At 38.7% G+C, this 144,179-nt stretch overlaps 1 protein-coding gene across 2 annotated transcripts; it reads left to right on the top strand.

Moving 5' to 3' along the window:
* The first annotated feature begins 25,098 nt into the window (after positions 1–25,098).
* On the top strand, positions 25,099–127,001 carry LOC146000216 (coiled-coil domain-containing protein 170-like). 2 transcript variants are annotated; one of them, XM_083137613.1, is made up of 15 exons: positions 25,099–25,489; positions 35,269–35,358; positions 39,091–39,222; positions 43,116–43,240; positions 46,408–46,570; positions 49,070–49,237; positions 52,059–52,203; positions 55,097–55,269; positions 66,353–66,553; positions 92,850–92,993; positions 100,823–100,986; positions 105,118–105,226; positions 110,715–110,825; positions 117,323–117,448; positions 122,532–127,001. In XM_083137613.1, the coding sequence occupies exons 1-15, from the start codon at positions 25,397–25,399 to the stop codon at positions 122,832–122,834; spliced, it is 2,247 nt and encodes a 748-aa protein (XP_082993739.1). In that variant the 5' UTR covers positions 25,099–25,396; the 3' UTR covers positions 122,835–127,001. The 2 variants fall into 2 exon arrangements, with proteins under 2 accessions (XP_082993739.1, XP_082993740.1); XM_083137614.1 differs by lacking the exon at positions 25,099–25,489 and adding an exon at positions 33,552–33,638.
* Positions 127,002–144,179: the final 17,178 nt, after the last annotated feature.

The following is a 144,179-nucleotide window of genomic DNA, read 5'->3' as shown; positions in this document are numbered from 1 at the left end:
GTTCGTCATTGTATCTTCCAAAGTCTGCAACTTGGATTTAATTTCTTCCAACGTGCTGGTGAATTCTTCTTGTAATTTGGAAACGACGACATGTAAGCGTTCTGCGTCTATATCGTTCACCACGGTTTGAAGTTCAGAGAAATTCTTTTCTATTGCGGAAGTTCGTTCTTCGATTTCGAGTTTCAATTTTTCCAAATCTTCATTTTTCGATTGAAATTGCTGTAATTTGGCCAAATCATTTTGAAGCGAATCCACGCTCAACTGTATATTTTGAACGTTGTCGTAAGAAGGTACGTCGACATAATTTTTTATCAGCGTCTTCAGTTCGGAATCGATTTTCAGAATGGGGTCGAGACATTGCGTTTGGAGCGTAGCGATTTCCGACTCTAAACTTTTGTTTAAGGTCTCCTGCAAAGCGATCAAATCGGTCCTCAACTTCTTAACTCGAATGTCCAACATGAGAATCTCTTCTGCATGGTCTACACGCTTGGTGTTGCCGAAAATGTCGTTAGGCATTTTTGGTTAACGGTTATTTATAATAGGATAGACGATTCGTAATTCTACGAAGAGAGGAATAAGTTTGTCGTAATCTCCGAGGAGTTCCATGTAAAGATAATCTCCTGCGGACACATCGTACGTAATGTTAGAAAGCATCTTGTCGTGCTTGATTCGAAAAATGTTTTTGCCGGTAGAAATTTTGATTTCGCCTGCGTTTTCCGGATTCACGGTGATTTGAAGTTTCCCGTCGATCGGAATTTCGTAGAAATGTAAATTGTTATTAAAAACATAAAACATCTTGCCCACATCGTCATTCAGTTTCGTCCAAATGCTGTTGAGGTGAATGATCAACAGACCGTTGAGTTTAGGTAACACGGAAGGTAAGACTTCATGATCTGGTATGGTTTCCATAATGATCTGTTTTTTGAAACCGAACAAATTCATAGGCATGCTGGTTATTTAAGAATACAGTCAAAGTTTTTTTTTGTAATGACAGTCAAAATGTTTTTTTTTTGTTTTGTTTTGTTTTTATGAATCTTCTGTTGAAGATGGACATATGTTGCAGGTTTTGCTTTCTGCTAAGCGATAGTGCCCCCACGGCAATGTGTGAATACCACACTTGAGGACGCACCTCTTATCGTCGTTGGGATCCAGCGCAATTTTTCTAACTTTGTTTGTGGTGATGATATGGTCGACGCTCTGGATGCGCTGTTCTTCTCTTAGAACCGACGACCTGGTCTTGAGGCAATCGACAAAGTCCTCGAATGCGAGATGCTCCCGAACCACCTGTCTGCCGACACCCTTGGCCTTCTTGGTAACGCTGCCCTCGGCTTTGATGGCATAGGCCTTGGCGCGAAGACCTGCAAACTCGAGAATTACATCACCGTCCTTCTCGTCTTTGAGTTTGCCAGGTACTTTTTTGTTTCGGGGCAGGATGCCGTACTGGTTCGGCTGGGGATAGCCCGAGGTGTCGAAGAGGTTAACCAAAGCTGGTACCGTGACTATATCCCTGTATGCATTGGCTGAGTGGACGTGGTACACCAAGCTGTCCGTGTCCGTGTAGAGAAGCGAGATGTTGTGGCTATAATGTGGACGTAATATGTCGTAGTACGTCTCGAACATGTGCAGCTTGCTCAGGTCTAATACTGAGGCACCAACATAAATTGGCTTGTCGAGTTTTACCTCACTCTTCCTCATATGCACCAGAGCAAGCTGCTCGTTATAAATGGTCCTCGATTTAAATACTGGGTTCGCTACGAGCCTGCGACATTGTGCTTTGCTCGTTACCAATTTTATGTCCATGCGATTCCGTACATTCTCCATAGTTTTGCCAAACACCGCATTGTTCATAAGCTTGAAGAAATCCTTATCAAGCTCGGACGTGGCTGCAGTGCGGTGTTTGGTGTTGACTTCAATATATGGCTTCAACCATGGAGAATGCTCGAACTTGAGGATGCGGTGAACTGCGCAGACCGTGACCCCTCGCTGCATCAACCACCGGAGATTCTGGTAGTGCAGGACATAACGCTCTTTGGGCTCGAAATCCATGACGAGCTTCTTCTGGTTGGAATCGGGTGGACACTTGAACTCGGGTGCAGGGGGAAGATCGCAGAACAAATCCTGCAGCTTCTCAGAGAACTCAAGATTCACCTCGGCGAAGAACCCATGTTCCGAATCGTCGAAGCTTTCGACGTCGAAGTTGGAAGGGTCAGCCCACTCGAAGCCTCTAAAAGGGAGTGGCTGCATCATGGAGTGTCCGTAGAGGTTATTGACGTCCGTGTACATGATGTAGCTGGACGGTTGTGAGGGGTCGTAGCCGGCGGCCATGTGGTGATTGTTGGCGCGCGAGTGTCGCTGCGACACCTGGACCATTCCACCCCGCACGGCGCGTTCCACAAACAGCATCATGTCCACGTTCGAAAGAAGCTCCAGCTTGATCTTCGTCACCAGAAACATGGCTGACCACGCCAGTCCGGGGAGACTGTAGAAGTAGGCGGGGTCCAGCTTGTAGATCTTCATTGCGGTCGCACGGAACGTCTGGAACACGTCGGCGAGGAGCGTCACGTCAAGTCTGAGGTAGGCGTCGTGGTAGTCCCCGAGAGTTCGACAGCCCAGCTCGCGCCACATGGACTGGGCATGGTGATATTCCTCGTCGGTGATGTTCAACCCTCGCAGCTGACTGTAGAAGTTTGCTCGAGGAGGTAGCGACATCTCTGCGAACTTGGAAGGGTCTGTGATGTATTCGTAGGGATAGACTCCCTTACGCTTGAAGAGGCCGGCGTCCAAGTTCGGAAAATTTCCGGAGGTAATAAGCATTTGCTCGTCGCTAAGCTTCCCTGCGAGAGCATCGAGGCTGGCCGGGAGGAACCTCAGGGAGTCGAGGAAGCGAAGCTCGACGGTAGAGTGTGATCCTGGGATTCGCACCCACTTGCTCACACTGATGTAACGCTCCTCGTTCTGCGCCAGGACGTTGATTCGCATGTCGTCGTACCCAAGATGCTTGACGAGGTGGTGGAAGTCGTATCCCGAGCCATTGTGAAAAAATACAGGGATAAATCGCGGGTCCCGGGCCATGAGGTTGCATCCATTGCACCAAGGACCAACATACCTACCGTCAAAGTGATCGTGGTGTTGGACTTTACGGTTGTTGGCGGTGTACTCCTTGACGCAGACAGGGCAAGCGATGGACTCGTCGTGTCTACGCTGATCGTCGGGGGACAGTGGGAGCATAGACTTGGGGGCCAACAGTACCTTCCCTATCTCGCTGGCTTCCACAACCATCCTCTCGAGGAAGTGTTTGGCTGCGTCGGGACCACGGTACACGTAGGGCTCGGGGGCAATGTGCTGGTCACGTTGCACCACAACATATGCATAACTCGAAGCCTCGTGGAGTTGGTAAGGGGTGGTGGAAGAAACTTCGGGATCTGGATCGCAAGTGGATAGGGGTTTGAGGAAGGCCTCGAAATCCGCAATGATGATAGCGGGATGCTCCACCATGGCACCGTGCATGTGGAAACGCTCCACGGTGCCAGGTTTGGGCAAGACTGCCACACCAGGCTCGTTGTTACTACAGTAGATCTTGTGGCTGGCAAGCTTCTCTGCAGCGATGTTGGGACCTTTGATGTGCTGATAATCCTGCTGTTTTTGATTGTCAAAAGTTGACAAGCACCTGCGACAAACTTCTATGCTACCATGATGCTTGCTTGTTTGGCTCGACACCAACCGGGAGAGGGAACGGATGAGGGTGTAGTGGTGATTGGTCTCGTCTTTGATGAGCAGAAGGTGAATTTCCTGCGCACCATCAACGTTTACGTCGCTCACCCTGATGGGGTACACCGCATTTTCGTCAGTGAGACCGTAAACGTTGATGGCCAACCGCGCACGAGCCTCGAACTTTCGAATGTCCGTGACCTCTACCGGGTAGTCGATCCCAGCCATCGCAACTTCCAGCTCTGCCTCATAGGGTAGGTAGTGGTTAACCCGGTGTGGATGGTTTTTCCGGTCGACAGGGTGCAACGCTGCAAGCACCGACCAGAGAAAGCACTTGTCGTCACTGTTCTGAATGTTCAGGACGGCCTTTTTTGCCACAATGGTAGGTGGTAAGGGGACGTAGCTGGAGGCGGAGAGAGGTATGAACTTACAAAGTTTGACGCACAGTTCGTGAGGCTCGCCACACAGCGAACCCCCCGAGCCTTTAGCTTGATGTTCCTCCTGTTTTGCCACCAGCTCATCGGTAAACTGGTTGTAGATGACCTCGAGGTTGTCGACATCCGCCAGATGCAGCGTCTTCGCCTTGGTGTTGTGGCAGAAGCTGTAAATTTCATCGGACGGCTTCTTGTACTGGCAACGTAGCGATGCGTAGAATTTGGTGGAGTGCGTTGCAAGCGTATCACCGAGGATGGAAATAATCTCTGCTCTCTTCTCCTCCAAAAAGCTACGCACGTCGCATGAGCCCTCCGAAGTGATGACAAAGTCCTCTAACAACCGCTGGAAAGCAGACTGGTTCGCTTTCGCCACAGACTTGACGCGTTTGGCGGATGGTGGCGAGTCGGCTTCCGCTTTCCTCTTGGTCGAGCTGGTCGACGGTTGGGGAACAGGTGCTTCGACGACAACTTTGCATGATGTTATATGCCTCTTCAAATTATCAATGGTAATAGGTATACCGCACCTGGGACATGGTTTTTTAGCGGTTACACGCTTACCAGGTGTGCAGGTACGACAATGTCTTGCAAAATGTGCGCTTGATATGGTTATCTTGCACACAGGGCAACTTTTCATGGAGCGCATTTTTTTGGGGGTATGTTTATTTATATGTGATCTGTTGGTGGTAGAGTGTTTACAAAAAATACCTTACGAGAAAAATTTTGTAGGCTAATTCTAATTAGTGTTAGTTTGAGGGGTTTATTTATATATGGGTGGCGTTGTTTTCCTCAAATATGTACTTTAATAAACCCTGTAAAAAAATTTTAAAAAATATATAAGAAGTTTGAGAAAAAAAACACGTGAAACTCTACAGAGGTGTGGTAATCTATAACCGCAGCCATTAGAAAACTTTTACATTTTTGGTTGGGCACCACGCACCCTGGCGAGGTTATAGGGGCCAGGCATCCTAAAAAACAACAATTATTATTTTGTTTGTTTGTTTGTTTGTGTTACAATACATACGCGTGCGCATGCGTGTGCGTGTGTGTGTGTGTGTGTGTGTGTGTATGTATGTGGCACATCGTTCCCCCGAGAGAGAGAGGTTTACAAAGATTGTGATATACAAACATTGGCCCCCCGGGAGTTGGAAAATTACGATATGGCGCATTCGCTCATTACTGTTCCCAGCTATAAGTTTTTTCTCTCTCTCTAGCCCCTTGCCAACTAAAAAAAAAGTGTAGGTAGGAGTTGGCAGCACTGCGAGAAAATAGAGATCATGCCTTACAAGAAAAAAACCATTAAGGCGATTTTTATTTGATGACGTTGAACCCGTGCAGTGTTCCCATCCATCCATCTCTCTCTTTTACGGCAGTGCCGGCTCTCCTTGCCCTGTATATGTAGGTTGGCAACATTGCTTTATGCACTGTAAAACAAACCTCAAGCAAAATTGCCAGCCCCTTGCTTGAGGTTAGGTTAGACAAAAAAAAGCTGTAGGTAGGCTGTCGGCCGTTTAACTCTTCCCTCCCTCTCTTCTCTCTCTTTTTTGTAAAAGGCTATGGCAAAAGTACCAGTAGGTTGGCAACCTTGCTTTAGGTTACGTTAGACCAAAAACCTTGGTGATTTTTTCGAGTAAGATGTTGGTAATACTGTGTCCGAAAATAGGGGGGGGGGTTATGCCTTACAAGAGCAAACCATTAAAGCAAGCCCCACCGAGCTTTACTTTCGGGTGTAGTGTTGCCAACACTGCAAGAAAAAAATTGCCTGCTCCTTGCTTTAGGTTAGGTTACCCCAAAAACCTTGGTGATTTTTTTGGGTGAGAAGCTGGTAACATTGCAAGAAAAAGGTTGCCAGCTCCTTGTTTTAGGTTAGGTTACCCCAAAAACCTTGGTGATTTTTTCGAGTAAGAAGCTAGCAACACTGCTCATGCCTTACGCGAGAAATCCATTAAGGCAAGCTCACCACTTCGGCTCACCACAAGAAGGCGCAGAACTCTCTAAACTGGACTACTCACGAAAATGACTACAAAATCGAGTCTACAACGAAGTAGTCGTTTTTAGTAGTAAAAGATGTAGTAAAGTGCGATTCACGAAACCGTCTACTAAGAATCGACTACATCTTTAATTGTCTACAGCGCACGGCTACAAGGAAAGTGGTGAACTTGGCGAAACTAAGCAATATCTATGGAAATAATCGATATTTTTATCGATTGTTGTGCTATTTCCTTGACATTATCGATGCATGTCGTACTTCGAGATTCCGAGAGTTGTTTGTTTACGCAGAATGAATAGAAAACTAGTTTAGTTTGTTAAAACTGCGAAGTAATCGTAATGTACGCGTAACCGTAAAGTAATTTGTATAAAGTGAAAATACATTTTGAATTAAAGCAATTGTGTGTAAATACACGAAATTTAGTAACAGATGCTATGTTTTACCTATGGTTTTACCTTACCTTCTACTGTATGTCACTGTTGAAACAATATGCGGCAGAACTAAGGAATACTATTTTTCTTATGTATTGCAATTGAATGATGCAAAATGTAAAGGCAGCTGATTTTTCATGATTGATTGATTTAGTTTATTGGTAACACTTTACTATACCGGAGACGGAGTTCTTCAAATTTACAGGAGAAAGTACTTACGCAAATCATTTTCTGTAGCGTTGTTGATGTTCGGGAATGTAGTTTTGATCCATTTTAATGCGAAAGCATGTGGTTTTCTACGAAAATCTATTTCCGACGCGCTATTGCTGCTGCCGCCATTTCCTTTCTGCACGAGAGCACAATACGCTCTCGTATTTTCCGTATATGCTAAATTGAACGAAAGGAGTGCTAATGGAACCTAACCTAACAGGCCTAACCTAACCTAATAGGCATACCTCGTCCCAGTGATGGTTCGTGAGGCTATCGTGAATTTTTGGGGCTGCCCGTGAAAGTTTGTGGGAAATAAGGAACAACAGTAAGTACTCATTATTGTAAGAAATAGACATTGTTTTCGTTAGAAATCCATTATTTCACCTAAACAAATGTTCCGCAATGCAGAATAGTACGTTAGCAATGTAAAAAATTGCGAAATAAAACATTGATAGGTGTCTCCGGTATAGTAAAGTAGTACCAGTTTATTTTACTTCGCGTGTTGTGCCTCTTGGCTAATTTGCGAAGATGGGATGAGTGATGAAATAGATGAATGGACATTCACAAACAACCAAGCCCGACCGGGATTTGAACCCGGACCCTTGGCATCGCAGCGCGATGTGCTAACCACTCGGCCACAGGATCAGGCAGCTGATTTTTCATGCTTTGCCATTATTATCTATAATGCAGGGAGTAAGAAACCATTAAATTATCCACCCATTGAATATCTCGTGAAAACTCAATTTTCTTCTTTTTACAAATGTCAAATTTTTAGTTGTTTGGCATTACATTTTCTTAAGTTAGTCGTTCATAGCAGGAACGTCTACATTTTCTTAACCTGTTCAAACCCATTAAGATTAACGTTGCCAGTTTCGTACGAACTGTTTCTCTTTACTCAACTTTATGCACAAATAGCCCTGCTCAGCAGCCATCATCTTATGCTAAGCACATGACATACACATTAAAAATAATACTAAAGAAATTATTTACACTTTTAGTGTCTCTTCTGTACTGTTTTCAGTACATCAACAGGTGTTTTGAAACATCTACTGTGTGTAGATTTTCAAGCAGATATGAAAACAAATCGTTTATCATGAGGAATGACAATTTATATTTACAGCCAATATGTTAAAGAAATGGTAGGCGAGTTGTCCATAACAGTTTTTATTTGGTCTGATTTACACAATGTGAAATTTAAATGAAAATGTAAAAAAAGTGGAGGACAATATGTGCTTCACTTCAACAGAATTCCATTCTTTAAAGCAACATATGATGTGGAATGAAAAAAATTAAAAGATATGAACTATTTGCCTATTATTTTTTTCTCTTTACTGTACATTAGATCTACTGTAGGTGTTTGGTAGAAAACCATTCAGTTTCAGTAGATTTCCAAGAAAACAGTAGAGTACAATTGATAACAGTTGTAAATAGAAATTCCCAGCTAATCGGGCCACTATGTACCTCCACTGAGTATCAAACCTAGTAAAGTAGAATCTGAACAATTGGAATCACTAGCGAAAATTAAGTTCAAGGTTCACGGATTACAAATGTCACTAATTATTAGAACAAACATTTGAATGTTTTTGTGCTCAAAAATTGTTCATGCCTTGAACTTGGCCAAACTTTTAATTGATGAATAAAATATTGTCATGTTACATGCTACATTTGTACATATGAATTTCATTTCTGACTGAATGCACATACTACGGAAACATAAAAGATAGGCCTACATGTTACTTCTTTTTTCTTTAAGGACGATTTTCATATCCCATGTTATACTGTATGGAATTCTCAGCAGACAGTTATTCATTGTTTGTTGCCAAGAAGATGGACTACTACTGCCACCACCTGGCAAAAAAACAACAACATACATTTGCATTATCTATAAACAGCTAGTGACAGCAACTTGGAGTATGGTAAAAGCACCAAACCGTGACATACCTAACCTACTCACACCTGCATCTGAGATCAGAAATAAATCAAACATAACCACCCTAACCTTTTCAGATGTTTGTTTTTGCTATCAGATGCATATGCTAGTAGGTTTGGTGTTTTTAGCATGTAACACCAAGCTGCTGTTAGCTGCTCATGTAATATCTATGTATAAGACAACCACTTACATCACATTTGCTTACACCTCAAATTTACAGAAATTTCATTCAATGAGAATTTCAAGAAATTCTTAAAAGTTACACACATCACAATTTGATACACTCCAGAATATACCTTGCATTCCTGTTGATAACAAAAAAGAAATGTTGACATTTGTAACAATTTGGATTAGAAATCACGGAACGACTTGAGATGACCGGACCCCTCTCCGATTTTCTTCACATTTGGCATACTCACTAATTGAGGCCTCCAAATCACGAATCTGAAGTTAAAATTTGTCGGAAACGTCTAGAAATTGCAAAATAAGCTAAAATAAGGCGTTAGTTTTCGGAATGGAAACTGTCGATTTTCGAGAATTTTTTTGTTTCACAAACAAATATATATATGCCTGATACTACCACGACACCAAATTTTAACTATGTTTGCCTAACCTAACAGAACTAACCTAACCACGTGCCAATGGTTCGCAATTATTTCCAATTTCTAGATCCTGATACTACCACGACACCAAATTTTAACTATGTTTGCCTAACCTAACCGAAACTAACCTAATCACGTGCCAATGGTTCGTGAGGCTAGCGTCAATGGTTCGCAATTTCTAGACGTGACCGACAAATTTTAACTTCAGATTCGTGTTTAGGAGGCCTCAATTAGTGAGTATGTCAAATATGAAGAAAATCGGAGAGGGGTCCGGTCATCTCAAGTCATACCTAAAATCACACAATAATGAAAGAACCAACTATATGGGATTATAGATTTAAAATAAAAATGCTCTGTTCACATATTTTTTTAACCTATTTATTGATTTATTTATTGCATTGGTCTTCTGCTACTTTTGGCTAATCATGAAGATGGGGATGAGGAATGACATATTTAAATTGACGAAAGGACACTCACAATAACATCCATGTCCTGGGAAGGATTTGAAGCCTTAACTCCTGGCATCATAGCAAACTTTGCTAACCTCGATAACAGTTCGTTATATCGGAGACACATTTCTTAATTTTTACAGAAGAAACTACTTACAACGTTCGTCGAGGTATTTTCTTTCATCCTGGAATCTATTTGAAAGGGAAATCATGTATTTTTCAAGAGAAACATCTCAGCAACGCACAAGTGCCATTGCTTTTGCTACGTGAACTGGATGCTACATACGTTTGATGATGTAACCCCGTCAGTTTCAAACCCCCCTTTTTTTAACTAAGCTTGCCTAACCTAACCTAACCTTATCAGAAATGGTTTGTGGGGCTATCCGTCAGCTACCCATGAATAATATACAATTTGCACACGTGACGAACATGATAGTAGGTAAAGAAGGTTGGAAACACTGCATACCTACAACAGTAGTCAACCTCTGCCCACCATATTGTGTGTTACGGAAGCGAAAAAAGGAATAATAAAAACTACTCTCTATGAAAAATTGTGTTTGTTTTTGTGTAAAAAGCATAATGGCACCTTGAACTATGTTTCACAATACACAATTGGTAAGTACGAACCATGCGAAACACAAAATATCCAATTTTAATGTGTGTCCGATATAACGAACTGTTACCCTAAACTCTTTACCTATTTACACTAGAATGCTTTGGTGCACCAAATTAATTTTTAAAAAATCATGTTCTAATGCAATTTCCTCTCATTGTTTAAAAAATTACTAACCATTGTTATAACTGTATCTTTAGTCAAAACAAAAATAAATGTCTGATGAAAGGAGCGTGTGTTCTCCTGAAACGTCAGAAAGAAAAACTGTTTTCTTATGCTTGTAATAACCGTAAACTACAGGAAAATATTTCCTCTCATGTATTAACTATTTTGAAAGTTATGTTGTTTTACAATAATTGCTACCACAATTTTTTAACCGTTAAAAGATAAGTAGTGTTACATAATTAAACATGAATGTGCTGAGGGGTTGCCAATAGAGGAAATATAGTGCTTCTTGTTTATAATAGTGATATCCCTAATATTTTATATGCATCGAAAGATGTTTTATGCTGGCTAATACAGGATTTGAACTGAGAAGTTTATGTACAATACACTTCCCAAGCACAAATCCCATACCGTGCCTTGCATTAATGCTCCTGAGTCTGGATCCCAGGGAAGCCAGAATGAACTTGGAACCTGAGAAAAATAAAAAATATATATATAGTTTGCACATGGTAATGAACACATAATCGTCACAACAAACTCTAAATGTTTACATGTGTTTGTGTCAGTACAGTGTACTGTTTTGTTCTAGCAGATAATATGTGCTCTATCTACACTATGCCCTAAGTATACAACGTGCTCTATCTACACTATGTCCTAAGTATACAATGTGTAAATAAAACCTGCTGTAAAGTACAATTTTTATCCACATCTAATTTTTAAATGACATATGTTTCAACAATTTGTATTAATGCATGATCATTATAAAAATTATTTCATAATAAATGCATAATTATTGTGCTGTGAAATTTAGTTATAAATTAAGTAAATGCTTAATAAATTTATGTAAAACTATATTTCACACAAATCTTGAGCACTGCACAAAGAAGAAAAATAGCTCTCATGGGACTTCATTGAAGCCCATGTTAACAATTGAGATGGTTAGGTTGATTTGATTTGCTTCATTTTGCTTCACTTTTGGCTAATTTGCGAAGATGGGAATGAGGGATGATATGATGAAATTGATGGATGGACACTCAGAAACAGCCATGCCCAGGTCAGGATTCGAACCCGGGACCCCTAGCATCATAGCACGATGTGCTAACCACATCGTTGGCAATTGAGAAGGCGAATGGAATGGCATGGATAAATAACAATAATAAAAACATCATCACAACGATTGTACATAACTGGCAAAAATATAGGCTGCTATGATAAGTGGTGTGTGTACTGTGAACATTTTCGATGCATGCGTTTGTATGATTTAGCAACCTTAAGTAGCCTATCAAGAGTTTTCATTTCTTTTCAGAAATGTTTTCACTATTTACTTTTGTCCTGTTACAGCCATCAATAACCTATGCACATTTTTTTTTCACTTAAGTTTGTGCTGCTTCTTCTCATCCGTCTGCCTGGAAGCACGTTTGTACAAATCCAAACTGCATACTGTTAGGGCTTGACTTCCGTATAATTACGATTTTGTCATTGCTTATGGGATGCATAAGATTCAAAATGAGTCGTTATTATTTATGGTCTGTAGAAGATGAAATTGCTGTTTTTAAATCGCATGAAATCCTAGGTAACAGTTCCGAATGTTTCATGATTTTTCACAAATTTTATAGGAGTATTAGGAAGTGTTTACAAAACTGGAAATGATTGTGGGAGTAAGTTAGAAACTTGGAGAAACTAATTAGCACAGTTAAAAGTTGCACAAAGTATTAATTACAAGATAAATTATGTTTTGAAATGTATTGTGCACGAGCAGGAATGCCTGCAAAGAGGTGCTAACAAATTATGCCTACCAAACTTAATCTGCTCGTGGAAGTGTATTTTCATATAAATTAGTGCAAGATATGGATAATTATTATTATTACTAACTTGGATTACAGGAGGTTGAGAGAGAAACAATCCTTTTGTTGGGAAAATGAGGTTCCACAATTTTGATCAATCCGGCACCTCCTGTTCAGTGACAAATTATTATGAAGATATTTTCGAAACAGAAAAAGGATTTCCGATATCTCTAAGATGTGTTTTAAGTACACGCAAATGCCCACTGTCATTTCCTTCTGCTTTTCGAAAACGTGAAAACACAGATTATGGGCCATTTTGGAAGCTCTATTTTCTTCTTTGAAGTTGGATGTCATACACAAACACAGAATATGACGAATGTAGTTCGCTGTAGCCCGCTCTAGGAGGGTTAAAAAGGGTCCTACAAGAACTGTCTACAATTGTAGCCCGATATGTAGTCGACTGTAGCCTGTAGACCGCTGTAGACAGTTTCAAGAATCGCAAATTCAGGAAATGACTACAAATTTGACCACAAGCCTGACGCGGCTACATATTAGACTACATATCGGACTACTAACAGTTCGTGAATCGCGCCGCTGAACTCGACTACAAAAATATATGAAGTGAAGGCGAAAGCAAATGGGCTCCAGATGATAGCATGGGCGTCGCCAGGAATTTTTGAAGGAGAGGAGGGGGGTTCAGGCCATTAATAATTTAATAGATAAATAATAATCTTATTCATGGACGTCCGCAGGATTTTTTCCAGGGAGGGGCAAGGATGGTATTTTTACCAGAGGGGGCAAACAAGTCACATTTTCCCCCAAAAGAGTGTTGTTCCCTAAAAAAACATTGCTTAAATTTGAATTTATGGTGTTCATGCAATAATTAACACATATTATTGTGGATAAAATGAAATTGATGTGTGAAATACATAATTTTTGGTTGACTTACATTTTCCAGGGGGGGGGGGCGCCACGGCCCCCCCCCCTTCCGGACGCCCATGATCTTATTAGACAACTAACGTAAAATATAATATTTCTGTATTGCTGATCTAATATTGTATTTTACATAATCAATTTTGTTTAAACAAAGAAAACTGCCTATATATCTGTGGAAATTATATTGGTGTATGTTTTGCGAAATTATTTTGCCTCAAGATCACCCAGTTTCTCTACTTATGTCTCAGATTCATTTAATAACACCGACAATAAACATTACACTTTCTAAATCTTTGTTATGTTTTCTGTTTATGTTATGGCTAATCCATTCATTTATTTTGCTCGTCGTGCACACTGCCATCTTTCGGTAAAAACGTGAAATATTTGTCAAGCATTTTATAATTGCACTTGTACAATTTTCCTTGTATAAGTTTAATTTCAGACCTTCCAAGATTTCCAGTAAGAATGTTGTTGAACGACTTTCAATTCTCGATTTTGTTGGATCAAGAGTGCTCTCTGTTTCAATGTTAATTGCACTGTGTTCGGGCAACTTCAGTGTTTCTTTCAAATCTTGTCCATCGTAGCGTTGGCGATTAGGGAAAGTGACGTAGAGTAATTTTGAAACAAAATATCTCCCTTCGCTAAATGTGACCTTGGCCCACATGACGATTCAACGCAAGCTATTAAACTAATTTTCTTTAATTGCTCCTGTGAAACTCTTTGGTATGTGTTTGTCCGGCGATGGTCCTTGTATTGTATTTGAGGGTCTGCATGACTCGCTGCAGAAGCCTGGGGACAATGTGCCACAAGTTCGCAGTGTTGCCACGCCGTAGAGCACGATTTCCCCTTTTCGCATGCAAAAAAAAAAAAAAAACCTTTTCATCCAGTTTTTTTCATGCAACTTACGAAAGCGAAATCTGAAGTTATTATACATTTGTTTGTCATTTTACGTCACTTTTCTTCGACTTTTGACCGATCGCAAAGATGAGTATATAAATATAGAATCATTAAACTGAAATTAACGAAGGCAGCCATTCACACACACATAATTTTTTTGACAAATGGTTGATTTATGGTTTGATGGTATTATTTTGGCACTATTTTGCCACTGCCCCCTTAAAATTCGCACTTATACTCCTTGGATAAGGACACTCAATGAAACGTCCATGCCTAGGACTAGACTCGAACCAGGAATATTCGAGGGCGAGTTCATGGATGGACTATTTACTTAAATTCGCAACTAGAAAACAACTGCCATCATTATTACCGTTATTATTAGTATCATTATCATAACGAATGTGAAATTTATATTCCTGAAGGAAGCAATGGTAGAAAATAACGTAGCGAGAAATATAAGAGTAATAAAATTTTCACGCATTTAACAATATAACTTTTGTGCTGGCTTTTTTTTTTTTAGTAAGATACCGAGAAAGGTGGAGGAATGAAATCCTAGACCTCTAGCTACATTGGATTTTGTAAATATGGGTTTTTAAAGGTTTAGTCTTGCGATTAATTTTTGCCACACAGGGAATAAGGAATGTTTTCAACGTTCAAACGGCTTGAAACTACTATTTGAGTCTGATATTCTCAAATTCCTCTGCACACGAAACTAGAGTGCGCGTGAAATCTCCTGCATATGGCGGTAGCCAATAGCAGCGCACTACAGGGGTGCCATGTCGAAATCTCACACGGGAAAGAGACTGCATTGTTGAGCGGAACGCCTTGTCACGGAGAGCACGGAACATTAGAAACATATAATAAACTTAATGGGAGAAAAGAACATGCCTGATTATGCCAGGGGAAGTTGTAGAGCCTTTGTAAGATATTTTGTCCCGTAAAGAGTACGTTAATCCGGGAACTTTTCTAACGGTGGAAACGGCCCCGGCGCACACCCAGCGTCGAATAACATGGGTACCTGGGGGAAACCCTGGGGGGTAAAGGCGGTCAGGGGCGTGATGCTGATCACATCACCCCCACTCACGACCGGATCAAGAAAGTGTGGGGCGTTACCCCCACACCCCCTATACGCCTTCATGGCGTGGTGCTATGCACAGGGGAACACTTTACCTTTTTTTTTTTAAAGAGTACGTTATCTTTTTGGCAGTAAGAAATTCGCCACGATCGTAAAATTCGAAGACTGTTGTACGAACTACGTCTTTTTCAGTCATCTATGTTTTCGTTCTTTTCGGTTGGTTAATGTGCTTTCTAAGCTAAGCGTCAGGTCAACCTTGCAGCAGGTTTTAGCATATGTAGATCCAAACGTGCGCGCAAGAATATAGTTCCACTGAGACGGGTTCTATTCCGACACAACTGCATACTTGCAAGAAAACAGTTATTTAATTTGTAATATACAGACAAAATAATACATTGATTAGCAGGTATGGACTTAATTGGTTGCAATCACTGTGCAGACGAACTTAGAACCGCAGATTCGCCAACTCGAATCTGTATTGCGTTGAAGAGACATTGAAACTTTAGAGCGAGTCGAGCGAGACTGAATGCGTTGCAGAGCGCGTGAAATCGCTGATACCAGTGTTGCACATCCCACTATTTTAACCCTATGTTTATTGTAGAGCGGCGAGAATGGCTGAATCTCCTGTTCAGCGCGCGGTTTTACCCGAATGTTATTTTGGACTTCATCCGAAAGGAAATGTTCTTCAAAGTCAAGCAAGTTGTTTTAAATGCATAATCCTCCTTGCGGCAACAAGATCAAAGTAAAACAGGGCGTGAGGTGATTTGCCGTCAATGTGCACACGAATTGTATCACGGGTGTTGAATGATTTGCGGTTTGAGTTTAGCAAGAGGAAACGATTGTTTGTTGTTTGACGACAAAAGAATCTCCGCGGTATTAAAATATATCGCAGTGAGAAGAAACATGTTTATTATTTGGACGAGACGTCCTTCAACTCGGTGAGTGGGGGAAGGGGGAATAAACCATGGAAGGATACCACCATGCAAAACCACCGCCAGGGCTGAAGAAACCGACGATGAGGGGAAGGGGGAGGCTTATTGTTTCACCCACTGGCGGCAATGAAAGCTTTGTTGAAGGCGCATATTTACTTTTCAGCGCAAAGAAAGGGAAGGGTGATTATCAGCAACAAATAGACAGACCAAGATTTGAATCCTGGTTTAGTGAAGTGATTCATAAATTGAAACCAGAGTAATAGCGACAGACAATGCACCTGATTGTATATATCACCAATAACAAATCATGCTTTTTTGGTGGTACAACTTGAAGTGCGTGTGTCTTACAGTAACGGATGTATTGCGAACGAAGCAACCAAGTTTTTCATAAATCTATTTCTTTCTAAACCAAAAACAATAATTTGTCATTAAATTCAAGAGGGGCCTATCGTTGTTTACTTTTATCTTTGTTTATTTTTATTTTTGCGTGCTCGAAATATACACACATGCTCTCATGTTTAGAAGTTGTTTCGCTCTTATATTAATGACACATTTATTAAATAATATATGCGCAGAAAGTACTTTTAAAATGTTATGTTTCAGGAGACAAAGAGAAGCAAAAATACAATCCACTTGACATGCATGCGGGTTTTGATGTGTTGTGCGGTTGGCAATACTGTAGATTTTCTCAGTGTCTCCGATGTAAGCAGCTCGGCGGTTGAGGAAAGACTGGCACGGAAGATTCTGAGCTCAGTTCTCGCGCGGATTGATACATAAAACCTGCTGCAAGGTTAACCTGACGCTTGGCTTAGGTGATTGAGGGAGAATTCACACCGAAGAAACACGCGACACGAGATACGTGTCGCTTGGAAGCTAACACTCAGTAATCAATTCAACCTTTCGAACCGAAGAGACACGGCAAGATGAACGTGTCGCGTGTCGCTTACGTGCCTCTCGGACTGTGCCGTTTTCTCAATACCGTGCATCTTGTTGCTTCAGTTTCTTGTTCGCGCATGCGCAGCGGATGCTTCATTACAACGAGCTGTATTTATACTCTAGAAGAGAGCCCAACCTGCATTATGTTTGATCCTCTAATTTGTTGATATAATAAAGTATCGATATGTACAATGTTTTAAGATTGAAACACAACGTTCATTTCGCTTTATCAAGTTTTTTGATGCAGTTATCTATCGGCTGTAATTTGCATTCAACATCGTGAAAAGAGGCCGTGTTTTGGCCATTTCCCTGACTGCTTTTATTTGAAATAATCAGCTTATGGCGGCACTTTAGTCCAAAATATATTTGTCAACATGGTAAAGTACTCTAGTGCATTGTTTCTCAACCGCCGGGCCGCGACCCGATACCGTGCCCTCGTATCAATATACTGAACACTGAAATGTGCTGAAAGTGGTTGACAACTATCATAATCCCAATATCATATTTGAGTTGTGAGTTTTCGTTTTTTAAGTCCATTTTATGCACAAATAGACTAATCAGAACTGGATCTGCCCGGTGCCTCCCCGGTTATCGAACCCGGGATCACTTAATTACAAGGAGACGACGTTACCACTTTGTCTTCCATATTTTTATATTTGTCAACAATCCTACACACGTAATCAAACTATTATTGCCCTTTATGATTATGCTAGAATTTATTTATTTATAAGCTACAATCACGCTTGTTTTTCGTACATACTCGCAAATTCATTATCTTTCCATCTGTTGAACTACTGACACTTGAAATAATCTATTTATATCCGAGCGCCAGGTACACGATTTAGGAGCGAGGTGAAACAGGTTCTGAACTAGTCAACGCTGCACGTCTGTGATTCGCTGGTGCTGTCGAGTCGTTCAAGGTCGTATGCAGGAGATTTGACGCGCACTTTAGGGACCTAACTTTCAGGGGGAGGGGCAGAACATGAACTAAACCCAAAAGATTTTAGGGAATTTTGAGGACAGTGCCTCTTTTCCCCCCCTGTCAAGTTACGCTTTTGCAAATTTTATATCTTTCAGAAAATGTTCCTCTGTGTCATAAAATCTACCAGCAATTCTCTGCACTGAGGGACTTTCCCCTTCCTATGGCAACACTGTTTAAAAAAAGCCGAAAGTGTTTGGAAAACTCGCAAAACGAAGCAGACTTAACCTTGGCCTAGTTCGAGTGCCGACCGTTGCAATACCTCTCTCGCTGACCACTCGGCGCTTATCGAGGGCAAATCAATGGATCTTTCTCTTTTTTTGCCCGAAAACCACCTTGTCACAACGGACAGCATTGTTGCAGCATCTCTGCGATGCTGCTCAGGTAGCTGAAATGCCAACTGTTGCCTGCTTCGACTCTGAATTTTTGAACGCGAGACGAGGATGGAGAATCCCAAGTGGACACTCAAGGTCATTTGTGGAGGGGCAAAGTCAAAGCATATATAGCAATTTATTCTCCACGACAATAGAACAGTCTTGTTAATATTCCCATTAGATTTTCCAATGTAAACTTGTTCTTTATCGTTCGTGCTTTCAAATGCCATCAATGCTAACATGTGGAAATACTCAGCGCTCTTTTTCTGGAGAGAAAGGTTTCGGGATGGGCAGCATTCAATTTAGCTTGTTATTGTATTCATCATACGAACATGGGCGTCCGCAAACAAGCGACTTGACAGTCAACTTGTAAATGCATGCTGTCAGCACCAAACCTGACCTGCCTAACCTATCCAATATGCATATAATAGGTTAAACAAGTAAAATTTAAACTGCCTAACCTTTTTGCATGCTTGTTTCTACTATAGGGGGGGGGATTCATGTGACGTCAGGATTCGCACCGCCGCCATGTTTGCGTCGAAGTTGCTTGTCATCTGCAAGGAAATACCCACCACGTAGCGTTCGTTACCCCTGCGCCAACTGTACGTTTGTTAGGACTGTGTAAAATGTCGGTAACATTGCATACAATTAATGACAATGTTGTGAAATCTGGAAGTAGCGGTAATCTTTCGTATGTTCAAGCTCTTTGCGCAGTCGACAGAGAAAGATACGGAGAAAACGCGAAGTTTTGCGGTGTAAATCCATATGAACTGCACAATAACGAAATGAAAAGGGGCCTAAACCTTTGGCCAACTGTAGTTCACGTGTGTTTATTTACTTGACCCAGCTACCTGTAATCAATTTGTTTTTGTATTTATTATTGGTTCGAATTCTGCTTGAAATATTTACATCCAGTACAGATTAACTGTAAATTCCATTATCGCCTGCCTCCTTTTAAGTTTGTTTTTTTACAAGCGCTGATCGAATAACAATTAATAACAGTTTGTGTTAACGAACGAAATATAAGTACTCAAGTACAAACGTACAATTATCAAGATGAATTTAAATTTAAAGTTATCATTTTTATCATCAAACTTATCGGAAATATCAGCACCTTTCTACCAAAAAACAAGGAATCACTATTGTAACTATGTTTAAACAATAACATACCAGTTCGATCCATTTGTACAGTGGGATCTATAAGTAATACCGTGCAAATTGTCCATCACCATGTTCGTGCCCTTAATTTGACCCAATAAGAGTTTCAAGAATTAAAAGAAAACTCAAAACAAGCTGTTGACAACTTCTGCACCATCATACATAAAATCCATCGCTTAAAAAACACATAGAATGTAAGAGACAGATTAATGAAAATAGTCATGGACAATTTGCTGAGCAATACTAGTGGATCCCACTGTACTAAAAGGCACAGAGAAATATGATGACATGAAAGTACGTGAGAGGAAATGTTCCCTCCACACACTGTAATGTTTGCTTTGTTCATTAATGTTGGCACGATATATTCTCGCTAACCAGACGACGCGGCATCTTCTGATCAACAATTATCGAGTCCCGTGCCGTGAAGCGCACCTTCTGTTTAAAGTACCATCGTAAACAAGGTTGAAATCACCCGCCCGCCCTTTTGAATTTCGTATGTTTACAATAAGAACCGACCTCAATCATGGCTGCTCGATCCCACAATGCAACAGTTTGTGACGTAGATGAAACACACCTTATATGGGTTAGGCAGGTCAGGTTTGGTGCTGATATATTGGCTGTCTCAAGCCGCTCGTCGTCCGCAGAAGGGTCGGGGACCCCACTATACCTCTTTGCTTTTATTTATAACTCTTGTCTATTTCTTTCCTTGTATCTTCTTTCTAGCTTTCGACCTTTTCTCAGTAGTACCTATTAGTTCGTTTTTACTTCAAATCTCGTTGACGATTTCTTCTGCTGTTTTTCTCTCCCGTTTTCTGTCAGTTTCTTTATTCTCCTCTCTTTTTCTGGCATTTATTTTCCTTCTCTCTCTGGGCCTCCCCCATGGCGCAGTGGTAGCGTCATTGCCTTGTAATCAAGGGGTCCCGGGTTCGATACCCGGTGGAGGCACAAGTGGTTCGGATCCCACTTTAAACTGTAGGTCCAGTCCCGATTTGCCTTACTGTGCATAAAGTGAACTTAAAACACCAAACCTTCTCTCTCTCTCTCTATATATATATATATATATATATATATCTTTCTCTATCTCTCTCTCTCCGTGTGCCTACTTCAATTTAAAATTTATCTTTTCTTTGTCACTCGCTTTTCGATTTTCTTTCTCGCCGCTTCTTCCGTTCTTTAATTCCTTTTCTCTATTTCTCTGTTTATCTTCTCCAAGGCGTCATGCTTTGGGTTCGAGTCTCCTGGGCAGAAGCGGCGATTAGGGGGGGCGTGGGGGTTGTTGCCCCTCCCCTTGCCACTTTTGTCCCCGCACTATGCTAAACCTTATCTACCATGGGAAAGTAGTGACCTTGACCCCCAGTTTTGGAACCCAATTACCGCCACTGCTCCTGGGGGAAGCCGAACAGTTTCTTTCTCTTGAGATTTCGGCCTGTGTATGGGACTGGATGGGCCACCCACCATCGTGAGGAAATTGGGCAGCTACGAATGTGCAGCATAGGTACGTCGAAAACTTTACCAAATTTATATTGCCAGGTTCAAATTTTTAACGTCCATCTAATATCTTGTAAGCACTTTAATACATTTGAAATATCAGCACTATGCCCTGGAAACTTGTTCTCTCGGATTGATGAGGTTGGTCTGTTGCAGAGTCGTGTCCTTTTTTGATTCACAAGGCTCCATACTTTATCGGCAGGAAAATCTTTTTTTACGATTGGACCATTAATGGACACGAATGATTTTACGATTGTGTTCGTTACAATGGACTACTATGTGCCTTCAAATCTGTTTTCTTTGAGGGAGGTAAAAACATGGCTGCAGCCGGATTGCTCACACTTTTCCGGTTTTATCAGTGGTATCTCAGTCGGTAACGCGTCTGACTACCATGCTAAAGGTCCCGGGTTCGATCCCCGGCCGGTTCAAATCCGGGAACTTTTCTAACGATGGAAGCGGCCCCGGCGCCCACCCAGCGTCGAATAACATGGGTACCTGGGGAAACCTGGGGGGTAAAGGCGGTCAGGGGCGTGGTGCTGATCACATCACCCCCACTCACGACCGGATCAAGAAAGTGTGGGGCGTTACCCCCACACCCCCTATACGCCTTCATGGCTTGGTGCTAAGCACAGGGGAACACTTTACTTTTTTACTTTATCAGTGGTATCTGATAAGCCGTTGACAAGCTGTCACAATGTACAGGATTGCGCACAAAAAAATGAGGCGATGTTGTCAGATGTAAAAATGTCCTCAAGCCGTTCTCACTTCTGTTGTGTTTGTTTCTGTGTGTGTGTGTGTGTGCAGTCATTAACCTAACCTAACCTAACTTTTGAGTTTGAGTAAATTGGTATGAAAATTGTATCATGAAAACATCAATAGTGACTTACTGTATTATGTAAATTGGTATGAAAATTGTATCTTGACTTGCTATATTTACTGGTCAAATTATGTTTTTTATTTAATCCTTAAGATATTTACTATTTTATTTCTCTCTCTCTCTTCTTGTCTAAAGAAAGAAAAACAGTTTTGAGCACAGACTTTACAGCTATCAAAGCGGCAACGTTCGATCAAATTCTGTGCGCAAAACAGGTCAGTGAGATTTGTGCACAATTCTGGATCTAAAGTGTGCTCAATTCAGTTGCAGCGAGAAACATCCCTGGCAGTGATGAAAATAGTTTTGTTTTCCCGGATATAATTGGGAGGCAGGGGGTTTCTCCCCCACCAACAATCTTGGTTTCAAAATTTCCGAGGGAGAGAGTTTTTGTTATATCAGCAAAGATAAGGCATTAGTTTTGACTTAAAATATACTTAGAATAACATCAAAGAGACACACGAAAAGGAGTGATTGCGAGTGTAGAAATGCTCTGTCTCTCTCTAATCTACACTACACCAATAACAATATAAGAACAATAAAAGTAAAATAAGAATGTAAGACAAATATAACTATGAAATCTAGTTGATTTGTATTAATAGAAAGCAGAAACTAAACTTATACATAATAAATAAATAAGAAAAATAAATAAAATAAGCTATTCCAACTATTTTGTAATTTATAACCAGTTAGTAAAGGATTTAGTTTGCTAATTTTATATATATATATATATATATATATATATATATATATGCATTCAATAATAATGTATCTTTAAATATTTAATAATGTACTTTATTTTAAAGAACATCACATAATTAATAATTATATATATTTTTATATTAAGATCTTCCTCCCCCCATCAGTCTTAAATGTTTTCGTACCCTGTCCCCCCGTTCATTCATACACGTCGTTAAAAATTAACGTAGTACTTACAAAAATACGTCCATATTCTTGCAAGGACTCTAACCGTGGATCATCGTAACAAAATGAGTAAGCTTGATTAACTGGAGATGAGAATGGTGGATACTTGCGATATATTAATGAAATAGTCTCGTCAATACATCCATACATTTCCGGTTTCCAGTGCGAAAGAAAAATGTTTATTTACTTCTTAACTTGTTTTGTGACGTATCCAATTATTTATTATCCTACAAAGAAAGAACCCACCTTGATAGGATGCAACCCTCCTTACATCAAAGTTAGAGCAAGATCAGAATGTGCACATAGTTCACATCGGCCACCACGGGATGGCAGCAGTGAACATTGCAGCTCTTGTAGTTTCTTAAACAGCCGCTAGGTGTAACTTTTTGCAACAATGTTAATTAAATACATTTCACAGTGGTTCTGAAGTTCAAATCACCAACCCTGAGACCTTCTGTAAACAAAACCACGTGCATGCAGAAAGCATTGCAAACTCCTAGAAGTAAAATAATCCACACGAAAATCCAGCGTTGTTACAGGATTCATTACGTAAGGTAAAACAACGTCCAATTTGTAGTATGGAATACGCTGCCGCAAATGACGTCTCACTTTAAACCCAATGCTCTTTTTTTTGTACTTATTGCTTCACCTTTATGGTTAACTCTTTGCACGAGTAATCATTTCCCATAAATTTGGCTTCTTTCTTGCATGTGAATTGAATATATTTTACTTGATTTTTTTTTAGACAAAATGATGTAACATGGGAATGTACATTTCTAAGGTTTGATATAGATAGGAGTGTATTTGAAATTTGTTTGTAGATTTTATGTAAATTGTATCTTATATAAATAAAATATATGATGGGCATAAACAGCCATATGCAATGCTGTAAGTTCAATAAATATATTGATGATGATTATCAAAACAAGACAAAGAAAGTTCGTAAATTTATTGCTGTTAGAAACTTTGACAAGCATCCTAATAACGATTTTTGTTCCGCCAAATATAGTGAACTTCGTAAAATAACTTGGTGACATGGCAAGGCAAGATAAGTGTGAACATTTTGTAGGAATATGCATTGTAACTTTCAATGAGCTTAGAGATTTGTGTACATAATGATATTTTATAACATTGGTTATTTTCTAAAAATAATCATGTGAACCGCAAGGAAGTAGTGCCACTTTCAACATGGCGAGTTCTATGCGTGCGGGAAGGTCTCCGTGTTCAGTGATACATCGAATCGGTGAGACGGTTTGTTTACAGAAGGTCTCAGGGTTGGTGATTTACACTTTTGAACGATTAGTTCGTTTTTAAGTTCACTTTTATGCACAGACAGGCTAATCAGGACTGGGCATGCATTTTAAAGTGGGATCAGAACTACTATGTGCCTCCAGCGGGTACCGAACCCGAGACCCCTTAATTACAAGGCGAAGGAGGACACCAGGGTTGTTAAAGGTTCAGGAACTCATAAATTCTAATGGGTTATATTCGGTTCTGTAACAGGACCGAAACCTTTTTTCTCTCGCGGAATTTAAATTCCGTCCAAGTTGCGTATTGTTTCATTTCAATGCCGAACTTGAATCGTATTTAAATTGATCCGGAAAAAAGGTTTCGGGAACGAATTGAAATACTTTAAGGATAGAAAGGTTATTTACGGTCCAAAACCCATTTACATTTTCTGATTTTCTCTTCTGGACCGGAATTGAATTTATCTACAATTCATGGACCATTAACAACCCTTGACACCAGAACAACGAGATAGTGCAACAGTGATTTTCCATACATACCCAACACTGCCAAATTTACCCTTGCATCCCCTAAATAAGAACTTGCACTCCACATGGAAAATCTGGATAAGCATGTGGACCATAGCTCCCGTCAGCTTTTCTCAAAATCCATAACTATCCTTTCAATAAATATTTGCTAGACAAATATGTATTACGTCGCGTGAGGAGATCTAACATCATTCTTCCGATCTAATTTCAAGACTGGTGCCGTCGGACATGAGACAATATTTGTACTGCACTGAGACATCCTTTATTTATTTATTTTCTTACTTTATCTTGTTCAATAAACAACGACCACGCACGTGTCCATATCGTAACTTGAACCTCGGCGCAAGACCGGAATCGATATTACGTGGTGCCATCTTGTGACAGGACATTCAACTAACGCAAACCTCATTTCGTATGCACGCACAGAGTGGAAGTTTGAAAATTAGTGTTGGTCGTGGAAAGCACGAACGTATTAACGGCAGACGATGGGTTTGTGGAGTCTAACGGAAGTGTTTTGTCTCCTTAATATTGCGTAATAGGAATAGTTTCGAAGTGCTTTGATTCTTACAACTGTCAGTAATTACGCATTTCATAATTGTGATAAGTTTATTTGTGTCATGATGTTGTTTCGAGACCGGACAAGTACCAGTTGTGGTTAAATGGAGGGCTGATGCATGCTACTGTGTGAAAATGTAACTTGTGACTTTTGTGAAGGACAGGCTAAAATGTTATCGCACCATGGAAGAAAAGGAAGGAGAGAATACGAACGAGGACTGGGAAATTTATAAAATTTTGTGTGAAGAGGGAACAGAAAATCATCTGAACACACAAGTAAGTTGATTTACAGCACAATAATGTTAGGATAGAAGAGTTCCATAACTGATTTTGCGTGTTTGTTTAAAAAGAAATCATTTTGCGATTATACGTGCTGCATTGGCACATTTCACCACGCAAAAATCCCTAGCTTCTATAGCACGTTTGGATAACTCGGCTACTACATTTGCACCCACAATATTCCTCAATGCAACAAAGTATACATACGAGTTAATAAACTCATTATTCATTAATATTATAGTTCGTTGTATCTGAGCGATGAACTAGTCTAGTGACAAATTTTTTTTTAACAGGACTGTCCGATAATACGGTGACTGTAGCACTGTTTTCTCGTTCAACTACTACATTAAACGTACGTCCACTTCCTTGTCAGCAAAAAAACAGAGAAACGAAAAGCTTTCGAGGAAGTGTTTCTTAAATAAAAAGAGTATAGAATTCTCTGTGAAAGTGAAGTGAAAGAATTCACTCGTAGTTTGGGAAATGTCACTGTCTTCTAGCGTACTTATATTAGACGAGAGATTGTTGATAGCCAAAAGAGTTCGTGCACTGTTGATCTTCGAAAGCGTCTTACGGTCGGGTACCCAATAATCTGATTTTTTTTTCACATTCAGTTAATATGAAAGGAGATAAATATTGGCTAGACTTGTGTCGAAAAATCTACGTCTTCATTAAAATGTATTAAAGAAAATACAATAATGACTATTTACTACAGAGCATTCCCTGACATTCGCTACAAGACTCGGCGGCAAGCGGCCGGCATCAGCGCTTGTCTTTCCCGGTGAACGGGTCCGCGACAGTCGCTAGAGTCGGCTATTAAAATTACAGTTTTCATATTGTGTACTAACCTTGACTACAGAAGGTGTTGAAAATGATTTCCCTCTGCTGCAACACATTCCTGGCATCTCCGAAGGAAATTGGCATTTACACGTGCAAGTTCGTCTACTGTAAGTCTCCCGATTTCTCGTACAATACTCTCTTTTAACTCACGGATGGTGTGCGGATTGTCTTTGTATACTTTATTTCCCCATTTTTTTTTCCACTTTTATTCAGAACTGACCCTGTTACTCTAAACTTTTTTACAAGGTTTTAAGTGGTAGAGCAGCCACAGGCTGAACTTCGCCCATGAATAAAGAAATTCTAATTCTAATTCTAATTCTAATATAAGCGACTGTCGCGGACCCGTTCACCGGGAAAGACAAGCACTGATGCCGGACCGCTTGCCTCCGAGTCTCGTAGCGAATGTCAGGGAATGCTCTGTACTTAAATCTTTCGAACACTACTTTTCTCCGGGAAACATCAACCCAAGACACCTAGCAACAACATAAGGCAAGGGGGATTACTTAAACCTTTACTACTGGCCGTCAAAATAGGCAAGCAGCTAATGTGACCAATTTGGTAAATTAATCTGTCTGTCCCCTAGCCAGAGCCAAATACAACGAAGTGAGGTATTATGTAAAAGTAGCATTTAAAAAAAACAAAAAAAAAAAAAACAAAAAAACTTCTATCTTTATCACGGTGATGTAACCACTTTACGTTTTAGGGGCGTTAGACGTTTGAACCCCCATTGAAATGTTCTCAATCTGAAACTTGAAAATCTGTTGACTGAAAATAATCTAAAATTTAAAAATTGTTATTAAATAATGCATCGCATATAGACCTGCAATAGTATACTGACTGCATAGGGCGAGTCGAGAAACGTTGGTTTGATACTCAACCTCCACACCTCCCCCCAAAATTTTTGGAATGAAAATAGATACTATGTCAAAGCATGAAATACAAGCTTTCTTTTGTCGCTGGTGCGCGTGTGTGACTGCTAAAATAAAGCACTTTTCTTGCGCAAGGAATTTTGGGTTTTTGTTTCTGTGTACCTTGTTTCCTCAGGACATCCTCGTCGTCGCGATTGAGCTTGAGAGGTAGAAATGCTACGTAAAATAACGAAATCGTTTCACCGAAATTAGTGACATCTCAGCCCTCACCTTGTACTTCAAATCACTCATATCCCCAATAATAGAATACTGCTCTCCCGTCTGGTCCATGGCATGTCGCACTCAGCTCCCCAGAATCGATTCTGTTCTTAACTTTTTCATTGCTATAGTTCGTTACAGGGTTCTCTCAGTACGCAACTTTCCAACACCACATCTCCTGTCCTTTCTAAACTCACAGACTCTCTATCAGCGCCGCTTACTGAATGATTTTAGGTATCTTTACAAAATTGTCAATGGCAAAATCCGTTGCAACACGCTCCTCCAGGAATTCCACTTTTGAGTGCCTATGCGCACAACACGCAAACAAATTTCTTTTACACAAAAAAGCCTAGACTGGAAATTCAAAAACGATCGCTCGTCCACAGACTTCCCACTCAATATAACGACCTCCCATCAAGTGCTGATGTATTTTCCACAGAGTACGCCTTTTGGTCAACCATCAGAACATATGTTGCTAAATAATATTTAATTGTGCTATCTTGACTTATTTATATTACTCCCTCTGTCCCATAATTATTGTCCGGTACATTTTTGTTTGTTCTGTCATAATAATTGTCTGATATTCAAACTGTGACATTGGTGTATACAGAAGAAGAACATGAAACACGGGAATGAGTCATACAACTTTACTACTCAAGGATCAGTACAAATTGTTCTTTCCGTCTGCCTCTTCGTCTGTCATTCCTGTACTACCATCTTGGCATACCGGACTATAATTATGGAACAGAGGGAGTAATATTTTGTCTTATTTTGTTATTTTTATTTTTGTTCTTTTCATTGTTACTGATTTCAGTGTAAAATGGCTACGTGCTGTATCTGAAATTTGCTCAATAAATAAATAAATGACAGAGATTTTGTAGACTGAAAGGGCTATATATTTTTAGAAATCCTGTACTCCTACGTTTTGTCAAATTCATGTGTGTGTTGAGGAACGGCATGCCCTAGTGTCGCGTGCTAGAATCGATCTCTCGCGCTGTTATTGACCAAACAACAAACTTTCGAAAGAGCACGCCTCCCCCTCCCCCCAGACATCAGTCACCGAATCGATAGGCACGTCATTTCCTCTACGTCACATTCCTCTATCACGTGGTGGTTGAGGCGCGGAAAGGGCAAGGAAGTGTAGAAATTAATAGAGGCACATTATTATTAGTAAATAAAAAAAGCAAAATTTCGGTACAAAAACAGTAATCTCTGGTTGAAAAGCGGTAAATAAAAAGTCGGTGTTATAACGGTGAAAAAGCGGTACATATAAATGACATGTTGGTTTTAAAATTGTGAATACAATCCTAAATTTGATTTTGCTCAAATATTTCCAGCAGAATTAATTAATTTTCCGTGAATTGAATAACTCTCAGGATAATTCAAACTTCAGAAAGTGTCGTCTCGGTAAATAAACTCTAAATGTCTATTTTGCATTTTGCAGTTCATTTCGCATCATTTCGTGACCAAAACAGGGTAGGAAAATGCACCTCGCATCTTTCAGAAACATGAAAAATGAACATTAGAGCATGTTAGTATTTCAGTCAAAAACGAGATATGCATGCCTCTAGAAATTAGTAGGCGCTAAGCAGATGCTTTTATTGTAGTTTGTGTAATGTAGTATAGGGTGTCTCAAAAAGACGGGACATTTTGAAACTGAGGTATAGAGAAGAGAATAAATATTTGCAAGAGATTTAATCATGGGAATGATAGTGCAGAGGGTGCCATTACATACAGCTGAAGAGATAGATAGGTTTATCTGCAATCGTCGATTGACATCCTACATTGCTTTTCGTAACATGTCCACAGGAACCTGAGCGATGCAGGTCGAGTTGAAAGGATCCGTGTGGAAGTCGCTCAGATCGCTAGTATTTTCCCCCGGTTTCCTCCAAGCTTTACGCCTCTAGCTAAAGTCGTCCTCCGTGCCAGAGTTGTTAGCAAATCGCGCTTCGACGACAAGGGTCCCGGGTTCGAATCCCGGCCTGGGCATGGCTGTTCTTTGAGAATGTCCCTTCCATCAATTCCATCGTATCATCCACCATTCATAATCATCTTCGCGATTAGTCAAAAGTGACAAAAAAGCGAAGTGAAATAAACCAAATCAAGTGTAACTAAAGGGGGGCCGCGATGGTCTAGTGGGTAAGGCGTCACACGGGAGACCCGAGTTCGATTCTCGAGGTGGCTGATTTAAGGGCGAAATTTTTCTGGCCTTGTCTCCACATATAGGAGCTCTGAGGCTCGCCCAGCCAATCAATGGTTACCTGGGGACAACCCTGAGGGAAGGGGGGATCACCCCCAAAATCCCTAAACGTGCCTTCATGCCACGGTGCTATATGCACGGGGAACTTTACCTCTAGCTAAGATAGTTCCCGACATATATATCAGGCAGAGCCCGTTATCATAAGGAAATGGTGACCCTGGCATTCATGTCATCGCGTGCGAGCGGGAAACGAAGCTGAAATCCTGAGCTGAGATTCATTTTTAGAACCTTCTGAGCAGCGGTACGCGAAACTGGGTTACCAACGCTCTGATGACGTCAGTTGATTCTTGGTGCAGCGAAGCGCAATTTGAGAGCGATCAAGGAATCCTGTTGGTGTAATTCTTGCGTCTTATGCAGACTGCATTTTAGTCCTGCGCGTTTTAAAAAAAATGTGGGACTATCCTGACGATATACTACCCGCATCACCGGGACGTAGCGCGTGGAGGTATGAGGTAGGATACTTAATTTATTCTTTTTTCCTTTGGACGATTACAGTTATTCCTCCCTGATATCATAGTGGTGACGTCATCTTCTTGTAATCCAGGGTTCCCTGGTTCGATACCCGGTGGAGGTACATTGGTTAGGATCCCAGTTTGAACTGTAGGTCCAGTCCCGATTAGCCTATCTGTGCTTAAAGTGGACTTGAAACCAAACTTTAAAAAATGATGACAGTGTTGCAACCTGCACGATTTCCTCCCGTGTTACAAGAATATATGGCATCTCTTGAACTTCAGGCCAGAACACGCCATTTTAAGGGCCGAAAGGAATTCGGCATGGCATGTGTCTGGACGTACCAAGCCACTGGCCTTCTCGAATCGATTCTTGCTGCTACCTGTGGGATAACGTACCAGCTGGGCACTGTCACGTGACTTCAGCCACATCTTTCGGCACTATCTCTCGTTCTCATTTTCTCTGACGTTCCTGTTCCTATTCGAAATCACTTTGAAGTGTTCTTTCCATATTTTTTTCATTTGGGGCCATTCCATGTCAGCCATAGTTCCCAGTCCGACCCTTTCTAATATTCATACAGTCATGGACACTTCTGGGTTGTAACAACCTCATTTACTTTGAATGGGATCATTACAACCCAGGAGTGTCCGTGACTGTACATAGGTTCACCCTAATGGGTGCAATATAGACACCAAATTCCAGCTTCGAAATGCTGCATGTTTTGGAATTATGGGAGTGGGTTATAACTCCATATATACAAATGTTCATAACCCACTTATTTTTGCAGTTCGAGATGTGATTTGTGGCTCGTTGGAAAGCATTTGAAACAACCTTTAAAATTATATATCACATACAGTACTTGTATTTGCGCTTGTTGTATTGTGAAGATCATCTCTAACCGCAATAGTAACTGAGTTATGACTAGGTCTCGGAAGTTGAGGAAAAATCCTCTTTTTTTTTCCTAGTGTCCGAAGACGAGGCCCAACATAATATATGTTCATTTTGGGTCATTCTAGGCCAGAAAAGGTGGGTTTTATTTGTCCTTTTTTGCCTTTTTTAGGTCTTAACGGCTTTTTTTGCAACTTCACCTTCTTTCGACTACGTTTTTACTGCCCATTCTCAATTCGAATCATCATCAGTTCATCACCTCTTAAACATCCTTTCTGTAGTAAATGAAAATAAATAAATGTATTTGAACCATCCCTGAAACGAGACAACATTTTTGGACTGAAAGAAGATGCATTTCATTCATATTTTTTTTCGCACTGTGTGTTCCATACCAGCAGAATTATTTATTTTTTTATTCATTATATATGTAATTAAAACTGAAGTTATTAATTAATTTGGATCACATTTATACGTCCTTTTTTCAGTTTTTGGCTCCTTTTTTGATATTTTTAGGTCTTTTTATAGGTCTTTTTTTTGACAATTTATAGGTCTTCAACTTCCGAGGCCTAGTAATGACTATTTGAAGTTGACGACGTGCTGACCAAAACGTAAACTCCCTCACACCCATAATTCCAAAACTTAGATCATTTCGAGGCTGGAATTTGGTATCTACTATGACATCCCCACATATATTGCCTCTATATAGGAATCAAATTACATACGAACATCGTACCACGCAGTGGATAGTTAAACAGGGCCCCCAATTTCCGAGAGCCATACAACTACGTAGCTAGTAGTGAGAGCATTAGACCATATCAAATAATTGTAAATTACAAGCAAAGGTATCTTCTCAATTTCATGGTTATTACAACCAAAGCAAAGGTATCTTTGACAAGTAAATAATTCTAACATCATTAACGTTTATATAAATAACCAATAAATAACCGTGACTTCTTGGCACCTAAATTGAGTGTTCATCCCCCTGTATATGTTGTATTAATTCTTTACATTATCACGCGTAACATTATCAGCCATAAAGAAGCTATGGAAGTTTAATTTAAGAAAAAATAATAATAAATCCCCCGTTTTAAGTAGGTTATTTTTAGCCCTTATGGCCGATAAGGACTAACGTGGATTATGTTATTGATTAATTCATAGTTTAATTGAAATACTTAACTTCGCTACCCGAGACCAAGTGGTCGATCTACTTTGGAAGTTAAACTACTGTATCTAAATAGAAGATTCAGCACCTCGACCCAGTTCTAAATAAAAGCACGTTTCTGAGACGCTATGGCTAGAGCGAATTGTATGTAAAGCCCGCATCACACAACTGGAATTCCAGTAGGTATGCCCTAGTTGGCGCTGGACTGGCTACCAATTTGCTAGTTTTAGCCTCACATGATACTTATCAGCGTACTTGTCGATAGACTTTTGTTCCCATACGAGGGAAGTTGTAATGGCGGCCGCGTGAGATGTAAACAATGCATCACTTCACATTTTTAAAACCCGATAACTATTCAACCGAGAGGAATAACGTTTCGAATAAAACGTTTTTAGGTACAAAACAATGGCGCTGTTTAAATACATGCTTTACAACGTTTACTGTACACGTCTGGAAGAATATTTTAGTTGTTTCAAATGTAAACACCGTGCACTCAGCATAGATGGTGTAACTCAACGCGCCTTTCATGCTGTATACGTTATACATTACTGGAGTAACACTCGGAAAACACAGACATAAACGCTCCTTTGCACACTCGCAGATTATCTTCACATGGCGAAACTTTGCTCTGATTGGTTGTTCCACAGAATCCAGTCGAGGAAAGCAAGTAGCAATTAGAACATGTCCTATTCCTCCAAACCAGTCAAGCAGTCAGCCAGGTAGCCATCACATCCGGGCAAGTAGTCTGTTCAGCGCCAACTAACAAGAGAGTCGGGGTCGAGCGCCTCTACCGAAGAAGAGTGGAGTTTCAGCCAGCACAGAAAATCTTATTTGTGACGGCGAAGAGCCCAGGCTGGGAGGATAGTAGCGGGCTATTGGTTGGCAAAACCCTCTACGACGTCAGGGGTTCCGTGTTCGAATCCAGGCCTGAGCGTAGACGATCTTTGTGAGTGTCCCTTCATCAATTTCATCGTATCAGCATTCATTCTCATCGTTACGATTAGCGAAAAGTGGCAGAAATCTTGATCTGCAATGAGAATGAAGGTATTTCCGGTATTTCCACCAGTGACGATAAAGATCAGATTGAGAAAATGAATGTTTGCTTTGCCGTGCACAATATGTACCTCTCCCCCTCTTTTCCTTTCATTAGAAATTATCGATATGTTTTCGTTGCAATCTTTCCAAGTCTATCATCGCGCAGAAAAGAGCGAGGGGAAAAAAAGCTATCGACGTCCACAAAGTGGGTCATCGTGCTAGGTGTCGCTGGCTGTTCCCGTCTGACGTCACGGGCAATGTACTGTTTGGATGTTTCACGTGCAGGTTGTAACGTAGAAAGGCTGCTTGTTTGTGCAGTGCAATGTTGCTTTCGCTAGGAGGAGATAAGCGATCGTGTGTGTTGCAAGCGATGTTTGGTTGTGGTTGGTAAGGAAATGTTTTAGTGTGTAGTCTACCAAGTTGCTTTTGAACCAGTCCATTTTGCACATATTTTTGTTTATTTTTACTCAACTGTTGTTAGGCCAAGCTTCGAAGTAAAACTGAGGCGAACACTTTCATGTGGAGACCAGTAAAATCCTTGTGTACCCTCCATGGGCGTCCGAAAGGGGGGGTGGGCTGCCCCCCTGGAAAATGAAGGAAAACCAAAAATTATGTATTTCACACATATAATTTCATTTTAGCCACAATAATATGTGTTAATTATTGCATGAACATCATACATTCAAATTTAAGTAATGTTTTTTTTTTTAGGGAACAACACGACTTTTGGAGAGAATGTGCCTTGTTTGCCCTACCTGGAAAAAAATACCTTCATTGCCCCTTCCTGGAAAGAATCATGTGGACGTCCATGGTATCCTCTTGACCACGCTATCACCCCAAATTAACACTTTGTCCTACGGCAGTTGAAGATTTACAAAGTGAGTTCCGATTAGTCATAAAATAAAAGAACATCAATAGTAATTGACATTTATTGCATTAGTCACCAAGTTTTCGACATATTCACCACCCTTGTTCAAGCATTTGTCGTAGACGGACACTAAATTGTCTGTGCCCGTGTCAAGTGTGTCTGCACTAAAGACTGGAACCGCCTGTACCTCAGCGTCTGTGCCAAAACGTTGTCCTGTCGTGAACCGCTGAAGGAAGAAATGATAGTCCCTGGGCGCAATGGTCGGGCCTGTACGGCGGATGGTCAAAGATCTCCCACTTGAAGTGATGCAAAAGTGCCCGCGTGCGCTCAGCTATAAGGAGTCGTGCACATTGGATCGGCATTTCGTGATTTGTCTGCACCATTGTCTGGCCACACTGTCGCTCGTGACGTCCGGTCAGTACACCTCACACAATTGCCAATGGATCTCTACCGGCGTCCGCTTTTGAGCCTGCAAAAGTCTGCTCATGGCACGTACCTCGCAGTCGGCGGGGGACTGTATTAGAGGTGCCATCTTTCTCCTAGTACTGCCTTCACAGCGCTGCGACTGCACCAGATTACACAAACGCATTACCTCTTCCTGCTTGCATACACGCGTCGCACTCCGACCGCCAGCGCCGCGTACGGACGCCCCTCGTAAAGGACAGTAAGGAGGGGGAGAGATGATAAGAAAAGTACATGTACAGTCACGGACACTTCTGGGTTGTAACTGTACAATTAGCTTTCAATGGGGTTGTTACAACCCAGAAGTGTCCGTGACTGTACAAGAACGCTGCTTGAGCTCTCAGAGAAGTTTTACCTAGTAGGTAAACTTCCCATTGTTATATATTTTCTAATACAGATTGATTGAAGGTAGAAGTTTGCTATACAATCGAGTGACGCCTGCGCAGGACAATAATCTAACAGAATAAAACCCAACACCCTATTAAATCATTATCTTGTGCGGTATTCTGAAAATATCAACCTGATGTTGGCTTTCCGACCGCTATATCACGATAGTTTTCACACCGGGTTGTTTGCCCTGGACTTTTCTGCGTGGCTGATTGATGTATCGTTAACTTTAGTGTTTTATTTATTGAATGACCCTCGCATATAAATATGTGATTTTGATTGGATTTATGTGTTCTGTAGATGGAGAGCGACATGACACACGACGCCATGACGTCACTACGAAGTGAGCTGGCTGCCCTGCAGTACAAGAGGGACAAGCTCCTTTCGGAGGTAAGTTGGATATAGTCAGTGATGTGCGTCTACGCGTAAACAACGATAGTCTACATTCTACACGTAGACTATTTTATACACGTAGATGACGTAATCTATGTAAACAACATGGCGAAAGATGATAACTTAGCAAAGGGCGACGTAGAATAAATAGAAAATGATACTGCGTATCAGTTGCTGATGTGTGAGGAGAACTTTTCATACTCTTTCTTCCAAATTCGAACAGTTTCTCACCAAGGAAAAAACCTAACATAGAAAATATTCTAGTGTTTTATGGGGAAAACACCACTTTTGCCTCAGAACTGCCATCTGTTGTTGTTTTTTGCATACTATTTATCTTCTTCCATAGTTGATGAGAGAAGAGAAGAGAAATTTTGTTGTAAATAGGATAATTTCAGTATGTTAAGAACCAATATAGTTAAAAATGTAACTTTCCTTTCATGAAACCCTTGAAAATTAATTTTAATGCACTTTAGATTGTCTACGTAGTCTATGTAAACTACAACCCAATGTAATCTACGCGTAGATTACGTGTAGACAACGCATGTAGACGTAAACTTATAGTCTACGGCACATCACTGGATATAGTATGTGTTTGTGTATGTAGGGTACACAGAGGCGTCTCCTGAACGCATGCTGCGCATGCGTCAATTGTGGGAAAAAGGACAGCTTGCTCTGCGACGACATTAGTGAGCATTTCTACATTCTAATTTCTTCATATAGGAGAAGTATTTATTTTACACGAGAGCGCTGAACAAACCTTATATTACATTTCTTGGAACTGAAGTGACGAATGCATCAATTGTGGGAAAATAATTATTACTTTCTTTCACTTCAGATCCAAGAAATGTAATATAAGGTTTGTTCAGCGCTCTCGTGTAAAATAAATACTTCTCCTATATGAAGAAATTAGAATGTAGAAATGCTCACTAATGTCGTCGCAGAGCAAGCTGTCCTTTTTCCCACAATTGACGAATGCGTTCAGGAGACGCCTCTGAGGGTACAGTAAAGTAGTAGAAGTTACTGAAACAGATTCAATAATTCAGACTATTAGGAAGAGAATGAAAGAACAAATCAGTCATGGTCATAATTTTATGTATATTGGAGCTTTGGGGGGGGGGGGGTGTCATCGTGGTTTCAAATGTAATTGATATAATTTCTTATTAAGTATTTGATTCATACCAGTTCTGTCGTGAACTAGCGTAAAAAAAATAGATGCGGCAGATTTGTAGCCATTATACCAGGCGCTTTTTGAACTGAAGGAAAATGTCAAAAAACTCTTCGAAGAAGGAAGGATAAAGTTTGCGTCAGTGTGTGTTGCATGCTTTATCTCTTCCCCTGTCTTTTGAGAGACCATTAAGCACAATAAAAGTAAAACAAGATATTCAAGACAAACATAACTACGAAATATAATTGATTTATATTAATAGAAATCAATAACTAAAGAAAAACTTCATAAAATCAAATCATTTCAACTATTTTTTAATTTATTGGTATTTTTAACCAGATGGTATAGAAACAAAATTAGTTTTTCCTACCTCATTGCGGGACGACATGGGTTCGAGTCCACCTGGGTTCAGTCTCTGGGGTTTCAGCCTGTGTATAGGCCCGGTGGCAGCGCACCATCGTGAGGCAATTTAAGAGCTACGACGTAGCGTAACCCAGTCACAGATATATCCTATAAGGGCTGCGGGTTCGACGTGCTGACCCCACGTCACCCCATTACTGGTTGAAGATCTCCACACTTCTAGGTAGGATTGTGGGAGGGTGACTGGCAGTCGGGAGATAGGCCAAGGCCCTTCAAGGGCTGTTGAGTCAAGGGTTATATGTTATTGTACCTTATAAATATCTGATATATATAAAAGTAAGAATTATTCCTTTCATTAAATATACACTAATGTCCAAAATTAAAGCAACAAACGAAAATTCATTCCCTTGTGTCCACTTGACCACATAATACGATCAGGTGATAGTAATATTTATGATGTCATAGACAACTGGTTTAAGACAGAAAATAAACTAACCTTAATGTGCCAGGATTCAGGGGTGCCCATCCCCACCAAGGCCAATGGCACATGCCCCCCAAAATCATGTCATGCGTTTCCCCCAAATCATATCATTCCCTCCCTTAAACCATATCGTAATGCCCATAAAATATTTAATTACGACAGCGTGTCTACCGAAAGTAACTTTTTCTTAGCTTTACTGAACATTGTAATTGATCTGCCCCTCCTCTCTAAACAGGGGTGCCATCACTCAAGACCACCCCTAAAATAGTTCATCATAATCGAGAATATAGCGTGGATCCCAATTGAAACTGTAGGTTCAGTCCCGATTAGCCTTCGAGTGCATAAAGTGGACTTAAAAAAAGCAAATCAATCAATCAATCGAGAATATCGCTTGTCTTGTAATGCAGCTTTAGTATAAAAACTTCATATTCATCTCATTAAAGTGCTAAACACACATCGTAGCAACAATTTATTGCGAGTGAAGTGAGCAAGAAAATTTTACATACATTTCTTTGCAGGCTTTGAAGAATATAAATTTAATGTGGTGTCAATACTTTCTTAAGATCCCGAGATAATTAGTCTTTTCCAGCTTTTCCTTTGGCACATTCGGGGTCGAAAACGTGTGGATGCCTTATCGCTAAATACAGTCTCCAAAATGTAATGTTCGAACTCTCTCTCCACTACAGAAATTCCTTCACAATCTAAGATTTAACACTTTATCAAGAGCTTTCTATTTCCCCGTTTAAATTTCATACTCAATCCTACCACCAAAATTTCCATGCCAATGTTAGACTTACTGTTGATATTGAAGAGTAGATATTTGCCTCCTCCAAAAAATTAATTCTCAGTTTCCACACCAGAATTTCCGCAACAGTCTACGACAATAGTAATACACAAGAGTTGGATACCCCCTTCAATTTAATGCTCAATCTCCCTCTAACTAAAGTACTCGTCATAATCTAAGACATAGAGTTGGATACTTCCCCCCCCCCCCCCCAAGGTTTAATTCAGAATCCCCCTCAGAACCCACGTGTTAATTAAGGCGTAATATATACGAGTTCAATATCCCCCCCTTTCGATAATGCCCTAAACATTTTCATTTCTTCATCTAATGGATTAGATATGGTGCATTTAAGGTGTAAAATTTTTACATATATTTTGGAAAAAACATATAAAAGTTGAATTTTATATTATTTTAAGGAAAAAATTCCCCCCCCCCCCAAATCTCGATGGCGCATCCTGCGCCATAAAAACCCCCTGTGGACACCCCTGCCAGGATTTATCAACTTAAAAATCACGATAGCAACAGGTTAAACTTGGCAAATTTATCAACAAAAAAAATCACACGAGGAAAGGATTTCTGTTTGTTGCTTTAATTTTGGACACTAGTATATATTTAAATATTTTGTGATTGTCTTGTATTTATTAACGTGATAAATCTAGCTGTCTCTTCTGTTTGTATGTGCAAATTAAGATATTCCTTCCCCCACCAGTCTCCAATGATTTCGCACCTCTGTTGTTCCTAGAATGTTCATGTTTCAGGAGAAATTGCCACCCACTCCTTCACATATTATTAGTAGACAATTGGCAGATAGAAATAGCTCCAAAAATCAGACGCCAGTAGATTTGGCATGAAGTATAGCATTAAGTCCATTGGTAATGTTATTAATTCCACCTGACCATTGGTGCTTTTCACTGAAGCTTTTGCGTGCTTTGCCTTCAGCTGCAGGAGACTCAGACCCACCTGCGCAGCCGTGACCAGAAGGTGATGGAGATGCAGTTGGAGACCGACCAGCTGAGGGAGCAGGTGGCCAGGCAGAACGCCATCATCGCCTCGCTCAAGAAGAGGATACATGTGAGTACTACGCTCTGAACATATTAAAGGGTTTTAATTACAAATAAAAACAAAACTCTTTCATGCGAGGAAGTCAATTTAATACATGTTGTACATCTCAAAACATTTTAGAAAACTAACATGAGTATCAGCTTCATGCAATATCTTGACAAGGACAGTTAATTTTTTGAATAGCACATCTGTGAGGCACGGCAACTGAATGACTGTTATTAAATCACCACTGAACAAGTGAAGTTGCTCGAGGTTAAGGCATTCACCATAATCTGCATGTTCCCAGATGGAATACCATTTTACTGTGGGCAAGGAACTTGAAGGAGACGGCATCAGAAATGAATAGAACACTTGGTGCACATTCTAAAGTTCGAAATTTCGAGAAAATCGAACGAGTTCGGGTCTCTGTTTTGAGGAGTCATTTAAGAAATGGACCGTACTTGTCAAGAAACTGCCTCTCATGTTATTTCCCAAAAATGCTTTGAGATGTAGTACCGGAACATCAGTATACACAACGTGATGCCCTGCACCTCCACCACGTAACATACCCTTCGGTATGTGGGATCGAACTGGGTTAGTGTAGCTCATTCATCATTCATCCTTGGTTTTTTTTATTATTATTTGCTTTAGTTTACTTCGCTTTTTGTGCCACTTTTGGCTAATTTGTGAACATGGAGATGAGTGATGACATGATGAAATTGATGAATGGACACTCGCAAACATCCACACCCAGACTGGGTTTCGAACCTGGGACCCCTAGTCTCATAGTGCGATGTGCTAACCACTCTGCCATGGGGACAGTCATTCATCCTTGATGATGGACCAACTCGCTATTCATGGTGAGCTTGATGGTAAGGTGTGAAAGGTACTAAATACACATATGAATGGCAAAACACAACAGAGGTATACCTGTCTCTGTATAGTAGCTGAAGTTCTGCAAAGAATGGTTATGGTCGTGACTATACAACAGAGTATGACTCGCGACTCGCTTCAACACGTTCTTCTTTGAATCCTACTTCTCCGTTTCTCCATCGTAACTGACTGACCAATGACCTCCCAGACATTTATTCCGATCGAATTTACTGACAATGCCGAATCAGTTTTCTGTAGTCTCTTCCTTCATTGCTATCGTTTACACCTGTTTGCAACGATGGTGATCAAGGAAGCTCGGCAATGTCTGACAAGGCATTCCTCAGATATTTCTAGATATTTCCTGGCGGGAAAAGCGATGGCTAAATGTCTGGAATTTGGAGTTCTTTGTACTTATACATTTCCAATGATTTTATAGATTGTTACGGTACAAGGTATATTAAATTGACTTTGTTGCAGGAAAGAGCTTTGTTTTTATTTGTAATTAAAAACCGCCAGTTTAGTTGCAGGACCTTCTACTACCCCTCGCAAACACCTGAACATTAGAAAGATTCGATCTTTCCCTTTGTGTCCGTGCTTTGCAAATTATAGTCACTGTCTTTCATTAGTACACTATTATATTTAGTCTAGTATTGGTATTGATGGAACGTGGTTATTTCAGGAGCCTTATGTCGCAGAAGAATTAAAAAGAATAATTTCATTGCATCTTAAAGTTTTCCCTATACACCTCGCCACCAAGAAATTAGTAAGATTTTCAATATATTTTTGGTACATCCATATTTTCAAATTTGGGAAATGGTTCACTGTCTTGCGGAGTTGGGGTCTATCTGGTTTAGTTAAATGTCTTAATAAGAAAACCTCATGGGTTTGAACTCAAAGCTTTGAATAAAACCTATATCATTAGGTTCAGGTTCAAAACTATGCAAATGACATGTATATTTCCAGTATGAAAGAAACTATTAGAGAAATAATTTTTAAATCTGAACTTTGCCTTAAGGGATGATAAGAATTAGCACATTCAACTGTGACAAAATATCTGAGTGATTTGTATAAGACTTGAAAGGTTATAGGTTATGTCCCTGCTGGGGTTAGGACTTTTTCTCATACTTTTAGCATTCTTGTTATGTTAGAAACAGATTACGTTAATATAAATGTCAATTTTCAGGAATGAAATCACTTATAATAATTTGCCAAGATGTGCATCTCTTTCAATAACATGCAATGTTAATTGGACATATCCATTGTTTAGTTCTCTTATCTATACTTATTCTAACACTATGTTTCGAGACAGCATCTCTTCTCTTGTCTTCAGGTGAAATTTATTTTGCCAGTTGTGGGAATCGAACCTATGACAGATCTGTGATCACAAAATTGAATAAGCTAAATTTTTATGTAACTCCTCTTTATGTAGGTCGCCTGGTTAATTTTTAATTAGAGTCCAATCTCGAATATCCATAACTTTTAATCCGACAGTAGAGGCCAAAAAACGACTGCTAAATAAAGATGATATATACTGTATCTATCTACGTACATCTACTTATGTATGTAACGTGTTGACCATGCAAAGTTGGTTAACTTACTCAAAAATGTAACACATTACACTTACTTTGCTTGCAAAAGTAACTCATTACCTTTACTGTTACTGTAACAACATTTTAACTGTTTATTACACAAGTATCACATCTGTTCTCTACAGTCCACATTTCCCAGTGCAACCCAAGTAACCACATTGGACCAACGTTTTGAAAATGGTTTGCCAAACGTAAGAATATACCGTTGGGCAATGGTAATTTTGGCTATGGTTCCAACGTTGGCCTAACATGTGGTTTTTACGTTGGGCCAACATGTGTGTCTTTTTACGTTGGGCCAATGTACTGGAGGAATCTTATGTAGAGAAAGGTTTTTGCTCTGATATATATAATTTATTCTGAGGCCAAACCTCTAGTGCAAATTATTTGTGTAAAATAAAAAAAATACAAAGCACTTTCTCATTCATATGGTATCATTGTTTTCAAGTTACCTTCAAGTTGTAGTACAAAACACTTTCTACAATTTACTTAGTTTTCCATCTTTCATGAAAGAAATATTATATTTCAGCACAAAACATTGTTTATTTTACATGCATGGATCTTGAACCACTTTCACAAGAATACCGGTAAAAATGTTCATGTTCTGCTGCATCTAAATAGACAAACGATAAGCAATTTCCATCACAGAAATATCTTTCATCCAAGGGGGCTGACAAAGGACTGAGTGACTACAAGTTAAAAATAGCTTCTACTTTCATTAACAAAATATTATATTTGCAGTATGTGCTGTGACCATGGACGTCCACAGGATTTTTTCCAGGGAGGGGCAAGGAAGGTATTTGTTTCCAGGGGGGGGGGGGCAAACGAAGGCAAATTTTCCCCAAAAATAGTGTTGTTCCCTAAAAAACATTGCTTAAATTTGAATGTATGGTGTTCATGCAATAATTAACACATATTATTGTGGCTAAAAAGAAATTATATGTGTGAAATACATATCTTTTGGTTGACTTTCATTTTCCCTTCCGGACGCCCATGGCTGTGACTGAAATATTCGAAAGAAAACACTGTTACTTGTCATTTATTTTACACACTAGCATTTACAGCATACTCTTGAAAGTTGTCTTAACAGAAAGAAAGTAGTTTTTAAAACTGATTTTGACTCACTTTTCCATGGTTAGGGAAGCGTCGGCAAGAACCGTTGGGCCAACATAATACCATCTTGAATTTACCAACCAATGTAAACCAAACCTTTCCCACATAAAAACTGCAGTTGGCCCAGCGGTTGTGGTTACTTGGAAACTTTATAGCCACAAGTTTAAAACAACCCAGCAATGCATGCTTTGTCCTGGCAAATAAATCCCTCATTTCTGAATTTATGAAGGTTAACATAAGTAACCAAGTACCGTTACAATTACTCATAATTTTGGTAATGCGTTAACTTGTGTTATGTTGCTCCCGACTCTGTGACCATGATAATAGCTGTTGATTCGTTGTTCCTTGTAGGACCTAGAGGAGAAGGAGCGAATGCTGGCAATGTCCCAGGGAAGGACAGAAATGGCGATGCAGACGCTGCAGAGGGAGAACAAATTCCAAGAGGACTCCATCAAGGAAAGGGAGAAGAGGATTCGGTAAGAGCCTTGAAACATGCAGTTCTTTGATTGATTTTATGTTTGGGTGCATATGCACATATGGCCATTTTGCGTGGCTGGAAAGTAACTCCCTATTCAAAAATACTTATAATTAGGGAAAGGATTTATATGTAAATACATATTTAAGTATGGAGCTGAAATCAGTTATAAAAGGTGGCGCAAGAGTCATCCTATTTGAACTGACCTTTATTTTGACATCTTGTTGTTTATATCAGTAGTGTTTTGTTAGTTAAATAGAAGATACTCACGAAATTTATTGTGTGCGAAAATGAATAACTTTACCCCACAAGAACGTGGAAAAATCATGACAATATTTTTAAGAAATAATCTATCTGTAATCTTGACACAACGAGAATTTAGACAACATTTTCCCAATCGTCCAGCACGTACACCGCAAACCATTCGATGTCTTGCTTCCTTTGGGGATATTTGAAGTCATTGGTTTATGTGAATAAGCCAGAGACGTTACAGCAACTAAAGGACAATATTCAGCATGAAATTGAAAACATTTCTCCGCAGATTTCCAACACCATGGAAAATGCAATAAAAAAGGTGCAAATTTGCATAAATTCGAATGGTGGTCATTTATTGGATGTTATCTTTAAAAATTGAGGACATTAAACTTACAAGTATCAATAAAAGTTTAACACAAAAAAACCTACTTTGTTTAATTTAAAACACAAGCTATAGGCTAAGAAAATTAGGTGATGACTTTTGCGCCACCTTGTATTTTGTATTATCTTTGCGCATCATGGCATGTAGACTCGAAAAATTCAGTTTTTATTTTATATATTTTTACATATATTAGGTTTTGGCTCACATTTTACATATATTAGTTATTTTTCCATATTATTTCCATATTTCAGAACATTTCTCAACGTGCACCATATTTGCACAATAACTACATGTCTCCGTATGACCGAAAGATTTCTTGAGATACACTCACATTACTACTTGCGATATTGAACACAGTTTTAGTTAATATAAACCTATCTAAAAAGACAACAGAAGGAACACTTTCGAACACTTACAACCAAATTTTGTTATTCATTGTTTTGGAAACAGAAAACGAAAACACATTTTGTGTTACTTTCCATTTAATAACACTGTAGGCATACTGTATTTTATGTAGCTCGTGTAGTGTCTTGTATTATTAACAAGGTAAATTTTTACAATTTTAAGTCCATATTTTGGTGAAAATAACTAAACGTATATTTAATTACAAGTGATGAAGGAGACAGTAAACCCTTCCCACAGGAAAAGAAATATGTTGATATTTTGTGACCTAGGTCACATTGTCATCTGAGAACAAAGAGGTGCACAGATTCACGAAGTATAGGAGCACAGAATACTAACTGAAGGGTTGGTACAATGTTGCCAGAGAAAGTTAGAAGATAGGAGACAAATGTAAGGTACTTTCACCAGTGTTTACTGCATAGGGTGGGTGGTTTCGGGGAAGAGGGGAAAGGGTTATTGGTTGGGTAGTCCGGACTCATACACTAATCTCATAATCATTGAGTTGTGTTTATTAGGCTCTAAGAAAGAAAACAAAGTATATGTACTGATGGGCTGGAACTCTTACGAATGGAAATGTAACATGTAAACCGTAAACACACTTAAATTTATAATGATATAAAATTCAATATGTGAAAAAATAGCAAAATATATGTATGGAATAATATACAAAATACTAATCATGTTAAATTGAAAATAGTGGCATTATCATTAAGCTGTAAATAAAAATGGAAGCTGTCATTTAAGAAATCGCTAAAATTCAGCTACAAAGACTAAAAAATAGTATGTGCTGTAGAGAATGTTTTTTCACTGGAAGAGAAGTTAGTGAAATTATTATACACACTCGACAAATATTTCCATAGTAGGTTCATGTATACAGTATCAGGAACAGAAAAATGTATATTTACATATATATATATATTATTATCTTTAATCTAACTGTTTAATTTGCAGGATCATTTACCAGAGAAAGCCTTTCTACAATAATGACATATCTATTTGCAAAGTGCCAAAAAAATACAAGCAATTTTAAGCGTGCTTTTTTTAGAAATAATTTAAATTAAAAGAGCACCAGAAATGATTTTTTAAAAATAAAAATCATAATTTTTATCCACCCTGGTTACACATACTTATTAGAAAATCCATTATCTAATAAGTAGTGTAACTACTTACCTAATTCAGACGTACCCTTTACCTAATTCAGACGTACCAGCTGCCACTGAGTTGTTGACCTCTGTGTCAGAGCAGTTAGCACAGAACACTATAACGCGATGGGTCCTGGGTCTAAATCCCAGCCTGTCCATGGGCATTCTATGAGAGTGTCCAGGGTGCAAAATCATTAAGACTGGTGGGGAGACAAATTTCTTAATCTACAAACCCCCTCCCCACAAACATACATATAAATTCTAGATTATATTTATTTATAATGTTATTAAAAGTAAAAATAAATTACTAAATTAAAAATACATTATTATTATTAATTACCCAAAAAAAGAATTGTTACTTTTAAATATATCAGATATTATAAAGTAGCAAAGTACGTCCTTTAGTAACTGGTTAAAGATATTAATAAATTATGAAATAGTTGAATGTTTTATTATGTGCAAGATTTTATTTAGTTTTTGCTTTGTTAATAAAAATCAATTAGATTAAATAGTAATTATTGTTTTGCATTCTTGTTTTACTTTTATTGTGCGTATTGATGTAGATTTGTTAATGATCTCTTGAGAGAGAAAAAGCATTGAACACTCACAACTACAAAAATTTGTGTATGTATTCGATATTATTCTTAGTATAGTATATTTGAAATTAAAAGTAATTGTTTATCTTTTCTGTTTGTTGTAACAAAACTCTCCCCCTGCAAAGTTTTGGTGGAGGGGATTTTTGAGGCCAAGATTGTTGGGGGAATCCCCCATCCCCCCAGGATTTCGCACCATGTTAGTGTCCATTAATTAGTTTCATCATGTCGTCACTCTTCCTCATCTTCACAATTAGCAAAAAGTGGCAGAAATGCAAGGTAAAAATAACCACATCAATTAAACAAAAAATCCACCTGCATGTGGATGAATTTTCTATAGCTTTAGTAATAGCACTTGATGTTGGCTAAAAATAGCATGTGCGTTATCTTCCAGGGTTCTGGAGCTGGAGAGGAACTCGGAGGAGGAGATGAAAGAGGCTGCCCGGAAGGCAATGTACGACTTCCTCCGGAGGATGTCCACCGTGCTGGACGTGGACGCTGGGGATGCCGCCACCTCATCCGAGCTGCTCGTGCAGAAGGCCTCAGAGCTGCTGCAGGTGATTTCTAGCTCATGCTGCTTTTTTATCTATCCATCTGGAGCCTAGTTCTTTTAATCCTATGTGCATAAACCATTGGGTGGTTGCCATATTCTTGTTCAAAAGTTTAGCCTAACAACAAAACATACGAGGTTTGTCTGAAAAGTAACGGGACTGGGTCTGTTGTGTGGGCTATAGGCGAAATAGGGATAAGCGTATTATGTAATCAAGGAATATGATGTCTTGGTAGTATATGACTGTAATCTCAGCTTTCTGCAACCATTAGATTTTCTTTAACATGCTTTTCTTTACACCTTTGTCCTTGCACGTCGTTCAGCTGTGAGAACTGAGGAACTAACCATGAACATGGAGCAATGAATCAACCTGAAATTTCTGGTCCGGTTGGGGAAAAGTCCAGCAGAAGCACTTCAAATGCTTCAGCAAGTGTATGGAGATAACGCCAAGTCACGCACACGTGTGTTTCAGTGGCAAAAGTGGTTCAAAGAGGGGTGCGAGGAAGTGGTGATGAGACATGGATTTTTTAATATGACCCAGAATCCAAACACCAGAGTTGCCAGTGGAAGTCATGCTGATCACGTTTTTCGATGTGAGAGGCATCATCCATATGAGTGCCAGATGATCAATCAGCAAGTCTACAAAGATATTCTGCAATGTTTGCTACGCTCAGTGTGAGAGAAGAGACGGGAGTTGTGGAAGGACAGATCTTAGCTGCTGCATCAGGACAATGCACCAAGTCACAACGCCCTCTGCATCCGGCAGTTCCTGGCCACGAGGAACATCGCTGTCCTGGGACAACCTTCTTATTCCCCTGATCTTGCCCCCCTGTGACTTTTTTATTCCCCAAGCTGAAGGGGATTATCAAAGGGATCGGTTTTGAAGGCGTGGAGACTGTCGAGGGGGCCGTAACGATGGAGCTGCAGGACATCCCAGAAGAATCCTGCCAGCAGTGCATAGAGGTGTGGCAGAGAAGGATGTAAAATTGTGTTAGAATGGAGAGGGATTACTTTGAATGGGACACCATGTAGTTTGCCGTTTGACATACAAATAAATTGTCAGTGACACCAGTCCCGTTACTTTTCAGACAAACCTCGTATTAATGTGCAGTAGGCATTCACTCACATGTTTCGAGTGTGGATTCCTGTAGCTATCCTCCCATCACTCATAACATTCAAAGAATTTTAATGCAATACTTTTGTTATTGTCATCATGACAGTTAAGCTATATGACTTTAATGCAATCAGTATGTATTTTGATAAATAACACTTCATACAGGAAAATTGCGATAAGAAAACATAAAGTTCTTGCTCAGGGAGGGACAGGGTGCAAGTTTATGTTATCCTCCTGCTAGCAAAACATTTGCAAAGCATCCCCCAGATGTCTTATTTTCACCATGCTAAACCATAGTAGCTTCCACCTTTCCCTGCTTGTCCAAAGCCCAGGCGCATCGCCTGATAATGTTCACATGAGCACATGAACACTCATGTATATGTCTTAATTTACGTACATATTAGATGCACACACACATACGTATATTTATTCGAAAAAATACTTTGATGTACGAGTATATATACTGTATATTTACTGTGACACGATTTCTTTCACGTCTGATAACTTTTCTAGTAGATGGTAACACTGACTCCCATGGTGTTCCACGGAGGGTGTTGAACACAATTGCTGTGCGTGTTGCATAGAGCTGACAGCTAAGGGGCTGTTGGCCACTATACCCCGAAGATGTTCACTTCGCTGTGCGAACACAGTATGCAAGCGGCAATACTTCTTACATTCGGCACCAGAGTGCAGCATATACAAGGCATGTCTTGGGGGACTCGAAAAGGTCTGTGCTACATAGTTGCAAACTTTAGCGAGAAATCGCTTAACCTGTCGGATTTTAAGGGGGAGAGGGACAATTTCCCCTGGGTCATTGTATTACTTTAATATAGCGTGATTTTGGGGAAAATTGTTGAAAATAAATTGAACTGTTATTCTCAATGTTTCAACTGAAGTTGAAGTTACAAGGGAGTGGAGTAAATCTGCATTCAGTACAAAAACATTATTGTGAACACTGGTATGCGAACCACATGCGACGCCACTGCCAAAGCCTTGATCAAACATCCTCAAAGTTAATATTTTCCACTTAGGCGCTGAGTGTTACTGCATTCATGTTGATAATACAGACATAAAAATGTGCTTATTGTGGTCAATATGTAGATAAAATTTTAAGTGTCAATTCTCCAAATGCCATCCCCTGACTTATGGATTGGGGGTGATGCTCTATTGAGCCTTGAAGATAGAAGGAGGGTGATGCTTGTGAGACATCTGGTGGGGGTAGGGGGAGGATGCTTTGCATCATCATATTTCTTGATAAATATCTTCATTTGTAAGATTGAAACATCTGATTTTATTTAATCATTGCCTGCTCGTGCTATGTTTTCATTTTATGTTTTATTTTAATAAGAAAACTTGTGTACTGCCTGCTACAATGCTCTTTTCTACTAATAGGAAGCAGGAAGATTGAGAAACCGGAGTTCAAATCTGGCGGACTTGCTGGCCACCTCTGAAACTGAACTGCGTAATGCGAGAGATTTGTTGGAGAGAGCGGTGACTGACAGGGAAAGCTTACAAAGGCAGGCTGCTTCACACATTCTCGACCTAGACCGACTGAGGCAGGTGAGGATTTTAGCAGTGTTGCACCATTTCCTATCATTAATTAAAAGTGCATGAACTTTTTGAACCTCTGAACTAACTACTGTTGACTTAAAGTTCAAAAATGTCTTCTATATACTGGTAGTACTTGAGGTACCTTTAATTTTAAAACTTTAAAAAAAAATCCTGAATTCAAATCTACTGTTACTGTTGAGTACAAAATAAAAAATATTTCATGAAAATGAATTGATGTCAAAATTAATTACTTTCACAGGTATATTTTTTTATTACTTATTGTTACAAAAAAATTAAGATGAAAAGTGCAAATGTTTTGCATGATTTCACACATGAAAGTTAGAGAGAGAAAATCAGAATTCCAATTATATCTAAGACTAGCTGATTGCCCAGCATTGCCCAGGTATTTATTTATCCCAATCTTCTATTAAGACAGGAAAATAATGAATTTTAACTATAGTATAAAATGAACTTGGAGTTGAACGGCATTGGGAGTGTCACTATTCATCTTAGTGACCCCAAAAACTATGGATTCCACACTAATATTGGTCGTTTTCGATTATTTTTACATGTCATCCCTTTCCCACCCCCACCCCTAGGGGTGCCAGGGGTGTCTTACCCCCTCAGTATTTCTTTCCAGATTGTAAGTCATATGTGTACCAAGTTTGCTTGAAATTGCCCCAGGATAGGAATATCGCACCTTCTGTTTAGGCAACCAACTTCGCCGTGCTGTGTAGCAGGAAGCATAATTTGCAGGATATGACACGAAAATGCCTCACATGAGAATGCTATTTTATGTCCCCTTCCCCACCCTTAGGGGTGCCAGGGGTGTCTTAACCCCACAGTATTTCTTTCGAGATTGCAAGTGATATGTGTACCAAGTTTGGTTGAAATTGCTCCAGGCGTTCGAGAGTTATGCCGGAACAAACACATATATATACACACTCATACATACATTTTTATATATATGTAGATAGCATCATATTTCTTAGTGTTTTCTCTTCAGTAGAGTACAAACATGGTCAACTTTTGCTTGTATTTATCTCATTTACTTTTTGCAACTTTTAGCTAATCATGACAGTGAGGATTGGATGAAATAGATGAAGGAACAATCACAAAGAGCACCCGTGTCTAGGCTGGGGTTTTAACCCAGGAACTTTGGTGACGAGATTGAAAGTCAACCACTTAACTTTTTGCTCTGATATACAGAATAGTATTAAAAATAATGCAATGGTAACACACGTGGATAATAGTTTTGCAATGCTGGTGAAAGTCATGTAGACCTGGATTTATTTCTGAAACACAATCAATATTGGTTGATGACTTACTTGCATTAGTTTATTTGCCATGTCACATACACAAACTGCATTGTTGTTGTTTGAGGTAGAGGATCATAGATGGCAGCAAAAAAAATGACGCTTATATTTGATGATGCATAAAGCAGTTTAGGAAGTGGACCAGAGATGGCAGCACTCAAGAAAATGTCTACCATTGTAAAAAGAGAAAAAGGAAAGTGCTGATGTGGTGAAATAATGATTGTAGATATTAATACTAAATATACTGGAAGAAATAAATGACGTTCGCACAGTAACAGGATATAAATAAGATGCAAAGGGTAATTAATATTCATTAATAGCATAAGTGATCATTATATAAAAGTAAAGAAGTCGAATTGTAATTACGATTCTGGGTATATTACGGTTTCCATGAACTGAGAGTTTTGTGCGGCTTTTGGGTTGTTTTCCCAGGTGTAGAACCATTTCACAGCAGGCACCCAAGCACTTTTGGTAGGCGCATCTATTGTTATTCCAAGTTAAGGTTAGCGCTGACTAGGCAGCGATCTTTAACTAAGCACTTTCTCTTTGTTTGTCTGGGAGATAGATTTTCTTAATATTTCCATCAATTTGGATAAGATCGACAAAGAAAAGAAAGAAGAAAAAATACACAATATGTAATAATTACAAGAAGAAGAAGCATTAGTAATTACAAGCAGAAGAAGCCTTAGTAATTACAAGAAGAAAAAGCCTTAGTAATTACAAGAAGAAGAAGCCTTAGCAATTATAAGAAGAAGAAGACTTATTAATTATAAGAAGAAGAAGCCTTAGCGATTATAAGAAGAAGCCCAAAGAGGAAGATTGGCTACAATTAATAAGAAATAAAAATAGAAGAAAAATATTGTATGAAAAGATTTCCAAAGTTATCTAATATTTGTACATGATTATTCAAGAATATATTAAGAATTGTACCCTCCGTAGTGGGATAAATCTATTGTTTCTTTCCATATATTCGTAGTGTTAGTCACCCTGATCTGTGCCCCGATGTATCTCATTGTTTCTACCCTGTGCTAAGCTGGCAGATGCTCACGTGAGAGGACGTGGCAGCCATCATATGTTGAAATTCATTATATTTTCATTCCTCATCTCTCCGTTTTAGCTAGTTTTTTGGAATGGATTATTAACAGGTAATGCAAAACTTTTTTTCTTGGTGTGTATGTGTAGTAATTACAATGACCGATTTCGTTACACACCTTTATTCAATGCTTTATTCATACTAGATTCTGTGGGATCTCAATTTCAAAGATTCAGTCTTTGAGCTTCAATCAGAGCTAGGACATCATCATTCATCCTTGTCATTGTCAATCAGAAAAACAAAAAATTGGAAGATGTAAACTAACTAAAAATACAATACAGTACTTTGTAATGGCCAAGTATGATAAACAAGGGATCAAGAAAATTGACTTGGATGTGATTTCTTGCATTAGGGTTAGTTCAATAATTCCTACAACCGGAGCAATGAAAAGACTGCTTCTGATTGGCTGTACTTGTTGCAGGAAAGAGATTCGCTGGAAACCCAGCAGCGTGTGTGTGAGCGGGAACTGACAGACTTGAGAGAGAAATTGTCCAGCACCACGAGAACCCTTGGGACCGCCAGCAACGACATAGCGAACAAAGAACAGACAATCAGGCAACTCAGAAGTATGAAATCTCTCTGTCTTTATTTTGCATTAGTTTTAGGTTAAAGTCTTGCAGTACCGACCACCTTAAGTATTTTGAATATAACTTTTGTTAAAGTGAAAGAACTGTGAATTTCAAAGCAATTTTCTATTCTTCCAGAATTCCTTTGCTATAGAAAAGATATTATATGTTTTATATTTACTTATAAATAGCTACATATTGAGAAAAATAAAAATGTATTATTTTCGACAGACTGAAAAATGTCGTCCAGTACCGACCACCAAATATGGACGACAGTGAAATACAAAACAATTATTAAAATCAACAAAACAAGAAACCTTTTACGTTATTAATGTCTGCCCATTTCTAATAACTATATTTTGTAATACTGTGATATGCAATAATTAAATTGATGAGGTAGCTTTAGAAGCTCTGCCAAATCATATGCGACTTTTAGGAATTCCTTCATCTACAGCTGCCTTCATAACAACTTCTGCCCAATTTCCTATTTTCCTCTCCTTCGGTGTTGCTATTTTCCTCTGTAATGATAGAAAAAGGATCTGACCACTATCTTCAAATTAGACCACATTTAACATTTACAGTTAATATTGGTCGGTACTGGACGACACACTTGTTGTTACCTTGCAGGTGATGGCACACCATGTAGTGAATATATTACACAACTTTTACCATAAACATTAACCTAACACATGTACCTTTCACAGGCATTGCAAAACACATGATGAACTTACCTTAGAAAGAACCAATGGTGTCCTGAAGATAACTGTCATCACTAAAAATATCGTGAAACTTATTCAACGCTTCGCAGTTCCCTCACTACTGAACAAAAGACATCGCGTCCGAACTATGTGAAGTGTGACTACAGGATCCGTCCACGTGTCTCTGTAGTATCCTAAAATCTATCAGCGGAAGTGAGAACTGTAAGCCGGTCGGTACTGTAAGATGGTCGGTACTGTAAGACTTTCCCCTATTTCTAGTTTTATTTGTTTGATAAATTTGCTAATTTTTCTTCCATTTACACATGCAAGTCTTTGTGAAGCTGCATACATTATGCCACATTGCCTACCCAATGAAGTCTTCTTGATTTAATTATTCTAATTAAATCTGGGTGTGCATAGAGATTATGCAGTTCACTATTATGTAACCTTCTTTACTCTTGTGTCGTTTCATGCAGGGTGTCTACCGGTCTCAAAATATGAGTGCAGATGCCAGAGCTTAGTTAGTCTGCAACATGCAGTCCACTCCATGGAAGGGTGTGTTTTCTCAAAGGGTCACCCCCATAACAATGAAACAAGTCCCACTGCATATGTACGAGGTCTGGCTAGATAGAACCCTGGGTCGCTGTCACTCGTAGTTAGTCTGTGAGCAGTGCTTGAAGCAGTGCATGTAGCCGATGTTACCGCAGGTAACAGCAAAATGTAAAGAATTAAAAAGTTGTTTCAATAAAATGACAACATTGTTAAATACGTTAAAGAACACCGTTGTCGTAGAGTAGATATTGCCTAGGACATTTTTTCTGCAGCCGACAGAAGCGAAGAGGGAGGCCGTTCCGCTATCCTGAAGAGGCAACAAGGGAGAAGAGGGCGCCAATGCAAGGAAAGAGCGGGGAAGGAATTTGGTGTATTATTCATATGCCTGTTAAGGGGCCCTGTTGCCGTTCAGACCCACCGGAGCAGCCAGTGTTGTCACATCAGATTGACAGAAAAGAGCTAAATCCCACCTAAAATAGGAATACAATTTCTGTGAAGCAACCAGAGTAGACTGCAAAGCCAAGGCTGGATTGAACTACAACTGAGACCAGTTAGGTAATAGACAAAAATATAGTTCCTTGGTGTGATTCGTGATTTGGACAAGCCTTGCTCCAAAATACTAAGTTGGCAACAGTAGTACGTACAGCTGGGTTTCCCTTCCACGAAGGAGCGGAGTTCTGTCGTCTGCTCAGTGCTCACTACACAAACGTCAAACTGACCCGAGAAAAGTGTGGTTGTTCTTCTTCCCCTTCGCAGCTCATTTCAAAGAAACGGAGACAGATGAAGAATTGACAAGGGTCTACCACTATTTTCGTGGTAACTGTCTCATGAGTGGTAGTTGATTCTAGGAGTGTTTGTGGCTAAATCACTGTGCTGATTGCAAAACAAGAACAAAATGAACAAATATCTAGCTCGAAGACATGTTTTCTTTACCGAAGGGGGTTTGTAATAGTGTCTAGCATGCATAATTGTCGTACTGATAGCCGGTAACACTTTTTAAAAAGTCACATCACGATACTGGCTTGAGGGTTGAGGTCTTCAATCATATTGCCGTAAAATGGCAAATATTAAACTCGAGTTGTGCTTTAGCCTTAAATTCCTGGTGAAATTGAAGAAATCGCAGACTGAAACTGTTGCAGGAGGCTTATGGTGATAATGTAATGTCTTGTGCACATATGTTTGAGTGGCAAATGCTTCGCTGTGGAATGCAAGGACGTTGAAGGTGATAAAAGACCGGGTCATGGCAACAGAAGAAAATGTGGCAAGAATTATTGTCATTGTTCGGGAAGATTGCCGGGTCTGCATTTGAATGATAGCAAACATAGTGGGCATCGATAAAGAGTCAGTGGACACCCCCTGGTGATTTCTTCAATTTCACCTGGAATTTGAGGCTAATGCGCTGCTCGAGTTTCATATTTGTCCTTTTTACGGCAACACGATTGAAGACCTCACTCAACCTTCAAGCACTGCTCACAGACTTAACTACTAGTGACAGCGACCCAGGATTCTATCATCAGCTCCTTGAAGCTTCAATGTTTATTTCACATGCATGCACTCCCTCCTACTGCATGCATACTTCCGACAGGGTTGCCACTCTGTTATTTTCTAGCCAGACCTCGTAAAATATTATTTTTGATTTTCAGATGAAGCGAGAGGCCACGAAGAAAGGGTCCGGAAAGGAGAGGGAAGATATCGCCACCTGCTGGAATCTCTGTCCGTGTTGCTGAGTTCTCCAGCAAGGTTTGTTGAATGTGAAGATGAAATCATCAAAGGCCGAATAACGGAACTGCAGGATGAGAGCAAAGAAAGAGGGATGGTGAGTAATAATCAGTTGCCTCTGTTGAAGGCTTGCATGCTCTTTTGTGGCTCCTAAAATACTTTTAGGGCCTATCTACATAGTGGTTCAAAATTCGTCTAACCTTGGCTCATTTGCAACATGAAACTGATCAGTTGTTGAAATTTTGGGAGCATTGTTGTTAATTTCTTACTGCTTCTGTAATTTCTAGCGCTGAGCCGATACACTGTGAACCAATACCGATGCCCATACACTCACAGATTCTCACCAATACCAATACATGTATGATTCCAGTTTAAAATAACAAAGGCTTGTTACCGACCGAGTCATACTAACTGATCACATCACATTCCCTTAATGACATTATAACACTTTAAATTGTCTTGTGACATTTGGTATTTTTATTTATTTATTTATTTTTTGTATGTGAACCTTTCTTCTTGGCAAAGAAGAGACATTTAAACCCACGATTGGTAAAGAAAGTCTTCATGAATTAAGTAATGATAATGGTATAAGATTGATTACTTTTGCAACCTCAAAGAATTTAATTGTGAAAAGTACCACTTTTAAACATAAAGACATCCATAAATATACCTGGTCTTCTCCAGATGGTAAAACTCATAATCAGATAGATCATATTCTCATTGATAAGAGAAGGCATACTAGTATAATTGACGTTCGTACACATAGAGGTGCTGACTGTGCCAGTGACCATTATTTAGTAATTGCTAGATTAAGAGAAAGACTCTCAGTGATAAATCATGAGCAACAAAATCTAAAAGTTCTAAAATTTGATACAGGAAAGTTTACTGATGAAAGAATTAAGAAAGATTACCAAATTAAACTATCAAATAGATTTGATATTTTGCAGGATTTAAATGATGATGAAAATATAAATGAAACAGACGTCAATAAGAATTGGGAGCACATACGTAATGCAATAGAATCAGCAGCTAAAGAAAGTATAGGATACCATAAACCGAGAAAAAGTAAGCCATGGTTTGATATTGAATGTCATAATCTAATAGAAATAAGAAATCAGGCTAGACTTAGGTGGTTAAATAACCCTGATGATACAAATCTAAACAATTATAATAGAATAAAGCAAGAAGTTAACCGCATGTTTAGAAGTAAAAAAAGAGATTACTTGAAAAGCAAAATTAACGAAATTGAAACAAACAGAAAAAATAAAAATATCAGAGATTTATATAAAGGTGTAAATGAGTTTAGAAAGGGGTAGCAACCTAAAGTAAACTTGATAAAAGATAAAGACTGTGATTTTCTAGCTGACCCAAGCGATATTCTACATAGATGGAAGAACTACTTTAATGACCTTTTAAATGTCCATGTAGGAGATAAATCAGAAGTAAATGAAGTACACACAGCAGAACCTTTAGTTCCAGAACCTAACTTGACTGAAGTTAAAGATGCTATTAAAATTCTAAAGAATAACAAAGCACCTGGCATTGATTTAATACCAGCTGAGTTAATTAAATATGGTGGAAATTAATTATTATGTCAAATTCATAAATTAATTTGTTTAATATGGAATAAAGAAGAAATCCCTCAACAGTGGAAAGAATCCATAATTGTTCCTGTGTTTAAAAAAGGTAATAAAATGAACTGCAATAATTACCGTGGAATTTCTCTACCCTCAACAACATACAAAATATTGTCTAACATTATTTTAACAAGACTAACCCCATATGCTAATGAAATTATAGGTGATTATCAATGTGGATTTAAACGTAACAGATCAACTACAGATCAAATTTTTCACATCAGACAGACACTTGAAAGAAAGTGGGAATATAATCAAAATGTCCATCAGCTATTCATTGATTTCAAAAAAGCATATGATTCAGTCAAAAAAGATAAATTATATTTATTTATTTATTTTATTTATTTATTCCTTGTTTTGGATGGCGAAGTTAAGGCACAAGCCTTTTCTTCCACTTAACCATCTCTACATTACATTTTATAAATTGATTTTTATAGCTAACTGTATGTTAAATATATAAAAAACTAAATATTTAAGATACCAAGAAATGAAATCTATAAAAAACTAAGAACATTGAGATACCAAAAAAAGAAAAACACAAGAAAAAATAAAAGAGAAAGACGCAAAAAACATAAAAAATAAAGACTAAAATACATACACACTAAGTAAAAAAAAAATACACGTAAAACATAAACACACATGCAACAAACATAGTCAAATTACAGAAAAAGTCGGTGGGTGTTGGTCCTACCAGTTTACACGAAGGTTTAATTTTATTTCCCCGTTTTCAGTTCTGGTAAGTTGACTCCAGAAGATGATTTGTTAATTTTGATTTGAATTGGAGCAGAGAAGAAGAGTTTCTTATGTCGTTGGGGAGGTCGTTCCACGCTCTGGTAGCAGTGACCGTTAAGGAATTTCCATAAAACGTTGTCTTGTGGGAGGGAATGGCCAGCAGAGAGTTGTCTCTGGAACGGGTGGCAAAGGTGTGTGCTGAACTTAGGGGTTGAAATCGAGAAAGTAGGTAGGACGGCTCTCGTGAGTTTACTATTTTGTAGAGCGCTGTAAGAGCGTGAAAGCGGCGGCGAGTGGAAAGGTCGAACCAGCCTAGGTCCTTGAAAGCCGGGGTCAGGTGGTCAAAATATTTGATATAAATGTATAAATGTATATTAGTAGAGTTTGGAATACCTAACAAGCTTGTTAGTATGATAAAAGTATGCACCAGTGAAACAGAAAGTAAAATTCGTGTGGGTATTAATATGTCTGACAAATTTACAATTCATGATGGGTTAAAACAAGGAGATGCATTATCTCCATTGCTCTTTAATTTTGCCTTAGAATATGCTGTTAGGAAGGTAAAAGAAACTAAAGAAGGACTAAAATTAAATGGAATGACTCAGTTGTTAGCATATGCAGACGATGTAGACTTACTGGGAGATGATGTGAATACAATTAAGAATAATGCTAAAATATTTTTCAAAACTGATAAAGAGATAGGTTTGGAAGTTAACAAAGAGAAATCTAAATATATATGCTTACAGGCCGAAACCAAGTGTTAGGTAATAATCAAAATCTAATTATTGATAACAACTCGTTTGAACTAGTTTCCTAATTCAAATACTTAGGAGTAATATTAACAAATGAAAATTATATTAAAGAGGAAATAAAAAGTAGGCTTAATTCAGGAAATGCATGTTACTTCTCTCTTCATAAACTTTTGTCTTCTCGTTTAATATCTAAGAAACTAAAAGTTAAAATATACAAAACAGTAATTTTGCCTGTAGTATTATATGGATGTGAAACTTGGTCCCTTACATTGAAAGAGGAACATAAATTGAGAGTATTTGAAAATAAGATCCTTAGGAAAATATTTGGCCCTAAAAGGGATGAGGAGACAGGTGAGTGGAGAAGGTTACATAATTTAGAACTACATAATTTGTATTCATGTCCAGATATTATAAGAATAATTAAATCAAGAAGACTTAGGTGGGCAGGCCATGTGGCACGAACGGGAGAGGAAAGAGGAGTTTACAGGATTCTTGTTGGGAAACCTGATGGTAAGAGACCTGTAGGAAGGCCAAGACGAAGATGGAGGGACAACGTTGAGATGGATTTAAAGGAAATCGATAGGGATGGAAAAGAGTATATAGAACTTGCTCAAGATAGGGAAAGATGGAAGGCCTGTGTTGCTGCAGCCATGAACCTTCGGGTTTAAGAAGGCTACAGAGTTAGTTAGTTTGTTATGTGAACCTCTCTGTAGACCAGAGGCTTGCAGTGTCTGCTACATTAAGGTAAGCTCTGAACCAGTGGCACCTTTTCCCCTACACTATGCTAAACCTTATTACCAAGATCAACTAAAGGTTAAAAGATTAAAAATCAGTAACTTACGTGTGTGAGCACAAGATTGGTCAAACAATGTTTTGAAGGTTATACTACCCCCTTCTTCAGGTTGATGCGATGTTTTCACACACCTGACGTGGTGCCTCATCGAGAAAGTGTTGGTTGAGGATTTAGGTCAAAAGGTATAGGCCCTATGAGCCTTTTTAGTAAGTGTTCTTTCCTATACCTAAATCCTCAACCAACACTTTCTCGATGAGGCACCACGTCAGGTGTCTGAAAACATCGCATCAACCTGAAGAAGGGGGTAGTATAACCTTCAAAACATTGTTTGACCAATCTTGTGCTCACACACGTAACTTACTGATTTTTAATCTTTTAACCTTTAGTTGATATTCGATTGTGAGCAATTCGCACATTATCAGCTTATTACCAAGGGAAAGTAAACTGTCCTTGTCCCCCCCGGCCCCAGCTTTGAAACCGCCACTGCCTGAACTGTAAGTGAACACAAATGACTCTGATATATTTCGTGTTTTGTGATAGCCATGGACGTCCGCAAGATTTTTTCCAGGGGAGTGGGGCAAGCATGGTATTTTTTCCAAGGGGGGCAAAGGAGGCATATTTTACCCCATAATAGTGATACCTCCTGAAAAAACACTGTTTCAGTCTGAAATTATCATGTTTCTTCAACACTCTTATAGTAATTAACCCCTTCTCTGTGAAATTTTCTGACAAAATGGTTTCCTGTTCTGTGTAATTTTTTTTCTGAGTTCGCGTACTAATATTTTTAAGTAGCTACTGCTTCAGCACAATTCATCCGAGTATCATGGTTCATACGTCTTTCTCTTCAGAATAGAACAGGCTTTCAAATGGTACCACGCACATGTGTACATCATGTATGAGGAAAGGGAAATCGGGTAATTTACCTCCGAAAAATCCATTTTGGTAACTTTGGGGCCCTCTGGACCAGCCCTGGATATAGGTACCCGATTATAATCAACCTTGAAAAATACTGTAATCTATACGTAATGTTTTAGAAAATTTTTCCAAATTGTGTCTGACGTTTGAGATTATTTGATGTGGCTATGACATATTTCTGGTAGCCAAGATAAAGAACCTGAAGAAGGGAGCAGTTGTTCCCGAAACGTTATTTGAAATAATAGATACTCGCTACACGCAAATACAAAAGTTTCGTATTTTTGATTAAATTATTGAAAATACGAATTAATCTAAGAACATTAGAAGTGTTGTAGTAGTAGTTCTTCAACTTTCAAGGGTTTATTTCCCATGCATGCACTCCCCACTACTGTAAGTATACTTCAGTCAGGGTTGCCAGTCTCTCTTGTTTTTAGCCAGACCTCATAAATTGAATTTCTGATTACAAGTGAATCTGTTGAATTTTGGTGATTATGCAACATTTCAAGAGCACATGGAGAATGTTTCAGGGTCCCTACACTATGCCACTGGTGGAAACACAATAAACACTTCATATTTATTTTGATCATGAGCATATAAAGTAAAACCAGCGCTTTAAGTAGAAAATGGTAGCTGGGGGGATTGGGGGAGGATGCTTTGTGAAAATTTTGTAGCGAGGGGGGATACCATCTCCCTGCATCCTCACTTACTTCAAGAACCGAGCAAGAACATATAAAATTTTTATCACATGCCAAACCATCTTGCAGAGCAAGTGACTGAATGATAACCTCCCTATGCCCCATCCAAGATTATTCTGTATATGTTGATGTAACACAGATAAGCAGGAGCATGAAATAATTTAATATCTTTCTTCCGTGCTGAAATCAAAATAAGTTAATGGGTTGGGTGGCTGTAAGAAGCATTGCATTTCATTTAACCCCACACAAAAGAACCACAAGTCAAAATGGATTCTGAGACTGTATCAGTGGCGTGGCGTGACTTTTTAAAAAGTGTTACCGGCTATCAGTACGACAATTATGCCTGCTAGACGTTATCACCCCTCGACCCCCCGGTAAAGAAAACATGTCTTCGAGCTAGATATTTGTTCATTTCGTTCTTGTTTTGCAATCAGCACAGTGATTTAGCCACAAACACTCCTAGAATCAACTACCACTCATGAGACAGTTACCACGAAAATCCAATGAATGGTGATAGACCCTTGTCAATTCTTCATCTGTCTCCGTTTCTTTGCAATGAGGTGCGAAGGGGAAGAAGAAGAACCACACTTTTCTCAGGTCAGTTTGACGTTTGTGTGGTGAGCACTGAGCAGACGACAGAACTCCACTCCTTCGTGGAAGGGAAACCCAGCTGTACGTACTACAGTTGCCAACTTAGTATTTTGGAGCAAGGTTTGTCCAAATCACGAATCACACAAAATAACACTATTTTTGTCTATTACCTAACTGGTCTCAGTTGTAGTTCAATCCAGCCTTGGCTCTGCAGTCTACCTCTAGTTCCTTCACAGAAATGGTATTCCTATTTTAGGCAGGATTTAGCTCTTTTCTGCGAATCCGATGCAACAACACTGGCTGCCCCGGTGGGTCTGAACGGCAACAGGGCCCCTTAACAGGCATATGAATAATACACCAAAGTCCTTCCCCACTCTTTCCATGCATTGGCGCCCTCTTCTCCCTTGTTGTCTCTTCAGGATAGCGGAACGGCCTCCCTCTTCGCTTCTGTCGGCTGCAGGAAAAACGTCCTAGGCAATATCTACTCGACGGCAAGAGTGTTCATTAACGTATTTAACAATGTTGTCATTTTATTGAAACGACTTTTTTAATTCTTTACATTTTGCTGTTACTTGCCATAACACCAGCTACATGCACTGGACTGTATGTATATTTTACTGTTCACTGAAATCAGAGATAACTTGCAAGACATGAGTGAACTTTGCACATCAATGGAATCCCCATTGTTCCTGGTTATGAGATAGGAACATTATAAGTATGGTCCAGATTTATAGACACTAAAAATCTATAAAATAGGCAGGTAAATAGGCTACAAAAATGATGAAAATAGGCACTTAAAAAGCTGCTAAAAATAAGAAAAAATACTAAAATAAGCCTTGCGACATGAACTTATTTCGATTTTCTTCTTCCAATTCACAGACATAGTGTATTAGCATTGCAGTGCATTTTCCACTACAAGCACTGCTTAATGTAATTCTCTATATTCAACACAAAGCCACTAACTGAAGTTTTTCACATAATTTAGCATTGTTATATTCAGAACTGAGGTAAAACCCTTATTCACCTTAATATTTCAAATCCCTGACTACTGTCTTTGTAATTTTATATTTCTCTTTCTTTATTTTTATATTTACCTTTCTATGTAATGGTTAAATGTTGTTTTCTAATTTTCATATGATCAAATTTCGATGTAAACATGGTTAAGTGGTAGAAAGGGCTACAAAGCCTTAACTTCGCCATGATAAACAAGACGTAATAAATAAATAAATAAAGACAACGGATCGTCACAGTGTGCATTGTTCGCTATTTATCTTTGTTTCAGTATAATGTGTGAGATAGGATAACATTTTCAAAGGAGTCCGAAATTACGTCAGCAACTGAGATTTTGAACAAGTCCATAAGTATTTGCCATGTGGGAAAGAAATGCTTGTTTGTAAAACAATTTATCAGTTAAACATATCTACTTCATACAAGCTTGACAGAAAATTACTTTTCCGTGTGGGGCCGACCTCCATGGTAGAATGGATAGTACAACAAGGCAACAACACCAGGTGTGTCGGGTTCGAATTACGACCTAGGTGTTCATTGCAAGTGTCTCTTCATGAATTTCATCACACATTATTCATCCTCGTCGTTGCAATAGCCAAACGTGAAGAAAAGTGTCGCTAAATAACAAAAATAAAATTTCCCGCCAGTGGTAAAACAGGCTTCTACGGCAATCCATTTTTTCATTAATAGCTACACTTCTGGCCATCTTTTGTTTTGACATTTTTAAGCACATGAACGTGATTATGTACTTAACTTTCTTTCACACACAACAAAGCAAATGAGTAGTTATTGACTCTAGAAACTTTCAGGTGGGGAAAAAAGGGATGGGTTAGCATTGTTTTGTCCAAGTATGAGTCACCAACAGGTTGTCCAGTTTGCTTACCCTGATTAAAGGAGATTTGGTAACATCTGGTGAATACCAGATTTCAATCAGTTTAACATAAACAAAGGCGTACCTTTTGTAGGGAAAACTAAATGCACATAAAGAAAGCTGAAGTTAGCAAAAATGACCGAATAGGTATTTTTAGGCACGATTATGCCAAATATGCACTGACCCTCAAAATAGGCATTTATAGGTACTATAAAAGTGCTTTTTTGAACTACAAACACCATGAAACGAACTTTAAACATTAAACCTTATGTTCTACTACAAAGCAATTAAAAAGGCAAGCAGGCAAAAGTCTGCACCCTAGTTATAAGTATCAGTCATACCGAAGTAACAAGAATACACAATAATGCTGTAATATGATTTGAACTATAACACATCATTAAAGTACAATTTTTGGTTAAGACCAACTCAACACAGTTTTATGATATTTTTCGATGACTTGTCATCCCTGTCTGGAAATTAATGTAGGAGAAGGACCCAGGGAGGAAGCACTGCGAGCCCAGCCTCATCTTGCATGTTATAGGCATGCCTGCCCCTGAAATTAGACTTCCTGCATTAATTACATGGGATGTTGTAGGATGAGAGAAGTCCTTCGCAAAGGTGCTTCACTGTATGTAAGGATTAAGTACTGGCAGGGGATGGAAATTTGCGGTAATTACCGTAAGATCTAGAATTTCAGTTTTCTATATTAAACATTTTAAAAATAAAACTAAGTAATAAAATTCATAAATAGACAAACATATAGGCCAAACATATCTTATAGGATGCTTTGCCATTGCATTTGCTACCAACAGACCAGGTCAAGATGATGAATGAATGCTGTGAAGAAAAAGGCCCAGTCCAAGTGACATACAAGAATCATGTGTGGTTTGTCGTGTCACTCTGATACAAAAGATTGTATTTATGTCTGAAGGGGCATGTAAATGGCAAACCTTCTGGCAAACCTTCTGGCAAACCTTCTGGCAAACCTTCTGGTAAACCTTCTGGCGAACTTTCTGGCGAACTTTCTGGCGAACCTTCTGGCGAACCTTCTGGCGAACCTCCGGGAAACCTTCTGGCAAACCTTCTGGCAAACCTTCTGGCAAACCTTCTGGTAAACCTTCTGGCAAACCTTCTGGCAAACCTTCTGGTAAACCTGGCAAACCTTCTGGCAAACCTTCGGCAAACCTTCTGGTAAACCTTCTGGTAAACTTTCTGGCGAACTTTCTGGCGAACCTTCTGGCGAACCTTCTGGCGAACCTTCTGGCAAACCTCCAGCAAACCTTCTGGCAAACCTTCTGGCAAACCTTCTGGTAAACCTTCTGGCAAACCTTCTGGTAAACTTTCTGGCGAACTTTCTGGCGAACCTTCTGGCGAACCTTCTGGCGAACCTTCTGGCAAACCTCCGGCAAACCTTCTGGCAAACCTTCTGGTAAACCTTCTGGCAAACCTTCTGGCAAACCTTCGGCAAACTTTCTGGCGAACTTTCTGGCGAACCTTCTGGCGAACCTTCTGGCAAACCTCCGGGAAACCTTCTGGCAAACCTTCTGGCAAACCTTCTGGCAAACCTCCGGGAAACCTTCGGCAAACCTTCTGGCAAACCTTCTGGCAAACCTTCTGGCAAACCTCCGGGAAACCTTCGGCAAACCTTCTGGCAAACCTTCTGGCAAACCTTCAACAAAGAACCTCATCTCTAAGGACACTGAACCCAGCAATCCCCACAACTCAGAAATTCGTCCTAGTTATTTCTTCTCCATTTCTCATCGCCTTTCGTCAGCTATCCCAAAGTATATAAATATATTAATAAAACACGTAATAGCATTTAGATGTGAATTTTGTGTAGGAAACTATTATCTTCTTTCTGTCTCTTTTTTACCCCTCCCTCCTTAGCCATGCAAATCATGGTTCATGTTCATAGTACTAAACTCAAATCTTCAATTTAGAATTGAATTTTAAATGGACAGTTGATATACACTAGACTCTTGCTAATCCGGCCATTCCTTGCACATATGGGTGCCGAATTCACGGAAGTGCCGGATTATTGAGAGGGTTGGAAATTACGTACTACTATGTAGTTTAAACACATAGGGACTATACAGGCTGTACTTTACGTGTTTCCTTTTAGAAGCCATAGTATGTACTGAACTTTACGGTAAGAAAGTCACAATTTCAAATACTGTAGGTATGTATATCATTGTTTAACATTTTTAACTAACAACATTGTTGAACACGATAATTCATTGTTGTGCGTGACATTTCTGCTTGAGTGACTACAGGCCGGATGTGGGCCGGACTACTGAGAGGGCGGACTATTGAGGGCCGGATTAGCGAGAGTCTAGTGTATTGTGTATTTTATAATATAATTTTCAACACCCGGTAGGCACATAGTGGTTCGGAACTCACTTTAAACTGTAAGTCCAGTCCCGATTAGCCTTACTGTGCACAAAATGGACTTAAAACTCCAACTTAATCAATCAATTATAATATAATTTAATTATTTAATAATTGATTTGATTATTAATAATAAAATTGTGTGTGTCTCTCTCTCTCTCTCCTCTCTCTCTCTCCTCTCTCTCTTCTCTCTCTCTTCTCTCTCTCTCTCTTCTCTCTCCTCTCTCTCTCTCTCTCTCTCTCTCTCTCTCTCTCTCTCTCTCTCTCCTCCTTCCCCAACCAATCTACAGTGATTTTGCACCGTGATTATAAGTATATGTTTTTTTCCCCCCCTATATTTTTCTACTGTAACTGATTTTCAGAAAGTGTAAAGTGTCAGTTGTAATATGTATTTAATAAGGGTTTGTTGTAAGAGAACCTGCAAGGCTGAAACATGATTGCTCAACCAAAGCAACTCTACTCTATTCTATTCTGGTGCCTGGATCCACAGAGAGGATAATCCTCTGCAGTTGTGTTGTCCTGTGTTTGTTCTTCTGTGTGCTGAGAGCCCCTTTAAAGTCTCGGCTTTTACTAGTTCTCAGAAACCATATAGTTTCGGTTCTTGTTAAGTAACGAAGGAATGAATTAGTTTTAAAAATTGAATAAGGAATTTTTGAACAGACATCTCTTATTTTCTTGTTAAGGGCCTGCTCTCAATTTTGTTTAAGTTAAGGGCTTATCCCCGCATTGCATGATGGGTAAAAATAGCCTGTCTTAATGTGCCCATACTCTAAAAATCAATCTATCATTACTTTCCAGCAACTGGAAGCACTGCGGGAGAAAGTGAACCTGCTGACTCAGCAGCTGAATCGCCAGGTGGATCTTCAGGAGTCAGCATCTAGAAGGGCTCAGTCAGCCGAAGAGGAAAAGGCCTCGCTGGATGCCAGGCTGCAGAAGTCGGAGGCAGAAATGGCCTCTGTGGAAGTGGCAAGAGACAACATGCGGCGAGATATAACAATGGTTAGGCTTATGATATATAAGTTATATTTTCAGGTTAATGTTATACAGAAGGTTGATCCGCGTATATGTGTCCGATTTTGAACCGTCACCCCTGTGCATAGAATCGACCGATCCAAACGGTTAAAAGCATGGGAGGACGGCTAGAGCCTGTAGTATCGTGGCACTATCACGAGTGTGTGTTGTGTGCATCATGGTGAACACGTTTTTGGGAAGGGTACGTAGTTGCACTTTTCCACGCCAAATATTCGGTGTCAAAAATTCAGAAACAGTGCAAAGAACATGGATGTGCCTTGGGTTTGACGACCATCAAGAACATAATCAAGCGGCATAAAAACCACGAGGTTCCAGCTATTCAGGGGGACGAGGGGGACGAGGAAGGGAGTGTGTACTGCAGTGATGCCACCCGTGTCTCGGAAGCTGCATCGAATGGCACTAAAGGAAACCTCCCGACACAATGTGTGATGGCCACATGACTCCACGTGGCCCAGTCAACTGTGAACCACACCCTGTGTGAGAAATTAAACCTCCGGAAGGATTTAAAAGCCGTGAATATTACCTCAGTGAGGCCTATCGGTGTAAGGTCTCATCACATACATCTCGTTCTACTAAGAACTTTCTGCCACATATGGCGACAGACATCGGCATTCCGGGTATTTCATTTCACGATATGCTGGTGAAGTCACTGGGTGCGAGTCCCATGAATTTCTGTGGGTTTGGTCTACTGAAACGGGCACTTTCCTCTAATCGTGTCACCATGGGTGAGGGTTGGAAGGGCCAGTGAAGGGATGGGCAGCAAGGTTTGTGAAGATCAGCGAGGACTGAGGAACCAGCAAGTTTTTCCTCAATCAGCGTTGCCAAACCCAGCAAAATGGTACTAAACCAAGCACAGTTTGATATTTGTTGGCACTTAAGACCCTGCTTTTGGCAAAAAAAAAAAAAAAAAAAAAAAAAAGGTAAAGTGTTCCCCTGTGCATAGCACCACGCCATTAGGGCATATAGGGGGTGTGGGGGTAACGCCCCACACTTTCTTGATCCGGTCGTGAGTGGGGGTGATGTGATCAGCATCACGCCCCTGACCGCCTTTACCCCCCAGGGTTTCCCCCAGGTACCCATGTTATTCGACGCTGGGTGGGCGCCAGGGCCGCTTCCACCATTAGAAAATTTCCCAGATTTGAACCGGCCGGGGATCGAACCCGGGACCTTTAACATGGTAGTCAGACGCGTTACCGACTGAACCACCGCAGCCACCCTGCTTTTGGCATAATGGTAAATATCTACCATAATCTGCAAACGTCAGTCCCTGGGAGAGGGAAATCGAATTCAGTGGAATATGTTCTCAGGAAATAGAATGATATTATGTCCAAATCTTATTTCTACTTCACCAGCAGGCAGCAGACATGTTTCAAACGAAAGGGAGTATGCCAATCCAGCAGCAAGCTTCTTTTACAACCATGCTACGATCCATCCTCTATATTTTCTTCATCTTGCCCCATTTAGCTCGTCAGGAGATTTTATGGTAGGAAATCGGTAGAAAGTTGGAGGTAAACAATTTTCTCAAACCTTTTTAAGTTCTATGTTGAACCCATGTCGTTTGTTGCACAATCTTAAACAATTTTGGGGGGAAATTTAAACTATTACATACTGTTAAGAATAAGTAACGCAAGTTCAAAACTCTAGAAAAGTAGATGCAGAATTACAATTATCCCCAGAAAAGTAATTAATAAAAAATCCTAGCACAATTTAGAAACATTTATCATAATAATATCAAAGTTTTAGCAGCACTTTCTGTTATTGTTAATCCACTCAAAGACAGGGAGGGAGGAGAAAATCAAAATTCTTGAAAAATCTGAAATATCGTCAATGTTATATTCGTCAATTTTTATAGGTTCACATTTAAATATTTCATAGTTCAATTATTTTCCTGTAGAATTATTCTGTAGTTTACAGTTATTACAAGCATAAGAAAACAGTTTTTTCTTTGTGACGTTTCAGGAGAACACACACTCCTTTCATCAGACATTTATTTTCATTTTGACTAAAGATACAGTTATAACAGTGGTTACTAATTTTTTTAAACAAAATGAATCCATTATATAATGGATGTTGTCAATGTTACATTGTTGTAATATAGCAACTTAACTGTGAAAAGAAGCAGTCTGTTTTATTTTTATTTCAGATTATTATTATTATTATTATTATTTAATTATGAATCCCAAATATCATCAGGCAATTCAAATTCATCATTGTTTTCACAAAGTCTCTTGATGTTTTCTGTTACATTAAATTTTAAAGATGGTGGCTTACTCCATTTGTGAAAAATAAAACTCCATACTGGATCTATGTTAACATTTTCATTATTTAATTTATTCCAGTGTTCTGCAATGAACGAAGCTTCCCAGACATTCAACTCTGTGTTTCCCGTTAATCTTTTTAAAACCCTTCTCTTCTTAATCAAAATGCTTCTCTTCGATGACATGATTTGACAAACCTGTTCTTGGGTTTAGATTTATAATGTCCAAATCGTGTTCGATTAGTAATCATTGTTATAACTGTATCTTTAGTCAAAATGAAAATAAATGTCTGATGAGCGTGTGTTCTCCTAAAACATCACAAAGAAAAAACTGTTTTCTTATGCTTGTAATAACCGTAAACACGAAGGATTATGTGGGACAAACAGCAAGGAAAATGGCAATAAGATGGCATGAACACGATTTGGACATTATAAATCGAAACCCAAGAACAGGTTTGTCAGCTCACATCATTGAAGAGAAACATTTGTTTAAAAAGAGAAGGGTTTTAAAAAGATTATTGGGAAACATAGAGTTGAATGTCTGGAAAGTTTCCTTCATTACAGAAGAACACTGGAATAAATTAAATAATGAAAATGGTAGCAAGTTGAAAATATATATAGCAACTTATATTATATATTCCTGTGCTTTCCACATCTGGTAGAGAGTTTCTCATTTTGAATTCATTAAATGTACATTCCAAACTTCTTGGTGATCTAAAAACAATTTTAAATTAAATCTTGTAAAAATGTTGGCAATTTTATGTGAGAATCCCTTGTGGAATGGAATGCACACAAATTTCTTTTCAACAGATTTTTCATCTTTGTCTGTATTTCTCTTTTCCTTTAGTTTTCTTGCGACTTGTTTTTTGATTTGGTTTATTCTGTTAGTGTGAAAGCCATTTTCTTTTGCTATATTAAAAAGCCTTTCTTCTTCATTTTTGATATCCTTATTATTAGAACATTGTCTTTGTGCTCTCAGGAAAAAAATTAAAAATATATTATCCATTGTTATACGTGAATGTTCTGAATTGGCATGGATTTATTTTTCCCCCGCTAATTTTTTCCTATGGACTGATGTTCGAATTGTTGAGTCAGTTGTCTTAATTTGCAGATCAAGGAAAGAAATTACATTGTTATTCATGGGTTCGCAAGTGAATTTTATGCGACGATGTGATTCATTTAACAATTTAAATACGTCCATGATGGTGTTCTCATTTTCAGCAATAATTAGCACATCATCTACATATCTGATGTAGAGTATGATATCTGCACCTATCTCATTAACAATTGGACATTCTATGTAATGAAGGAAAATGCGGGAGATGATTCCGGATACTGGGTTCCCCATTCATAGACCATTACTTTGCTGATAAATGTTGCCATCAAATATAAAGTCATTTTAATTTGCACATACAGTAAACCATCGAACCATTTCCCATGATTCTACTCAATAAGCCATCTGTGTAATGCATCTGTGGCACCTTCTGTTGGGACACTAGGATATAAATTTTCAACATCAAAACGTGCAATATGATACTCATTATTCCAAACAATATTTTATAGTTTCCTTTTCACTTCATATGCATTTTTAACACTGAATGGTGTTTGTTGTTTAATTATAGCAAGTCTTTCAACTAAATAATTGGATAGTTTGTATGCAGGATGTGTGAAAGTTGCAATGATGGGTCGTATTGGAGTTCCCGGTTTGTCAGTTTTTGGTAGTCCTAAGGCAATCGGCAGGGTTGAATTTTTGACAATGAGTTTTTCTTCATTTCTCTTGGTATCGTGATACTGCTTTCAATTACTTTCTTTACCTCATTTATTATTTTATTTATAGGGTTTCGAGAGCTTTCTGTGAAATTGTTTACTTTGAAACATTCTTCCATTTTTTCTTTATAGTCCTTAATTCGGATAAGGACAGGTTTATTTTCCTTGTCCGATTTTATTAAGAAAATGTCGTTTTCTCTCAACCAGATCTTGAAACTATGAACTTTTTCCCCAACCTTATATGCTCTTTCTCCCGTTCTGTGTATTTTGGACCTCTGTTATTTCTTCTGTTGTATTCAAAACTTAACCGTTCATCAAGAGCATCATGTGTGAGACTTCGTAATTTTCTCTTTTCCTCCTCATCATCTAAGGAATTCAGTGCTTTCTCTATTGAAATCACAAAATCTTCCTTGTGTTTATAAGTACCACAAACTGAAAATTTCATTCCGAATTGAAAAATTTCTATATACTCATCAGGTACTTCAATATCCGTAAGATTTATAAATAATCTGTTGTCAATGTTCTTAGTTTCTATTTTACCAGTGACATTAACTGCTTCCCTTCTTTCATTGTTGTTGTATATAACTTGTTCCTCCTGAATTAGCTGGTAGAATTTCCTATTCAAGTCTCCTTTCTGAAAGCTTGCTGTAGTGTTCTACAACTTGTTGTGTAGCTCTGTTTACTTTATCCCATATGAGTGCATGCAAAGAATTCGACAATGTTATGTGGAGATCATATGTCTTTCGAGAAAGGCTGTCCAATTCTGAGTTCGAGTCCCTAATTAGTCATCCTGTCATTAACATTTGTAGCTTTCCTTTAAATTCACTGGTGTAGGTATTACGAGTTCTAATTTTCCACTTCAAAAAATTTGGCACTATATTGTTTAACTTGCATCTTCTCAAGAATCTGATTCTCTGAAGTGTTGTTTGAATCTTGATTTGATATTTCTGGAATGTACGTACCTCTCTCACTGTAATAGATGAATAATAGTTTTTCTTGTATGTACGCATTGCTTGCATTGTAGAATTATTTTCCTGTATGTAGCTGCCTCCTAGAGGAAGAAGAAACAAGCTACTGTTGCTAGACATGAGTCTGTGCAAACAGAACCTGGAATGGTGAACGTAGTTTCGTTATAATGTAAAGTGTTACGTTGTTTTGTGAGTTTCTTAATAACAGTTAATCTTGGTACTATATGTGTTTTCCATCGCACAACATTATGGCGCAGTCGGTATAAAAAAAACTTTCTCTTCATGGATTGCAGGATTTGCAAGAACCTTACATTTCCGTAAGTTTATTCTATTCGGACTGACTGTCCTCATTCGTACAAGCTGTTGTAGAATCATAAACGTGTTGCTTTGACGCAATTTGACATAACACGGTAAGGATTAACTGTCTACGTTGTTTGTTTTATAAAAATAGTGTAATGTAAATATATATATATCAAGATTTCTTCTAACGTGGAAACAAGTTATAATCATGAAATGTACAAGGGCTTTGTCACGTTCATAGATACATTGAGATCCGATGCAGATCAAGTATAATTATAAGTGAAAACTAACTTTTCATAGTTGTTAGGTTAAACGTTTGGATTTACAGTCATAAATATGTACACAAACGTGACATTTTATGCTTTCGACGAAGATTCAGAGGACATTGAAGATTATCTCTTACGTTTCGAACAGTTGTGTATCATTCAAAAGTTCAGCGATGATCAGAGAGTTCCTATACTCATCGCCTTTATAGGTGCAAAGGCATTTAAAGTCTTGAAAAATGTAGTCGCACCAGACCTTGTACAGAATCTGTCGTATTCTCGTCTAAAGGATAGTCTTTTGTCACACTACAAACCTGTGACTAATAAGTTTGTTGAACGATATAAGTTTCGACGTTGTATGCAAGAGGAAGGTGAAACCGTTTCTGATTATGTCATAAGGCTGAAGGAACAAGCCATAAAATGTAACTACGGCAATTATCTGGACGAAGCTTTAGTTGAACAGATAGTATTGGGCATACGATCTGAAGTTACTAGAAGAAAGTTGCTTTCAGTACAGTCACTAACCTTTCAGCGATGTCAGGAACTGACATTACAAAATGAAATGTTAGAGAAAGAAACCCGATTGTTAATACGATCAGAAAATGTAAAGCAGGAGTCAGCAGTTTCACGCACCTCAACCCAATTTCCAAGAAGAACAGTGCAAGGGGACAGACATACAAAACAACATACTTATGGTTCGCCTAATCCAACGATTCACGGAATGAAATATACTGCTTACAGCTGTCCTAACTGTACATACAAACATGATTCTAAAGACAACTGTCCAGCCAAGGATTCTGTTTGTTCATTCTGTAGGAAACGTGGTGACTGGCAAAAGTGGTGTAGGAAGAGAGAGAAGTTTAAACAGAAGCCCAATAGTAATAATAACGTAGGGAAAACTACTGAACACACAAATTTACAGTCAAAGTTCACTTGATGAGCAAACAACATGGTTACCTAGTGTCGTCTCCCAGTTGTGACTCACACATCATCGGTCACCTACGTCCAATTACCCTTTATCGAAGAATCCAATGTTAAAGGATTTACTTATTAACGGCAAGTTTATTGAATGTAAGCTCGATACAGGATCTGCCGTCACACTATTCCAAGCAGATTCATTCAGGAATTGGTTCCCAGCGACACATATTAACCATTCCTGTATAAAATTATATGGCGTAGGGAAAAATGCTCTTTCAGTGCAAGGACAAGCTGAACTGGAACTTACACACTCTGGATCGACTTACTCACTTTCTGATATTTTGTGCAAGGAACATCTAAATTATCCACTCATAGGTCGTACCTGGTTAGATATCGTTACTCCGGATTGGATAACGCTACTGTTACGCTCAGAGTCGGCAAGTTCTATGGTAGTGATACCTACAGAGATTGAGCAACTTCAACACTTGCAGTCGAATTCTGATCAAGCCTTTACTTCTAGCGCTGGTATAGAAGTAACGAAGCTGATGTCGAACAGCGTACACGTGCCGTTAAGTGAAGATGCTGCACATACATCGGATAGCGAATTGTCTGTTAACAAGGAAAGATTAGTTGAAAAGGAAACTTGTCAATCCTCAAGTCCCAAAGTCAAGAAAAGTCCAGATAATAGATGGCCGGAAGCTAGATTTGTAGGACAAAGACTTCACTTAGACAATTTCTTCTTGGCTGGGAGAAAGTTCCTATTACTTGTGGATGCTTACAGTCGCTGGATAGATGTCTGGCCAGTATCGTCGTTAGATACACCAGAGACCATACGCTGGATTCTTCAGTCATGCTCGACTCTCGGAATTCCACAGACAATAGTTTCCGACAATGGTCCAACTTTCAGCAGCATCACGTTCCGTTCTTTTTGCCAGCAGTTTGGGATCGAACATATCACAATACCGGCGTACCACAGTCCTGGCAACGAGCTTGCAGAGAGGTACGTACGCACGGTGAAAGCTGGCACGTTGAAGGTGTTGCATGAACATCCACATCTGACTTCTTTACAGTTCGATGCAAAGTTAGCAGAGTACCTGCTGTTTTTGAGGAATTCCCGGTTGGGAGACGAACGTAGTCTTCCTGCAGCCTCAGTACTCACCTTCAGTCCAACAACATGGTGGAACTGTATACGTGGTGATCATAATAGAGATGCTGAGAGGACAGAAGCTCCTCCTTTCTTGAAACCTAAGATCAACCACAACAAACCATACAGGACATTTTCACCTACTGAAACCGTATGGATTCAATCACCAAAGCACTTGTCACCTAACTTCAAGGAGGCAGATATTGTAGAAAGGTTGGGTGGAACTCACCTATACAAAGTGCGCTTTGCCGATGGAACTCAAAGAGTGGTACATTCACGTTGGATTCGTCACAGGACACACAGACAACAAAACCATCCAGAAACCTGGGATGATGATAGTCCACCCGGACCAGAAGGCACAGCGGAGAATCCAAATTCAGATTCCAAAATTACCCCACCTCAACCAGACGTTGATGACCGTCAACCCCAAGACGCTGACGCTGCTCCACGACCAACATCCACTTCTCATGTGCCTAGAAGATCGACCAGAATTAAGGTACCCCCTGACAGATGCGGGTACCCTTGTTAATTTTTTTTCTTTTTTTTGTAACTCTGGGAGGAATGTAGTGCTGCCTCCTAGAGGAAGAAGAAACAAGCTACTGTTGCTAGACATGAATCTGTGCAAACAGAACCTGGAATGGTGAACGTAGTTTCGTTATAATGTAAAGTGTTACGTTGTTTTGTGAGTTTCTTAATAAATTCAGTTAATCTTGTTACTATATGTGTTTTCCATCGCACAACACTGTAGTTTACGGATATTACAAGCATAAGAAACCAGTTTTTGGTTGTGACGTTTCAGGAGAACACACGCTCCTTTCATCAGACATTTATTTTTATTTTGACTAGAGATACAGTTATAGCAATGGTTAGCAATTTTTTAAACAAAAAGAATCTGTTATATAATGGATGTTGTCAATGTTACATTGTTGTAAGATAGCAACTTAACTGTAAAAAGAAGCAGTCTGTTTTATTTTTATTTCAGATAAAAAAAAATTGGTCACATTATTTTTTATTTAAAATTATGAATCCCAAATATCATCAGGTAATCATCAGATTACGGATTCTTTTGTCTGTACCCGTCTGATTGACAGTTGGAGATTGTATGTGGTGAGGGGTTTGCTGGAGGTGATTCCGGATGCTGGGTTTCTCATTGATGACCCGTTGCTTTGTTGATAAATAAATAAATGTCTGATGAAGGGAGTGTGTGTTCTCCTGAAACATAATGATCGTAGACTACAAGAGAAATAATTCTACATGTGCATAATAATTGTACACATCTTGCACAAGAAAATACAATAGTCAGCCTGTACGTGATCTGTTGAATCTTGAGTAACTTATTGAGCAATCCGTTTGAAGTTATGTGACGAGTTATGTGTATCTATGTATGATGCATGTGAAACGTTACATGAAGCCACTTACGACAAGTTGTGGAAATGAATAACTGTTGTTTCTTGAGGACTGTAATAGACATTCACTCCATGCCTAACAATTCTTCATTGCACTGAAATAACTACGTCAAAGTTCCACATTTGCTTCAAAATAGTAAATGAAATAGTGTTTACAACCAAGTTGTATTAATAAAGAAAAGATAGGTTCCATAACAATACCACACAGTAGTGTAGCAGGTTCTTAAAAGTAAGCATGTTGCCCATTATCATATGAATAGGGAAAGGTGGTAGACAGCAGAACGAAATTTCAGTCGGATAAAATTTGATTAGAATTGTACCTAGGTAGGTACAAATCTGATCACCGTGCGGTACAATTTGGATCAATGTTTAGTGACAAAACAGTTTCCTTAATATGCAACTTCTTCTATGATGTAGGCCTACAGAAGCAAAATAAAAACAAACTGCATGTTCTGTTAGTTTAATAACTCTGTTTGACTACTCATCCTTGAGTGTATTACTCGGATATTATATTAGGGAAATAAGGTTTCAAGGTTTTTTGCTACATTACAATATTTTATGTAGCTATATTATTTTAAACATACTATGGTAGTAGTGTGTTTGATACTACGGACAGCGCGAGAAAGGAAGAGCTTCTCTCCAGCAGCTTTGCTACACTTAAAACTTGCTTAACATGAGCATATGAGTTTTTTGCTCAAGTGTGGAGCTCTTCCTAATCCAAGATTTTTGTAAAAATGCCCTCGGGAATTTTTCAGAAAGGAAGAGCTCTTCAGATTGATTTGTGCATACTTACAAAAGTTGCATCAGCCAGATTTTTGTCCATAAACTTGTCAAAAAGTGATATATTTTTGGCCACACCAGAAATTAAGCTTATAGTATGTTTTTCTGTCAAAATCCCAGGAATCTTGAATTGATATCTATTGGGTTCTGAGACCGAGTGGAGTGTGGTGCATGGTTTTTATTGCCTTGTAATCAAAAGGTTCGGGTTTGAGTCCTCATAAAATCTGATGGCAAAATGTTAATATTGTTGTTTTGTAAACAAGGGGCTTTGGGTTCGAGTCCTGAGAGATGTGGCATTCCATACGTGAGATTTTGAGAATAATTACTGCTAGTTGATAGCTCCCAGATCTTAAATTTGGTAAAAAATGTTATACAACAGAGCAAAATTATTCTCTATTAAGAATCACCAGAGTTTTGTTATCTGGGTAAAATATCAGCTCAACAATACGGGCAAAACTGCCTGATCAATACAATAGAATGGAGGTCAAGTAAACATGATTAATTGTTCGCATGTTCTTTCCAATCTTTTGATCAGTCCCATGTTTCGGCCAACAATTAATCATGCTTGCCCGGGAGTTGTATGTCAACAGATATAATCTACACTGCGTCTTTTCAGAGTTATTCATCATCAAAGAGTAATTGCCTTTTTTCTGTATGCCTGAGTGATTATATCTGTTGATATTACCTGTACTGTGCCTTTTCCGAGGGAAATTACATGTCATTTGTCATGGAACTCAAAGAAAAATTCTTATCTACACTATGCACCCTTTCAGGGACCATCCATCATATTGAGGAAATTCCTTCTCGGATATTGTCATGCAAACTGAATTGTATTTAGGCTTGGTCTTGTTGTACACAAGTGTGTAACTTACAGAATAATTATTACAATATTTCTGTATTTCAGTTTTTGGCAGATGTGTTGTGTTTTGGGTAGGTATCTGCTACGAGCAGGGGTGGTATAAAATGGGTAGGTAATATATTTTCTGACGCTAAAGTGTTGTTTTATATCCAAAGGGCCTCTGTGTTTGAATGGGGCCTCTAGAACTGCTCTGTGACCCGCTCATTTCTTACATCATAATCATATGATTTTTCCCCTATGAGAATAACGCTACATATGGTGTCTTCAGGTAAAGCCTCGTGGAATTCACAGATAATTTTAATGTTTGTCCTGTCATTTACCACAACTTGTTTTCTTTTTGAAGTGTTAATTACAAACATGGGTCTCCGTGTCTTGAATTCATCTGGTGTGTAATACATGTCAGTATTGCCAGTAGTGACGCGCTTGAAGGAAGAAAAAGCCTCATATAATTTGAGGAAATCATCCTTGGACATGTCTAAATTGTAATTTTCTCTAGGAAAGACCTCATTTCTGCCATTTTTAAGATATATGTTCTTGATGTTGCAGTTATCAAATCTACTTGAATTTTTTTCCTGATTGTTGTGTCTTCCAGTCTGAAACAGTACTACCACAAAATCCGGCATGTCGTATTGTATGCTGGAGAATGAGTTTGTAGCATCAAATTCATAATAAGAACCAGATGCGGGCTTTTGTACGCATTGATATGTGTAAAATTGCAGAAGAACCTGTGGATTTTTTAGGATATCAGCTTTGTATTTCAGAGCATAACTGGCCTCATATTCAACAACAGGGATTCTTAACTCCATAGTCTGAATAATGCATTTGCCTGCATCTGGTAAGGTATTGGGCAGAGCTTCTCCTGTAGAGTTTAATGTGCTGTACCTCATCAAGGCATTATTATCATTGGCAGCTCTTCTAAATGTAATTCTTAACCCACCCTTCCACATAATTTCTTTGTAATCCGAGAAGAATCCTGGCAACAGGCGCATAGGAAACAGCACCGTGTGGCTCTTGGATAATATTTTCTCACCAGCTTCAAATCCGCCTATTTTGTAGTAAGAAGCCTCGGTTTTGGATAATTTTAGTGTGGCCAAAGCTGTGGAGGTAATGCCGGGATAATCCACTCTGTTTATAACAACACCATGTTTTCTGATCTCAATTTCAGAGAACAGATGCGGCACAAAATTGTCTACCAATCTTATATTCGAATTTGCCGGATAATCTGTACCATCGAGCTTTACAACATCAAATTTGATGTATAGATCTGCTCTGTGGGGGTGTATAAATCCGTCCCCTACATCAAGATCAACCTCTATTTCTGTGTTGGGTTGATTTAAATTTGCAAATGTCCTCCTGTTTGGAGGGAATGATTGTAGCTCATAACTCTCAATATTTTCCATTGTATGTATTTTTATTTAAATGTTAATCTCTATGATTGCAGTTGTTGTGGCTCCAGCAAAATCAACTAATTCTTCTTTTTCATTAGTGACCATCAATTCAATATTATCTATTCTGTTATGACACACAGGAAAATATAATGTTGGGGATGGATTGTAGATGATGGGCTCCATAAATTCGGAATTAGGCTTGAATGTTGCAATGATGCCAGTTTGTTTGTGAGTGCCTATGCCATTTGATTTGGTGATCATACCCTCGGCCACATTACAGTGAATATTCAGAGTCTCTATGGCTAAGAATTTAGGTATATTCATAGCAGTGTGTTTGATGGCCGGTTCGAGTTTTGTGTTGTTCTCAAATCCCAACAGCTCTCCTATAGTACCCAGATCCACTGTTTCCGTAGCAGATACAATCTCTACTCTGTGAGTGACAGAATTTTGACTTAACACTATACCTCTGGGTAATTGAGCATTTAGAGTGGATAGATTATATTGCCCTGGAGTGATGACAATTTTTTGATCCCCTACTGCAATTTTGTTGTTGTGGTGTGTAATATTAGGGATCAGGTACATGCCGTAAAATGCTCTGAGAGCTATTGTTTTGGGATACACTATGTCATCATGCAATTTGAGTTTCAATATTGAATTTTGACTGGTGAGATGGAATACCCCCATGATGTTTCAGATACCACAAGGCCTTTTGAAAATTTTCAATTGATGGTTTATTTATTTGAGACATATATCTGAGAACAGATAAACACAAATGTCCGCAATTAACATCTTTGAAGTTTTGAACACGGGCATTATTGTAATAAAGATTAGGTGATTTTAAATATTTTACTAAATTTTCAGGTGGATCACCTCCAAATGAATCAAACACAAATGCCTCATTTTTTAAATATTTAAGATAACAGATCCAGTGAGTGCCCTGATTTTTGAACTTATCCAAATTAACAATGCCACACTCTTTGTTGAGTGGTTGTTCTGGTAAAGAATCAGACATGTACACACCCCTAAAATTTTTGATGCCCAGTGGCTTGATTAAAGCTTCAATATCTTGGTTTGTAAGCGGCTCTTGTTTTTTTTAAACTTATTCATGGCTCTCTTAACACCTTTGCCTTTTTTCTCCATGGCCAGGTTATGGCGCCTCTGCTCATCTAATTCTGCCTTATTTTTCTTGGCATCTATTACTGTTTTTGCTATGGCAGCTGATCCCCCAGCCAAGCTCCCAACAGCCCCGAGAGCAGCTAAGATGGCCGGGATAGTAAATATGAATCCCCCCACATGTGATTTTTTTCTTGATTGCTGTAATTTTTTTAATTGGGGGGTACTAAGCAACAATTTCATACCATGTCCTTTTGCAATACAAGAGCTTTTTTTCTTGCGCTGCTTTTTGGTTAAAAGACTGTCAATAGTTTTAAGAGATTTAAGACCTGCATAAGGTATTTGATACATAACACCCTTGGCCTTCATTGTAGGTTTATTATATACATATTCACAGCCCCCACCCCAGTTTTTGTTTGGTGCTCATAGCTATGGTGGTTCCCAATGCTGCTATTTTTTCACTTAAAGATGCATCTTTGCTTACAAATCTGCCAAATGCAGCCTCTTCTAATTTCTTGTCTGCAACATGTCTCTTGTCTAGATCAGAATGTGTGTTGTATGCTATGTCATGGTCTCTACAAGCAGCATCTAGGGGATTTATACCAGGATAACCTCTGTTTAATCTATGCTCCAATTTTGTGCCTGGACCACAATACTGATAGCCTGGAATGTGTAGTTCAAATGGCAGCTTGTTTATAATGTCATTAACAAGCCCCCGACCCTCAGAGACATTCCAAAATTTAGGTGGTAGAGTATTAATAATTTTTATGAGATATCCAATCCCCTTAGTGTCATTCACTATAAAATTAGACAATTTTGTGCTTATCATGTCCATAATTCCAACCTTTTCATTGTAAAATTTGTGGTTGCCAGCATTTTCCTCCCCAGCTATCACCAGCAACCTATCTACAAGTTTCCTGACATCATCAACCCACACAAATTCTTTAGGCAGGGTATTGTATTGTTTGATCCCACTGCCAGTCTTAATTTGTGACCATATGGGCTTGATTAAATTATTGTATTTTGCTCCACTGCTAGACTTCACTCTTTTTTGTGTGGGATCATTGTTCTGGTACAGAGCATCTGATTTTATTAATATTTCTTTGTAATCCTCATAATCTTGATCTGTATAGCTGCCAGGTCTCTTCCTAGTCATCAGTTCCCACAATCCAGGTGTGCCAGGATATTTAACAAAAGCACCTTTTTCTCCGAGACGAGATTCTGAATAAACAATTATATCATCTCCCATAAATGTTACTCTGAAATTGCCAATTCTATGTATGATGCTCCCATCAAGCTCTGTGTCAGCATATAAGCCAAAGACCTCATCTTTGTTGTCTTTAGGTGTGGTTAAATATTTTTGAGCAAGAAGACCCAATTCAATAGGATCCTGAGTAGCTTCAATTCTTCTAGGAGCAACAGGACTAGGTGTATGAATGCTGGAAAGTGGGGTGAATGGATAATCTAATATGTTCCTAGCAGCTACAGGTACAAGCTCCGTGATCAAATCTTGATTCTGCTCTGTAACAGTTTTGATATTCTTACCTAAATTATTAATAGCATCAATTACAGGCTGTTCTGTTTGTTTGTGTTTTTCATAAATTCCCCGGTTCTCTGATTTCCATCCCTTAAATCTTTTTACAAGATAATCTCTTAACTTAAGATCATCAATAATTGGCCTTTTCATGGTTATTTATATACGTCTCAACGTCTAGAAAATCGTTGATTTTATTTCTGTATTTGCCACTATTGGGTGTTCTTGTCATATCAATTGTGACAAACCCATAACTGTCCTGGTTCCAGCACCTACTGCAAAACTTGGAAAAATCATTGTAGCTCAAGTCCCCACCTACATATTCATCATGTATGTGTTTGAGGTTGGTATGATCTTGATGAAACACACATATAAAATTGCTGTTGTCTCGGATCAGTTGCTTCGGTATTTTAGAAAAAGTCTGTGCCAGGTAGAAGCAATCAATGTTTTTGTGCCGCCCCTGTGTAAAGAAATTTCTAACCTTGTTTTGATTATCCAGTATAATGTCATCAAACACAACAACAGAATTATCGAGACATTCGTGAAGAGGCTTAACATCTGATTCAAAAGTAGCAATATCCAATCCATCATATAGCTTCATCAGCTGCTGATATTTTAATTGTTCCAAGCTCTTAGAGAAGACATACAAGTGCCTGTTTTTCCAGTCTAACCAGTTGGGTGCCAATAAAAAATTATCAACCATTAGTGTAGTTTTACCACAAGCAGATGGCCCAACAATAAGACACCTAATATTATCAGGCAGCAAGTTGCCATTTCTCTTATTCTGCTGTTCAGGTTCTGGCAGCCTTTTTATAACATCCCAGGTGCTCATATTATTATTTTGTCTGCATCGATCCAGCTGTATTCTAGGAGTCCTAGCCATTTGACAAGTAACTTGCTGCCTTTTCTGCGGATGATTTTTTCTATGAGATATGTGTCAGGCTGTTTAGTTTTGCTGAGCTCTTGTTCATAGAATCGGCCTTTGAGAATTTCTCCTCGGTGATCTTTTATTATATATGTGTTAAGGGTCCCGGGTTTAACTTGAACCACTGTAAATAATTCAGAGCTCCAGTTTCTCGTAAAGCCTCTCTTGAATAAGTGCTTATATTTGCTGATTCTTACTTGATCACCCACCCTGTATTTGGCCTTTCTTGTTGTTGGCTGGTATCTAGGATAATAAACAGTCCTGATCAATTTTTGCTCATCAGATGAAGTTACTTCAGAGGGTTTCATGTTGATTGTGGAATGGACCGAGTTGTTATATTTATGTAGAAGTTCTGGAAGAATATTAATCCATTTATAATTACCTTGAAGTGTAAATTGTTTATACATAAGATTTTTTAGGGTTTTGTTGAATCTCTCTACAATTGAGGCCTTGAGGTCACTGTAACTCGAGTAATGTTTTATTGCCTGGCTTTTAATAAATTGTTGAAACACAGAATTATAAAATTCTTTGCCATTATCTGTTTGCAAATAGTGCGGTGATCTTCCACTCTGATTGATGATTGTCCTGATGGCTTCTGTAACACATTTTCCAGTCTTGGATTTGAGTGGCAGAGCCCAGGCAAATTTTGAAAATGTGTCTATCACAGTGAGTAGATACTTGTAGCCCTTGTTGATTTTGTCTAAGTTTTTCAACTGTCCAGTTGACAACTCAATCAAGTCGCTCTGCCATAAATCATCTATGCCTTTTGTGACTACTGGGAGTCTCTTATAATTATGTCTGGCCTGTCTGTGTAATTCATCAACAACTAGACATAATATGTAAACAAGAATATTGCAACTATAGGGTGTTCAGCAGCTGATACTGCAGGATTTTCTAAATATAATTTGTCCCCTATTTGTATTTTAAATTCCAGAGAGCCATCATCTTCAGTATAGGCTGTTTCTAATGTATTGGGGTCTGTAAAATCCTCTAACTCTACACTGGTGATTTTTACTTTGTTGTCAGCATTTGTTATTGATAAGGTGGGGTAGTGGTGTGCCTGTGGCTGATGCCAATATTTGATCTTGATTGGTCTCAATGTGCCCCCAACAAAAAATTGATAATAAAATTGTGCAGGGGACAGCATATATATTTTGCCACCTGGTGTAAATGGAGAATCATATTCTTTGTTGGGGATGCTGTACAATTCAAGAATTACTGAATGTTTTGGATTCTCGATTATGCCTGTTATTTCTTTTTCTGCTGTAAGCAATCTGCTTGTTACAGATTCAAGGTGCTCATTGATGGTCCTAACAACATCATCATGGCCTGGCTTGATCTTTATGTCCACAACAAGTTTCTTGTATTGTTGCACAATTTCTTGTAGCTGGGTGGCAAAAACAGACAGAGCATTTGCTTGATTGGATTCCATGGTCCCTAGCTGTTGCTTGATATTAGCTACAATTTGTTGCAAATTTTCAACAACTGCCAATTTTGAATTTTGAGCAGTGAGATCATAGACCTGTCTTCTGATATCCTCAAACAGGGCATGCAGTTCATTAATATGTTGATTGGTTGGAAGAGTGGCCACTGTCTGAGTGAGTTGTTTGATCTCTGCCTGGATATTCTTGATATCTTCCGATTTCAATATCCTATTCACTGCCCTCTTAATATTTTTAAGTTCCTGTGATGTAGGTAGATTTGATACTGTATTTTGCAAAGATTCAAGTGCCAATTTCACATTGTTTAATTCAGAAGCATCAGCCACATTTTGCATAGCATTTTGGAGCAGGGCTATATCTGCCTGAGAGGGTGTGGATTGTTGTAAAATTTCAAGTTTTGTTTGGATATCATCTATCAAGTGATGAAAATGAGATAGTTCAGATTCAGTGTTGAGGTTTTCAAGCTTTGTGATTTGGTGCTGGACACTAACAAGAGTGTCTACAATACCGGGCAGGCGAGTTTCTTGTACATTTGCCAAATCACTTTGCACTGCTGCTATGATACCTTCAAGATGGGTTATGGTACTTTGAATTTTTCCAAAATCTTCATATGTTTCAAGTTGCAGCTTAATATTTGCTACACTCCGAGTTATTGCATTCAAAGCATCAGAAGATGGCAAATTGTTCATAAAATTTTCAAGTGTCTCAATTTTTTCTTTAACCTCGGCTATGGCATTGTTCAGAGGGTCCAGATTAGGTATCTGGAGTGACTGAATCTGTTCTTTTAGAGTGGAAATGACTAGATCAAAATCTTCCTGTGATTTTATGCTTTTGACAATTGTTTGGAGCTGTGCCTGGACATTATTTATTTGCTCTTCCAATTGTTGTTTCAATTGCTCAGAGTTGGTGGCCTGGGTCTTAAATTTGGCTTGAAGAGCTGCTACAGCTTCTTCTAAACTTTGAAAATTATCTAATGTGGCCAGATCAGTATATTTCTGAAGCAGCACTTTGAGTTCAGAATCAATTTTAAGAAGAGGGTCCATGCATTGTGATTGTAAATTTGTAATTTCTAATTGAAGACTGGCATTGAGTGTGGTTTGTAAAGCTTGTAAATCACTTCTTAATTTTTTGACTCTAACATCAAGCATCAGAATCTCATCACTGTGATCTTCATGTCTTGTATGGCCAAATATATCATTAGGCATTTTTATTTTAGTGGTTATTTATTATTGAATATCTGATTCTTAATTCTATAAAAAAGGGTATAAGCTTGTCATAGGATCCAGGGACCTCAATATATAAGCAGTCACCAGCAGAAACAGTATATACAGTGCCAGAAACCATGTTTGAGTGCTTAATTCTATAAATATTTCTCCCTACTGAAATCTTGACATCACCCTCAGGGGTTGTAATAAATTGCAATTGACCACCTACAGGTAATTGGTAATGATTTAAATTATTGTTAAATATGTACAATATTTTACCTGTTTCATCATCAACATCTGTAAGTATGCTGTTCAGATGAATAATTAACAAGCCACTCAGTTTAGACAGCATATCAGAAGAGGGTTGTGGTGTTGGCAGCTCCATAATAGTCTGTTTTTTGAACCCAAATAAGTTCATAGGCATGTTTATTTATTTCAAATCATGCTCTGTAATTGGGCATTGATTTCCATTTTTCAAATCACAATGCCCCCAAGGTAAAGTATGTATGCCACATGATAAAATGTATCTCTTATCATCATGTGGGTCCAGGGCCACTTTTCTTACAACATTTGAAGTCAGCAAGTGATCCTCACTCTGGATTCTATTTTCTGATGTTCTGATTGAATTCTGGGATTTGAGGCAATTTTTATAATCTTCAAATTCAAGATCTTTTTCCACAGCTACTTTGCCAATGCCCTTGGCCTTTTTGACAACAGCACTACATGTTTTAAAACTGTACACCTTGGCACTTAACCCAGCAAATTCCACAATAGCATCACCACGTGTCTCATCTTTTAACTTGCCAGGCACCTTTTTGTTGTGGGGTTGAATTCTTGTATGTTCACTGGTATCAAAGTATTGAAACAATTCAGGCTGTGCCATATCTTGATAAACATCTTCTGTTTGAATATCAAGAATAAAACTATCCGTGTCCATGTACAATAATTTTACACGATCACCATAAAAAGGTTTCAGCACATCATAATACAATGTTAACATATGTAATTTGGACAATTCCAATATTGCAGCCCCTTCATAAATAGGTTTATCAAACTTGATCTTTGTTTTCTTCATGTTGAAAAGTGCCATGTGCTCATCATAAATTCTTCTGTAATTGAAGTTGGGCTTTGCAACCAATTTTTTGCTCCGGCTGGGGTCAGTAATTATTTTAACATCGGTATGTTTTCTGACATTTTCAATAGTTTTGCCATATACAGAATTCACCATCAATTTAAACAAGGCCTTATCAAATTGGCTCTTTGCAGATGTTCGAAGCTCCGTGTTTGTATCAATGTATGGTTTCAACCATTCTGAGTGCCTGAACCTCAAGACTTTTCTAACTTTGGTCACTTGAACACCATGTTTCATCAGGAACTGGAGGTTTTTGTAATATGTGACATATCCCTGTTTCGGCTCCAGAGTCATCATGAGTTTCTTCTGTTTAGAACCAGGTGAGCACTGAACCTCAGGAATTGGGGGCAGATCAGAAAATTTGTTGTGTAAATTATCAGGAATTGTCAGATCAACCTCTAAGAATAGGCCATATTCACTGTCATCAAAGTCCTGAAGATCTTCAATATTGAAATCTTCGACCCACTCAAGCCCTGCATATGGCAGTTTATCCATCATAGCGTGACCATAGAGGCTGTTTGCATCTACATACAGTATAAAATTTGATGGCCGTGCTGGATCATAATCAGGAATATGCTTGTTATTTGCTCTGGCATATCTCTGGGAACATTGCACCATCCCTCCTCTTATACATTTCTCCATAAACAGATACATATCTTGATCGTGAATCAGATCCAATTGCATGTTAGTATTCAAAAACGTTGCAGCCCATGCTAGGCCCGGGGCACTGTAAAAATATATTGGGTCCAGTTTATAATTTTGCATGGAAGATTTTCTGAATGCCTGCAATATATCAGCTAAGAGGGTGACATCAAGTTTCAAATATGCCATGTGATAATCACCAAATGTCTTGCATTTTAAATTGTTCCACATCAACTGAGCATGGTGATAATCTTCATCAGTGATTCCAGATCCTCTGATTTTGCTGTAAAACTCTTCTTGTGGTGGCAGGGAACACTCATCAAATTTAGAAAAATCTGTGACATAGTCATATGGATATACACCCTTCCGCCTAATTAATTTCAGGTCCTGATTTGGAAACAATGCACGTGTAATTTTGAATTGATCATCAGATAATTGAGTGGCCAGTGTAGCCAGGCTAGCAGATAAAAATCTGTAAGAATCAAGAAATCTTATGTGAATAGGAACACCATCAACTTTAATTATCTTGCTAATAGATATATATTTCTCATCATTTTCAGCTAAAATATTTAAATTCTGCTTCTCAAACCCCTCGTACCTGATCAGATGATGGAAATCATAATTGGATGCTCCATGGCAAAATATGGGGACAAATTTTGGTCTCTTGATCTTAATATTACAGCTATTACACAGGGCCATTAAGAATTTACCATCTGTATGAGAATGGTGTTTCACCTTGATATTTGTATCTGAAAATTCAGAATCACATACCGGGCATTTTTCTGCATTGTTGCAATCCTCAATCTGTTTCTCTGTTAAAGGCAACATAGGCTTTGATTTTAATAAGATGTTAGATGCTATGTCACGGCACTCATTTTCTATTCTATGTGCAAATATTTTGATGGCATTTGGTCCCTTGTATGAATATTCTTTAATAACAACACCATCCCGTATAACCACACAACAAAAACTGGAAGGTTCGTGTTGCTGGTATGGTGTACTTGAAGATTCTTCGGGATCTGGATTGCAGAATGCAAGAGGTTTGAGGTTCGATTCAAAATCACAGACAATATATGCTGGGTGTTCCAACAAGGCTTCAAACTTTTTGAATTTGCAATTTTCACTTGGATTGGGCATCACCATATGAACAGGTTTATGGTTCCCACAGTATTTCAGATGCTCAATTAGCTTGTTTTTAGCAATTTCCGCATTTTTTTCACGAACCCCATTTACCATTTTTTGACCATCAAATACAGATAAACATCTTCTGCACAACTTGAATATTGTATGAGTTTTGTCTAGTTGTGTTCTCACTAAAGCTTCAAGATTATGTATCAGAGTATAATGATGTGTGCCATCCCCTTCAATTAAGAGCAAATCAATCGGAATAGCAGATTCATCATCAAGTGTACTGATTCTGAGAGGTGCTATCGGGCAATTGCCAGTGGAACAAATAAATACATTAATAGATAATTGTTTGCCATTGATATGCCTGGCCCTTTTTTCAAATTTATCAATATTCTGAACAGACATTGGATATTCTAAACCCTCCATTGCATCGTCAAAATCGTGTTCATGCTGTTTGTAATAAGTTATTCTCTGAGGATCCCTTGAAACTGGATACAAAGCAGCTAATATACACCACAAAAAGCATTTCGCGTCATTATTTTTTATATTGACCACGGCTCTTTTGTTTTTGATATTAGCAGGTAATAGCAGATATGTAGAACCTTTTAATGGGCTGAATTCAGAAATATTAACATATAACTTGTGCGGAGAGCCGCATAGGCTCCATCCGGACTCTTTTGCCGCAAATTCAGAGTGTTTAGTGTTCAGTTGATCCATTAAACTGCTTATTATTGTGTCCGAATTTGCGTTTGAATATACCGGTACAGTTTCTGTTACGTGGGGGTGTGTAAATTTTGTAGCGTTTGGTTTCTTATATTGAGTATACAATTTGAGGGACAGCTTATAAGAGCCATTTTGTGCATTTAGAATTGCCTGCACTTTAGGATTTATACTGTTCAAGAAATTCTCAATGCCGCATCTTGGCTCTGATACAAACCGGTGATCTCTTAATTGGCCGTTAAAACTGCTACGGATAGGTTCATGCGTGGCTGCTTTGCTGCTCTGGCATTAAGAGGTGCTTCGTGCCTTCTTTTTAGACCAGATGTTGATGGTTGTATTGATGACTGTGCAGAGCAAGTATCTTTATGTTTATATGTGAAATATTCCATGTTATATATTCTATTGCATTTGGGGCAAATTTTTGTGGGAGTTCTGTATTTGTCCGGGTTACAAATTTTTTGGTGTCTGGCCCAATTAGAGCTGGATATATTTTTATTGCAATGATTACAATATTTTTGATTCGGCATTTTTGCTGTTGTTTATTATATACAATTTCCTGGGTTTCAATTCAAAACTTTATACTGGATAAAAATATCAGTTGGGTTCATCACTGTGCTTTGTGTGTGTGTGTATGTATGTATGTGTGTATACACTTAATATTTTTGGCTTTGGTATTTATATAAAATTTCCTGGGATTCAAATCTAATCTCTATGCTTATCTTATGACAGGTTGTAAAGCCAATAGCCCACAAGTGGAAAAAGAGAATAAATATTCATTCACACTGACGCAGCGCAAATGCCTGCACGAACATGCATATCTTGAATGGCAATAACCTTGTTATGTATAACAGGCTGGGACAAATATAAGCTTGACTCTAAATATGAGTGGATTACAACAAATATCAGATTTTATATTGTTCAATATGAATTTAAACCAGTAAGTATGAGAAGCACTGTATCAACACGTCTGTTCTCCTCAGTCAGTCTCACAATACTGGCTGATGCAATATTCGGGAATTTCTGTAAATACTGGCGCTGAGGAGAAACATGCAAAGCAAAAATCAATACTACCGTCTCGGGAATTCCACACACTGACACCGAGGGGAATTACTTGAAACGGAGGGTCTCTGCATATTGCATTGTTTTAATATTAGATAAGTAAATTGAACCTGGGGTCCAATTAAACTTAAACTGGAAGTAAATATGTGTGTGTATGTATGGGTTTTTGGCTTAATTTCTGGTGTGGCCAAAAATTGACAAGTTTATAGACAAAAATCTAGCTGATGCAATTTTTGTAAATGTTAGCAAATCTGCTTGAGGGGGGGTTGATACTTTCCGATTACAAAACTCTTGGGTTAGGCAGGTACTACACTTGAACAAAAAACTCATATGAACATGTTGAACAAGTTTTAAGTATAGCAAATCTGCATGTGAAGAGCTCTTCCTTTCTGAAAAATTCCCGAGGGCATTTTTACAAAAATCTTGGATTAGGAAGAGCTCCACACTTGAGCAAAAAACTCATATGCTCATGTTAAGCAAGTTTTAAGTGTAGCAAAGCTGCTGGAGAGAAGCTCTTCCTTTCTCGCGCTGTCCGTAGTATCAAACACACTACTTATGGTTTCAAAATGTACAAAAGCAGAAAGATTTTAAACAGAATATCTTTATGTAATATTTATAGATAGGTGTATTTTTGAAATGAAAAAAATCCCAAGGATTTATTGACGTGTGTTCCTTGATTTGCTGTTAGTATCATGAAAGGAAGTCCAACATCAATCCTGGAAGGGAAAGGAACACCCGCTGCTTCTTGACGTGCCATCGTTACTTTTTGGAGGGTGGCCAATGGAACATGATAAAGTTGCGATGCTGCACGTATAGATAAGTGTCCCTCTAGAATACTCTGCATGGCATTTTCGAGAACTCGGGACGAATACTGTCGATGTTCCTTCTTCGGTGTTCGTTTGCAAGGCATCTGTAACAATAAATTGAACAACGCATTTACTTTGTGAAGTGGTGTGTTGCATGTGTTACGGTAATGGAACACAAACTGTATACCTCGCTGATCGAAATTGTACAATTTCCGCCGATCGAATATGTACCACTTTGTGCATGGAAACAAATATTTCTGTAGTTCCCTTATCTCTCACCGAATGGCTACACATGTCACATGCTACAGCCATCACATGCTTGTCCACGTTTGACCTGAATTTCACTGTCCTACGTTCAAGCATAAACCCGGGGCATGCAAAATGACAGGCAGACGTTTATATACAAGGCACCAATTCTATCTACAACGTACTCACCTTGCCATACAAAATTACGTCTGGTTCTCCGGGTTTTCCGTAGAATTTCTCAATGTTTCTGCACAACACACCTAACACCCCATGCAACAACTCTCACTCCTCAAATCAGCGTTGTCAGTAACAGGAAGCAAAATATTCGACTTTTTATAACGGGTGATCGAAATAGTACCTATATCGAAAATGTACCACCTTACCCTATAGCTTTCATTTGCATATTTTCCAAATTTTTGACTTCTAACAAATAAAGGGTGGAACCAAGCTCTACCAACAAACTTTCACAGGTTCTTCAGGAATGTTGGCTGAGTGTTATACTTGTATTATGTTCCTTGGACCATAATTACAAAGATTACAAAGAAAGATTAATCAATTACTCAGCAGTGTGTGTAATGTCATTAATAGCAATACAAACAATACAAAAAATTACATGAATAAAGGCACAAACACTAGGACAAAATTCATACTTGTTTGTTAAATAACTATTGTGTACTCTTCTATACGTACTGTTTCTTTAAAGCAGCTCTTCAAACTGTCGACCACCATGATCACGACAAACTGTACAAGGACTGCCACACATGCTCTAGTATCCCAGGGGATTGACACATGTCTTCAGAGGCTGCAATAATCCTAGAAACCAGATCAATGGGAGTGTCGACTGAAGTCTCATACAGTAAGCTCTTCACATGACTCCAAAAGAAGAAGTCCATCAGTTTCAAATCTGGTGATCAAGCTGGCCATGAAACAGAACCACCACGACCAATCCATCTTTGACCAAACTATGTATCAAGGTTTTCTATTATAGTGACTGCAAAGTGTGACATAGAGGTCACGCCTTGTGGCGAGATTGCGAACTGCAATGTAAAAATTGCACACAACAGTGAATACCATGGCAGCAAGTCAAATGATACTGTACCGAGTAAACATACGCAAAGGTAGTTTAGCTGAAAAACTAAACAAATTCCATGTAATCATACACAAAGGTAGTAGAGTTTGAAGAAACAAAGTGCAATTACTCTAATAAGGTACTGAGGACCAAGAGTTCCTTATCAAAACACTCAGCCAACATCCCTGAAGAACCTGTGAAAGTTTGCCGTTTGAGCTCTGTTCCACCCTGAATAATAGCAATGTTTTTATAACCTGGTGATATGTATACTATACATACATACACTCACATACATAAGTGATCCACAGCCCTAAGGTCTGTCTATCAAGGGTGTGAATAACTAAATAATAAAGACAATCCTTTAACCATCTTTCCAAGTATACGCCTTCATGGCGTGTGTTGCTAAGCACAGGGGAACACTTTACCTTTTTTTTTTATCTTTCCAAGTAAAAGTCAACCATCTCATTGATGAAAAGGAGATTTTGCTGCAGCGGCGTTATATCTATTCGAAGAGGGTAAATATGCTTGCCGATACATGGTGCGGTGTTTGTCCCAGTTTGCAGGTGTAGCCAACGGCTTCGCCTGCTCTTTCCTCAGTTGGCAAGAGTTGTTTTGCGTGGACGGGTGCATTATGGATTCCTCCAGATCAGTGCAGAGAGCTGTAATCCAATTTCTTCACAGAGAAGGCGAGCATGCTTCACAAACTTATCGCAGGATGAAGGACGTTTACGGAGAGCCATGCCATCAAAAACAGGCACAGTGGTAAGCTCTCGAAGGGGATAGTGTTGCTCCAGGACAACGCTAGGCCACATGTGGCGAGGAAGAACCTCGACCTGCTGAGAACATTTCAATGGGAAGTCCTCACACATCCTCCGTACAGCCCCGATATTTCCCCATATGACTCCCATATCTTCGGCCCTTTAAAACAATCACCTGTTCACCTGTGACGAGGAAGTGCAGACCACCGTGGAAAACTGGATCCGTAAGCAACCCAGGAGTTTCTACACTGAAGCCAACCACTCCCTTCCTACGCACTGGGATCAGTGCATCAATATCAATGGCAATTATGTGTGGGTATCATGTTACACATTAACGGTACTTCACATATTATGTAATGCTAATATTCTGTAATATAATATTCTTTAGATATAACGGTAGTCTCCTTTTCATTTGGGCATACCTTATATTTCAGTGCGTGGACTTTCTGGACAGACTAGCTCATGCAATGAACGTGGACGAAATCTCCAAAGACGTGGGCATTGACATGAAGACGGAAGCACTCTTGGCCAGGGCAGAGCAACTCGCTCGACTCGAGAGTGACCAGCTGGTCGGAAAGGTAAGGCGTACCCTTTTATTCCAATCAGTCCGATCAATTGGGTACTTTAAGAATAAACACAAATCTCAAGAAATGCCATCTCAGCACATCCCTCTACCCTGTTGCAATATTTCACTATTGTATTAAGTTGACCGTCTGTGGTGGAGCATGCTACGAGTTGTCCTGGGTTCGAATACCAGCCTAAGCGTGGGCGTTCTTTGTGAATGTCCCATTGTCATAACATCACTCATCCTCATCTTCACAATTGAGCAGTTCGGTAGTATAACTTGATAATCCACAAAAGTATGGAACCAAGAAAAACACAAGTGAAAGTTCATCCATTGCATTGTGGCGTATATTACTATGGCCACATATTTATGAATAATAATAATAATAATAATAATAATAATATTTTATTGGCATTAAGCTTGTACAGCAATAGACAACGTCAAGAACAAAATACATGTGAAATATATTATAAAATAATATAAAATTATAACCCGTTTTACGTTTAAGTTGCACTAAAATACAATATTTTTAATTTCAAGAAATTCTTGAGTTGAGTACAATGGTGTAGTAACTAACCAGGCATACAGTTTATGTTTAAATACATTCATAGGCATATTTGTCACATCAAGAGGTAGCTTATTAAATAGTCTTAATCCTAGAGCTTCATAACTATTCAGGGATTTTGAGAGTCTATGATAGGGTATATTTATACGCCTGCTGTTTCTTGTAGTATAGGAATGTACATCTTGTCTACTTTGTAGCTGTGGCAACTTTTTCTTTAAATACAACAGCACAGTGTAAATATATAGATTTATCACAGTCATAAATTTTAACTTAATGAACAGTGGCTTACAATGAACTAATTTGTGTGAGTTTTTAATTATTCTCACGGCTTTTTTCTGCACATCAGTATTTCGGTACAAAAATATGGCACATTTTGGGATCAAAAATGGTACATAAAATGACATTTTGGTGTTAAAATGGTGAATAAAACCCTAAATCTGATTCAGAAACTACTTACTACACAAAAAAAAATCCCTTCTAATATTACATTTTATGAAGTTATGAGAGTATTAAGTTTATTCCTGTGTAAAGGAGCCGATTTTTTCTTCTCAAATATTTACAGCAGGCTAAATCAATTTTCCGTGATTTGCATAAATTACAGGATAATTTTACTTCAGAAAGTGTCACACCTGTAAATAAACTCTAAATTTTGTGATTTATACTTTATTTTGCATTTTTCTGTGCAATTCGCTTCATTTCGTGATAAAACATGGTAGGAAAATTCACCTCACAACTTTCAGAAATGTGAAAAATGAACATTGCAGTGTGTCATTTCACATTTTGCGTTTGTCAAAAACGATATACAGGATCTGTTCAGAAAGTATCCGAACTTATTTATTTGCAAACAATTTATTGATGACAATTGCAACTGCTGTCAATATTCTTCAATGTAGGCACCTTCAGCCTCAATACAGCGAGTATAGCGACTTTTCCACTGTTCACAGCAGTCCTGGAAGTCCTTGACTGACACCCTCTTTAATGCTGCGGTCGTGCCAGCTTGAACCTCTTCAATTGACGCAAAACGCTTCCCCTTGAGCACCCTTTTTGACCTTGGGAAACAAAAAGAAGTCAGCCAGTGCCAAGTCCGGGCTGTAAGGGGGATGAGGCAGCATTGCCATGCATACATTGGCCAAAAACTCACCTACCAACAGCGCTGTGTGAGCCGGTACGTTGTCGTGGTTAAGCACCCACCTGTCGGCGATGTCAGACCGGACGTGCTGGATGCTCTGTCGGAGACACTGAATCACTGTTTTGTAGTAAGCTGCATTCACGGTGGTCCCAGCAGGTACAAACTCTTTGTGCATGACCCCATTCACGTCGAAAAACACAAGGAGCATTGTCTTCACCTTTGATTCCGACATCCGGGCCTTCTTTTGACGAGGGGATGCAGAGGTGTGCCATTCTGAACTTTGTCTCTTGCTTTCGGGGTCCTACTCGAATAGCCAAGTTTCATCCCCGGTTATCACTCGGTCGAGAAACGTTTCGTCACCATCCACACATTCCACAATTTTGCAGGCAATTTGCACACGACACTGCATTTGATTGTCCGTCAAAATCTTCGGAACCATTTTTGCACAGATTTTGCGCATGTTCAAGTTTTGGGTAACAATTTCAAAAATTTGCATTTTCACGAATCATCTGGAGATTTAAACGCCTGTCTTTGTCTAACAGAGCTTTCACACGGGCCACATTTCACACTGTTTTTGACATGGACAGCCTCCCTGAGCGTTGTTCGTCCTCGACCACCTCCCGTCCTTCCTTGAACGCCGTGTGCCATGTGTAAACTTGCGTGGGGGACATCACTTCCTCGCCGTAAACCTCCCGTAGCATAGTTAAAGTCTCTGTAAAGTTTTTTTTTTCAATTTAACACAAAATTTCACAGCGTAGCGCTGTTCCAAAGTGCGCTCCATTTTCACCAAATCCACCAACTGCAAATTCTCGACGCGACATTTTTTCCATGTACACAACACGAGCGATTGCACATGAACCACTCCTCGCAGGCAACTGAGCGAGGCCTTGTTTTGAAGGTTAAGGTCCCCACTGCCACCTGGCGCAGCTTATCTGAACCCTTGACCGATTCTTGCACAGCGCTGCGGACAGTTTGGATACTTTCAGAACGAACCTTGTATGCATGTATTTATTACTCAGATATTTCTGCACATTTTTGCCAATCACCGGCTTCTGAATATACCTTGTCCACTAATGTGTGAGCAACAGGAGACTCTGCTGCAACTACAACTAATGTCATCTCAAGTTCGAATAGAGAGTGGGTTGTCAAGTTTTAATCTCAAGCCGCTCAGTTAGCTAAAAATGGTAGAAAAGTGACCGAAATAACAAGACTACAAATACCAATACTATGTTATTACAAAATAAGTGACATCTTTATTAATCCATTCTACAGCAATTCTTCTTAATTTTATTATTTCCAACTGAATAGAAATTCCACTGTGTGTATAGAAATCATTCGAGTTAAATTTCTGTTTTTACAGAGCATGACATTTCAACAGTATATTTGTGCTTCTCTGATAGTGTTGTGCTAATGTTGTCACCTTGTAATCAATGTGTTCAGAGCATGTAGATAATATGTTTATATCCATAAAAGTTATAACAAAATGATAGAATATTACGCTAAATTATAAGATATTTACAGAAAGATCAGTAATATAATTGGTAATTTTACCGATAAATCAACACACCAATGTGCCTGCTAGGATTTAGGAATGGAGAAACTTCCACTTTTTCTCTTGGACCAACTTCATTAAAGAGATATTCTATGTATGAGGACGTATCAAAAAGTTTCGAGACTAGTTCTGTAACATGCCAACAGATGGCAGCTCAAGGCTGCACGCACAGGCACAGGGAGCACCAACTGTCATAAGTCAGTGTGCCAAGAGACATCGTCCTGTGTACATCGTGAGCTGTGCAGCTGGTGCTCTTCTGACCACGTGCGTTACAATGGCTGCGATTTCATCATGGACAGCAAGTTAGAACAACGAGCGAACATGAAATTCTGTGTGAAACTGGGCAGAGACATGCACACTTTAAGAGTGGAACATCACTGGAAGCTGGCATGCTGACGGAGTTCTTGGCAGACTTGGACGCGGTGTTCCTTCTGCTCCTGGGTCTGCAGCCTGGGGACAAACTTGGCAGCAACATGGCGCATGTTCAAATCACACGTGAGGATTGCCTGCACTGTTCCGTATGACACACCAACAATGGCAGCAATGTTGTGGATTGTTCTCCGATGATCCTCATGCACAAGTTGCTGAATGGTTTCGACATTTTCGGGTGTTGTGCTCGTCCTTATCTCTCGTCGTCTTCCAGTGATGTTCTTCCACTCTTGAAGCACGCGTGCCACTCAAAACACCTTGCACGACTCATTGCAGCATCGCCGTACACTTGCTGAATCATGTCACGATGTACATAGGACGATGTCTCTTGGCACACTGACTTATGAAGGTTGGTGCTCCCTGTGCCTGTGCGTGCAACCTTGCGCTGCCATCTGTTGGTGTGTTACTGAACTAGTCTCGAAACTTTTTGATACGTCCTCGTATTTGCCTGTAAGGGCTAAGGGACATATACATTACATTTAATTGACCACTCAAGCATTAACCGAATAATTGCATATATGGCTCTAGTAGGTTGTTCTGGTCACATTATTCATGTACTTCAGTATTCTTACACAAGTATTTTTTCTCTAATTATACTTCATTTTCGTCAACATTTGTTTATCATACAGTACTTCTTAAGTTTCTACATCATCCTTCATTAATTTTATTCTGGTCAACCATCGTAATGTTCTTTCTTTGTGATATTACTGAATTTCTGAATTTCACCGCTTATGCCAGTGGTTCTCAACCTTCATGAGCTCATAGCCTGGTAACTTTCTATTCTGAAAAGTCAATTCCCCAATCCCAACAATTTCACTCTTACTTTACACATTAATTAACATGTATCCTGAAAAGGCCATTTTCCAAGGTGGTTGCCAGTTTGGGCTGGAAGTTGCTTCACCGTTTGCGACGTTCAACTTGCCTATTAAGTGGAAGGTACTTGAAATCCATGGGGGTAGGCAATATTCAGCGGAACGTACACAAGTGTTCAGGGTTGAGGCCTTTGCTCCACCTTCAAGGTTCTGATTGAATCTCACCAGTGGGTAATTTTGCAGTGCATTTTTGTAGACAAGTTACCCCATATGCAGTGTTACATTATTTTGGAAGATCTCTTTATTGTTGACAGCCAGTTTGTCAACCTCCAAATTTAGAGACGAGAAACATCATAGCCCCCCTGGTTAGGTCATTTGATCCATCACTTTCACTGTCACGAAAGCATTTCCTGTTATTCTAGTTGAAACTAGGAATTATTTTCCTGTAGTTTACGGTTATTACAAGCATAACAAAACAGTTTTTCTTTGTGACGTTTCAGGAGAACACACGCTCCTTTCAGACATTTATTTTCATTTTGACTAAAGATACAGTTATAACAATGGTTAGTATTTTTTTAAATTTAATTTCTTTTTTCACAAATGGAGTAAGCCACCATCTTTAAAATTTAATGTAACAGAAAACATCAAGAGACTTTGTGAAAACAATGATGAATTTGAATTACCTTATGATTTTTGGGATTCATAATTTTAAAAAAATCTGAAATGAAAATAAAACAGACTGCTTCTTTTCACAGTTAAGTTGCTATATTACAACAATGTAACATTGACAACATCCATTATATAACAGATTCTTTTTGTTTAAAAAATTACTAACCATTGTTATAACTGTATCTTTAGTCAAAATGAAAATAAATGTCTGATGAAAGGAGCGTGTGTTCTCCTGAAACGTCACAAAGAAAAACAGTTTTCTTATGCTTGTAATAACCGTAAACTACAGGAAAATAATTCTATAATGCAAGCAATGCGTACATACAAGAAAAACTAGGAATGGCCAAATCCGGAAAAGATCTTGCCTGGATAATTTTGTATCCGTATTTCAAATATCCAGGTATCAGATATATTATGTCATATGGTTTATTCAGATATACAAATTATCTGGATATCCTAATTGTCCAGATTATCTAGACATCTAAATTATCTGGATATCCAAAATGTTCGGATATCCAAATGTGTGCATTATCCGGACAGCTATATCGTTTATTCGTTCACATCGGGCTGTTCACATATTCTTTTATTTGCCAATTTCACATTTCACTGTATGTATTTTCCACAAATACTTAATTAAATCTTTTCTATCTGGGTGTCGAAAATATCTGGATATTTGGATATCCAGGTTATCTGCTGCATCCGAAGCAGATAATAGATAATTCGAAATCTGGATTTTGTGGTCAACCATAGTTGAAACCCAAACAAAAGACCATGTTTGCAGGTGGTAGCCTGCCCAGGCTCAAGTTACAAACCTCCTGCAGCTCAGTATAATTAAAGCTAGGGGCCGGTACAGTGCTGCAGCCCAGCGGTTGAGAAACACTGGCCTATGCACACAATCTAAGCCTACTCACTTTCAATTCAAATGTAACTTTTTTTTTCAGAGAGAGAGATTGATACAAAATTCGAGGACAGGCTTGAAGAAGTTAGAAAGTAATTTCATCTCATGTTTTGTTTTTGCTTACTCTTGTTACATACCTTTCTAAATCTTTTTCTTTTTCTTGTTGTCTATCTTTCACTATGCTGCTAGTTCCTGAGTGCCTACAGACCGACCAAACTCAGACGAGAAAGGTCGTTGCACGATGCCTGCTTCAAAGACGTAAGGAACATCCTTCCAAAATTGGTTTTAAAAAGTCCTGAAGCTATTAATTTGTTTTCGTAACGTCAACACTAAAATGCATTTTGATGGTATAAATTAAAATTTCACAGCCATGCACAATAAATAATTAATATTTCATTTAAACTTATTTACATCCACTAATAGTAAATTAATATATTAATAATATTTCTGTGGGTGTTTAGTAACTCTACTGTTAACAATAAAAAAAATATAACGTTTTTAAGATATTAGGTTTTAATAAAAGCTAATAGTAATTATATAATAATATTTATGCATTTAAGCTTAGACAGAAATATATCTAGAACATTTTCATCTGGATAATCAATGGCATAATTTGTTGTAAAAAATGTTTTAACCATATAGCTGTTAGATTTAAATGTTGGAAATTTCATCATTTACACAGTAAATAATACACTTCGTAAGTACCAATTTTAGCCTTGTTTAATTAATATATTCTTCTGCAAAGCATAGTTTTATGGTTTTAGGATAACAAAGTTGCTATCATTCTTATTGACTATTAATATAGTTCAGATTTTGCAATGAAGTACACAATCTACTAGCATAAGTATTAGTTGGATGACATTTCAGTACAGTGCACATTTGCTTTGTAATAATTATCTTACACTCTTATTTTGTAAAATATTATAAATCCCTTTGATATATAATTTTCCTAACCTGTATTTTTTGTTTGTTCATACTCTTCCCATTTGATAGCATAATTACACTTGGAATTACACTAAATTCAAGATAAACTCTTAAGAAAGGTTATTGCAGGTATCTTCTTTTTAATTGCTTCATAATATGCTCTTCTACGTTCTTCAAATACTTCCGTGCATAACATGACAGAATTTTCTTCATACTTCATAAATTAGAGACCTGTGCTCCATATTTTCTACATTATTTTTCCTATTTTGGTGGGCAAGGATTGAATTTATTAATGAATTTCACTCCCAAGATACCTGGTCCATAAGAATGGAATACGTTGTCCCAGATTATATCTTGGGTTTGGTATGAAAGGAATAAGTATGTAATGAGAAAAGGAAGACACTTAAGGGGTTAAGTGTGGATGGCTTATATATATATGACCTCCGCATTGTGCTGCTGTATTGCAGAAGGCGTATATATACACTTTATGTTCGTTTCAACTATATTCGATTTACTGTGACAAAAAATAGTAGCAAGAGAGGAAAAAGACAAAAAAGAAGAAGACGAAACTATTTTTCCCTTCTTCTTCTTTCTTTTCGTCTTCTTCTTTTTCCTCTCTTGCTACTATTTTTTGTTTCGACTATAGCTAGAACTATATCACCAAACGTCTGTGTGACTATATACGCCACAGTAAATCGAATATAGTTGAAACAAACATAAAGCATATATATATGCCTTCCGCACTACAGCAGCACAATGTGGAGGGTGTATACTGAATTTGAGGGAAAAAAACTACGTTTTCCAGTAGCAACTTGTTCAACAAATTCCACACATAAGGGGTTAACAACCAGATTTCTTTTGCAGACTGCTGCAGTGTACCAGTTACAACGTCGCGTTCGGACACTGAGAGAGCAGTTGCAACGTAGAGACCTGCATCTGGACCTCCTCCGAAGGAAGATTGCTCTCATGGAGGACAATTCTAGAATAAGATCCATCATGGAGAACGAGAGAGACGAAGCTGCTGCACGGTAGGAGATTTTTCCATATATGTTCTGCTAATTCAACAGTAAAATCTTTCGTGCTCATAGAATTGAGAACTGTTCTCCGATCTTCTCCATGGTATGCCCCTCAAATTTAATTCGACTAAATTCCATTCTAAATTTTTTCCTGGTCATTGTTCGTCACCATCCACAAAAGACTTGCAAAACCCATCCTTCTGGAAAGGTTAACTGTCCTCTGTGGCGGAGTAGGGTTAACACAGAGTGCTACAACGTCAGTGGTCTCAGGTTCGAATCCTGGCCTGGGTGTCTGCGAGTGTCTCTTCATCAATTTCATCCTCATCTTTGCGATTAGACAAAAGTGGCAGAAAAGTGAGGTGAAATAAATCAAATCAATTAATCTAAAAATGTTAACTATTCATATTCCTCATGAGAGACACAAGCTGGTAAACCATATATCCTGCATGCAGTTGCTATGGTAACTTCGGAAGTGATCTCCTTCTCCAGGAAATTCACTTTCGAGTGCCGTCTCTCCCAACATGAGGCACTCAACTTTTCACTTGTCAAATGCTCAGCTTATGCCTCATTCAGTGTTATCTGTTCCATGGAGAATACAATGATTTAATCACTTTACTGCATGCAACTTTAGTTTATGTTCTTATTTTGTATTAGTGTATTCCAATGTAAAATGGCTAATGCTCAGAGGCACATATTTTTGGTAAATAAAGAAAAGCAAAATTTTGGTACAAAAACAGAGTCAATTTCGGGTTCAAAAGTGGTAAATAAAATAAAATATTGCTGTTATAGCGGTGAAAAAGCGGTACATAAAATTACATTTTGGTTTTAAAAAATGTGAATATAATCCCAAATTTGATTTAAAAACTGCACTTACTACACAAAATAAACATATCCCTTATAATAACACTTTTAAGTAGTTACCAAGAATATTAAGTTTATTCCTGTATAAAGGGGCCCATTTTTGCTTCTCAAATATTTACAGCAGAATTAATCAATTTTCCGTGAATTGCATAACTCGCAGGATAATTCTCACTTCGGAAAGTGTTGCTTCGAAAAATAAACTCTAAATGTCATGTTTAAGAGTTTATTCCGCATTATTTCATGACAAACTAGGGTAGAAAAATGCACCTTTCAGAAACATCAAAAAATTAACATTACAATGTAAACTCTTCTTTCCTCTCCCATTCGTGCCACATGGCCTGCCCACTTAAGTCTTCTTGATTTAATCATTCTAATAATATCTGGACAGAATACAAATTATGTACTTCTAAATTATGTAACCTTCTCCACTCACCTGTCTCCTCGTCCCTTTTAGGTCCAAAGATTTTCCTGAGGATCTTATTTTCAAATACTCTCAATTTATGTTCCTCTTTCAATGTAAGGAACCAAGTTTTCACACCCATATAATACTACAGGCAAAATTACTGTTTTGTATATTTTAACTTTAGTTTCTTAGATATTAAACGAGAAGACAAAAGTTTATGAACAGAGAAGTAACATGCATTTCCTGAATTAAGCCTACTTTTTATTTCCTCTTTAATATAATTTTCATTTGTTAATATTACTCCTAAGTATTTGAATTTGGAAACTGGTTCAAACGAGTTGTTATCAATAATTAGATTTTGATTATTACCTAACACTTGGTTTCGGCCTGTAAGCATATATTTAGTTTTCTCTTTGTTAACTTCCAAACCTATCTCTTTAGCAGTTTTGAAAAATATTTTAGCATTATTCTTAATTGTATTTACATCATCCCCCAGTAAGTCTACATCATCTGCATATGCTAACAGCTGAGTCACACCATTTAATTTTAGTCCTTCGTTAGTTTCTTTTACCTTCCTAACAGCATATTCTAAGGCAAAATTAAAGAGCAATGGAGATAATGCATCTCCTTGTTTTAACCCATCATGAATTGTAAATTTGTCAGACACATTAATACCCACACGAATTTTACTTTCTGTTTCACTGGTGCATATTTTTATCATATTAACAAGCTTCTTAGGTATTCCAAACTCGACTAATAAATTATATAATTTATCTCTTTTGACTGAATCATATGCTTTTTTAAAATCAATGAATAGCTGATGGACATTTTGATTATATTTCCACTTTTTCTCAACTGGCTGTCTGATGTGAAATATTTGATCTGTAGTTGATCTGTTACGTTTAAATCCACATTGATAATCACCTATAATTTCATTAGCATATGGGGTTAGTCGTGTTAAAATAATGTTACACAATATTTTGTATGTTGTTGAGAGTAGAGAAATTCCACGGTAATTATTGCAGTTCATTTTATCACATTTTTTAAACACAGGAACAGTTATGGATTCTTTCCACTGTTGAGGGATTTCTTCTTTATTCCATACTAGCTGATTGTCCGGCATTGCCCGGGTATTAATTATACCAATTTTCTATTGGTCAGGAAAATAATGAATTCTACCTATAGTGTAAAATGAACTTGGAGTTGAACGGCATTGGGAGTATCACTATTCATCTTTGCGATCCCAAAAACTATGGATTCCACACTAATGTCAGTCCTTTTCGATTATTTTTACGTCACCCCTTCCCTCCTCCACCCTAGGGGTGCCAGGGGTGTCTTACCCCTATAGTATTTCTTTCCAGATTGTAAGCCATACGTGTACCATGTTTGGTTGGAATTGATCTAGGCGTTCGAGAGTTATGCTGGAACAAACACACATACATACATCCATTTTTATATATATGTATAAATATGGATTAAACAAATTAATTTATGTATGTGTCATTGCATAACACACAATTTAATTTTCTTTGTAATTCTTGAATATTTCAAAGCAAAACTCTTGGTATATTAATGCTTACAATTGGAGTGGAAAATTTACACTAACATTAATCAATATTTTGAGCAAGTTTTAATTATTTCAATTTTCAAGCATTGGTATTGGTGGGAATCAGTAAGATAGATTGATTGATTTTGTGTTTTTAGTCCACTTTATGCACAGTAAGGCTAATTGGGACTGGACCTACAGTTTAAAGTGGAATCTGAACCACTATGTGCCTCCACTGGATATCAAACTCAGGACCCCTTGATTACAAGGCAACAATGCTACCACTGCACCATCAGTGGGAGGGGGGCTGGGAATTAGCAAGAGTATCGCCATTGGTATGGATATCCATTCAAAGTGGTATAGGCTTAGCCCCTAGTACTTAAATTGTGATATTAATTGTGAAGGTTATCTTTTGTCCAAATTCCAGTCAAAACCTTAATATTGCAATGATAATATGTTTGTTGACATATTCTTAAATTACAATAATATTATTTTCTTCATAAGCTAAGCATGTTCCAGAATTTGTTATGGTAAAATGTAGTGCAATTGGCAATAGTTAATTGTATGGAGTCTCAAAAAATGCAAATTCAAAATTTTTTATGGATTTTTTAAAAGTTAAAAATGGAACTATGAGTGCACTCCTACAATAAACATAACAAAGAATTGTAATATTGTTGTTAATAAGTGTGCATTGAAACATAGAATGAGATTGTTTATTAAAAAAAAAGCACTGCAAGTGCTTTTTACATGTAATGTCAGTGAAAATACTTCTATCTAGTAAACGTGTCATGTATGTAAGTTTGTAATAAATAAATGCCTGAAAATAGGTTTGATTGATTGATTTGATGTTTTAAGTCCACTTTATGCACAGTAAGGCTAATCGGGACTGGACCTACAGTTTAAAGTGGGATCCGAACCACTTGTGCCTCCACCGGGTATCGAAAATAGGTGTAAATATGTGAAATTAAAGGGAGCTAGTTTCTTACCATAGTAGAAGTACAATTGGAATACAAGAGCAGGAGTTAGTGTTGTGATATATATTTGCTTATACAGTGTTTGGTACGAAAACCCAGCCTGCCTCACTTGGTCTGAAACAAAACTTTCTCCTAACTTAACGTGCTTCAAAAACAACAGGTGCAGAAACGGTGGGAAGGGTGTGGTGACGTGGCCAGATGGGGAGAGGAGTGGAATGAGTGAACATAGAAGAAATAATAGTTTGAGAACGTCTGACAAGAAGAAGCAGACCGGTTCTTCATACCCAACCCTGTGCTACGCTATTTTAATAAGCGACAAACTAGTTGTGCCAAGAGTTACATTGTGATTGTACTTCCAGGGCAAAGAAACTGATGAAGCAGGTGGAGAGGCTGCAGTTGCAGTTGACAGACGCACGCTCCGTTGCGAGAGAATTCAAGGCCCAGCTGTCGGATGCAGCAGAGTATAAGGTAAGCCCAGTGTTTAGTAACTATGATGATAATAGGTTTATACTGAACATGAAATCGATTATTTACTAGAGCATGAAAGTTTTACAAAATACATTTTTTTATTTGCTACATATATTTATAGGAGCTCCAAATGGTTATTTCTCTTACAGTTTACAAGCAGGGATGGCGCTACAGGGGAGCTAGGGGGGCTGAAGCCCTCCAAACCCAGCCCCAGCTTACCCGGTAGCCCCCTAGATTTTTGTAGTACGGTAGACGCATTTCAACCGAAAACTTAGAAAGTAAAATTTACATTTTCCATTATGGAACTTCCATTGGGGCAAGTACAATGTTCAAGTACATTTTCTAGTTCGGTTAGATTGCAGTTACTTTATTACGATGTGTTCTGAAATCAATGGGCCACTGGTCTTTCGATACTAAGTAATTTGCCAATCACGAGTCGCCAAACTTGCTACGAAATCATCTGCCTGCCTGGAAGATGGACGTATTCAGTGGCTGTGAGATTGTTCTTTGATTGTTGTTGGCAGCCTCTGTAAATCGTATCACTATATTTTGGAATAGGTCTAACAGGTGTGACAAATTAATTATTATAAGTAGGAGGAGGTTCAAAATCTAAAGAAGCGTTATGTTTCCTTTCTGTTTGTTACTTCCTTATTGGAGTACCGACAATTGCATGAGAATTAGAGATGTTCTCTCATTGGTTTCATCGTTATATCTATTCTTAAGTAACTAATTCTCCAGCATTCTTAAACCCGAAGGTTTATGGCTGCAGCAACAAAAGCCTTCCTATCCGTATCAATGCAAATATTCGAGAGGGAGAAATACGAAGTTAAAGAATGAAAAACTACACAAACTACCTAATTCCTAAATGCTAAAACTTTGGAAATATTAAAATTTGTCTCCCAGCCCCCATAGTCTAGCGTTATAATTGCTGCCTTGATATCAAGGGGTCTCACGTTCAATCCCGGTGGAGGTAACATTTCATTAAGTCATTCAGATTTCACTAGAAGTACTTTCCCTATGGCATAATGCCAACGTCGTCGACTTGTAATCCCGAGTTCCATACCCAGTGGAGGCACATTGCACAGTTGTTCGGATCCCACTTTAAACTGTAGGTCCAGTCCAAATTAACCTATCTGTGCATAAAGTGGACTTCAAAAAACAATTCAATTGAATTCCACTAGAAGCTGTAGCTCTCGTCCCGATTAGCCTCTGTGCATATAGTAGACCTTAATACAAATTCAATCAAGTAATCATTGAAATACGGTGCGAATATCAGCAGGCTTGGGCAATTTTCTTGCTCGCAGTCCTAGTCCTACATGTAAATTAATTATAATTTGTGAGGTTAGGAAGTAATTTCTGCAGTACCACCATAGTGGGTAAACTTGATTCTGTGCAGAAGAATCAATCTTTGAAGCACATCTAAAACTATTGATCCAATTCTGTGCAGTATTTATGCACAATATATTCTGAAATAACATTAAAATCTTCAGCAGTTATTTTCACTAATAAAAATTCCCAGTGCAAGAGTTGCAACTATGTATATTCATTGCTTTTATGGCAATGTATTTGTCTCCTAGTGGAAGTGAATTTGTAGTAAAAATAGTCATGTTCCTTGTGAGTGGCACCTAAGTGGACGGCATTTTGTCATCCTCCCCATTTTTAGCCCTAAGTTCTGAATTTCAGTCGATGAACAAGAAAAAGTAAGATATTTCATCATGGCAGAGAAAATGGCATCATTAACATACTTTCTATTCAAGGGTGGTTTGTTTATTGGATGCCTACTTTATTAAGTTAATGCTGCTTTTCCTACTGTTGTAATTTGAACAGTTTATAGTTATGGCACACTGAGTCAGAAAGGAACTCAAAATAAAGACCCTTCAGCAGCTGCTTGCAATGGTTGAAATATTTAAAATTGTATTTTACGGACTTATAAGCTTTGTGTTTTTGAAATGTGCACACTCGCATCAACAGCTGCTTACGGCAAGTCAAGTGTTGCCTTCGTAACCGAAATGGTAATGAGAGGTTGACTGCTATATCTATTCTGTCCTTTGAGAAAGAGCTTGCAAAATCTTTGGATTTAAACAAGGTTGTAGCTGCTCAGAAAAACAGACGTACCTTATCGTAGTTTTTTTGCTGTGGTTATTTTCTTAATTGAAGGAAAAAGTACTCACATTCTTTACTTACATAGAGTGTTACGTGTAGTATTTATACATATCCAGCGAGTTGATAATGAGTCTATTTTTTGTGTATTTTGTTTACTGTTCATATGAATAGTAAGTATGTGATACTATTCCTCTCGATAATGGCTTAGGAAAAGAAAACAATACAATTATTGCATTTTAATTGACATAAAAGATTCGTGCCTGTGGAACAAGATGCAACATAACGTCTCAATGATTTATCTTTGGATTTGACTGTAAAGTAGGTCACTGGCAAAATTATATCACAATAAAGTATTACATAATTTGACTCCAAATTCTGCAGCCCTCCCCACTTATTTTAGGCTGGCACAGTCATTGTTTACAAGCACATAAAAATTCAATTTTTGATGTGACGTTTCATGAGAACACACTCTCTCTTCATCAGACATGTATTCTTGTTTAATTAATGTTACAGTTACAACAATGGAGTAAATTTAACAACAACAAAAAAAAAACTACTGCAGCTTCTTCTTCTTCTTCATGACCCTCACCGCCAGATATGTGACAGTCTTAGTCAAGGATCTAAGGGGTGTAAAACACAGGGGAATAGGAGTACCATAGAATCGAAGTCGTCGTACATGGTCATAAAGATATCGCAATATTACACTTCACTTTACTGTACTGTAACACTGATCACACACTTGCATATACTCACAAATTTCAAAATTGAATACCACTCTGTCAATCAAAACTATATAATATCCACATCGTACGAGGGGAAGAAGACGATAATAGGGAGTGTATGGATACAGGAAATGGTATCTTGGCTCATTGTAGTCTGTTAAAAAGAGCGTGTCTGTGTTTGTTCCTTAACGGGCAATGGAAGAAGAAATGATTTGGCATTTGTTTGTTTGCTCCGCAATCACAGGCAGGAGAGGGATTTTGATGCAGCCTTGCTAGGTGTTCGTTCATGCAAACGTGGTCCGTTCGTAGGCGAAGTGTGAAAGTTATCACTTCACGAGGAAGTTTCAGTTTATGAAACCAAGGTCATCTGCTTATTTTCTCCGTATACCATTTATAAGTGGTCATCTTTCAGCAGTAGCTATATAGTGAATCTTGTGAATAATGATACATTCTTGAAACCTAACAACTGTGAAACAAACAATTTGTATTTTTATAATTATCATTATTATTTTTAATAAAGGTGTTATCAAATTTTAATCATGGATCCCAAATCATCATCATCGCCCCTTGCCGTTTCCTGCCTCTGGCTGTGTCAGCATAGAAGTCAAGCCTCTCCATTTTTCCTGGTCTTCCACCACTCCTCTCTTTCCACGGTGTTGCAATCTTGTCCTCTTCTCCTAACTCTCTGCTATCTCCTCTTTCCACCAACATGTTGGTCTCCCCTTTAGCCTAGCTTCCACTCCTTGGGCATTGTAAGCTCTTACTGGTAGTCTTTCTGCATCCATCCTCTTCATGTGTCCGAACCATCTCATCTGTGCCTGATCTATCCTGTCCTGAAGCTTCACCACTGTCTGTTGGATCTCCTCATTCCTTATTCTATCCCTTCTAGTCTTTCCCAATATACTCCTTAAAAATTTCACCTGCACTGCCTGCATCTTTCTTTTGTCTCTCTCTGTCATTGTCCAAGTCTCTGCTCCATACATAATTATCGGCACATAGTATGTGTTGTATATTACCTTCTTGCATTTCATATGTACATCCCTGTTCCATATTAATCTTTGAACGCTTTGATATAGTCTACCGCCTTTGGTCCTCTTCTGTTTACCTCCTCATTTATTCTTCCACTTCTCTCAATTATGCTTCCTAGATATTTGAAGCTCTCCGTTATCCTCAACTCTTCCGTGCCCATCTTTTTTCTTGGTTCGTTTATGGCTCTGTTTCTTGTTGTTATTAGCACCTCGCTCTTTTCTGCTCTGAATTTCGTTCCTGCTATTCTGATTTCCTCATTCCAACTCAACCTGTCTCTGTACTTCTTCTTCCCTGTTTCCCCATATTACTGAGTCATCAGCGAACAACAGGGCCTTCATCTCTCTCTCTATCTTCTTCCCCACCTCTTCATTAATTGCATCCATTGTAATTATGAAGAGCAGTGGGGAAAGAGCACTTCCCTGTTTTAGTCCATTACTTATACTAAACCACTCTGTTCTTCCCACTGGTGTCTTCACACAGCTCTGGTTGGCCTTGTACGTGCTCTGCACTCTACACACAATCTTTTCCTCAATTCCTTTCACTCTTGGAGCCTTCCAAATCTTTGTTCTGTCCATGCTATCGTATGCCTTTTCAATATCTAGGATCCCAAATATCATGAGGTAATTCAAAATCGTCCTCTAGTCTATAAATATTTTTGATCTCTTTTGTAGGATCAAATTTCAAAGGTGGTGGCTTTCCCCACTTGTGAAAAAGAGAACTCTGTAGTGAGTGTATACTGCTATTCTCATTATTAAATTTCTTGCAGTGTTCTTCCGCAATGAACAAAAGCCTCCCACACATTGCTCCCATCACTCTTTTTAAGGCCTTTCTCTTTTAAATATATACTTCTGCTCAATAATGTCAGTTGACAAACCAATCCTTGGGTCCAAATTTGTGATGTCTAAATCATGTTTGTGTCATCTTGTTGCCATTCTTGTTGATGTTTGCCTTACATATGAATATGAACATATAGTATGTTATTATACCAGGGTGGTCTAAACAAACGTCAAAATTCTATTTTTGTCTTTGTAATCACAAAAATTACCATTATTAATACAAGTTAATAACCAATTATTAAAATTTATTAATAACCATTCACTAAATTTTACAAAAAACATATTAATTTTTCATGAATGCTTTATTGTTTATGTAGGTGTAGTTGTGTATGAATTATAATAATTACAAAACTAACCATCATTACCAACCAATTGAACACTCACTGGTATGAGTGTTATGAAGAACACGTCCAGGGGGGGAGGGGAGTTGCGTGATCGCTTCGCCAAGTGAAGTTTCCCTCCTAAGTATGTTACATTTATGTTTTTATGAATAAAATAAATATTGGGGACACCCTAGGGAAGAATGTACTTTATTTTCAATTTTTTATAAAAATTTTCAGTTGAAAAATTAAACATTAGAGGTGGTGGACTAGAGAGGCCCTTCTCTTGGGTAATCTAAGGTTTATTTTATTGATTGTGTGCAATTTGTTTGCAAGGAATTTTCCAGCAAAACTAACTTAGTGTTACTTTTCAAGTTAAAGCATGTGTTACCAAGTTGCTTTTTAAAACTCTGTTACTCTTAATATGTAACTTTATGATTACTGGTGCCAATTTACTCTCCTGTTGTGTCCATTGCAGATAGCAGCACTTGAGAGAGGCCGGAAGCTGGAGGAGTTTCAGAAGAGACTTGCGGAGTCCGAGCTGCTGAAGACGAGATACAGCAGAAAAGTGGCCCTTCTTAAAGACCAGGTAAGTGTTGGCTCCAAATACTGTTGACCCAAATTTGAGTAATCCCTTTCAAATTATTGTAATATCTCCATTATCAGGTGTGGAGAGTGAGTTTTTTTTTTTTTTGTTTTAAGTCCACTTTATGCACAGATAGAGTAATCGGGACTGGACCGAACCACTATGTGCCTCCAGTGGGTATCCAACTCGGGATCCCTTGATTACAAGATGACGACATTACCACTATGCCATTATGGAAGCCTCAGCAGATGTGGAATATTACAATTTGAAAGAGGTATGGAATCGCAAGGCTTATCCCCTTATAACGATAAAATGCGATTTTAGTTTATTATTCTTATCTTTGCTTCTAATTACAGTTTGATCAAGAGAAACTAATGTCTAGTATTATTATAATTTTAATGTATGAAAGAAAATAATAACAGGTTATCTTTTCTTACTTTTAATTACGGTAGAAAACTAAGAAACAATTTTACTAAAAAATAAAGGTTTTCCCTGATACGCCAGTAGATCTTGATTAACATGAGAAAACCAATACAAAAAGTACCAATACACCAGTACTTTGAATTATCTTGGCGAAAGGAAAACAAGGAAAAATCTAAAGTTTCATTTGTTTATAAAAATATTAAACAAATTATCATGTAGGCTTACTTACGGACACCTCACCGGCTTTTAGATCGGATTAGCACTATACTTTTCTAACTTTACAGAGGATTTTCTATCTCAACTAGGCTTGTGGGGTTTAACACATGAGAGCTCTCGACACTAGTTATCACTTATCCAAAAATCTTCGTTGTTCATTGAATGTTCCATCTTCTTTTCCTGGTGGTTCCTCGAAGTTGAAGAAATTCCCTCTTTGCAACCTTAGCTTCACGATCTGCCCTGCTGTGCTTCGCTGCAACTGACGGTTTCTTCCCCCACGGATACAATTAAGAATGTCAATCTAGGATCGCACTGGCTGAGCCGTTTTCCATAATTGTTACAATAACGAGTCAGGAAACACAAGTTATGTTCACACTTTCAGTTCTTGCCAACTCACTTCGGCCGATCACTCGCGAACTTGGCATTTTAATGTCAGAAACTTAACGATCAAAAAATAATGTCCTCGAAGGTCTGCTAAATCTAAGCAGAACTGAGCACACTAGTGCGACCACCTTCCAGTCAAAATCTCCGTGCCAACTAATGTAACTTCTCCGCGCGAAAATGCACGAGCGCTTATTCCCCTTTGTCTTTGGGACAGTCTATTCTTTCAAAAAGGGGTGTCTTGATTCCTTTTACTTCTTTATGTAAACAATCGGTTACACCCTCCTAGAAATTATCTAGAATTATTGATTATTCCTCCTTAAGTGGTGCCAAAACCTTATTTCTGATTATGTAAGCATGGCTGTTTCTTCAAAAAGAGTTGGATTTATGTAGATAAGAATTAATTGAAGTTACTGCTACATAACATAATAAATATATCGCAAAATTATATAGCAATTTAAGCTAAGAGGTTGCTGTTATTTTGTTATTATTGTAGAGATATGGTGATTAAAAATACGAGATAACCTCGTCAAGAGATTATTTTATGCTTGTTTATTCACTGGAATTGTCCGACCAGCGAGCAATCTCAAGAATCCGCAAACTTCGTAACTTCCTCAAAGCAATGACTGAGAGGCAAATATGTGCATCTAACATGATCCAGCATGTTCGAAAGGTGTAATAACAAAATAACAAAATATTATAAAACCAAGCTCGCTCTGGGAGCTCTCTCTCATTACTCTCATATTACTAGTACACATTACGACTAACTAAACAACGACGATGGTGTACGAAGTTTATGGCTGCATAAGCATGCAGCTATTCGCGCGGGATTGCTCGGAATAGTGAGTCAAGGGTCACAGTATCGAACCTTGGCATCAGTCACGATTCGGTCTGCTAGAAGCATCTTCGCCTACCAGGTATGAACAAGCATAAATAACCTTAAATTCAATCTTCCATATCTCCTTTCTCTAAGTCGGGGCAGGTTCAACTCACAAGTATAATTAAGCTCTACCTAAATGTGTTATTGAAGCATCCCTGTGACCTCAGATCCCTGGTAAGACGGGATTACAACATTATGTACAGGGTGGGAAATAACCTTTTGCTAGGGGTCTGCAGGAAAAAGTAACAACAATTAAGAAATTATGGTAATACCAAATGTTTACTACGACAATTGTGGTTACAAAAACAAAATTAAAAGTTAGTTCACGACAAAGCACCTTGCTTCAAGGCAAATGCTAAAACCAAGACCTTCTTCGGCGAAGTGGCATTGACTTCTTCAGCAGTTCTGAATGGCCGGGTGCATCACCGGACCTGAATGCAGCGGAGCACTTTGGGGCTATTCTGAAGGATGCAGTTGAGTCCTTGATGATAGTGGAACGCGGACCGGACCGCTATTCCCGGCCAACACTCCTTGCACATCTGGAACAAGTCCTCCGTGACATGGAATGGAATACGGACTGTTTGCGAATCTTCTGACCTCCTACCCTGATCGTCTTTGTGCTGTGAGAGAAGCAAACGGCGGACATACTAACTTTTAATTTTGTTTTTGTAACCACAATTGTCGTAGTAAACATTTGGTATTACCATAATTTCTTAATTGTTGTTACTTTTTACTGTGGACCCCTAGCAAAAGGTTATTTCCCACCCCGTAGGTATTAAATAAATGCATACTTACAATAAATGTGTTATTCAATAGTAACACAAAGTATTTGAAAAGTAAGGTTATTGTTTTTCTTATTTAAAACCATAAATATGTAACATGGTGGAGGTTTTTATTGGGGGTAGAAAGTAGAGAGACCAGATATAAATGTAGGGGGGGGGGCGACCAAAAGTCCACCTTGCTGGGGTGAAAATTTCATCTTGAGCAGCCCCTGCCTGCCCTCATATTGTCCCCCCTCCCCTTCCCCACACCCCACCTGCCACTTATAGTCTCGGACAAGCCTGAATTGTATTTGGCAAATACAAAAGAGAGTGTAGCGATAAGTAGCTCATCTTAAACTGGGACCAAGAACACAATTTGTACATACTTGAAAGACATAGTTGTTGGAATCCCCATGAATCTATACCAGGCCTACTAATGTTTCTGTCAGTTCATGGATGACCTTCCAGTAAATGTTTAAAACAAAATTACTTTCTTTTCCTCTGATAACACAACAGTTTCAGTAGATTTTGTTAACAATGTGACCAACCCTAACTCAAAAAAATGGAAAAAAAAGTTCTTACAGAACAATAATCAGGGGCACAGACTTGTCAAAATTATTGGGGGGGCTCTGATCACTGAAATAAATTAATGAATGACTCACTCCCTCCCTTTTTTAAGTTTTGGCCTCAGTAGTGTTCGGAATCTCGTAAAAGCCCATGAATTCCTCAAAAATATTAAAATTTTCATTTACAGTTCGAATCAGAATGTCAATTGTTCACGGATGGATATGTCACAAGCTTTGTCAACAATAATAGCAAAATATTCCCAGTTTTTAATATCTGCTACCATGGAGCGCATTTCAGATCTCCCTAATATATCAATGATCTCGTTCTGAATGCCATATGAGAACCATTTGTAGCCCGAACATCCCATCCACTCTCCTAGTTCATGCACATCTTCTTTTGACACACTTTTTAGTAAAAATGTTAACAATACTCACAATTATACACTTAGTATATAGTAATAAGTAGAGCCCGGATTTTTATGCAAAATGCATGTTTCATGTAGCATGCAAAATCTTATGGAAAATATTTTTTTCTTTCCGACGAACTTGTAAAGAGTCTTTTGAGACGCATATGATAGCGCATATAAGTGCATATTTTGAATGTATTTTGTTTTGCATGCGTATTTCTTAAACTTTGCAGGATAAGGCATATTTCGAATTTTATTGCTACATACTAGCATATTTCATAGTCTATCAAGAGATAATAGCGTTGAACTTGTTGCCCACAATTGTTGGTAAATTCACTTTCGACTGCACGGCGATAACCGAATGGTGAACATACCAATTTAATATACAATATACACTATAATTTTTAAAGTTTTTTTTAGCATTTTATGTAGCGCTTTTTAAACAACAGCGATCTAGCACCTTCTGATGCTTTTACAACTGTCAACTAGCGCGAAGCCTTTCTCGCGACTTGGCAACCATGTGGAAAGGGTTTCTGCTGTCAGTATCAAGGAGTTCACGAACGTGTAAGTGTTATTTTGTGTTGTGTTAAACATGTCACCTGAAAAATCAAGTAAGGCAGTATTGTTGCGTAAATACGTACAAGAATTTGGAAGTAGTGTATTTACAGAAGATGGGTCAGTTTTGTTCTGTGTGGTGTGCGAAAAAAGAGTTTCAGCAGAGAAGAAATTTCAAGTTACTCAACATGTCAATACAGCAAGACACAGGGAAGCCCTTCAAAGAAGATCGCGCAGTAGACAACAACTGCTTACTACCGCGTCCACTAATTCAACATTTGAATGCACAGTAAGTGATACATTCTATGTAGATCTGTGTTCTGCGTTTGTAAGTGCTAATATTCCTTTGTGGAAACTGAGCAATGCCCATCTACGAGGTTTCCTTGAAAATTACACGGGAAAGAAAGTGCCAGATGAATCAACGCTACGTAAAAACTATGTGCCTGTTTGTTTTAATGAGGTCATGGGAGAAATTCAGGAAGCGTTGAAGCACGAGAAAATATGGGTGTCTATCGATGAGACTATTGACGCAGCAGGACGTTGTGTTTGCAATGCTGTTGTTGGTGCAATGAAGGCGAGTGGTAAACCGTACTTACTGAATATCGAGGTGTTTGAGAAAGTGAATCATTCCACAATTGCCAAATTCTTTAACGATTCGTTAACTTTGTTGTGGCCAGATCACATCCAGTATGACAATGTGCTACTGTTTGTTACTGACGCGGCCCCGTATATTGTCAAAGCAGCATCTGGTTTGAAAGTGTTGTATCCTAAATGAGTCCATCTGACTTGTCTTTCACACGGTCTTCATCGCGTAGCAGAAATAATCAGATACCAATACCCGGAAGTAGACGCACTTGTATCAAATGTAAAGAAAGTATTTGTGAAAGCTCCTTCGCGAGTACGTCTCTTTCGCGAACTGGCGAAAAATGTTCCGTTACCTCCGCAACCGGTATTAACACGATGGGGCTCGTGGCTAGAAGCTGTGTTGTAAGAAAATTTCAATGAAGTGAAGGCAGTCATAGACTCACTAAAACCAGAAGACTCAACCGCTATTTGTGTGTCACAGAAATATTTCTCTAGAAGTGGCATTGAGAACGAAATTAAGTACATACACAACCACTTCTCGAGTATACCTGCAATTATTACACAGTTAGAGTCCCGTAATAATCCTTTGCAGCATTCACTGTCCTTGTTGGGCAAAGTATTGCAAACTTTGTCCAGTGAAACTCACGGTGTCGCCAAAATAGCGTCAGAAAAACTTCGCCAAGTATTACACAAAAATCCCGGGTACAGAACAATCTGTGACATTGCAAATGTACTGAATGGTGAAAATGTGCACTTGGAAGAGGACCTAACACCGGAGGAAGTTTGGTGTTTCTCACATGCACCAGTAACTTCTGCTGATGTAGAAAGGAACTTATCGATCTACAAAACGTTTCTCACTGATAAACGCAGAGGGTTTACAGAAGAAAACCTAAGGAAGACGTTCATAGTTCATTGCAACAGAGGTCATTAAGGTAAGATGTTTGGAAAAGAAATAATTGTTCATGCATATCTTAGTGCATATTTTTGATATTTTTCGTGCATATTTGCATGCATATTTTGCTGTCTGTTTGTGCATGGAAATCCGGGCTCTAGTAATAAGTCATGTGTTTTGCTGTATCTGGACATAGACCCCCCACCCCCCAAAGTTGATGGTTGAGCGGTGTCAGCCCCCCAAAGTTGATGGTCTAGAACATTTCAAAGTTGTATTTAAAGTTAAGTTCATATGGCACAATTCATAGTAAACTTTACAAGAGAAGCAAAATAATACATTAGATATTCTTAAGCAAAATTATTTTGGGGGCTCTGCCCCCACATCGTTAACATTAAGGGCAGGGACTCGAGCTCCCCAAGCCCCATGGATTTGGTGCCTATGGCCATAATGAACTTCGTGTGAATAAAATAATAATAATAAGAAGAAGACGACTTTCTATGAAGCATGAAACATGAAACCAAGAATGTTGAAATTGTGAGACGAAGCACTCTTGTAGTAGAACTTTTATAAAACAGTGTAAGTTATTAAATCATTCTTGAAGGTTTCCACAGCGTTGTAGTTGAGTAAGCGTTTGATGTTTTTTTGTTTTTTTTTAAATATCTTCTCTATTGTATAATATGCCTCTTTTTATACCAGTTATGGTTATATGATGGTCATCAGTAGTCCACCATGAATGGCATTTTTGTAAATAATCTTGTAAATAATCACCATTTGTTGTCAGAGTTGTCATTCTCTCTTATTAGAAATTAATTCCCATCGCTCTTCTGCTTGTAGGTGATGACGACAAGCCAATCAGCAGAGCAGGAGCGCTCGCTCAACGACCACACCCTTCAGCTGCTGAGGGACGAGGTGGAGAACGTGAAGCAAGCTTTGGCTGATACGTCAAGAAGAGAGAGCCAGGTATATTTTGTTCCATACCTTATTTAACACCGTAGTTTGTGATATGGCTGTTCTAACTTTGACCTTTGCTTGTAATAATAGTGTAGTGTTTTGTTTACCATTCAAGGCAATGCGTACTTGCATTTATGTTGATTGAATTATTTCTTCTGAACTATTGATCGTACTGGATTGCTTGAAAATGATGAATATTTTGATTCCGGTAATGCAGTTCTTGTCGAATTTATACAGGATAGCAACTGAGCTTTTTCTCCTTCCTTTTAAAAAAAGTTAATGTTTATAGATGTGAAGAGCTGATGTCACTGGTGTATGCGAGGGGTGGGGAAGCGTGGTGGCTGATGGAGCTACAGTACCTTCCGAAATTTTGAGAAAATCGATATTTATGAAATGAAAATCTGTTAATAACTTGAAAAAAACGAAAGGTGTAAATACAAACCCCTTTTAAAAACATCCTTGGTTATCATTCTTGTCTTAGAGTACAATTTTAATATTTTAATAGAGTGAAGAGCTCCAAATATACGAAATATTTTGTTGCGTATCCCACCCCCTAGAATAAGTACTCACATATATACACAACTGGGTTTTGTTAATGTTCTATTTATATTTGCAAAACCCAGTGTATGCATTGCTTGCATTATAGAATTATTTTCCTGTAAACAGTTATTACAAGCATAAGAAAACAGTTTTTCATTGTGACGTTTCAGGAGAACACACGCTCCCTTCATCAGACATTTATTTTCATTTTGACTAAAGATACAGTTGTAACAGTGGTTAGCAATTTTTTAAACAAAAAGAATCCGTTATGTAATGGATGTTGTCAATGTTGCATTGTTGCAATATAGCAACTTAACTGTGAAAAGAAGCAGTCTGTTTTATTTTTATTTCAGATAAAAAAAAAATATTGATCACATTATTTTTTTTATTTAAAATTTTGAATCCCAAATATCATCAGGTAATTCAGTCATCATTGTTTTCACAAAGTCTCTTGATGTTTTCTGGGGTGTAAGGGGTGCTCCTTCCACGTAGTGTATGCAATAGTCAACCTCACTTCCACATAGTACACCCTGGACTGCAGACTAACGAGGCTCTGGCGACTGGCCCCATGGCCAGTATAATTCTGTTTGTGTTGTCCTGTGTTTTGTCCTTATTTGTGCTGAGTGCTCCTTTACAGCCTCAGCTTTTAACAAAAGTCAGAAGATTTTAATATTTTATGATTTTTAGTTATGCAACGTTAGAGTTGTTATGTGTAACGATAAGGGGCTGGACTCTGTATAATGTGACGGGTGCAAAATAGCCTTAGTGCTGATGCACCCAAAATTTTAAAATCAAAATCAAAAAATCAAATCTTGATGTTTTCTGTTACATTAAATTTTAAAGATGGTGGCTTACTCCATTTGTGAAAAAGAAAACTCCATACTGGATCTATGTTACCATTTTCATTATTTAATTTATTCCAGTGTTCTTCTGCAATGAACGAAGCTTCCCAGACATTCAACTCTATGTTTTCCGTCAATCTTTTAAAACCCTTCTCTTTTTAATCAAATGCTTCTCTTTGATGATGTGAGTTGACAAACGTGTTCTTGGGTTTAGATTTATAATGTCCAAATCGTGTTCGTGCCATCTTATTGCCATTTTCCTTGCTGTTTGTCCTACATAATCCTTCGAACATGAACAACTTATATTATATATTCCTGTGGTTTCCACATCTGGTAGAGAGTTTCTCATTTTGAATTCATTAAATGTACATTCCAAACTTCTCGGTGATCTCCTGAAACGTCACAACGAAAAACTGTTTTCTTATGCTTGTAATAACCGTAAACTACAGGAAAATAAAAACCAGTTACATGGATAAATAAGTACTTCAGTACTTTACATCTATTTACTACCATATCTCTAGATTCCTAAGTCATGAATTATTGTTTGTGTTAAATACAAAGTGAAAAGTCCTTCAAGGATTTGTGTGTGGCTGCCAGGCATCTGTAGAAATAAATACTTGTTATGTGCTCGTTTTGTAATCAGCCCATGGTTTCCAGCTACCTGAAATTAGCGATTAGAACTAGTTAACAAAAAATGTTCAATTGCCATGATCTCTCTCGTTGACCAAGGAGAAGAATTTCATTTAAGTGTTTTAGACATATACTACGCCGTTCTTTTCAAGAGATTCATTTCTAAAATTTGTTTAAAATGTTTTTCGATTGAACATTTTCCAAATGAAAGAATCCTTTTCATATTTGCATTTATTTATTTTATTGCATTTAGAAAATAGCTTCTAAGTTTGATACACAGCAGGATATTTACACCCCTTGCTTTTTTAAAATAAATTTATTAAAATTTTATCAATATAAATAATCATACTAAGAAGACAAATATTCATCTTTGATGATTAAGATGTTCAGTCATCTACAAAAACACATTTTAAGTTCCTTCAAAATGAAATGAATGCCATTTGAAGACGACAGGGAAAGAACGTGCTTTCTCCATTTTCTTGATTTCACAGGAGAGCACGTTATTGCGTATGCAATGGATGGAAAAGGCACTTGTATTCTTGTACAATTCCTAGTTAGAAAGATGCTTCACAGAGCTATTTGACAACACCTTTACTTCAAATTGGCTAAAAACAGACAAAGCACATTCTTTCCCTGAGGTCTTCATTTTTAAGCATATTTTTGGTTCTGATTTAGATATGAGTTTGGCTTATTTTGCTTCCAACAATGTTGTGGAACATTTAGTGATAGCTTAGTCCTTAGTGCTTGCGTTTATCCTCATTGTTCAACTTTCTTACATCCTGTGGCACGTTGATGAATTTCACTTTCTTTCGTGGTTCTTTTCTCGGTTACTTAGTTTTTAAATTGAGGAAGTGAATATTGATGAACTGATTTGATAAAAATAGATTGACATAATAGAGGCATGTTTGTGTTATACAATAGAATTTCCAAAGTTCTCTGAATTGTATTTAAATATGTTTAGTACTCTTGAAAAATGCATGAGAAGTAACAAGTAGAAGAAAAGGAAGTTAAGAAGAGATAGAATTGTAAGAAGAAGGAATTCAACGAGGAAGAAAGTAGCAAGAGAAGAGGAATAGATGACAGAAAAGGAAGATAGAGAACATAAATTTTCTAGCATCATATTGATTGAAATTTTGTCTAATAACTATTGTGAGGCTCATAAGTTATTGCTTGATGAAAATTGCTGTTATCTTGTGTATTTTAACCATTACTGTTTGCAATTGCTATGATAAAAGCTCTGTTTGAAGAATCGAAATCCTCATTCAATAACTAGACACCATGGCCATGCGGTCTAATGTGTCACGTTTTGGGTTTGGGCTATGAGACGCATCCTTCCTCCTTGGAGAAGTGTAACAACTCTAATGGGTAGGATAACCCAGTCATGGATACCTACAACAACTAATGGGGGGTTCGTCATGCTGACCACGCATCTGAATGATTGCCCAACTCTGCTGAGGCATGTCGGAGTGAGGCCGGCAGTCTGTAGGTAGTCCTCTGCCCTCAAGGGCTGTTGCACCATGGGTTAAAGTTAAAATCAATAAGCAGTGCTCGAAAAATTTACCTCAAAGCTAGGCGCCAGCTCTGAAAATCAGGCGCCAGGAAACCACCTACTAGCAATTGTGCATACTACAGTATGTTTCAAAAGTCGCGCAATCCAAACTTTGAAAATCTGCATCAGAAATCGTTAAGAGATATTTTCACCGGGTTTTCTGCACTAAACTAATCCTGTAGGCTATCACTGGGTTCATAAATTTATGTTAGCATTTATCTACATAAAAGCAATTACATTATTTTTTTAAAAAAAACATTGTTAATTTGCTGAAAACATGTGAGAACTGATTTTCAACAATAAATACCAACTCTTGAAAAAATTTGAAGGGATCATTTGTTGGTGTTTGGCTGGATGTAAAACAGTTGCTTTGTGAGGTACAGCAGAAGCAGGGCATTTTTTTTGGAAAACCTCTTGCACGTGAGTGTAAGAATGAGTAGTAAAATACTCTTCAGCAATGCACACGCACTGCTCCAATGAATACGCCATGCTGAATCAATTAATAACACAGGCACAGTAGCGGCAAAAGTGAGTGAAGAGAATTCAATGTAACCAGGAGCAGCCTAGGATTCTCTCGAGAGTCCAATTTCGGCGCAAAATCTTGATTTACGATTTTTCACGTAAATGTATAGACACATGCTGCATGCGACTGTTGGCAATATTTCGACATGCTAGTGTTGCCATATACGGAGATATCTTCAAAAAATGGCACTTTTCACTCAACCCATAAAATCGCAAGTCAAATATTCATCAAATGTTGCACATGACCAATATTGGTCGCAAATGACAGACTGACATAGCATCAGTCATCAAATGTCTAATTATGACCCTTCGATAATTTCTTACATATTTTTCTTACTCAGAAGTTCATTTCTGAAAAAATTTGAATGCTGCTTTCCGTCAGTTATTAATTTATATAATTTTCTGTACGGAGTTGACTGATAATTTTAAGCATTGACAAATATCGCAATGGATGAGGCTTTATAATGCAGAAAACCCGGTGTAAATATCTCTTACGGTTTTCATGATATATATTTCCAAAGTTTGGTTTGTGTGACTTTTGAAACACTCTGTATAAGATGCTGAGCATCACGGTATTCAAAACAACGCTAAATTATTTGAGAAAGCAGGAAATAGAAGACGGAGGGTAAGAAATTGTTACTGACTCTATGGAATGTTCACAACGTTGATAAAAGAAAAATTATTTGCTAACTGCAATTTGAACTTAGAATCATCAAAAATTTCATACATATTACAGCAAAAGATCACAGTCGCCAGGCTGAAATTTTTAGTCGCCATGGCGACCGGGATTTTTCGAGCCTGTCAATAAGTATTGTTTTCATGGGATTGCAAATGCCTTCGGTTTAGAAACTAATGAACAAAATAACAGATGTGCATGCTTCCTTGTGCTTGCTTTTTGCACTAGAAGACGTTGGCTAAAACTGGATCCTGCTTGCAAAAACCATTTCTTCATTACCCTGCATGAAATGTCTCCAGATTAAAGACAAAATGGTGCCCATCTTTCTTCCAGCTCCTCAGTTTCCGAGGGACTGTCGGCAAGATTCTGGGCGTGGACTTGATCAGAACGCCGGTCCCCGACTACGAGATCATCTCTCGTCTTCAGAAGGTCGTTCAAGCCACACACGAATACACGATGGTTTCCAAGAAGTTCGACGATCCCAGGATAACTTCCATGAGCCCCACAGAGAACCTGTCTAGGACTCCGGACAGGTCACGCTACGAAGACTCGGGCTTCATCGACCCTCCGGACCTGGATGACTTGGAGGACCTCAATGGATTTTATAATAAGAGGCCCTTAAGGTCATCCACGTAGTGGATGGGAGCTGGACACAAAGTGGTTACTGCGACTGCCACCGGGCATTAATATTACTCAAGTTAAAATTGTGTTCTATGTGTGCTTGTGAATTGTTACTTGTTCAAGCATGATTGACACTGAAAGTTGTTCAAAGGAGTAGTTATCGATGCAAATACAAGACTTTGGTTATAGACAGCTGTCTGAATTTATGTTTCTGATAGAAAACAACAAAGAGAGAATACAAAGAATTATTACTAGCCTTATAACTTTGTGTGTGTGTGTGTGTGTGGTGACACTACACTCCTGCCATCTTTACCACCCTGGATTGCCCCCCACACGGGCGTAACTTGGGACCTAACTTTGGGGGGGAGCAAAATTGAACTTGGGGCTTAACTTTGTGGGGAAGGGACAGAATCCAACTTCGGAGTTAACTTTGGTGGGGGAGGGAGAATCAAACTTGGTACTTAACTTGGGGAGGGGCAGAATTCCATCCCATAAAAATAGCGTCCAGAACTATTTTTCTGAATAGCTTACATTTGCACAATCATTGATTTCATTACACATTCGCATCTTCGTGATTATCCGAAAATGGCAGAAAAGCAAAGTAAAATAAATCAATCAATCGGTCGAGTGTTCCATGTGAGCTTCACCAAACAATGAAAACAAAATCATTCCTAAGCAACCGAACACCGGCCAATTTTCAACATGGTTGCAACATTAACCGTGGCAGGAAACAGTGAAGGATTATGATGATGCAATAGAATACATGCAAGACACACTGTATAATACCCTGCAGAAACTGATGAGGCAAGATTAATAATTTGCTTCTGAGACCAAATATATATTGTAAGGTATTTGTGAGTATATTAAATTTAACTGCTCCTATCAGAGTCCCAAACTGAGTTCTACATAAGAAATTCATAGTTCTGAGTAGAGAAACAGTGTATGTGATGGACAGAGAGAGCGAATGTGGTTGTATGTAAAAGATGGATGAATGAACTTCAGATGAAATAGAAGTGAAAATTATATTTTCTATAGAATTCCCAATGCATTATATACTAGCCACATAACCCCACAAACTAATAACTATTGTGTGACTAGTGATTATAGTAATATTTGTGTGCGTTTGTAGTGTATTACAAAATATTAATATAAACACACAATATTGATCTCAATTTAGGTGTTCAATGAAAGACCCATAAGGACATAATCTATGGGAAATATGTGATAGAAATTGTTACAACTTTTCCAGAAATATTCCTCACTGCCAGATTATTACAATGAAATCAAATGTAAAAAAATTTAATTACATTCAATGTACATTATGAAGAAAAAACAAATCCAGCTTTTATTTTTTTGAATCAGCCTTTACTCAATCTTTTGTAAGAGAAACATGTCATTTAACAAAAACAATTTATTGGAAAAATATTGAGCAATTAGTCAATATCACGGCAGATAAATATAGAATTTTAGTTTAAAGGCAGAGTATCTTTTGTACAAGAAATGTAAAAACTGTTGACAATTAGTAAAATTTGTAAACAAACTGTTTAGTGTGACATCTTTAAGAGTTATAATATTTCCGAAATATTTATTAAAAACTTGAAATGTATTGTTAGCTGTAAATATTACTATCATAGTTTCTAAGTTTTGATTGCACCATGCAAATATTAGTAACATGGTTAAAACCTCTTTAGTTCAAGTGCCTAGCCTGTTTCTTACATTTAATTTCTTTCCGAGAGTACTCCATATTACCTGAGGATTACTATTTCGATCTTAAGTACAGTTGGGTTGTAACAATGCCATTGGCTTTCAATGATATCATTAAACCCAGAGTTGTCGCTAACTGTACCAAGAGGCACTGTAAATTAGACTTATTGTGTGTCCAAATTGTGACAAAATGACATATTTCATCATTTTGACACACATTATGACTGAATACTGCTTAAAGACAATTATATTCTAAAATAAAACTTTCTTATAATCTAATACCTTTATAATGCAATTAATCCAGGGGTCGAAATGGACCGGAATGTTCTGGCCTTCTCAAGCCTTCCCATTCCGTCTCATTAGAAATTGTAACGGGCTGTTCCGGCTTATTTAATCTTAGATATTTCACTGCATTTTCCTTTTCAGTGTGACCTAAATTGTTAATACTCTTTAGTAGTACATATGGCATTCATATGAGCTTCCCCTCTACGTGGAGATGCATTGTTACTGCGAGGGGCCTTAGCAGAATATGATAGCCTATATGTTGCCTTCATCTTTTTATGTCTTGTAGTTCTTGTTTTTAATATTTTATTTGTGAATTCTTATTATTTGTCATGTCTTTTGGATTTGACTGTTCTGACAAGGGTATCCTCCTGTACAAGATATTTACACAAAATCGGATTAGCTTCTTATGGTCACTTATTCTTCTTAAGTTGAGCAGATATGCTGTTGACGTTCCGAAAAATAAATCCCATCCTTGATCATATGCAAAATAACAATATGGAAATATCTTGTATTGCAGAAATTCATTCTTTTAATAAGCATTATGGAGACAAATTGTTGAGGATACCATTCACCATTTCAATCTGTTTACATTTTAAAAAGGGAAGAAAATTCCAGAATACTCGCGTCCAATGTATTTTATAGTACGAGGGTGGATCACTAAGTATCGCACAACAATTTAAAAAAAAAAAGAAGTTCAATAGGTAAAACAACATAAATTATATACATTGAAACCACATCTTTTAGCTACATTTCGACATAGGAGCCAAGTCTTTCAACACATTTTTCCCATCATGGCACTAGTTTCAATATAACCTGTTCATAGAACTCCGTCAATTGGGAATACAGCCATCTGCGCACAACCGATTGCACTTCTTCATCGGAATTGAAGTGTTGGCCACCTAGGAATTTCTTCATTGGGCCAAACAGATGGAAGTCTGAAATGTTGAACCACCCTGACAAGGTTCTGAGATGGATCCGCCGGTCGTTGAGAATTGCCTGCTCAATGGCTGTAACATTCCATTCCGTTGCAGCTGTTACTGGTAACCCGGAATAAGACAACAAGGTTCACACGGCCTCCTTGAAAGAATGTGCACCACCTGGAGATGTTGCTACGGTCCAAACAGTCTTCCCCATACACGCCCAACATTTCCCTGAGAATTTCACTATGGTTTTGTCCTTTCGCCCACAAAAAACGAACTACAGCTCTTTGCTTTTCACACGTTGATGACAATAACATGCGCGCCATCTTTGTTAAGTAGTTTACGCTTCTGCCGAAAGAGTTATACCTGATCGAACAAATGCCGTCTCTAGCCCGAACTTCAAACTATACATCTGTAAAATTTCAACGTCCCAGCCACAATAACATTGCCGGAAAAAATTGTTGTGCGATACTTAATGATCCACCCTTGTATTTCATGTTTATGTAATATTTTAATATTAGCTGTTACTGTAATACAGCATGCCATTTCACATGAGATACAAAAGAAGAAAGACAACTTCATGTAAACGAAGATAAAGAGTGCTGTTTTGTAGAAATTTCCATTTCGAGTCCTCATATAATCACTAAAACAAGGAATTACATTTTAATAATAGTTAATATCCTAAAATACTAATAATGCAGTTAATAACTTAAACAAGTAAATTATGTTTTTAATAATAATAATGTTTCTAATATCTTAGTTTTTGTAATTCATAAAATTTTTCATACTTGCAGATAGAGGCACATATGATGTCTAATTCAACATTGTGCTCTCAAAATTTATCACATTAAATCCTGGGAAGTAATTGTAAAGTTCTTTGTAAATTATGGACGTAATAATTTACTAAAGAAGGGATTTTGGATAAAGCATATCTCATATCAACTGTTAATATTTTCACGCAAGTAATGAACTTTGTGCGCTACCTATAATTTGTACTCTGATTTAATATAATTACATCATTATTGTTAAATAATTTATTTCAGTAATGGTGCAGTAGGATGTGTTTATGAAGTTACCAGAATTGCAAATATAACTGGGTGGATATTTTGTATAATATACCATTTTTAAAATGCAGTGTACATACTTTGTATAAATTCAGCAGATTTGGGAAACCTTGTAATGTTTAGAGATGCTATTTATTGCTATGATATAGCATAGGTGATTGACATTGGGTGTTCATTAAATACACAAAGTGTTTCATGCCATGTTAATAGATTGCATTTGTACATAATTTGTTAATTTTGTTTTTGTAAATAAGATTCAACTTGAAGCAACACATTTGTTCCTTATTTTATCCTCTGTACATTCCATAATGAATATCAGTGGCGAAGCGTGACATATTCACGTAGTCATCAAAAGATTCACTAAACATCAGGGTCAATCTTTCCAAGGAGGAGGGGGGGAGGAGGTACAATATTTCTCTGCGATAAATGCCAAGGTCATTTTCCATTCAACGTAAAAGCTCATACCAAAGATCTTAGTCAACATCTTCAGTCACCTGATGTCATGTGTGCTGCTTCCAACGTCCTCTGTTTACAATCTGTTTACAGCACATGTGGTTCCAACATGATGGGGCACCAGCACACTTTTCCCATGATGTCCGACATCTCAATCAAACATACGGGGAGAGGTGGATAGGCTGTGATGAACAAACTTCTTGGCCACCACGATCGCTGGATCTAACTCCTCTTCACTTTTTCGTATGGGGCCACATGAAGAGTGTTTATGAGACTCCTGTAGTGTCGGAGGAAGACCTGGTTGCACGAGTTGTGGCTGCAGCAGACACGATTCAGCACACACCAGGTATTTTTGAGCGTGTGTATGCAAACATCCTTCAACGCAGGTACGTATCCAAGGGGGGGGGGGGCTTAGGAGGCTCAAGCACCACCCCGAAAGTTTTTGGTTTACACTAGATAAAATTAGTTTTTTTTTTTTTTTTTTTTGTTTCTTGTGCTGTTAAGTAAAATAATGTGATCATAATTTAAGGAGAGAAATAATTATCGAGGCAAGACGGAGAATGTTCTGTAACCCTGTTATTCTTAATAGCACATATCCAAGGTGGAGATTAGGTGGCCCAGGAAATTTTTCAGTTTACACTAGATAAAATTAAGTTTTTGGCTTCTTGAAAAATGTGACAATAATTTAAGGAAAGAAATGCTTATCATGTCATAACTGAGAATGTTTTATAACCCTGTTGTTCATAATCTTGCACGTAAACTTTTCTTGCACTTTCGGTGTTGTCGCAGCAAACTTGAGCACTATATAGAGACTTGTCAACATTTGGAAGCTTCACAGGGAATGTTCTTGAATAAGAGGAGTCTAACTACTGGCAATATTTACGAATCGATTTATCTGCAGAGCGTTGTAGAATATAATGAAGGTATAAATATGCGGCTTCAATTTCCCGGTTGATCTGTACAACAGAATCAGTTAATGAGACTTCAGAGGAAAGTATGACAATTCATGCAGTCAATTAGTGATCAGTCAGAGTCCATTGGTTGCTTTATAAGATCTAGTGATTCGAAAATGAAAAGGACTAAATACCATAAAGTAACGAAGTTTACTACTAGTTCCAGTTTTGGTCCGAAGCTGAAGACATTGACAACAGCGGAACTTGAGAGCTTCAGTGTAGTGCTAGTTCGGGTAGAGGGCTGAAGAGATCGAATGTGTGTGTGTGTGTGTCTCTGTCTCTCTCTCTCTCTCTCTCGCTCTCTCTCTCTCTCTTTCGCTCTCGCTCTCTCTCAAGCAGAGACTGAGGCTGTGTGAAGTCGGAGGCCGACCTTGAGCTTGGAGGCTGAGCCACTGTGAGGCTGAGTTGGAGTTCTCAGGCTATGTGAGGTCAAAGGCCGTCTTTGTCCTTCAGAAAGGAAGCCCGCCTTCTACCAGTTGTTGATATGAGCCATGCCAGAGGTGATTTTGGCCTCGTGGGCAGGTTGCATTCCTTTATTTGGCACCTCGCTTGGCTCTCTGTGATGTAGGGTGCAGTCTGTTCCTTTTTCTCTGTTTTACTTCCGTCAGATGTTATGTCGAGTGTATTCTGGAAAGAAAGTCCGTAACTTCTGGACCATGTAGAAACCACATTCAGAAATTGTATAGTCGTTGTCGCGTGCCTCCTGGAAGGGAAAGTATGCTCCTGTTCTCCACCTCTGTTAGGAAACACGAGCACAGCAGACTATAACTGAGGTGCTTATGTTCTGAAGAAAGTGAAAATATAGACACGTTCCATACCCCTCGTAAAATTCTATGTTAAATCTAACATGATTATTAATATTGTTTTATCTTTAGCCCCTTCTCTTAACACACAGGATTTCCCATGAACTGTAAAAGAAATTGGCCAACTTCTTGTCAGCTCAGACCAGAGATGCCAAGATTCTGTAGGCCGGGCCTCATGAAGCCCAGCCTCAGCCTCCAGAAGCCTTGCGAGGCTGAGGCCGTGTAATGACGAGGCCGAGTTGGAGGTCGGAGGCCGAGAAGAGAAAGAGAAGAGAAAGTAAGAAGATGTTGCATATGTACGTAGACATTTCAGTGGATATTGCAGACTCTACCAGGACCCGAATCATAGCTCTACCAACTGAGCCACTGAGCCATACTTGACTTCGACTGATTTTTCGTTAACATTTCTATATAGTACATGTCCGGTGTATACGAAATCGTAAGATGTTGCCTGTATAGTGAGCGACATTCCCACCAGTTGAGGATAAATTTCTATTCTGTGGTCAACGAGATCTACCACTTCGAGGTGACGATGACAGTGGCCTACTAAGGGAGATTTCACACCGTGTCCCCTGAGGATTTCACAAATCGAAAGTATGTTTGTGCGCCCCTTTGTGTGAAACACTGCTGTTGATTGGCTCATTCCAAACGACATGTATCGCGTGTCACTTCGGTCAGAAATCTTCCTAAGTCTTGAAGATGCAACTCACAAGGATGTTAAATTAGGGCTTTGTTAAGGTTAGGTACTATGGGAGGCGACACCACCCTAAAGGATAATATCCAAACCTGCAGGAGGAACGCATCTTACTTAAGTCTCCAATATGATAAAAACTTCTGGTGAGTTAATTTTAAAAAAATGTGTCCGAGATGAAGAGTGGCGTGCCCAGGATTTTCGGAAGGGAGAGGAGTTACGCATACTATTTTTGGTGGTCAGTTCTCATTTTGCCATCTTTTCCTGCCTTTGACATTCTTTTTTTTTACAGAATATATGGTCAAATGGGGTTGTGATCCCACCAACCCTCCCTTGGGCACGTCACTGGAGATAAATGAGTAAGCATTTGTTCATATTCGGTACAAATGTGTTGGGTACAACACATTAGATGTGTTGGGAACGGAAGGGATTTCACTGTTCATTAATTGTTTCGCGATCCAGTTGTATTTTATATAAGGGTGATCCATAAAGAACGCCGGATTTGAATGCTATAAATGAAATTTATTTTTGAAAAAAAAAAAGCACAAAACACATACCATTCTCTTCAGGAGATATTAAGGTTTAAACATTGAAAATAATATCGGGCATATGCCCCCCCCCCCCTTACTAGCCCTACACGCAATCACTCGGTCCATGAAATTCACCATGATCCGATCACACATTTCCCCATCAAGTGTGTTGAGGACACGTCGAATTTCTTGCTTAAGTTCCAACAAATTTCGGGGTTTGTTCTGGTAACCTTGTGACTTGGTGTACCCCCACAAGAAAAAGTCACATGGTGTCAAGTCACAAGATCGAGGTGGGAAGGTTTGGTCTCCTCGCAACGAGATTATTCTGTCCGGGAACTTCTCATGCAGTAGATTGATTGTTTCTCCTGAAGTGTGGCAAGTTGCCATTGATTGTTGGAACGATACATTTTCGATGTTCATTTGATCCAAACGAGGCCAAAGAAAATCAGTTAGCATTGCACGGTAACGAATTCCATTCACTGTCAGAGCATTTCCTTCTTCGTCTTCAAAAAAGTAAGGACCGACCAAACCCCCACTCCAAATCCCACACCAAACCGTAACTCTCTGAGGATGCATTTCCTTTTCCTGAATCACTCTTGGGTTCTCAGATCCCCATATTCGGCAATTCTGCTGGTTTACGAACCCGGTTAAATGAAAACGAGCTTCATCGCTGAAAATGATGCTCTTTGCGAAACCCTCGTTCTCTCGTTCCCTTTCAAGGATCCAGTCAACAAATTGCCGTCGTTTTCCATGATCCGCTGGTTTCAGTTCCTGCGTTAACTGCACTTTGTATGCGTGCAAGTACAGATATTTCGTCAAGATTCTTTGCATTGTTGTTGGCGCCATATGAGCACGACGGCGATACGATTTTGCAGGACTCACAGCAACAGAATCACGCACAACAGCAACGTTTGCTTCACCCGGAGACTTCTAGGGCGTCCAGGGCTTTTGATGTCTTGAGTTGATCCAGTTTCTTCAAATTTCTTGATGAACCTACGAACAGTTGATTCGTTCTGTGCATGAAGATGACCAAGTATCGTACGGAGTTTCCGAACAGTCACCGCGAAACTTTCACCATTCTCGTAGTGCGCCTTGACAATCAAAACTCGCTGTTCCTTACTGTACATTTCCATGGCGTTAACAACACACACAAACAGTAGAACAACTGAAATGCTTCTCAACACAAAACCTCAATGATAACTGATAACAACAATCGCACAAACAATGCTGCCAACCAAACAAAAAAAATATGGCGTCCTTTTCAAATCCGGCGTTCTTTATGGATCACCCTTAGAAGACTTACTTTGTTTCGTGCCGATATATGACAAGACTGTGGAAGCTGTGACAGACAGTGCGGAACACTTGCGAGTGCTTAGGTCTGAATCTGAACAATTTGGTGGGTTTCGGCTTTTATAATAGCTGCAAACATGGGAGGACAAGACACATTAGTGGTGTTCAGGCTCGGATCAGAGAGAAATATTCGAGAACTGTCTGCGTCCAGTTCGCACCACAGTTTGAATCTCGCGTTGTCGAGTGGATTGTCTATCCCGTCACTCACGTGCATGTATAACAGTTTCGTAAAAACACTCAGACACCATAGATGTTTTGATGTTTGATGAGAAGAAATGGACAAACACACATACTGTGATGGTTCCTGCAAACATTAATGCATGGAAAAAGAGGAGTCGAGTGGTAAAAAAATGTTCAGATTTCACATTCTGATTAAAATGACAGCCTTAAACAGTGGCGACAATTTAGAGGATAGTTGCTCCACCACATTATGGCCTCTTAATGCTAAGCCTTGTCTACCAAGAGAAAGTAAACTATCTCCCTCCCTCCCCTTTTGGAACCCAATTGCCACCACTGGCCTTAAACATACAGTTGCGAGGTTCTATCTATACCCCTTAAAAAATGTGTTCAGCCCCCCTCCCCCCGAAAGGAATTCCTGGATAGGTGCCTGCTTCGAAGGTACACTGTTTACAACGAACTTCAGGGTCGCCACATCGAGCAGCTCTTGTAGTGACGCAGGTACAGTCCAGCCAAGGGAAACGAAACTAGCTGGAAAGTGCGATTCCAAACGCGAGCGGGGAAGCAGGTAGGACACTCATCAAACTACCCTGTGGCATTTTGGTTGCATGGGTTCGTTTGTTGTGTTTATGACTGCTTGCTGTGTTGTGTTTGTCTCTTACAATTCGTAACAAACAGTTTCGAAGTGGAACAAAGAAAACTGTGTCGTTTTGGTGCCTGTTGCACATTCTACAAAACACCATCGCAATGCCACAAAGCATTGTTACTACATTTTCTTTATTATATTTATAATATATACTATGTATAACACATACTATTATTAGGAAGAGTGAATACTCTTCTGATTACTGCTGTCTACATTTGTGCAAATTATAATATTTACTAAGGAGATCAATTTAATTGAATGATCTAAAATAAAGCTACTGGTTTACAATTTTACAAACAAGTTTATCTACTAATGTGACGTGATGAATACTTTCCTGATATATTCTGTTTGCTTATATAGTACATGGATGGCTATATTTTCCATTCTGTACCCTTACATAATTCGTAAACATCTCTACGTATTTTGGCGGATGTTAGTACGTTTGAAACTTCATTGTTGTTTCCACAGCAGACCATTTTCACCGAACCTGCTTCCTGACCCAAGTGCCGTCACCCCTATTTTGCCAATGAACACGTCCAGTTGGCGCAAGCGCACTTCCGTCCGTGGTCTCATCTAAGGCAGCCAGACAGTAAAGCAGGAGATGTGAAATTATGTGATCATGCCTTCTGTGTTGTACCAAAACGGTACGTTTCCGGACATGGTTCCTTATCGAAACTTGATCTACTAAGTTCCCTCTACAGCCCCTAGAAGTGTGTAATAGTAATTTTGAATCACCCTGTATAAATATAATTCCTCATTGTGAAAAGAAAGTACTGATCTCATATATATTCATCAGAGGCGAGGCGTCTGGTCATCGGGAGATGCGGCGATGACCAAGCAAAATACTAAAAATATTGCATTTTAAATATTTTAGAGAAGAACTAAAATCAATAATAATAATAATAAGTCAGGATATTCGCATATTTGTGCGAAATAAGGCAAGCGACAGCATGAAACAGCTCGAAATACGCAAGAGATTCGCAAAGTTTAGCACATCGAAATGAGAGCCAGGTACTACCCCTAGCACCAAACCCTCACGCGAAGTTTCCTATTGAAGGCAATGGTGTTCAACGGCCCAGCTCATCGCGGAATGGTGCGAATCTCTGGTCTATGCCGGTGCCGAGAACAGCCGAACTCTTCCGAACAGGCAGACTCTAGGACAAGGTCCACCAACCTCTACTTTCCCCCACTCTTGAAGGTCTGGGTCATAACAGGCCTTTTTTCAGTCCCCATCCCCAAGTTTACAGTCACACGATAGAGTTTTCTCTGGAGTAATCAATATTCTTCCGAGTGTCGGGTGGCGTGCTCAAGGAGGGGTTGGTGAGGGTCATAATCTCTGCTTAGGCTCAATATAAAAATAAGAACGTCAACGGTATAGAAAAAGATGGCGGAAAAGAGGAAATGGTTACTAAAGAAAAGTACGTGTAACGACCCCTGGCACGCCACTGCGAATGTCCGCTGTATTTCCACTTGTTAAAGGGAAAAACATATATTGAACGATGTATTCATATTTAATAATGGGTTGCCTACATGAACTGAGAGATGTGAAATTATGTGAGCTTGTCATCTGTATAGTACCAAAATGGTACGTTTCCGGACATAGTTTCTTTATCAAAATGGAAAGTTTTTATTAAAAAAAATAAGTTTAGGAAATATATATTAATGACACTAGGTCACTGAAAATACTGCATATTTATTGGAAAATACTGCTTATTTAAGCCCTTTTTGTTTTCTGTTCCACCTTTCTGACAATCTTATAGCTCTTGATTGATTCGGTTTATTCTTACTTCGCTTTTCTGTCAATATTGGCTAGTTGCGAGGATGAGTGATGATATGATGAAATTGATGAAGGGACAGTCACAAAGAACACCCATGCCCAGGCCAGGATTCGAAGCGTGGACCCCTGGCGTCGTAGCATGGTGTGCTAACAAAAATTCTTTCAATTTTAGGAGATATTTTAGTAATGAAGTTTACGTTCTGTGACCTCGCAGTTTAATCTGTTTTTTCTGGATTTTGAAAACTCACTGAACTAACTTTTTGGAGCATGTGGTATTTCTTCTTGGTATAATAATCAACTGAATTTCATTTCTTTTATCGACTATTGATATTTAGGGTGTGAGACTTGGTCCCTTACATTGAAAGAGGAACATAAATTGAGAGTATTTGAAAATAAAATCCTTAGGAAAATATTTGGACCTAAAAGGGATGAAGAGACAGGCGAGTGGAGTACATAATTTAGAACTATATAATTTGTATTCACGTCCAGATATTATTAGAATGATTAAATCAAGAAGACTTAGGTGGGCAGGCCATGTAACGAGTGCACTCACGGTCCCCGAAATGACGTGTCAATCATACCCCGGCACGGGGCCAAACGTCGTTATGTGTACGGGAAACCGGTCGTGACTCACGGTCCAGTTATCAAGTTCGGTACTGAGACGGTCGTTTATTGTCATACTATTGCGAGGCGGAGATTAATACCTTGGAAAGTTACACTGTTTTGTTTACCTTTGATATGTAGATTCGAACAATCATAATACACTAATAGCATAATATCTGGTACCTGAAAAACGTCAAATAACAACACTGACGAACGGTAAAAAGTGAATATATATTGTAACAACAAAAATATTGCAATCAACAACTGTTTACAAAGCCTCCTCACTCTCACAACATTCACTCTATCTCTCTTTCACACACATGAGGTATTTTTACATGTGAAGTATGGATACAAATCATGGATCTCATTAACATATCATTCCTTTTAATTTTTAAACCTTTATGTGAATTTAGGGCATTTGTCTGCCAGCTCCTGTGCTCTTTTAAATTAACTTAAGTGCCAGCCCTCGGAAAGCGGTTAACTAAGACAATTGGGTCGGCGTGGTTAAATCTTTCGTTCGAATGAACGTATGCATCGAGTCGTAATCACGACATTATACAAGTTTCTCGGACGGGGGTATTACACATAAGCCTCTCTCGTCCAATGAGAACAACTACACAATTACATAGGGATGCAAAAACTTAATTGGCTCCAGCTGCCGGAATACACTAATCAATCGTCGGCGCGAGCAAAAATTACCTTAAAAACCACTATGCAACAAATAATACTATTTCACGCACACGACCTTGCAATAAAAACAACTACGCTTTCCACAATTAAAAAGGACTCATCAGTCAACTATTGACAAATTAAATGGCGCGACGGGGCGGTCGGTTACACAAAAAATGGAGCACACTTTGACAATTTACACTAACTATTAAAGAAATGAAATGGAGCTTCTAACGCTGAATGCAGACAATTAAATTAGAACATCTGAACATGAAATTACCCTTTTTTATAACAATACCAAAAATTATCAGACGCGGGGGTTAGATTCGGGGTTTCCTGAGTAACTTTGCGAATAAGTGAGACTTCGGCGTTAACTGTACGGTGTTGATACTAACGACGCACGTTTACATGTACATGAGACCCTCTGAAGTATACTGTACCAGACTCTGCTACATGGCGTGGTTATTCATCTCTCCTGGACGCGGGACTTGCACACGGTTCCTTTGTGGCGAAATTGTCCTCCGAGGTCGATCGCGACGAGGAATAATTGCGACGACATGGTGTACTTGCACCTCCTCAGTACTTCGGGCGTTCCTCTTGTCACTAGCGTCGGGTGTACGTGATCACGCGCCGGTTCGGAATATCTCTAGTGTCGGGCATCAATTGGACGTCGATCTGCAATCATCTCTCTCTGGTGCCGGGCTTCGTTTGGGCGTCGTTCTGGTATCATCCTTCCCTCTCTTTCTTTGGTAACTAGCTTCGGTTGGAACGTCGATCTGGAAACGTCCTTCGGGCTTTGGTTGGGACGTCGATCTGAAAGCGTCCTTTGGGCTTTGGGCAGTGTTTGGTTTTGGCGTCGTCTGACTGGCTTCGGCGTCGTTGCAGGCGTCAGGGAAGCGACGCCCCCCCCTTCTCTATCTTCTTTAGCCCTCCATCCTTATGTAGTCCACGCTTGGCAAAAACAAATCACCGCGTAATCTTCACCAAAATAAGGCGCACACTGGTAACTCCCTATCCGCAAGTCGCTCACAGTACGTAAGGAAACAAAGTTCACGGACACAAAACAATAATCACGCGAGAGTGTAGCGCGGAGATGCTCTCTCGGTGAAATCCGGGTAAAAACTGTTTCGGGGATGGTAGCACCGCATATATATAAGAGATTCGAATTCTTCCGTTGAACAGGACGCTCTAGTGGCTTGGCTTCGCTTTCTCAGGGGATGGAAATGACCTCTGTCCATTGTCTTGAAAGGCGCGGTCGGCGACGCGTCCTGGATCCTTGCAGAGTTATGCTCCAGCTGGTTCTCCTGGTCATCCGTGAACATGGGTTCGAACGCCTGCTGCGACTCGAGCCCGGTAGCGGCGAAAATAATCTTTCCTTATCTCCGCGTTGGTGCAAATATGTCATGTTCTAGGCGGCGGCTGTCACTCAAGAAAAACTCGTCCCCAACTCCCGACGTCTGGCTCGGATACAAGTTTATTCACAAAATAAATCAAACCTCACACTTTCATGTTTGTGCATAAAATGAATATTGTCAGTAATGTCAGCTTGTCACGATATTTTAGCGTGTATATCGTGTCAGCGATATATCGTCACGATATTTGGCGATATATATCATGGAAACGATATATCGCCGATATCACGATACTGAAAAAAATATCGTATCGTATCTTGTAGGTTTACAAGGACCTTCTTAAGAATGCTGCAGAATCTATAGAAGCAAAGACGCTTACTGCAGACAAATCGTTCTGCGGTGAGATTACAATATTACTCAGTGAAGCAGAATTTACTTAAACAGGAAAATTCATTGTACTAGGGACGTTGAATATATAAGTTTCGCTGTGCTATAAAATATTGTATAAAGCAATGCCATTAAAAAGAAGCACATGGTTGACAAGCGCCATCCTTCGTCTACAAGGAACAACAATCGATTCGTTATCAGACGTGAAGGCGCATGCGCTCAAGGGCGAAAAGTAAATGCTTGTTCGGAAAACGCGGGCTCGCGTCATAAGGAGTTAAGAAGCATGGATGCTAAGGGCGTTCTGCTTATGGACTTTTTGGAACGAGGAAGAACAATTAATGCTGACCGTTATTGTCAAACATTGGATAAACTGAAAAACGCAATTCGACATAAGCGACCAGGTCTCCTGTCAGCTGGTGTCATTCTTCTTGACGATAACGTTTGGCCCCACTCAGCAGTGCAAACAGAACACAAAATTGAAGAATTGGGGGTGGGAACAGCTGCCCCACCCTCCATACAGCCCAGATTTAGCACCGAGTGATTTCCATCTTTTTCCGGTGTTAAAGTCTGAATTGCAAGGTTACCGTTTCGAAACAGATGAAGAAGTGAAGCTGACTGTGAGAATAGTGCTCAATAGCCAGAGCCCTGATTTTCTTGCAAAGGGTATGGACAAATTGGTGCAACGGTGGGACAAATGCCTGAATCTGTATGGGGATTATGTGGAGAAGTGAGGAAGGATCCTCCTACACATGTATGTATAGTTTTCTAATGTATCTTAAAAATATTTTTTTACAGCATACGGAAACTTATATATTGAACGACCCACGTAGTCAGTATTTGTGACAGTGGCCTTGGAATAGATAAGTAAATAATTAATTGATCGCAACAGCATTTGCTTTTCTGTCTTCTAAAGGATTTAGTATATTGATATTTGGAATTACAACTTTCTCATAAAACTCACTAAAATCTGCCTTCGACATATCAACTCGCTTAAAATCTTCCAGCGCAACAGCTCCGCACATAGGGTTTTCTGCTGTACCGACGATATATCGCGATATCAAATTTCCGATATCGTCCATCTCTAGTTATGACCTCCACCAATCCACCCTTGGGCACGCCACTGCCTCCCCTTCATGTGTTTTTTCTGTGCCAACCGAAGTAAAATAATACTCCCATAAGCATAATGCTAAGTTCTCTCCTTCTCCTACAACCATCTAGCTCGCCGAGGGCAGAGCTCGGTGCGGGAGGAGCAGTTTCGAGTTCTCGCGTCTGGTTGCCCTTAAATGAAGTGTGTAATACAGAGCATTCCCTGACATTCGCTACGAGACTCGGCGGCAAGCGGCCCGGCATCAGCGCTTGTCTTTACCGGTGAACGGGGTCCGCAACAGTCGCTAAAGTCGGCTATTGAAATTACAGTTTTCATATTGTGTACTAACCTTGACTACAGAAGGTGTTGAAAATTATGTCCCTCTGCTGCAACACATTCCTGGCACCTCCGAAGGAAATTGGCATTTACACGTGCAAGTTCGTCTACTATAATCCTCCCGATTTCTCGTACAATACTCTCTTTTAACTCACGGATGGTGTGCGGATTGTCTTTGTATACTTTATTTCCCCATTTTTCTTTCCACTTTTATTCAGAACTGACCCTGTTACTCTAAACTTTTTTGCGAGGTTTAATATAGTGGTCCAGTGTGGAACGGGAACATCAGGAAATTTCGTTGCAAAACGTCGTCGCACTTCTCCACAATTCCTCTTTCCGAAGTAACACTCGACAAGATAAATCCTTATTGTAATGTAAACTTTTGTGGTGCCATATTAAGCCACAATCTTCAACACACGAACACGACACAACACAACTTCCGAGGGAGGATTATACTGGCGTCAGTCTGCAACGTCAACAGAAGGGGAAAGAGAGCGAAGGCAGGGAGAGCGAAAGAAACAGACTGTAGCGTGCGACTGTCGCGGACCCGTTCACCGGGAAAGACAAGCGCTGACGCCGAGCCGCTTGCCGCCGAGTCTCGTAGCGGATGTCAGGGAATGCTCTGTAGTTAATAACAATTAACAATATAGAATAATTTTATATTTCAGTACACTAACTGAATAAAATGTAAAAAGTAATGGAAAACGGCTGCGTTGGATCAGTGGCGTGTCCAAGGGGGGTTGGTTGGGGTTATAACCCTCCTTTTGGCCCAGTATTCCTAAAAAAAAAAAAAAAGGTAGGAAAATATGACTAAATGAGGGCTGACTACCAAGAAAAAGTATACGTAACCCCTCCCTTTCGAAAATCCTGGGCACGCCACTGTGTTGGAATGAGGAGCAAGTTCTCCGAAGGGCATAATAATAATATAATTTCGAATACAATTGGTTTATTTCAATTACCTTACAATAGTTCTTATTGCATGATAATCATAACCACGGTAATAATAATAATAATAATTTGTTCTATTCAAGTTTATTAAATAGCCCGACCCCCCTTCCCCCCACAAACATTCCTGGCAAAGGCCATGATTTTCTGACACAAACAAGGAATTTTCCTTTTTTGCAGTTTAAATTAGAATCTCTGTAAATGCTATGAAAAAGTTCTGATTTGTCTGGGAAAACTGTCGCCCTGAAACTTGAAGCCAGATAACGTGCCACGTCCAGAAAGGAAGGTTCGATTCGTCATACGAAGCACATTTCAATCTTTCAGATCTCGCTTTAAACTCTGTATGCAGTCCCGTTAACGATAATCCTACCAGCCCGTAAATTTGGCTTTGGAACACACTTTGCTGAATTTGTTGCTTTGCGTAGGCACGGGCCGTCACGTGTTCGAGGTTCTGCACGATGAAGCAGTGCTGACAACCCTAACTTCTTTCCCCTGTGACCATAGGCGCAGACTCCATGGGTCTTGGGGGGGCTCGAGCCTCGCCAATGTTAACGATGTGGGGGCAGAGCCTCCTAAATAATTTTGCTTGAGAGGATCTAATGTATTATTTTGCTTCTCTTGTAAATTTTACTCTGAATTGTGCAACATGAACTTAACTTTAAATAAACATTTGAAATGTTCTAAACCATCAACTTTCGGGTAGGGTCTATGACCGGAGACAGCAAAACACATGACTTATTACTATATACTAAGTATATAATTATGAGTATTGTTAACATTTTTACTAAAAAGAGTTTCAAAAGACGATGTGCATGAACTAGGGGGGTGGATGGGACGTTCGGGCTACAAATGGCTCTCACGTGACATTCAGAACGAGATCATTTGACATTTTGCATTCGAACTGTAAATGACAATTTTAATATTTTTGAGGAATTCATGGGCTTTGACGAGATTCCGAACACTGAGGCCAAAACTTAAAAAAAGGGAGGGAGTCAGTCATTCATTAATTTATTTCAGTGAGCAGAGCCCCCCAATAATTTTGACAAGTCGGCGCCCCTGCCTGTGACTAATACAGATTTACAGCGTGCGTTCCTGGGATGGGATCGTACATTTGGAGTAACGTGAAATGTGTTTCGCTTCGCTACTCGTGTTCCCATGTGATTTTGTAGACGTGTTCAGGTTTGACAGGATCATAATTGTCATATGCTTTATTTTACTAATAATTGTTTCGAAGGTATTTCTGGGAAGGAGGTGGCGAGAATGAGATAGATCTCGAAACAGTCGATTGATTGAAATGAAAAGTTTGGGTGCGTTAGCACCTGGGCAATTGGCCCACCCGTCATATTACACGGGGCCAAGCCCCTTACCATATCTAAAATAAACACGTGTGTCTGAGGACTAGAATCTCCTTGGATTTGATACTGCTTTGCGTATCACTGAAGCTAAGGGTTCTGGGTTCGAATCCCGGTATGGATGTATCGTGCTTATTTGCCTTTAATTTCATTCGTCCTCTTGTTTATATTTTTGGTTTCACGTACCTACTTCTCTAGGTTAAGCGTGACGATGAACTTGTGGCATATATTCTAACTTGAACTGCCGACCCCCATAGCGGAGTGGTTAGCAGAGCACGCTACGTCATCAGAGGGCCCGGATCGAATCCTTGGCATGTGTTTTCTTTGTGAGTGTCCCTTCATAAATTTCATACTATCACCACCCATCCTCATCGTCACGATTAGCCAAAATAGGCAGAAAAGCGACGCTAAATAACAAAAATGAAATCGAACCTTGAGCTCTTGGGCGAATCTTTTTTACCACATCCTCATCGTTGCTATTAGTCTTGGAAGTGAGCGGCGACATCAATTGGTTTATATGGGCTTTGTGTTATTGTCCGTGTACGGTCTTACTTGTAGGGGCTTTCTTGAAGACGAGTTGGAAACACTGTCCGAATGTGCAGCACCAGCTTTGCACGTAAGCGAGTGTCGCCTCGTTCGTGCAAGTTCCTTGCTTTTTGTTGCGAAATGGACAAATTCGGTGCTATTTGAAGCCAAAAAACATCTAGTTTTGTTTTAGAAGTGCTCCGTATTGTTTCGGTTTGTAGTGTTACTCCAAGATTGCGTTTGTGAAGCGAAAATTACGATTGTTCAGGAGGGGTCGCTGTCTGCATCGAATGGGTAAGTCGATGATATTGCATTAACCTTTTATGTTTTGTAGTAAGTGTGTAGTGAGAACTTGTTTAACTAACAAGATTAGCGTGTTATAAATGAACGTGTTCGCAGGTGGAATGATAAACGAGTAACATATCAGAGATTCAAGACGTAGCGACTGGTTAATTTGACCGAGAATAGCGGACAAGGTGGGGGTGTGAATTCTTGTCATGCGACTTCCACAGTACGTTTCTGAACTAATCTCGGTTGAAATAGATTAGAATAGTTCTGTTTAGCTCAGATTAGGTCCAGTACACCTTCATGGTGTAGTGGTTAGCATAACGCACTGCAGAATAAACACTGCTCAGTAGTTTTTTCTGTACTCCCGCAAATGAAATATCCAGAATACTGTAACGTATGTAACCATTAACGACGCCAGAGGGGTGGACAGGCCCCCCCAAATATTCATGTAGCCCATTCACTTTTCCTGGTCAAGGCCGTGCCAAAGGACTGCACTATTCCGCCACCACAAATGTCGGTGTTTTGAGAAAGTATGAAATTGGTAACCAAAATATTTTTTTAGAGAGAAAATTTTGTTCTAATTAAGCATTCAAAATATAATTACGTTGTTGTGAAAGCGTATGTTTTACTAACTTGCTTGTGGTAGACTCGAAATCGTCACCGAAAGTTCAAGGTTCGAATCTCTGTCTGAGGATTCCTTTGCTAGCGTTCTCTTCATTCGCTTGCGGGCGAAATTGGTTGTGTGCAACCCCTCAACTCAAGCGCAGAGATTTATATTAATTAAATATTTCATAATTACAAGTAATCATGTACTTTTGTCACAGAAGATGTAAATGCTGTCATTGCACTGCCACACGTTTTTCACATCTTTCCGAGAAAGTGGAAATTTTGCTTTGATTGTGGCGGCGATTAGGAGGGCGACTGCCCCCACCACCACCACTTTTCGTCACTTGTGCCCCAGCACTATCCTAAACAGGGTTGGCAAAGTTTGTGACTTTTTTTAAAAAAGAACAAAACAAACTGTTTTTTTTGTTTAAAACATTTTTTTGTTTTAAACAGTTTTAAACACGAGTTAAAAAAATGTTTTAAACATGTTTTAAACAAAATAAATATTTTCCCAGTAAATTATAGCTAAAATCGTTAAAGAAAAAGTACTCATTTTTATGCCTTCATAGTCATATGCCCTAAAATTAAAAATCTTTCTCCCGTGACGTCAGAACATAATGTTGGTCAAGTGTTGTGCGATAAGTGAGAACCGTAAACCACGGATTAATTGACACAGATTCAATGAAAAGACAGGGTTGCCAAACAAAAAAGTTATCACAGATTATAAAATATCAAGTACCGAAATGTGTTTTAAACACTTCTAAAAAAACATGTTTAAAACACATTGTTTTAAACGTTTAAAACATTTGTAGAAAACAAAGCCGTCTGTTTTAAACGTTTAAAACAAAGTGTTTTAAACAGTTTTGTTTTAAACATGCTAACCCTGATCCTAAACCTTACATACAAAGGGAAATATATTCTTTGCCCCCCATATTTAGCGCCTTGCTCCCCCTCTGTTTTGGAACCCAATCGGCGCCACTTATTATGAAGATTGTGTTTAATATGAACGTTTTCTGTTGTTTTTTAGATTGTGGAAATGTGTTACGTCGAAATAATGGGTGGTTTATCATATCACAGTGTCCTTCCTAGCAGTAATTTTACGTTTTTGTTACGTTAGGGTCTTAAGTTTGAAACCGCACGTTTGGCATGCAGTGGCGGCGATTGGAGGGGCGTGGAGGCAATCCCCCCCTTTTTTTGCCATTTTTGCCCCCCCCCCCCCTGTAGCCTCTTAATGCCAAGCTTTGTTCACCAAGAAAAGTAACCTGTCTTTGCCCCCACTCCCAGTTTAGCACCCATTGGCTACCGTTGGTATGCACCGGTATATCTTTCCTTTCAAAAAATTGCTATGATATGATATTCCAAATTCTGAAAAATTACATCTGCTTTGAATTCCTTGTAAAGCATTCACGTGAATCCTTGTGTGGTTTGCTTTCGTCATTGTGTAGATATTTGCAACAGCTTCGTGACTACGTAAGCCTATTTCCCATCATAGATATCGACATCAACGGATGCAACCCACACGATAATTCTAGGGGTGTGCGTGACAGATTTTTTTTTGTCGGGACGGGAAAGATATTCAATTTCCCGATGAAGTCTGGAAAGTTTTGGGACGGGGAATGTTCGAAATTTCCCGAAGCACTAGAAATCTCGAATTCTACACGCCATTTTCACCTTAAGTCATTGTTTTTGCATTTATGGAATACAAACTAACAATTTCCGATAAGTTCCAGACAGTCACAATGCAGGAAACGTCGAGAATTAACGACTTTTTAAAATTACCATTCGGTCCCGAGAAGTCATTTCCCGAATTCGGGACGGGAATTTTCTTTTCCGATCCCGGTCCCGACTTTTCCGGAT

This window comes from Lepisma saccharinum, chromosome 16 (genome assembly GCF_977018435.1).
Source record: "Lepisma saccharinum chromosome 16, izLepSacc3.1, whole genome shotgun sequence".
Taxonomy (NCBI): Eukaryota; Metazoa; Arthropoda; class Insecta; order Zygentoma; family Lepismatidae; genus Lepisma; species Lepisma saccharinum.
Note: the sequence above shows the minus strand (reverse complement) of the source record. Positions and strands in the feature narration are given on the sequence as shown.

Bases quoted from the DNA above. Each gene is read 5' to 3' on its own strand.
- LOC146000216 (XM_083137613.1), top strand. From the start codon at position 25,397: ATGGAAGAAAAGGAAGGAGAGAATACGAACGAGGACTGGGAAATTTAT. The intron at 35,359-39,090 runs GTAAGTTGGATA...CTTTGCCTTCAG, and splicing joins GGGACAAGCTCCTTTCGGAG to CTGCAGGAGACTCAGACCCA. The intron at 66,554-92,849 runs GTTAGGCTTATG...CTTATATTTCAG, and splicing joins TGCGGCGAGATATAACAATG to TGCGTGGACTTTCTGGACAG.